At 41.0% G+C, this 110905-nt stretch overlaps 4 protein-coding genes across 7 annotated transcripts; 2 read left to right on the plus strand and 2 right to left on the minus strand.

Annotated features, from left to right (window-relative positions):
• Positions 1–6241: 6241 nt before the first annotated feature.
• Positions 6242–16979, minus strand: orai2 (ORAI calcium release-activated calcium modulator 2). Of its 2 annotated transcripts, none has more exons than XM_042008254.1 (4): positions 16932–16979; positions 15927–16020; positions 10567–10802; positions 6242–8006 (listed from the first exon to the last, which is right to left on the minus strand). In XM_042008254.1, exons 3-4 carry the CDS (start codon positions 10795–10797, stop codon positions 7434–7436), a joined length of 804 nt encoding a protein of 267 aa, XP_041864188.1. In that variant the 5' UTR covers positions 10798–10802; positions 15927–16020; positions 16932–16979; the 3' UTR covers positions 6242–7433. The 2 variants fall into 2 exon arrangements, with proteins under 2 accessions (XP_041864188.1, XP_041864187.1); XM_042008253.1 differs by having other exon boundaries at positions 15695–16020; positions 16932–16977.
• A 1519-nt stretch (positions 16980–18498) lies between these two features.
• usp28 (ubiquitin specific peptidase 28) lies at positions 18499–64985 on the minus strand. 3 transcript variants are annotated; one of them, XM_042008250.1, is made up of 26 exons: positions 64840–64985; positions 62757–62831; positions 60775–60895; positions 59197–59284; positions 57902–58064; positions 54508–54594; positions 54258–54395; positions 45357–45427; positions 45172–45248; positions 44945–45093; positions 44719–44846; positions 43680–43775; positions 43394–43573; positions 43089–43297; positions 41562–41632; positions 41104–41332; positions 40416–40751; positions 30021–30151; positions 29409–29687; positions 27179–27274; positions 26791–26969; positions 26383–26461; positions 23690–23769; positions 23341–23464; positions 21316–21514; positions 18499–19799 (listed from the first exon to the last, which is right to left on the minus strand). In XM_042008250.1, the coding sequence occupies exons 1-26, from the start codon at positions 64873–64875 to the stop codon at positions 19624–19626; spliced, it is 3597 nt and encodes a 1198-aa protein (XP_041864184.1). In that variant the 5' UTR covers positions 64876–64985; the 3' UTR covers positions 18499–19623. The 3 variants fall into 3 exon arrangements, with proteins under 3 accessions (XP_041864184.1, XP_041864183.1, XP_041864186.1); XM_042008249.1 differs by having other exon boundaries at positions 62757–62834; XM_042008252.1 differs by lacking the exons at positions 57902–58064; positions 59197–59284; positions 60775–60895; positions 62757–62831; positions 64840–64985 and adding an exon at positions 54683–54719.
• Positions 64986–66201: 1216 nt separating this feature from the next.
• Positions 66202–86674, plus strand: htr3b (5-hydroxytryptamine (serotonin) receptor 3B). Its single transcript, XM_042008255.1, has 9 exons — positions 66202–66271; positions 67096–67259; positions 70965–71009; positions 73599–73708; positions 74184–74353; positions 80244–80401; positions 83740–83950; positions 85888–86097; positions 86359–86674. Exons 1-9 carry the CDS (start codon positions 66238–66240, stop codon positions 86622–86624), a joined length of 1368 nt encoding a protein of 455 aa, XP_041864189.1. The 5' UTR covers positions 66202–66237; the 3' UTR covers positions 86625–86674.
• Positions 86675–90234: 3560 nt separating this feature from the next.
• htr3a (5-hydroxytryptamine (serotonin) receptor 3A) lies at positions 90235–109783 on the plus strand. The gene is made up of 9 exons (XM_042008860.1): positions 90235–90304; positions 91014–91177; positions 91396–91440; positions 99782–99891; positions 99981–100150; positions 100431–100591; positions 104844–105054; positions 105178–105414; positions 109163–109783. Exons 1-9 carry the CDS (start codon positions 90235–90237, stop codon positions 109471–109473), a joined length of 1479 nt encoding a protein of 492 aa, XP_041864794.1. The 3' UTR covers positions 109474–109783.
• The last annotated feature ends 1122 nt before the right edge of the window (positions 109784–110905 follow it).

Consider the following 110905-nt stretch of genomic DNA (forward strand, 5'->3'; position numbering starts at 1 on the left):
GACTTTGTAGTGAGTAAGACTGCCACCCATAAAATTTTCGTACCTTGGACCAAATCTTGAGTGAGACAACTGGATTATTTAATTCTCTAAGAACCATAATTTCAGTTCTCTGTCCTGTACATGTTGCAGAATTGAAAATAAAGCTGACTTTGACTTTGACTTCAGAGTCTATGGTCTATAGTGAGAACACTATGGCTGGGAGGGAAGAGGGGGAACAATAGGTTGTTTTTTATGCTTAACCACAGTCGAGGTTTTTGTTGTAGCCAGTAGGTCATCGTTTTAATGTTGGACGCCCAGTAGTAAAGTTTAAAAACTTGCAAACCCACTCCCCTCGTTGATTTTGGCCTTTGTAAAAAGGCAGCCCTTAATCTAGGGTTTTTCTTGTCCCAAATAAATTTTGAGATCATTTTATCTAAACCATAAAATATATATTTTTTAATATATATGGGAAATGCTGATGTAAAAAGAGAAATTTTGGGAGGATGTTCATTTCGATTATATTGCCTTGCTCTTCTAGCAATATAGGAATATGGGACCATCTCTAAGTCATCTGCGGTCTTGTCCAGTCATTTTTTAAAGTTCTCCTTGTAGAGATCTGTAAAGGTTCTGTTGATATTAATACCTAGATATTTAAACTGAGCGGAGTTCTTGAAGAGCACATCATAAAGTTGTTGACCATCCATTCTGGCATCCATCCATTTTCTACCACTTATCTGGGGTTGTGTCATGGGGGCAGCTGCCTAAATGGGGAAGCCCAGACTTCCCTCTCCCAGGTCACATTTGCTGTCTTATCCAAGGAATCCCTAGGCGTTCACACATCAAAGAATAGGACAAAAAATAAAAAGGCACAATTGCACACAAACTCACACACATACAAACAAAGCGCATGTACACTCCCCCCACCCGCCCATACCCCATTCTGTACAAACATGAACTCCCATCACTAAAAACTGTCTCTGGGTCCTGGGTCCTCCCCGGGGTCTCCTCCTGGTGGGACGTGCCTGGAACACCTCACCAGGGAGGCGACCAGGAGGCATAATGACCTGATGTCCAAGCCACCTCATCTGGCTCCTCTCAATGCGGAGGAGCAGCGGCTCTACTCTGAGCCCCTCCGGGATCCCTGAGCTTCTCACCCTATCTCTAACAGAGAGCCCGGCCACCATGCGGAGAAAACTCATTTTCATTCAGAGATATTCACAATCTCGTTTTGTCAGTTACAGCTTGTGACCATAAGTGAGGGTAGGAGCGTAGAATGACTGGTAAATCGAGAGCTTTGCCTTTTGACTCAGCTCCTTCTTCACCACGACAGACCAGTGCAGAGTCCGCACCACTGCACATGCCACACAGATCCGCCTGTCGATCTCCCGCTCCATCCTTCCCTCATTTGTGGACAAGACTCTGAGATACTTGAACTCCTCCACTTGGGACAGGACATCATTCCTGACCTGGAGAAAACACTCCACCCTTTTCAGGCTGAGGACCATGGTCTCGGATTTGGAGGTGCTGATTCTCATCCAAGCCGCTTCACACTCGCTGTGAATTGCTCCAACGAGGGCTGAAGATCACGACCCGATGAAGCTAACAAAATGACATCATCTGCGTAAAGCAGAGACCCAATCCTGAGGCCACCAAACCTGTGAAGGTGCACATCCTGGAGAAGATGACCAATTTCATTGATTGGTCATCTTCTCCAGGTTGTGCACGTTCACGAGGAGAAAGGCACCCCCACTTTCACTGCTCAGTGTAAGGCGGAAGATACCGACTGTTAACGTTTTCAGTGTCAACATGTGACACCAGAAATGCTTCTTTGGCTGTGAGGGAAAGCTGCATTTGTTCAAGTTCAAGGAAAGGAAACAACAACTAGACAGCAATGGATGGAGTTTGGTTATTTGGGAGCCAGCCTCAGAGTTGCACCAATGTTTGTGACCGGCACTTCACCGAAGACCTCTGGATAAATAAGGCCCATTACAATAAGGGATTAGCTACCAGGCTTTAGCTGAAAGGAGGGCCTGTTCGTACAAAAAAGGACTGCATTTCTGATCCTGAGTCACAAGCTGTAGGTAAAACCGAATAAGTTGTCTGTTTTGTTTTGTTAGTGTGTGAGCAACGGTCAAACTAAAGAAATTAACCCTCACTTACTTTACCTGATTGCTACCAGCAGGTAACACATGATGACCAGAAAGTTAATAATCAACACTGCAGATGGAAATGTTACAAACGTAACAAACAGGCTAAAAACATCCAGCTGATTATCCACGAGGAACAATAAATGTAAGGCCAGGAAAAAGGCTGCATTTTGAGTTGGAGGAGGAGGAGGGGGAAGAACTTTGCTTTTTGAAGCTGAGTGCTTCAAATGTAAATTTGTGTGTCATTAGCATAACTGTGGTAACATATTTTGTTGTTTTTCATAATTTGAGCGAGTGACAGCATGTAGATGTTGAACAGCAGTGGCCCCAGGATGGGGCCTTGGGGATCCCCACAGGTTATTTTGGTTCGCTCAGATTTATATTTACCTATAGACACAAAGTAGTCCCTGTCTTTTAAATATGACTCAAACCAATTAATTGCAGTACCAGAAAGTTCTATCCAGTTTTTCAGCTGGTCTAGTAAGATGTTGTGGTTGACTGTGTCAAATGCAGCACTGAGATCTAGCAGTACCAGGACTAAAATGTTTACACTATCTGTGCTCAAGCGAATATCATTAAAGACCTTAACTAGAGCAGTCTCAGTGCTATGGGAAAACCTGACTCTATAATCTTACTAAGAAAAGGGAGGTTTGATATCAGCCTGTGGCTGCTCATGAGTGAAAAGTCTAAGCTTTTCTTTTTCAGTAGTGTTTCTAAGTGGACACATGGACATATGTCCTGCCCCTGGCATGGAAGAACTGACTTGACTGCCTGGTTTTCTGAATTTTGTCAGTAAAGAAAGAAGCAAACTCATTCCACACATGGTTTGATAGAAATTCTAGGTTTACTGACCCAGTAGGATTAGTTAGCCTGTCAACAGTAATGAACAAGGCACGAGCATTATTGCTGTTCTTAGCAATGATGCCAGAAAATAAAGGTCGTCTTGCTTTTCTCATCTCCAGATTATAAATCCTCAGTCTCTCGTTACAGATCCCACAGTGAACCTGCAGCTTTGTTTTCCACCACCTGCGTTCAACTTTTCCACAATTTGGTTGTTCAACTCTTACCAGCGTGGGATGGTAAGAGCTGAATAATTCAATATTTGACCATATCAAAGCAGATTAGATTTAAATAAAAAACAAACTTTTGCCAACACCCTCACCTAAAACTGGATCCAGCTGATTTTAGCTGACCGACAGACAGAATGCTGCTTTTAGATTACAACCTATCACCATGGTGACTGTTCTGGGTTATCATTGTGTATGTTTATGTTAGTTGGTATGGAATAAATCACTTTGATAAGGGAACTCGAGCACATCTGTCATTAGTTGGTCTCTACAACTAAAGGACTAAACGACTCCAACTAAAATCAAGATGATTAAAATAGTGGATGTTTGTTTTCTGCAGCATAGGCAGCAGCCCTCTTAGCGTGGGGTAAGTGAAGGTAAATGAGTGCATATTACGGAACCAACTGAAATGAAGCTGCTATTGTAATGACGCTGGTTAAACCCTGTCATTGGCTCAGCAGGGCCCATATCTGAACAGTTCATAGTTTAATTACTAATATTAATATTTAGAACCCAGTAACTAATGCTTGCAAAGCTTTCTACACTGGTAAGAAATGCCTTGATTTCTTATTTTAAAACGAAACAATTACTCTGTATATGTTGACAGGTGAGGAATGGTTGCATCAGGTAAGTTATTGACAAGGACATATAAGGTCTTCAGTGGTGGAGATTGAGGAAACAAACGTCCACTCATTCAAGCAACAGTCTTACTCATTCTCCTTTTTATCCACCTCGTCCCTGCAGCACTGCCTGTATGAAAATGAAAAGTGCTTAATTTAAATTACAATGTTGTAGTGGAGGTTTTTTCTTTAAATATAAACAATAATAGTTTATTAATTAGAAGATGAAGAAGATGATGTCTTGTTCCAGAGGGCGATCTCCGTTACTTTCTGTCTTACATTAGTTGAAGAAGCCTCTGGCTGAACACACTCTTGTTTCTTCACTATGTTGTGTACAGCAGTGGTTCCCAACCTATTTTCCTCAAACCGCCTTCATGCAAATACTGAGAAGTCGTGGAGAAGGATTGGGTTCCAGGGTTGGGTCAGGGTCAGAGCCTTGGATGGACCAGAAATCCAGCTCTAACGTGATATAAATGTTGAGTATTGTGTTGCATTTAGTCTTGTGAAGTTTCTTTATGTTTGCATGCAGTAACAGGACCAGGAAAATCGTTCCTATCACATGTCTATCACTTAAAGTGGTGGCTTTATAAAGACACAAACAAAACAGACCTTTCATCATACATAAACCATCTTTGTCAGTCAGAACAGATAATTTCAGGTGAAAGATTATAAAAAAAATTATTTGTGTTCCCAAAAGTCTTTTAGATTTCTTGCGTAAATTCTTCATAAAACCATTGAGGATAAATAAATCCACGAAGCTCCAGCAGGAAAACGGGCTCAGCAGAGTCCAGGAGTCTGCAGATGTTTTACCGCTCGATCTTCCTCCAAGAGCGTTTTTATTCTGTTCAAAGCCTCAGTCCACACCCCTCTCACACTCAGACTGAAGCCTAAACTCACCTTCACCTGGAGTCAGAGTGGGTCTGCAAAGCTTTCATGAACACACAATGTGAGTGCTGCTCAACCTAAGCAGTAACAGGAAAGCCCACCTACAGTAACACTGATGTAATAACAATCAAAGTTGTGATAGCATTATCAGCAGTGCTTCATGCACATAATGAATGACTTTGTGTACTGGGATATGTAGACATTTTTTACATTAACATCCATAGAAACAGTGAGTAGACTCTGGGAAGCCCAACCCCGGCTGCTGTGAGCGTTCACCAGAAATCTGCTGAATGAGGCAGCGAGTTGTCCTGTGAAAATGTTTGTTGCCAATAAATTCATCACTTCTAAAGGATTTTCAGGAAGAACTGGACAGTTTTCCCATCAGCTGCTTGTTGAGACCAGTAATACTCACATAACCCACAGACTGGGATTAGTGGGGTACTTCACTCAAACTTTCCTATCCAAACTTCGAAGGAGTGCTCACCGTTTGTGTTTGGGTGTCAGGGTTGGACCCTTTGGCCTTCAACCCTCTGTTTCTCTTTGTTTTTTCTAGAGGACGGCCTCTTCTCTCGCAGAACAAATCCTAATGCTAATAATGCTAAAACAGAAGCCCATTAAACCTGCAAACACTAATAGATTCAGATTTTAGTGAATAGATTCACTAATAGATTTACTTGCATACTTCAAACAGTGCAAGTCTATATTATTCAGATTTGCAGTGTGTTGTTGTGCATGAAGGTTCTTAATAACCTGCTGCTGGGGATTTATGAACAAAGTTGTAGCTTGAGATGGTAAATGTTGTCAGTCTTCAGTTTAATGCAGTGCACATGAATTTCAAACACAAGCAAATTAAAGCCCGAATCACCACTATCAGCACTTAGCGGAACCCTTCTAATTAGTCTACGGTATAAAATCTAATTTCATTACATTTTAAAATTAGTTTAGAATTATTTCAGACTGAATCTGAGTAAAACTCATACATTTTATTTATTTTGTGGCTGTTAAAAACCTGACCTTCAGCAGAAGTTTTGGCGAGCTAAAGCTAAAGGCTGCTCACAAAAAGGTCAACGAAGGAGCCAAATGTTTACCAAACTAAAACCTAAAACTTTATAAGGTGGATATTTACACCAACAAAACACTTTAATCTGACCCAAACTTTCACCATGATGAGTCTCATAGTGGCGCTGAATGTTATATTTCTTTTGTACTGCAACTTGCTGCATACATACCAGAACACAGGTTTCCTGTTCACCTCTGTGAATAAATAGATGTTTTTCTTGCAAAATTCTATATTCTTTGTCCACTTTTCTCCTTGTTGACAGACATTTTCTTTGGTGTAGGGTTGCTACACAAGCGGGCCATAGGTTTGACACCCCTGCTTTAGGCTGTTGATGCAGACGAGAAAGTAGTTCATCCTGCATCCTTTAATTTCTTAAAGTTTAGGTCAGTGTTAGGTTTTCTTTCTGTCTTCTTGTGGAGTTGAACAGGAAATCCCCAAAACCACTTCCCTCTGAATGACTTACACACCAGGAAAACGTTTGCATATATATTTTTTATTTTTAAGATGTCTGTAGCAGGATGTACATGAACAGGTTTTCACAACCTCATCAGTGTTCAGCATAAATCCCCCCAAAAAACAAAACAAAGCAATTTAATATCAAGAGAATTCAGTTGCTGTACAAATAAGCTCCAAGTGCACTTCGGTCTCTTCTGAGTAAAAAGAGACGAGAACTGAGCAACACTTTGGTCAGCCATCATATTTGGAATGTAGTAGCCATTTTTATAAAAGAGCCAACATATTCTGCTTTAAAAATGTCTCTAATAAATAGTTCCTGGACCGGAGGTCCAGAGCCATGCTGCTGATCTCATTTCATGCCAGCAGCCCTCCATCACACACACCTCCCCATCCCAGCACAGGAACTGGCCCTATGACCTTCAGCTGCTCATAAAAGGCTTTATTTATATGAATAATATATTTATTTAAGGCAGGAACACATTCATATACGAGCTTTAAGCAGCATCCTTATTTTTAAACAGGCTTCGTGGTCCTTGTAACAGAAAGGAAGAAAATATTTACCCACACTTGACAGAAATGGTGGCGAACAACCCCAACATGGCACGAGACAACACGGCTCAACTCTCAGTTAAAACTTTACCGTGCAGCTGGTTGAGATGAAACATGGAGTTTGGGACTTCGGCAGAGTTTCATCTACTCTGAATTTAGTTTTACATCTGTAATAGAGTCCAAGTGTCGGCAGCTTCCAGTGGAAATGCCAGCAACTGCCTCCAGATACTGCCGATCCTGATTCAGAGCTAATAAACTTATCAATATCATATGATTTTCAGCTGTAAGGGTAAAAGCTGACGGGTCACACGACTGACGGCTCGAACACACACAGTTCACGCCTGATGGGCTAAGCTCAGAAAGAAGACACATTTGGCATTAATTAGCTCCAAGTAGCCTTTTCTCAAGGTGAGAAGCAATGGTGCTCAAAGAAGAAACAAGGACTTAGAAGAGAATCAAAGGGATTGTAAGATCCCAAATGGAAAGAATTACCTCCAGTTCGAGGGTAAAGGTCAAACACATGGCAGAAAAACCACTCTGAACATTAAAAGCCCTTTTTCTGTAAACAGCATCCTGAAAGTGAAAAAGTGGCTGGAAAGCTCACTGCTCCGGAGTTCCGGCTTTGACAACAAGCAGAGCACATGGCAGACAGACACAGATGAAGCTGCCGTCACACGTTCTGGAGCCCCCTCTCGTGGCCGTCCAGCTGCACCTTAATCTTGTGCAGTTCCTCGATCTCCTGGTGGTGGCGCTCCGTCTTGTGGCGCACCAGGGAGCGGTAGAAGTGAATGGTAAAGACCACGAAGATCACTCCTACCGGGACCATGATGATGGTTGAGGCCAGCGCAGCCTGCCAGCCGCTGTTGGAGGGCGACGGGGTGGTGGACGTGACCGCAGGGCTGGCTGTGGTGGTGCAGCAGGGATTGGGCTTCCCGGCATCTACAGGAAGGAACTTGACCCAGCAGAGGAGCACCACCTCTGCTAAAAACAGCAGGATGCCCAGGGCTGTGGAAAAGCCCCATGCCAGCTCAATGTAGTGGTGCATGCGCTCGTGTGGCGACTCGCTGACAGAGTTCAGGTTGTGGATGTTGCTGACGGCTTCCACGTTGGGCAGGATGCAGGTGCTGATCAGCAGAGCGAAGAGGTGGACCGCCACCAGCACGGTGGTGCACACGCTGAAGGCGATGAGGAGCACTCGGGGGTAGCTGTAATGAGCCTCCAGCTGCACCTCCACCATGGCCACCTACAACAGAAACAGCCAACAACAGAAACATTATTAGTGCTGGGCACGTTAACGCGTTAATCGCGCGTTAACGCAACGCTTAATTAACGCTGTTAATTTTTTGAATCGCACGTTAAATTTTTTTTTTTCCTGGCCGCTGGCTTTGATGACAGAAACATGGCGTCCGTGTCTCGCTTCCCTGCTGCAGCGGTGCGTCTGATGTAATCAGGAGAGAGTGGGTTTATTAAAATGAAGACACATTTTTTGTCTGGAACTTAAGAAAGAAGAAGAACCGACGTTTCTCTTTGTCAAAATACATGCAGATGGACAGAACATTGGGATTTTTGGACGGGAAACTTTTTATGTATTATTATTTTTTTAATAAATACGGTTTTAATTTATGCAAGACAGCAAAGGTAAGACATGCTTTCTGACTTTTACAAGCGTGCAGCATAAATCAGGTCTTCTTCTGCCTCTGGTTTGGTGAATCTTGGTCGTAGCGAGATGAAACTTCCAGCTGTGGAATCTGTGAAATGTGAGCTTTCAGTAGAGGAGTCGTTTGTTCGTGTTCATGCGGTGGGGTGGACACGGGGAGACATCATTTGTGTTTACATATTTTTCGGACTTTGTGTAGCTGCTCTTTAAATTGTTTGTTGTCTTAACTGTGTTTGTTGGTGATAGAAATGGTTTTGCTGAGCTGGTAGCTGAGATTCTGGACTTTCTGTGGATACCACACATGTTTATAGTTACATCTACAGACCTGACGTTACACATGGAAACGAGATGTTAACCCCTTAACTCCCGGTAGCGGAGGCTGCAAGTGCAGTCAAACAAAAAATGAAAGTTTAGAGAATTTATAGGCCAGAAACCTGAATAATGAAGCACTGAAGGTGCATGGATGGAAGTTATTTGTGCATATTGTGAATATTTCTTTCTCTTCACCATCTAGAAGCTGTGAGATTCTCATCCTGTTTTCTGTCTGTTCGCCTGATGCTGATATTCATCACATATTGTTCCTTCTGTGTTTAGAAGGAAGCGGCTTCACAGCTTTAAATTCATCCTGCTGACTTTTTAGTTAGTAAATCCTGAGTATTTCATCCTTCTTTCTCATAAATATTTGGTTTTATAGATATATATGAAGAAATATTTTATCTGAAAATTGCTGCTAAACCTGTTTATGTGTTTAGTGCAGGGGTCTGCAACCTTTCCAATCCAAAGAGCCATTTTTCCCTCAGCCAGCTAAATAAAACTCCTTTAGAGACGAAAATGTTATGAGACTTTTCAAAAAGTCAGCTTAATATAAATTTTTAATAAAGAGCCACCATAGGATATTTGTAATTTTTGAAGAACCACATTTTTAATTTCAATTTTTAAGGTTTTAAAATAAAGGAAACACATAAAACCTTTATAAAAAAAGAGGATAGACAGACTTTCTTATAAGGGATGTAGATATTTGTGGAAAATGCTGTAAAAGAAAAAAAAAGTCCCTGGTTTCCAACCTAATGACAAGGAAGATAGATTTAAAAAAAAATATTTTAGCCACGTATTTAGAGGCATTGTGGAAGGTCCAGAGTCGCAGGTTAAACACCCCTGATGTGTGTTAGTAAACCAAAATTTACTGCATTTTCTTTATATAGCTGTAGGCCTTCTTTTAAAGGAAAGAGACATTTTGCGCATAACGATGCGATTAATCACGATTAATCGCAGCATGTCATGCAATCAATCGCGATTAAAAATTTTAATCGTTGCCCAGCACTAATACATATACATATATATATGTATATATATATGTATGTATATATATATATATATATATATATGTGTATGTATGTGTGTATATATATATATATATATATATATATATATATATATAGTTATCTGAGAAGGTATTTAATCAAAAATAATAGGTGGTGTTACAGAATTAGCTGTAAATGAATCAATATCAAATTGAACCAGATTTAATCGAAATTAAATCGAAACAGGCTGTTATGAATCGAAATAGAATCTATTCAGGAAATTAGTGACGATATCCAGCCCTGATAGCAATCCAGTGGTCATAAATACTCTCAAAATATGGTTTCAGTTTAGACGAACTTTAGATTTCAAAATCTTATTCATTTAAACCCCATACACAATAATCACCTTTCCCCCAGGCAAGGTTAGATTCTGAATTCACTCTTTGGCAAAGTTTTTATTTTGTCACGCAAGTATTGTCTCCCTCGGTCGAGTCTATTTTGTTACTTCCAAATCCGCCACTTCCTTCAGCATCATGATTCTAACTTTCCATACTTACCACCATCCTCTGGTTTAGATGATCTGTTAGGAACACCTGTCAATTCTAAAATACTAATTCCAAGAATAAATAACTGTATAACCTCTTTTAAAGACACAAACCTTGCACATTTTATCATCACATTTTATGACCAATTTATGCAGAAATTCAAGTAATTCCAAAGGGTTCACTTACCTTTTCTTGCAACTGTATGTAAATAAATTAAATCGTACAGGGATAATTTTAATCCTACTCATTTTAAGCCTGATAAGCAGCGTGTGGTGAACCATTTATACCACCATGACTTACCATGGCAAAGCCAGACAGCAGTGCAGAGGTCCTGCTGGAGGCCTTCAGCTTGGCCCGACTCAGGTACAGTTTCCTCCAGGACAGGGCCTGTGCCGAGTGGTGGTTGGAGCTGACCAGCTCCAGATAACTGCGTCTCACCCAGTCCCTGTAGTCCATCCGCTCGCTGTCCGGAGCCCGCTCTGAGACCCCCAGGGCGGGGGATCCCATAGGCATGTTCAGCTCACTGCTCATGGCACCTTAAATGGGACAGATGATGAAATCAATACAGTCAGCTCCATCCCAGACTAATGAAAGCTGTACGGTAAAAAGCCTCCAGTGAAGAACTGCATGACTTTTAAAACCAGTCACATCAGGATAAAAATGGGCTATTTTATGATATGTGTTTATACCACACAACTGAGCCACATAGCACATTTATGTCCTCAGATGGTTTCAACTCTGACTTTCTATAAAAACCTCCAAGTAAGAATGAAATCTGCTTTCTCCAACATTTTCCCACAACCTTCATCTTTTCATTTTTCCTCCAGCAGAGATGCTGCTGAAGACGAGCTTGTGGATTGGGAAGCACGACAAAAAAACCATCTCCTGGAGGGAAAAGTCTATCAGACTGCTGAAAGCTTAATGTGAGACATCACATGTCAGAAAGGGTAAAACTTGGTTCTCTTCCTAAAGCTGCATCCAACAGGATGTTAGACAGTCATGTGTCTTGACCAATATGGAGGAAGCAATGTGAAAGGTCCACTCAGAAAATGCTTTTCTTTCCAGGGGGACAGGTCTGCAGCTCCATTTAGCTGTAAAACAGCTGACAAGGTTTTTTTTTCTCAGGATGCTGCATTGTTTAAATATCTGTTGCACAAAGACCTCAACTCTATTGATGAAGGAAAAACAATCGGTTTTATCAGGATAACTTTGCACAGTGGTCACATCTGGTGGTTTTAGGACTTTAAACCTTTAAAAACGGAGCGGCTGCTGAAGGTTCGCTATTTGCATTATTCAGTTTAAACTGCCCTAAAATAAAAACTATAACAGCTAGAACAATCATTTATTTTTTAGCTGAAAGCTAAGACTCTCGCCTTTCAAGACACCACATTGTTACGAGTCGATGATGTCATCATGTTACGCTATGCGCGATGCACGCCACAATATAAACATACGGTGGCGCCATGAAGTTGCAGGAGAGTTGGAGTGCTCTGAGGCGATTGTCTCTTTAAGACTGGGAGAATATTTTATTCTGCAGTTTAATGTTTTGACCATGGTTTTCTGTATATTTTACCACTGCCAGTCAATAGTTTTAGCATGGAAAATGACTCATTTTTACCACAGTTTTTCAGCAGGCTGAGCATAGTTTTTTTTTAGCACAACATCAGTAGTTTTAGCTTAGTTTACATCAGTGAAGGTTAGAAGGTTGTTTCTATTGTACATATGCTAGGGATATTGCAGTTAAAAACCAGAAAAAATGCTCAATCGAATGACAGCAGCGTGGGAAATATACCCATGAATATATTTCAGTAGCTTTGTATTGTAGGTGAAATCAATGAACCAATCAAAACGCCTTTGTACTCTGCTCCTAAGAAGGAGTGTATCTCAAAACTAAAAGACAAAAACTGCTGTAATAACTTGTACATAGTAAATAATCATTTTCTTTTTTCTGTACAGCTACGGACGCCACTTATCGCTGCCACCTGTGGCTCCTCTGGTATGCAAACCCCAGCTCCGGATCCAAGTGTCTGAGTGGCTGAACCCGACACATCTCTGTCTCCTTCACTCTGATTGGTCAAACCCGCACCAATCACGCCGCACCCTGCCCGCCACCCGGCCATAAAAGACAGCAGTTGGGATCATTTCAGGGGGAGAAGTTGTTTGCCTCAGACGGTTTTCCCCCACCTCAGCTCGGTGGCTTAACGGTGGCTCAGTGTCTGTGTGTGTGCCCTCTGTGGTATAGTGGCGGAAAATTCTTGTGTAGATTAGTGTGTGATTTCGGCAGGGTTAATCCTGACTGTGTAGTCTGTGGTTAGTGCCTAGAGCTACACAAGTGGTTGTAATTAGATGGTGCTCAGCCCGTGTGGCTGCTCTTTACGTTTCCCTTTTGTTCTAATTGTTTGGGTATTTTGTGTTATTAGTTAAGGTTAGCATGTGTTGGGCTAGGATAGGATAAATTGTATCAGGTTCAGATTACCCATTTTTAGTTTATTGGAACTGCTGCATTTTGTTTAGAGAAACTGTGAACGGTTATTAAGACGCTGGTTTGAGTCCCCGTGGTTTTTTTGTTTTGCTTGGAGGGCTTCCTTTTGTTTTAATTGTTTGGGGTTTTGTTTCTTTTAGCAGTTCCGCTAACCCCAACACTTGTTTGAGGGTACCACGTGTTGCATTTCCGTTTCCGTTCAGAACAATAAATCTTTTAATCCACCCGTTTGTTGTGCCCTTCTTTCCCCTAGATGGGGGTTGTAACAGTACATTTAGAAATGTTTTGGATCACTAAGTTCTGTGTGTTTATTTAGCAAAGTGTGATGAAAGATTTTTAGATTTTTGTGTATTTTTTATATTTATGGCATGATTTAAACAATGTCATGTGTTATTATTGCCCACTGACTTTCATAATCTTTCAGCTTAAAGTGTACAGATCATAGAAACATGAAGCACTTGAGGAACCTCCAATAAATTACTCCACTATGCACAAACATAAGTAGGCACAGGCAGACCATTTCTATTGCAATTTTTAAAGGGTTAACATCCTCCATAAACTGTGTTGACAGACAGATTTTTATTCCCTTCAGGAGTTTGCAGCAGTTTCTCTGTGATTTATAATCTAATTTTAATGATTTTGTGGCACTTTTTATAAAAAGCTTCAGTTTACAGGTAGGGATGCACCAACCAGATATCGGTACAGATATTGAAGAAATTTCTATATCATGTATCGTGACAATGGGCCATTTGTTTTTAAAGAGGAGCGTAAGCATTAGCCACCTGGAATGTTTTCATCACCTCAGCCATGTTCATCGTCTACATGGAAAACCTGCGCAGTGAAAGTTCAGCAAACCTTTAAACCTGCTGAGCAGGTCACCGACACTGAGCAGCATGTGTGTGGAAAAACTCCACAAGCAGCGACCATCTGATTTTTATACCAGGCTGGTGAAGCTGCTGTTTCATTTAGCAACTTTTATAACAGATGTTCCATTTCAGGGCTTGAAGTATTCCGGCACCGTGACCGATCTCCGGCTTGCAGAGTTTTAGCGAATTTTTAATGAGTTAATATTCACTAATGTGGACTGTTGTCACGTTGAGTTTATTTAGCAACAGTGTGAGATGAACGCAGCTTTGCTCTCTAACCAATCAGAAGCTGACTACTTTGCGGATTTCGCCTATTGTGGGTATTTTTAGAACGTGGTTGATCAAGCCAGTCAAACTGTTGTTTTGTCGTATCGGCCGATAGTAAAGCTCAGATATCGGTATCAGAAATTAAAAAAGTGGACTGGCGCATCCCTATTTACAGGTGAGCAAGCTAGCCGTATTTCGATTGGTTAGTACAGCAGATCTGGATAATGGAGACCTCTAATGATGATTCTACTCATCCATTCGCACATTTCACACCGTCTCTGATGGTTTATGGGAAGTTTGTGAAACCAGAATATTCAGTTAATTAAAGTAATTTTCTGTCATATTTGGAATTTTTTTTAAACTGAGTGAACGTCGTCCAAGAGCAGGGATTTTATTTCTATTTACTTTTTTGTTTGACCAAGGATGTGTTTGGCATAACTAGCTAAAATTCAGACGTCCCACCTTCATTCCTGTTTAGTCCTGATGTTTGAGAGTTTGGCACTCAAAACTAAACACATTAGCAGTCAGATTTAACTCAAGCTTAGCCTGTAACATCTCGGTGTAATGAAATCACAGAAAAAGCTAATAGAAAATAATGGAATTATGAGCTCTAAACTCTGAGTTTCATCTAAATACTATTCACAAACTCACTGGCGACTTTAATAAACTGGTGGGAAAGTTTGCGTTAATATTGCTGGACAACTGTGTTGTTTTCATCCTCTTCCTCCTCCAAGTCCTCCACTGTTTAGATCATTTCTCTGTGTGAGGTTAATCCTGACCAGCAATGTGTTTTTTGTCCCACTATCCTACACTCTTCTCTTCTGAGAAATCCGTGTCGTCCTAATGACGGATCAGAGGGTGCTAACATATTGTGTCTTTCTAATGACGCTCATCAGGAGGACAGAAAACTTTCTTTTGGTTTGCATCATTTCAGTTTTGTCATTTAAACAAAGTATCACAATGCTTCTGAAAAAAAGGCTTTTCTTTTAACATATGAGCTGTGAATGTTTTATATTGATTAGTTTCATTTTAATACTGTTTTCAACACAAATGTCAATGTTTAAAATTTATGGTTTTCTTTATTAAGCATGTTTTCTTTTAACAAACACTATTTCCTCTTGGTGTCTGGAATTAGTTTTTTTTTATTATTATTGTTGTTATGGTATACAAAAAAAACCCAACAAACAAAATGCTCATTGAACTCTAAAATGTAAAATAAAATCATTTTGAACTTGAAAAATGTAACTAAAAAGGACTTGAAACTCCTGAAACAAAAAATATTTGTGCCAAAATAATGAAGGATGGAAGCAAGCAAGCCAATAAGGACCCATTAAACAGTAGCACTTCCTTTCCCTTCAGGATATTTCAAACAAGGCAAAAAGAAGATGTGAATACGAGCAAAGCTTAATTTCCCCCTGCAGACTTTAGTAAAGCTGGAAGTGAAATGATGGATCTGGATCTCCTGGGATCCTCTGACTCTGCGGGACCAACAGGTCAGCAGATGTCGGCTCCTTTACGCCTCTATTTATATTTAGAAGGCTGGTATAAGTTAGCAGGATCCGTTTACCCAGTTAAGCTGACTAGTCTGTGGTACTGCAGGAATTTCCCTCAATCTTTTCCTTAAGACGAACAAAGCTCAGGCTGATGCTAAATATTCTGATATAAATAAGACTGAAATCATCTCAAACAAGTCATAGCTTCAAGTTTAATATTCAGACAGAAGGACTGCTGCTAGCTAACTCAGCTAGCAGCTTCAAACCAAGTAATGAATTTGTCATTTTAACAGAATTTACAGAGGCCCTAATCATCTTACCTTTGGAAAAGGTGCTTTTTAAATCTCAAGTGCAAACTCGAAGCTGTCTTCTCTGCACGTCTCTAACCAACACAATAAATCAACGCACACCGTCGGGATGGTTTGGGTGTTTCGGTTAAACTGCTTCCGTCTACACCCGCGCGTGCCAACAGCCGGTCCGTTCCGCTCCGCTCCAGTAGCCGAAATACGATTCGTGACGTTCCCGCTTCGCTCCGGCTCCTAGCTCGCTTACCTGGGACACGAGCTCTTCTCTGACACTTGCAGACGGTTCGGGTGGAGCTAATCAGCGGACCGAAAACCTCACAACTTCCGGGTGGGGGTGTTTCCTTCAAACTAAAAGCATACAGAGACGTAAAATTCCAAGCTTTTTATTCCTTCATTTTCTTCTTCATCTTTTCCAGGTTCTGTGATCGTGTTGTAAGAGTCGTGTGAAGATTTTTTTTTTTTTTTTTTACTTTTTGTCTGTCTTCATGGATAAATATAAGGCGTATCAACAATAATGTTGGGTATTGCAGCTTCGCCAGAAATAAAGTGACCGAGGCAACTAGGCAATGGTCTCTTTCAGCTCCTTTGGCATATTTATTTGAAGGCTTGTACTAAACACCTTTTACAAAGCTAACTTCTCTCATACATACAGTAGGAAAAACGTTGAGCTAACACAGTAACGTGATGACACAGGATGCGTTTCTGACTTGTAAACTTGCGTCGCATTGTGTTGGGTCTATACAAAGCATCCTTGCATGGGATTTTCCTTTATCAGAGTTCAGAGCAAAAGATATGGCAAACCATAAAACCACCAACCATGACACGGCCAGCCATGACACTTCCTAGACTTGTCATCTAGATTATGCAATTCAGACTAGTTAATAAACAGTTAATAAATATTCACACAAAAAAACACAAACAAACTTACACTAGCTACGTAGCCTCGTAGTTATAACTCAACTAGCCCAATGAGTTTATGAATGAACTTCACTCCTGTCTTAACCCGGTAACTACACTAAGATCATCTATATACATAAACAGAAATCCAGTGAAGACACTAACTATAACCCACGGACAACCCAAAATACAAAAGCAGCTTCCAGCAAATACGTTACCCTGAGTGGGTGACGTTTCTAGCAAAGTGGGAAATTCCCGCCTCCCCGTTCAAATGGAATGCACTTTAAGAAACCAAGTTTGTTTTTTAATCATAAATATACTGTACACCTTAAAATATTTGAAACCGGAAACTCACCTTAATTTTGTTTAGCTCTCTCGGCTCAATGCAACAAACCTATTCGCGCGTTTAACAATAGGAAGTATCTTGACCCAATCAGAGCATAGGAAATAGGTCACATGTTGAGAGATGGTTAATGGCATCTAATGACAAATGGTTGGTTGGTTTGTTGGTTGTCAAGTGAATGGCCATTCTGTTGTTTTATTGGTTTATTGTCAGGGAGGCATTAGCAGGCAGTCTGCAAAATAGTGACAGATTTAATTTCTCAACACACAAATGCAAAGTTGTTGTGTAATTTAGTAATAGGTAAGATAAGGACCCTCTGTTTTAATTATTATCCATTCTATTCTTAGGGGGAAAAAGTTTTCTGTCAGTATTAATACTAATTGGAGCATGTGATGTGGATGTGTTTATGAGTTTGAATGCACTTGCTTTATACTGAAAAACTAAATTGAATTAGGAGTGGGGTGGTGGTGAGTGAGACACTAAAGGTAGAAATACATTTTGAAAGTAAGACTTAACTATTTGTTTGTGTTTGACACATGTTAATATGAAACAGATATGGGCAACATGAGCTTAACGACAACTGGCCTGCATATGGCATGGACAGATCTGGGCCACATATAACAAATCATTTTTGGGCCACATATGGCATGCCATTGTATAAACAGAGCCATCATTGCCAGACCTGGCCCACAACCAGTTGACATACCACTTGCCACGCCAGCAGTTGGCCAGAAGTGCCGGCGTGATACCAGATCTGGTCCAGATCTGTCTGCTACATGTGTAGTTAACTAGTCATTTATGATTTATTCCTCTGAATCATATCTGGCCCCTTTGCATGAAGAAATGACATAATTAGCATCTTAAAACTGATTTGATTACATTGAATTAATTAATTATTTTTCATTTTATTTTTATTATTATTATGTTTTTAATGTGTCCAGCATGGAATGATGGTCTGGCTGCTGTGTTGTGCCGAACAAATTTGCTTTGCCAAGAGGAGCTTAATGGGTATAATACCCATATACCCATACCCTTAATTAATTTGATAAATTAATCAGTCTAATTAATTTAATGATTTTCCATGCTTCCATTAAGAGAATAAGCTTGGTGGTGCTCAGAGGTTTACAAATATCAATAATAATAATTAATATTTTATATTGATGATTAAAATTAGTATTTTATCTAAACATTATTGTTTAAAGACGCTAGATCACTACAAAAGCATCAATAACACATCAGGACTATTTTCAGCCGTGGAGTAACACATATTTGCTGCTCTGAGTATTTACAGCAAAACATCAGGTGTAGGTGGGATTTACTTAAAATATGCTTCAGTACATAAACCACATTTTCTCATTTATGTTTTTGGCCACACTAAAAGTGTGTTAACATGGAGCAGGAGTAAACAGATGTAGAATGATGTCAGGTTTGGGTTTGAGGGTCCTTTTGAAAAGAAAAATAAAGTATTATTCTTGGAAATGGATGCACAGATTATAAATTTAATGTGACAGAAAATGTCAGAAACAGCAGTCAGGATGGTTTAGAAGGAAGTAGTCAATAAAAGAGAAGGATGCAGAGAGCATTTCAATCATTTATTGGGTGTCATCACAGAGTACAAGAGAAAAATCAGTGAAATCCGCAGCTAGAAAAGCCTGTCCTGCTTCACCTGATCATGTCATAATCCTGTGATCAGGATCCCTAACCCTAACCATGGGACACAAACAAAAGAAGATTTTATCTCTGTTGCTCCCCTTTAAAGGCTTACATGGTTTGTAAAGAACAAACTTGTTAAAAAGGAAGGAAAAGCTCATTTTCCAGGTGTTTCCACAAAGCAGGCGCTCACTGTTTACCTGCTGACCATGCAGCAGCTCTTGAGTTTAAAGTTTTCCAGTACATCCTGCCTTAACTTTGCTCTATTCTAATGCTGTTGTTATCTCTCCTTCAAGATTTAAATCTTTTTTAAAAAATACAAAATATAAAACATAGATTTTAAGAAGCTAACGAACATATTTCTTACTGTGTAGAACAAATTCAATGTTTCTGAAGCCCTGAATAAAAAAAGGGCATCATTGTCCATTCACACCGTTTAGCAACACAATAAACATGCCTTCCTATAGAGGTGAACGGCAGCCTAATTATCAGTCTTAAATAACAAGGTAAACCGTCCATAAAACATCCCAATGTTTGGACATTTCAGAGAACCGACCAGCATAACTGGTTCACTGTTGTAAGTCAGATTCAGGATGTTTGGGGGAAAAGCTTTACAATTCTAACATGAATGTGTATTCATGGTTGGGACACAAAACCTTAGATGTAAGCTGATGTTTGGTCGATAAACATCTGCAATAGTTGCCAGCTCTGGAGGAAAATTAAATACACAGGGTTGCTGCTTTTTGAGCCTATTTTTACACATCTTGCAAAAACCAGAACAGCAGCATCATGACGCACGAGTCATGATGCTGCTGACCTCACTGATGTGGTCTGGTGATAGACCTGCTCCTCTATCTACCCACAGTGAGGGCTTGCAGCTTGTTATTTTAGCAAATCAAATATTAATGCATGTGCAAAGCCAAACCAGCAGATATTAGACTCTAAATGCTGTCTCAGCTCCAGTCTTAGTACAGAACCATCTGAACCGTCTGCAAAGTAGCTTGCAGTGAAGACGTACAGTTCGGAGAGGATGCTGTGGGCTGCAGCCAGAAGTTTACTTTACGGTTACTACTGTGTTGATGTGAAGGGACTCCATAACAGCAGCCAGACGGCTGCACAGGTCATGGGCCTGGCTGATGTGGACTTCGGGTGGATCGTTAAGCACCACTGTCCCAGCAGAACCATCCAGAACTCTGGGCAACAACTCACCCAGTTTCACCTGCAGTGAATCTGAACAAAGAAGATAAGGAATGAAAATATTTTAGGATTATTGACCTTTGATGCAGATAATTAGTAAAGAAAACTAGAAAACATCCTTAGAGTCTGTGGTCACCTCATTTAAATCACATTGTATTTCATATCTTCATATGAGCCATAATAATTAGTATGAAAAAAGATTTTAAACACCTTTTAAAAAAAGTAAGAAATGCAAAAAAAAAAAAAAAAAAAAAAAATATATATATATATATACATATATATATAAATATATCAGTAATTTATTTAATTTGAACTTTAATCAATTAAACAAAGTGTAAATAAATAAATGTAAATACAGAAAATATTAACAAATCTAGAGTTTGTCAAACAACACGCTCAGAAGCAAAGCAGGGCTGCTGGGGGTCCGTGGGTTTTCGCTGTACGGAGAGATCACTGAACTTAAAGCCACACAGAGACGAGTGGAAGCCACTTCCACATGGATCCGGAGTAGACCAGGTCCTAAAGTCAATAAATGGGGGTCATCAAGATCTGCAACAAAGTGATATCTTAAAAAAATTGGTCATAAATAACATTACTGAGTAGACCACACCTTCTGGTCTAGTGATGTCAGATCTGGTCCAGGTCCTGTGGTCTAGTGATGTCAGATCTGGTCCAGGTCCTGTGGTCTAGTGATGTCAGATCTGGTCCAGGTCCTGTGGTCTAGTGATGTCAGATCTGGTCCAGGTCCTGTGGTCTAGTGAAGTCAGTTCTGGTCCAGGTCCTGTGGTCTAATGATGTCAGATCTGGTCCACGTCCTGTGGTCTAGTGAGGTCAGTACTGGTCCAGGTCTCATGGTCTAGTGAGGTCAGGTCTAGTCCAGGTCCCATGGTCTAGTGAGGTCAGGTCAGGTCAGATCTATATACGCCATAAGACAGCATGCATAGACACGCTGAAGAATTCTCTGGACGTGAGCTCTAAGTTGGATGGAGACAGTGGACAACTGTTCCATGGTCTGGGAAGTTTCTGGAAAGACAGGCTTCCCAAAGATCAGAATGACCATCTTGGTGATATACAGAAACTAAAAGTTTCTAAAAACTTGCAGGGGTTGTGAGACACCACAGATGCAGAGAAACCAAAGCTACTGAAATGTCGGGGACACGGGTGTTTTATCTTTCCTTGGTCATTTCAGCAGAAGAATGCCAGACCTCATTCTGCTCGGCTTAGACGGAGTCTGTAGGTCTTTAATCTGGCTTCAGTCCAGATTTGACTCCTACTGAGCATGTGCTGAACATCATGAAGTGTAAAAACTATAATCTTTTATTCAAAAACAATTTTGAGTGTTGCTGGCATCAAATTCTAGATTTGTTCATACGTTTCCAAAAAAAACTTATGTTCATTAAAAGACAGAAAATCATGCATGTTACATTTGTTAAATAAAGTTTTCTGGTAACACAGATGTAGTTTACGGTTCGTACTTTGGAAAAAATCCACTGACTAACATGTACACATTGTCAGTACCTTCTAATATGACATTTTTTTAAAAACTCACCATCCATGTCCTGTCCCAGGCAGCAGCACCATTGGCTGCGGATGCTCTCCATGGCGTCCCGGTCTTCCTGGGATAACGCAGAGTCCCGGCTCATCAGGTGAAGGCAGGGAATGATGGCCTCATCCATGATGGCCACACCCTCTTCCACCTTGCTCTCCTCCCCGCTGCAAAACAGCTGTGATGCACTCTCATTCAATGCCTGGGGGGTGGGGGTCGGGGATGGACAGAGATGGAGAAGATAGTAAAGAGATAAATGTATGAATGAAAATGATTAATTTACATTGTTTTAAAGATAGTTTAAAGATATGACACAGCTGCGTATTAATGCATCTGATGTGAAGCTCCAGTTGAGGTTCAGTTTAAAATTGGGACTGCATTCATTTTGACTGTTTAAATCATGTTACATTACAAGCCACATTCCCCCATCAATACAAGATATTGTGCTCATTTTTCTGTCATATAGAGACAAATGTATTCAGTAAGTGGAACACAATATACACAGCCACCAAGCTGTGTGCAACTCAATGAAGCACGAAGTAGATATATGAAGACACATAATTACGTGTATTATTTTGCATGTAATTATGGATCACAGCATCAGTACTTTCATCCTTAATAAACAGGAAGAGAAAAGACATGTCACATGGTTTAGGTTTGTGTTGCTACCCAGGTTTGGAGACTGAACTGTAGAGCTTGTTGCTAAAGCACAACTGTCTGATGCAGTGCAGTTAGGAGCACTGCGGTGGAGGTAGGAATTACTTTACAGAAAAGGTCTTGTACCCAACATTAGGAGGAAACCTTCTTCCCTTCTTCACTGTGTGTTTTCTATTTTAAATGCATCATTAAACATTTTTATTTAAAATGAAAAATACTTTTCTGATTAAACAAATTATTTTATAAATTATCTAAGCAAGCACTGTATTTCCATCTTTTGTTCTATAAAAATGTTGTACAATATCTTTTCTAATTGTTAAGAGGAGCTCAATAATAAGCACCTTAACCTTTATGGAACTGAACCTATTAGACTCAATACATTTTTACATACCACATGAAATCATTTGTATCATACTCATGTTTGGTATCTTTTTTTTCCCAGCACAACTTCACTTGTATGGGCTAATAATATTTTTCTTTTTAACCTGTTTTATTAACATACTAGAAAACACATTACATTAAATTTGACCTGAAAAACTGAACTATTCATTTAAATAAAAAACACAGAAAAAAAGACTGTCCATCCACTTTTCTGCTCAGATAAAACTATCAGATCTCCAGTTTTAGATGTTTTAGATTGCAGAATGAAAGCTGGGGCTTATTTTCTAACCTGAACTGGACAGCAGCGCTCCAGGTGACAGCTCTGTAAATGTCAGGTAATCTAATCACATTGTTATGATCATAGACCCTGAATGTAAAAGACTCCCTATCCTCCTGTTAACCCTACCGTTGGCCCTTCTCTTCTGTTTGTGCCCTTTCGTCAGGAGGTTAAAGGGTATTGATAATTTAAGTGAACCTCTCAATGAGATAATCTCAGATTCACAGTCCATTTTCTGGGTAAAGTTTTCTACCCTGTAGCTCCTCTCTCAAGGGCTTCAGCCCAGTGGAATATACACCATCACTCAGGACAGGACCAGAGGAGGGATGAGGACGGGCTGGTTGGCAATGCAACGTTATAATGGTTAGACTGGTTAAAAAAACAAAACAAATTTTAAACAGAATTTAATAGTTTTTTAATTGCTGTTTTAAAATTTAAAGATGAACTCTTTTCAGACACCACTGTAAACCACAAACCTGCTACAGCGAGAGACTAAATATGGAAATGTAGGCTAGGCAGCCCTCAGAAATGTTTTTTCTGCAGCCTCTGGCCAGATTCCATGAGATGAAGGATGAATGATGGCTCTCAGAGGACGGCTGCTGAGCCTTAAAAGTTTCCTCTGGTGCTGGCCAAGACCTCTTTAACACAAGTCTAGTCTAGAAAGATTTATCCTGACCTTAAATATGATCTTCTACAATCGTTGCCTTACTCACAGTAAGACACTTCCTCTTGTAAACTGCTATAAGAGACTTGTCCACACCACGTTTTTCTCCCTTCCTCAGCAGGGCACCATTTGTCTCGTATGCATGAACCAAGTAGTTCAACGCCTCTTGCATCCTGCAGCATGGACAGAAAACCCCCAGTCATGGACAAGAAGTTAAACAACATTTATGCTTCTAGTCAACCAAGAAATTCTCAAGATTTGTTATCAGTTTAGCTAAATTCAGCAGGAACCTAAGTTTATCACTACAAATTGTTGTTCCATGTGTTTAATAGTGATAGAAAATAAATCTCCAGGAATAATCTGCTGTGGTAGGGTTGTGGGGAATGTTTAGCACCTACTTCCCGTGCTGATAGTGCTCCAGCCCAGTCAGCAGATGGACAAACACGGTCCTGAACAGCCTGTAGTCATCATGCCACTGCTGTGAGAAAACACACAGAACAACCTTCATTTTATCTTTATCACAGAGATATAGACGTGTTCCTTCTTGACACAATACAACCAGGTCTATGTCCTTAATATTTATTATATTCTTCTTATAAGAAGCAGCTTGAAGCTCCAGTTTCTGACTGGTGAACAGTGTTCCCATTACTCCAGCTATCTCTGAAATATTCATAGTCCTCATTCCAATGCGGCCAAATGTCAGCGAGTTTACACGCTCCCAGCTGGGAATCCAACCATGCACATCCAAATAAACTCATCATATTTAATACACGGAGCAAAAATTATAACATCTCCCACAAAGCAGAAACATCATTATAATGTTGTTTTACAATTAAATGATTCATAACATAATAATGATGTCGACAGAGTGTCTTTTGAGAGACAGTCAAGCTGTGTGTTATTCTAACCTGAGGTCAGAAAAAGTGGGGATGGGAAAAATTATAATTAAAAGGAAAAAAAAAAAAGTGATTCTTACATGTGACTTTACACTCATTGGCCAACATGCTGGTACCGAGTTAGACCCCCTTTTACCTCCAGAACTGCTTAAATTCTTGGTGTGATAGATGGAACAAGGTGGTGGAAACCTTCCTTAGAGGTTTTGTGACAAAACCTCTAAGGAAGGTTTCCACCACAAAACTTTTGTCCCATATTGACATGACAGTATCACACAGTTGCTGCAGGTTTGTCGGCTGCATCCATGATGAGAATCTTTCGTTCCACCACATCTCAAAGCTGCCCTACTGGACTAAGATCTGGTGACTGTGGAGGCCACTGGAGTTTAGTGGACTCATTGTCATGTTCTAGAAAGCAGCTAGAGATGATCTGAGCTTTGTGACATGGTGCATTATCCTGTTGAAAGTAACCATCAGAAGATGCTACACTGTGGTCATAAAGGGATGGACATGGTCAACAACAGCACTCAGGTAGGCTGTGGTGATTAAACCAGGCCACGTTGGTACTAAGGGGCCTAAAATGGGCCAAGAAAATATCCCCCACACCATTACAGCAGCAGCAGCAGCCTGAAGCGTTGATCCAAGGCAGGATGGATCCATGTTTTCTTGATGTTTCCACCAAATTCTGAATCTAGCATCTGAATGGGGAGTTGAAATGGAGACTCATCAGACCAGAAACATTTCTCCATCTTTTTTGTCCTGTGTTGGTGAGTCTGTGTGAATTGTAGCCTCAGTTTCCTGTTCTTAGCTGACAGGAGGCTCCTGGTGTGGTCTTCTGCTGCAATCTAGTCCAGACAACCGCTGCTCGCTGGATATTTTCTCTTCTTCAGACCATTCTCTGTAAACCCTAGAGACGGATGTGTGTGAAAATCCCAGTAAATACTCAGACCAACAACGATGCCACGTTTAAAGTCTCTTAAATCCTCTTTCTTCCTCATTCTGATGCTCACTTTGAACTTCAACAAGTTGTCTTCACCATGTCTGCATGACTAGATGCAGTGAGCTAAACAAGTGTACCTAATAAAGTGGCCAGCAAGTATGTCATTGCAGACAGTATTGACCTCAACTTAATTTTAGTCGTTAGTTGTTGCAAAAAGGTGATTGTAAGCATGATGTGTTTGCAATGAGTTTATTATAAATGCAGAAAAGCTAAGATTTCAGAGCCGGGGGTTTTGCCTGGGGGCTGTTGCCGCGGTGATCGCTCTTATCTGGGTGGCTGGGGTCCTGCACTGCAGCCTTATGGCTGTGGTGTGGGCCCCGGGCTGTCCTTATGGGGTTGGTTGCATCTGTTAGACATGGGTGGACTGGTTCCAAGTGTGGATGGATCCCATGCTTGTTTCCTCACACCAGGATCAAGCCAGAGTGCTTTGTGCGTGTGTGTGTATATGTGTGTGCGTGTGACTGTGTTAAAGATTTTAATGAGTGTTTCTTTATTGTTATGTATTTCTACTTTGATGTATGTAAAGGCTTGTTTTATTTTTAATATGCATGAACCAAAATATGTATAAATGTTTTTAATCATGTGAAGCATTTTGTGTTGCCTTTGGCATCAAAAGCATTTTATAAATAAAGTTTGATTTGATTTGATGTGGAATGTGATGTGAGCCTTAAATAAAGAAATGAATGCAGATTAATGTATACGCTGTCTGCAGTCATACAAAATTCTGTGTAAATGTAAAGAATTACTGAATTTTTTTTTATCCCTTAAATTTAAGTTTCTTTTATTCTTTCCCAACTTTTCTGATTTGAAATCGTGGGTTCTCCCATGAAGTGAAAAGTTTCAGATGAGGCAAACAGATCAGCTTGATGGTTTAAGTAAAATACTCACCTTTTTTTGTTTCATATGCATGTCTCTTGTTTCAGTTTGCTTCCATTCAGTACAATTAATTTGATATTTTCAGCAAACACATTTCTAAACAACACATCCTTTACCAGCCCATACTCATGTTTGACATGTTCTTCCTGATCTTAAAGCCATTTAAAAATAAAAATGAAAGAAAAAAGGACAAAAGAGACATAATTTTCATTAAAAAATAAGGAAGAGATAATTCACCTCACAAGCACGAGGAGTGTACCCTGAATATGAGTCAATCAAGCCAAACATGGGAGGATTTAACGTTCTAGCCATTAGACAGTACCATGTATTCATCCATGTCCATATCTTCTGGCTTAATGAGGCGCAGCTTGGCTCGGGCTTCTCTCATGATACTGATGGCCCTGTGTGCACAGATAGCATCAATAAAAGGACGTCATCAGGCTGCGGATCTCTGGTCTGGACACTAGATGGCAGACATTGCACACTACAAGTCAAACTTTCTTTCAAACCACATACGTAAAACTACGTGTACAGTCCAGCAGACAGAACCTGCTTTTCTAAATAAAATATTTATTTACTCTTCTATTATCATAATAAAAAAAAACAGCTTCTACTTCATTTAAGGTTTTCTAATATTACAGCATCAGTTTGATCCTAAATTATGATTAAACCATTTTAAAACTTTAAAAATCTGAACTTTGTGTGTTGGTGTGTATATGTTGGTGTGTACCTCTCGTCAAAGCTAAGGTTGCGGTCTGTAAACTGCTCCAGCAGCGTCCTCTCTATAATGCGCTTGGGCGCCTTGTTCTGGAAGAAGTAGACCAGGGAGTGCTGCAGGCGAGCATCCTCCTGGGGCGTGATCTCCTCCTGGGAGAGCTCATACAGGCGGGAATATTCTTCATGGAAGGCCTGGGAGGACCAAATTGAATTTTAATATTTTAGTTCTTGTCAGTAAATATGTAAAAAATGTGGATAGACTTTATGTTGATAAATGGTCCACTGACTTAACATTAGTTACAAGTCCGAGGTTACATGCAGCCAAACTGTCTTCTCTAATCATCCATGCACTGATTTTGATTTAACCTCCAAGGAGTTGTAACATCTCTCAAAAATTATACCTTTATGAGGCCAGCCTCAGGTCCTTCTTTGTCAAAGATTTGTCTGGCCTTAGCTATGGCCAGGATGACACCTTGCATAGCTGGAGTGAGCATCATCTAGGAATTGACACAGGAATAAAAAAAAAGAGATTATATATATAGTGGCATATATCAAAACCATACATACATAAAAAAGTAAAAAACAGGAACTTTGATGGGTTATTGTGGCAGAGATGAGATATTCACAGTTTAGTTCATACTGAGGACCACTGACTTGAAAAGATTGCACATGCAACTGCAGTATTGCACAAAAGTCTTGAGCCAGCCCTCTTTTCTTCATGCTGTAGTGTCCACCTGGATTTAACTAAATTAACAGGTCAGAGCCTCCTATTGGATAATTCCTGCAGGGTGACCATCTTCCAGCTACAACAAGTTGTTTAACCCCAACCGATGCAATGAATAGCTTCTCATGTCTTAAAGGAGTCATCACCTGGAAATTTTTCAAGTTAAAATGCGTATTGGTGTTGGACCAAAGTGATAACTTCCCCGAAAGCCTTTCTTTTGAAGACTGTCGAGTTTTTCCATCTGGGCCCTTTGTTCACAACAGAACCGCCAACAAGGGTAAACTCTCGCAAAGGCGTGATTTTAATTTGCTCCTGGGATTTCCTCATCCCAGGAGGCTATTTGAATACACCAGCCCCTCTTCCACGCCTAAAACCACCTGCTCAGCCTGCCACAGTTGTCATTAGCAACAAGTTGTGTGGAGATGTTGAAACGGTGCTCCCATGTCAACTGCTCGGCCAAAAGCAACATCAAAATGTTTTTAGTTTACCTGTAGCAGCAGACCAAACTATCAGGGACAAATGGATTCAATTAATTCTTGGTAATCATGGACCTGCATCTCTGTCTGACGCACATGTGCAATAAAGTCTGGCAGGGGAAAAATATGGTGGCCAACCAGAGACCAGCAGAGGACGTCAACAGCCTGAAATATCTTAAAGTTAAACTTACAAAATAAATTAAATACATGTGAGATTTGTAAAGCAGACCTTGTGTACCACAGAAGTATGTCTGCAATACTCAAACATTTAAAGACGAGGCACATCAGACTTACGTAACAACCTTATGCAAGATTTCAAAGCTGAAAGTGATATGAGATCCATTTAATAATTATGAGATACATAATCCGATTGGTCGACTAGTCGTTCTAATAGTCGGTGAGTAATCGACCATCAGAATAGTCATTAGTTGCAGCCCCAGTTGCTACTGATATAAAGTTATGCTTTACTGTGTCTGAGACGTGAGTTAAGCTGACACAGCTAATGCTAATGCTAACGCTAAGGGACGAGCTTAAAAGTTTAATTCCCTGCAATGTATAAATGAGCCCCATGTTTCTTTTTTACAAGTGGGGTGAAGAGCTCTGCCACGTAAATTTTTGTAAATGACTTATCTATTTCTTATTTTTCATGCCTGCTATCACATAGCTCTACAGTATTCATGATCGATGGTTTGTCATGATGGATGTGTGTAGCTTTGCTAGTCTCCCTACCACAACATGGAAGTTGAGATCATGTGATCATTTAATCTAACAAGGTGACCATCATGTAGTCTGATACTGGCATAATTTTATCAGGGAGGATATATACATATATATATATATATATATATATATATATATATATATATTATTTCTCTGACATTTTCACGTCATAAATGTAAAACGGGAGTCGTGAAGGATGTAATCTCTATGGCTAGATTTTACTGGTAACTGGGCAGAAATAAGCCTCCTTGAAGAGGCTAAAACTGGTGAACTGTCAGTATTACAGAGGCTGTAGTGTAGTGTAGAAGCGGTATCTTCACTCTTAGGCTCGGAGTCTGATTCAAACATAAGTGGCTGAATTCCATGATGCTTTGGACTCTGATGCACTGTGCATGCACTGGGCCAGCCCCCCCTTCTGACTCTGTCCTCCCTGCAGCCAATCAGCGCACACCTCATTAACATTAACATCAACAAAGTGGTGGTATGAGCAAAGGGTCAGAACAAGCTCTATGTTTGATTTCTTTTGTTTAATAAGTTTTCAAAAAAATATAGTTTTCAAAAAAATATTTAAAGACACTTAGAGGACAGTGAATACATGAAAAGACCAGGTGTTGACACCCTTAAACAACCAAGTGGAAAGACACATCCTGTGGTCTAGCTATCGTTGGTACTGTATGTGCTGCTGAAATCATATCTCACATGTGCACTTACCTCTTCATTGTACCCATCAGCATCAGCCCTCACCATAATCCTGCCCACATTGGGGATCTCCACTTCTGAAACCTCATTTTCAGCCTGTTGCTGTCTAGCCGGGAGCTCCTGCTGCTGCAGGTCCTCACGTCCCTCCTCTGCCTCATGTTCAGAAGCCTCTTTGGAAGCCGTGGGCTCATTGTCAGCTTCAGAGCCAAGGCCTGCCGCCTCCATGTTATCCGTCTGGACTGGGGGGTCACGCGGTGCCTGGTAGCTGAGCTGTGCGTCTGGGCCAGGAATCTGACAGGTGAAGAAGCAGAAATTCTGGTGAATTAGGTCATTTATGTAATGTCTTCATTTAAAAGTTTTTCATGAAAAAAATGTAAAACTAGAAAGGAAAATTATAGATATAAAGAAACTACTGACTATCAAAGATCACAGCAATAACGTCTAACACTTACTGTCCCAGGGTAATACTGTAAACATGCTATTAAGCCTGAATCTCCATCACTATGCTAACCAGTGAAAGATTATCCTTGACCCAGATGCACATGCTATTTTTGTGTCAGAGAATTTCTGACCCATATTCTACTAGGAAGGAATAGGTATGGGGGAAGGAGGGGACTTTCCCACCTGACTCTGCAGCTCCCTCTCAGCTGATATGGAGGTCTGGCTCGGCTCCAGGGTGTCAGTGACTGCAGCAGCATCAGTGTTGTCTGGCTGGCGGCCAGGACTCTCAAGTGGAAGCGATAACTCTGATTTCTCTGATGTCAGGGAGACGGAGAGAGGGTGTGAGCTGATACATGTGCTTGTAACAAATCATGGTTTTCCATAGCAACTCACAGACTATTACATAATCAGATAATCTCATCTCATACAAGAAGGTGTATCAACTTTCAAAGTGTACACTTTTGATCTATCCACCTGTTTGTTGACACAACATTAAAATTCTTGGAGAAATCCAAAATGAGTGTTGGCTAAACATAGCCACATGGAGCATTGATAGGCCGCTAAAAAATATTCAGAATCACAATCAGAAAATTTTTATTAATCCCGGAGGGAAATTAAATTGTCGTAACAGCAACAACAGTACAACAAGAACTGAAAAGACAAGCAATAATAAAAAATAATAAACACTGATATTTACATATATACATAAAAATACACATATATATAATAAATCTATATTTATATATAGATATTTACTTTAGGTGTATTTTATTAACACATATATATTTACACATTCATGGTGCTGAGTGTGTGTCTGTCTAGGGTGGTGGATGTGTTGTAAAGCCTGACAGCAGCTGGCAGGAATGACCTCCTGTATCGTTCCTTCAGACAACGAGGATGGAGGAGTCTGCTGCTGAAACAGATCCTCAAACTGTCCACAGCTTCGTGGAGGGGATGGGAGTTATTGTCCAGCATTCTGTCACTGACGATCTCCTCCAGAGCGGGGAGCTTCATCCCGATGACGGACTTTCTGATGAGTTCTGTATGCGTCCTTTGCTTTGATGCCTGCGCCCCAGCACACCACAGCAAAGAAGATGGTGCTCGAAACAACTGACTGGTGAAACATGTGGAGCATTGTGCTGCAGACGTTAGAGGACCTGGGTCTCTGTAGAGATGACTCAGACCCTTCTTTTTTTTTTTTTTTATAATTATTTTTATTGAGCACCAGTTGTACAGTACATGTACAAAGTTGAACATATCGAGGTTAAGTATACATAGAGTAGTGCTCATATCAACATTTTCTAGCAACAGTAGCCCACCCTGGAACATTTGGGACATCCACCGGAAGGGATGGCGACAGCAATAATGACAGGCAGAAAAATAGCAACAACAAAATAGCATTATCATTGTCACTACCAACATTGGTAAACATACATGCAATGGGAAATAAAAGAGAAAAAACAAAAATAAAACAGCAACAGAGAAAACAGTGAATACAGGCTCTTCACAGCTTGTGTAGCTTATGCCACAAATCATTTGTTACACATGAATAATTAAGTCACACTTGCAGATTCAAGAGGAGTTTGAGTGGCACTGGACAGGTAGGGTTTTCAGTTTACCTAAATAGGACAACACTGGGTCCCAGACAGAAAAGAATTTGTTCCGTGACCCCCTGAGAGAGTACTTTATCTTTTCTAACTGTATGCAGTGCATTAGGTCACTAAACCACAAGGACACTTTAGACGGTTTGTTTGACTTCCAGTGTAATAATATCCGTCTGCGTGCTAGCAATGTTGTGAAAGCGATTATGTTTTGGTAACTTTTCCTTATTGTAGCATGTCTTCTATCCGTTGTGCCAAATATGGCCACTGCTGCATTGGGTTGAAGGTCAATGCTTAGAGCTTCTGATAGTGTTTTAAAAATCGTAGACCAGTAGGCTGTGAGGGACGGACACAACCAAAACATATGGGACAAATTGGCAGGGGTATTTCGACATCTGTCACAGTTAGCCTCAACATTAGGGTATATTCTAGCCAGTTTTGCCTTGGAGTAGTGAATGCGGTGCAAAATTTTAAATTGAATTATGCTTAACCGGGCACAAGAAGTGCTACAGTTTACTTTTAACAAAGCATTGTCCCAAATGTCTTCTGACTCCAGTTCCCCACCCAACTCAGCCAACCAGTCCGCTTTGATCTTCGTAAGGTTTGTGTCTTTAAAGGAGGATATAAAATTATTTATTCTTGAAATTAGTCTCTTAGTATTAAAAGCCCCTAGCAGATCATCTAAACTGGGGGATGATGACATATGAGGGAAGTTGGTGTCATGATATTGTATAAAGTGGAGGACTTGGAAATAATGAAATAGACTAGATCGGGGGAGACTGAACTTGCGAGACAGCTCGTCAAAACTTGCAAAAATAGAGTTTATGTACATGTCTTTAAAATGACAAATACCTTGTCTTTGCCAAAGAATGAATTCAGAATCTTGTCTTGCCTGGGGAAAATTATAATTGTTAAGTAAAGGACTGAGATAAATAAGGTTGCCAATTCCAAAGTTCTGTCTAAATTGAGACCATATTTTGAGGGTATTTATGACTACTGGATTGTTAGTGAATTTTGAGACAGAAATGGGTAGACTAGAGGTGACCAAAGCTCTAAGGGAAGTGGAGATACAGGACACAGCTTCTAAAAGGCACCAATTCATATCAGGAGTATAAAGCCAATGTATGACTTTGTAAATATTTGAGGCCCAGTAGTAATAACAAAAATTTGGTAGAGCTAGGCCACGACTGTTTTTAGGCCTCTGTAACAGTTCTAAGCGTATTCTAGATTTCTTCTCATCCCACAAAAAAGAGGTGAAGGCCCTGTCAAGAGACTTGAAGAAAGATTTAGGGATGTAGAGAGGAATACATTGAAATAGGTAGAGGAATTTGGGGAGCACAGTCATTTTGATACAATTAACCTTCCCTGCTAAGGATAGATTACATAATTTCCATTTCTTTAAATCTAATTTGGTTTTATCAAATAGTGGGCCAAAGTTTTTTTGATTAAGTTGCTGCATATCTCTTGTAATGTTAATACCTAAGTATTTAAAGCCATTTTTTGACATTACAAATGGCAGATCACCATCTCATATTTGAAGAGCCAGGGCATTAACAGGGTAACATTCACTTTTATTAATATTCAATTTGTATCCAGAATAGCTCCAAATTTTCTCAAAGTATGGATTATAACGGGAGCACTTTGAACAGGGTCTGATACATACAGTAATAAATCGGAGATACCCATTGCTCCCCCCCCCCATTCTATGACCAACCTGTGTTTCAGTTGAACTCCCAGATACTTGTAGGATGTCAAAATTTCCACCGCTGTACCTTCAATGCAGCTGTCTATTCTTGCCAAAGTCCACCACCATATCCTTTGTTTTGTTCACATTTAGCAGTAGGTGGTTCTCCTTACACCACTTCACAAAGCAGTCTACGAGTCTCCTGTACTCATCGTACCGCCTGTTCTCAGCTCTCCCAACTATGACCATGTCATCAGAGAATTACTGCAGATGACAGGACTCCGTGCTATACTTGACGTTGGCCCTGTAGGTGCTGAAGAGGAACGGTGATAGCACAGTTCCCTGGTGCGCTCCGATGTTGCTCGTCAAGACACTCTGACACACACCTTTGCAGTTTTATGAACTGCAGTCTGCAACTCATATAGTGACTCCACACCACCAGGGGAGCATCCACATTCATGTTCTCCAACTTCTCCTACTGGTTGGATTATGTTAAAGGTGCTGGAGAAGTCGAAAAACGTTATGCACACGGTGGTGTTGGGTCTGTCCAAGGAGGCATAAGCCCTCTGCAGCAGAACTGCATCATCAACCCCAAACAAGGGCTGGTATGCAAACTGCAGAAGGTCTTGTGGTGCAGCAATCAGGTGCCTGAGGTTTCTCAGGCTCAACCTCTCCATAACCTTCATGACATGAGAGGTCAGTGCTACAGGCCTGGATGTGTTGTAAAGACTACCACCTGTAGTTCTTTGATTCCATTGGATGGGTTTTCTTGGGCCCAGGGACCAGGCATTATGTCTTCCATAGGACTGGGACTCTGATGGTGCAGGCTCAGGTTGCAGAGGTGCTGAAGAACCCCACACAGCTGGCTGGAGCAGGCCTTTAACACTGGGGCTGATGCCATCAGGTCCTGCTGCTTATCCCCTGTCTGAGCTGCTCCAGCTCACTCCTCACCTGGCTGGAAGTGACTTGTAGACTGGTCTGACTGGTGAGGGGTATGGAGTCGGGAGATTAATGCCACTGTAGGACTTGGGCTGGGGATGACAGGGGTGGCTGGCTTGGCTGATGTAAATTGGGGGGGATAAGTTATTTCTACACAAATTTTTAAATTTCGATTCCTAGTTTCGATACCCAGTCCACCAACTGGAAGAAGAAGCTGCCGAACACCAACGAAGAAGAAGCCGCCAGAAGTGTTTGCATTACTGCAACCATGGACAGTGTGAAGTGGCGGTCTAAAATGTGGCTTCACTTTAATAAAAATAGCAAGTCCTCTCGGTGCAACACTTGTAAAAATATTATATCGTGCACAGGAGTGTGCTTGACAAGCATGATCAAACACCTCCGGGTTCATGGTGTACAAATAACAGAGTGCCACGTCTTTGACGAGCTGCGCCAGCCTTCCTCCGTTGCCTCTTCCTCCGGCCCAACCCTCAGCCTAGCACCACACTTCAGTCCAAATCCGGAAAGTAAAACAATAAAGTATGTTTTATATGAACACTGAGGCAGCTAACAAGTTATACTCGACCTAAAACTGTGGGTCAACTCAAATGCAAATGCCCAGCTAAAGTTAGCCCATGTATTTTTTACAGACAAATGACCTGAGATTGCTAATGTTAGCCCGGCAGTTGACAAGACTCTGTGATGTGCTATGCCTACTCTGTTGTGAAAAACTGCATCCCTTTTCCGATGTGAAATCACCAACATTAAGTTTAGTTAAGCAATAACTATATAGCTAAGCTAATTAATACAGAGTTAAATTTACAGTAACAGCGACATTATATGGTTCTAGGGAAATTGTGAAAAACCTAAACACACCACCTTCCAGGGACTACTTATGAATTAAATTAATCCCATTTTGGTACAAAGCTGAGAAGTCCAATGCAATTACAGAGCTCAGTTACGTCTGCTCAGTTGCACTCACATGTGAGGGATGGAGTTGTATCACCCAGGACCTTTACCTCACCATCACAGCACACTATATAGTGGAGGGCAAAATGCTGCAAAAAGTGCTAAAAACAAAAGCTGTGTACAAAGCACAGACCGGTTGTGTTGTTGCAGAGGAAATCAGTGACATTCTGTCAATGTTTGGGATTTCTGATACAATTGTAGCAATCACTGATTTTATACTGTACCTACTGCTAATCTGGACTGGGTTGTACAAATTGCTTGTTGGATATTCTGCACCAGGTTAGCCCATCAGTGGGAGCATGGTAACATGTTTAAGTACTTACAGTGTCAGACACTCAGCATATGTGTAAATGTGGTTTCATGAGGGTTTCAAAAATAAAGCTCCCTTGAGAAAAGTGTATCCCTGTGAAAAGAAAATTTATAATATTTATATTCAAGTTCATATATTTGATATTTATATACTAGTTAAAAAAGCCCTTTGAGAAATTCAGAGTAAAGTTCATAAAAAGTAAGACGTTCATGGAGAAGTTCATCCAGAAAGACCTCTGGTTAGCTACCTCATTCAAAAGATGTAAACTTTTTGATCCTGCCTCTTAAAAGAATAGGAATTGAGAATCGTTAGAAACTGGAATCGAAATGAGGAATCAAAATCGGAACTCGAATCGTTCAAATTCAAACGATGCCCAACCCTAAATACTTTGCTTGGAGAACTTTGAACATGGCAACAAATCTGGAAAGTTCCTGGCTAATCAGCTAAAAACTAACAAGGAGAAAACAATGCTCTCCTCTGTCAAAGATCCAGAAGGAAATATCAGCCACGAACCTGACAAAATAAATTACACTAAAAAATTCTATAAAACAGTATATAAATCACAACTAAACACAACAGATGACAATACTGATCAATTTCTTAGTAACATCAATCTTCCAAAATTAAAATATGAAAATAAATTGGCCTTGGATTCACCTCTTTCAGTCGGTGAACTCCATGAAGCTCTCCAGCATGTGCCCAACAATAAAGCTCCAGGTACAGATGGTTATCCAGCAGAATTTTACAAAACAAGCTCTTGCCAGAAGGATAGAAAAAATAACCTCTCTAATAATACATCCTGACCAAACTTTATTAAAGGTAGACATTTCTCTACTAACACACGCAGATTAATTAACATAATAGATTATTCTACTTTACATAATCTGGAATCCACAGTCATTTCCTTAGATGCAGAAAAAGCATTTGACTGAGTAAACTGGAATTTTTTATTTGCATTATTAAACAAATTTGGATCATCTTTCATAGACTGGATAAAAATATTATATAACAACCCAAATGCATGTGTGAAGACCAATGATCAAATTTCGCCAAGATTCTGTTTGCAGAGGCACCAGGCAGGGCTGCCCGCTTTCTCCCTCACTTTTTGTTATTTTTATTGAACCCTTAGCAGCTGCCATAAGACAAAATAAAGAGAATAAAGCAATCCATACCAAATGTATCGAACATAAGAAAAGTCTTTATGCTGATGATGTACTACTTTTCCTCCAGAACTCACCAACAAACTCTCCCCCAGACAATCACAATCATTAACATATTCTCATCAATATCTGATTACTCTCTTAACTGATCGAAGACTGTAGTTATGCCCATTAATTGTGACTTACAAACTTTGACTTTTATCTGCCCTGTGAGCTAACAGCAGCCATCATCACTGTTGTTTACATCCCACCTAACACAAATGTTAGCACGGCTCTCAGACATCTACAGCACATCATTAATAAACATCAGAGGGCTCATCCTAACACCGTCCATATAATAGCAGGGGATTTTAACCAAGCATGCTTAAAGACAGTGCTTCCTAAGTTTTACCAGCATGTCCCACTAGGGGAGTAACGACCTTTGCCCATGTTTATTCTAATATTAAGCATGCTTATAGAGCAGTTTTCCTCCCTCACCTAGGCCAGTCTGACCACAACTCACTATTTCTTATCCCTGCTTATACTCCTCTTAGAAAAATGCACTCCTTCAGCTGCAAGACTCTTTTGTTCACACAGACTGGAGCATTTTTAAACAGCAAGACCTTTACTCCTATACAGGGACTGTCCTCCTTTTTATCAGGAGCTATATTGAATCTGTCACTGTAAGCAAACACATCCGGGTTTTTCCAAACCAGAAACCTTGGATGACGGGAGAAGTCCAGGCTCTGGTCAAAGCCCAGGACTTGGCCTGTAGAGCTGGAGACAACCCAACATACAGCACTGCAAGAGCCAACCTGAGAAGAGGAATAAAACTCGCCAAGGACGCATTTAGGAGGAAGATTGAGGGCCACCTCTACACAACAACCTCTACACAGATGTGGAGGGGCATCCAGGCCATGCCCAAATTCAGAAGCTGCAGCCCTGCCACTCCAAGTGGAAACAGCATGCTGGCAGAGGAGCTGAACAGCTTCTTTGGACACTTTAAGTCTAAACACCAACCCTCACTGCCCCTGTTATCTCCAACTCCAGCACCCCATCACTCTGTCTTCAGGAACATGATGTGAGAAGGGTGCTGAGGGCATTGAACCCGGGAAGGAAGCACGACCTGACGCCGTTCCAGCTACGGTGATGAAAGCCGGTGTAGACCGGCTGGCAGGGATCTTCACAAAGCTATTCAATCTCTCCCTGTCATGCTCCGCCGTTCCACCCTGCATGAAATCTGCCACTATCCTTCCTATCCCCAATAAATCTCCCACTGGCAGCCTCATTGACTATAAACCCATAGCACTAACATCTGTAATCATGAAGTGCTTTGTGTGAATGGTCTCTCACCACATCAGAGACTGTTTTCCTCCCTCCCTTGACGGCCACCAGTTTGCTTACAGAGCAAACTGATCTACGGAGGATGCAGTCGCCATCGTGTTTTATTCAGCACTTGGCCACCTGGAGCACCGGAGGAACTATGTGAGGATGCTCTTTGTGGACTTCAGCTCAGCATTTAATACGATAATCCCGGACATATTCTTTATCAAACTGCCTGACCTCCAGCTTCCCCTCGCTATCTGCTACTGGAAAAGGACTTTCTTTCAAACCGCCCACAGTGTGTCCACCTTGGCTCCCACCTATCCTCCACCATCACTCTAAGCACGGGCTCCCCACAGGGTTGTGTGCTGAGCCCCCTACTCTATGCTCTGTACACAAGACTGCTCCTCATCCCACCGATCCAATACCATCATTAAGTTTGCGGATGACACCACCATGGTTGGGCTCATCACTGATGGAGATGAGACAGCATACAGAGATGATATCAGGAAACTCTCTGCCTGGTGCTTGGACGATAACCTGACAATAAACATAAAACAAAACAAAAACAACAACAACAAAAATACAAATAAATAATTATTGACTTCAGGAAGAGTAGGGAAGACCATGCCCCTCTCTCCATCAATGAAGAGTGTGTGGAGGTTGTCTCCACCTCTAAGTTCCTGGGCATCCACATCTCTACAGACCTCTCCTTCCTCAGGTCCTGAGGAAGAACAACCTGGAGAAAAAACTGCTACTGGCCTTTTATCACTCCTATTTGGAAAGTGTGCTCACATACTGTTTGTGTGTGTGGTATGCTGGTTCCACAGGGGAGGACAGGAAGGCTCTCCAGAGGGTGATTTCTACAGCACAAAAAAAATCATCAGCTGCCCCTGCTCTTCTTGGATGAAATATCCCTGATCCTCTGCCTCAACAGGATCAAATACATAATCCCAGACCTCTCACATCCAACCAGTCACTTGTTTGATCTGTTGCCTTCTGGGTGGTGCTACAGATCAATCAAATCACGCACCACCAGATACAGAAACAGCTTTTTCCCCTGGGCTGTAAGAACTGCAAACAAATATGGATACTGTTGTTCCACCACAAACATACATACACACCTCCAACTGCCACTCAAGGTCTCCCCACATGTTCTACCTAAAGTCAACTACCTGTTCTCAGTAATACCCACTAAACCAGGGCTACTCAATTCGGTCCTACGAGGGCCGCAATCCAGCAGGTTTTCCATGTATTCCTGTAACAACACACCTGAGTCAAATTAATGAGTTATTGTGTAGAACCTGGTTAGATGTAGAGCAAGCATTGTGTGAGGATTCAGTTTATATGCCTAAAAACCACCAACCAGGCCAGAAATCTGGGAATAATGTTGGGCTCAGACCTAAACCCTGTAAAACACATTATGGGAATCACAAAGTCAGCCTAATATCACCTTAAGAATATATCAAGGGTAAAAGATCTCATGTCTCAGCAAGACTTGGAAAAACTAGTCCATGCTTTCATCTTTAGTCGGCTTGATTATTGTAACAGTGTTTTTACAGGTTTTACCTAAAAAATTCATTAGACACCTGCAGCTTATTCAGAATTCTGCTGCTCGAGTCCTCACTAACACCAAGAAAGTGGACCACATCAGTCCAGCTCTGAGGTCTTTTTTACTGACTGCCTGTTTGTCAGAGGATAGACTTTAAAGTTCTGCTGCTGGTCTATAAAGCTCTGAATGGTTTAGGACCAAAATACATCAGGGACTTCTTGACCCAGTATGAACCTACCAGAACCCTCAGGTCATCTGGTTCCATTTTCTTATCAGTTACCAGAGTCAGAACAAGACATGGAGAAGCTGCATTCAGCTTCTATGCTCCACATGTCTGGAACAAACTCCCAGAAAGTCTCAGATCAGCTGAAACACTCCGTTTATTTAAATCCAGGATAAAGACCCACCTGTGTTCTGCTGCATTCCAAAAGTTTTTATTTTAAAAGTCCAGATCTGCAAGTGTTTCTTTTGAGCTGGAATTTTTAACTTGATCATGTTTTAATAGTTTTTACCCAATGTTCTTTCTTTTACCTTTCTCATTTGTTTTTAAAGTTGAATTATGCTTCTTATTCTCTGTAAAGCACTGTGAATCATCCTGTTGCTGAATTTAAAATAAACTTGCCTTGCTTTATCTCCCTCTGGGCCGCTGTTATTTATCCCAAACTAGTGCCTCTCAAACAAAGCTATTTTAAAGCTCAGAGGGTTCTCACTTCACACTCATAGTTGCTTGTCCATTCAGATGCACCGTATTAAAAATGGTGAGTAGATATAAATGCTTCATTATAAGAGAATAAAAGCATTACAGTTATGTTAAAAAAGTGATTAGATAGCCATAGATACACAGTTTTTAATGATTAATTTTTTACCTTTAAATTTGTTCCATGTTGCAGTTTTACCTGCCTCTCATCTCTGTTTGAAACTAAAGATTTCTGGCTACATCAGCCACTACCAACAATGTAATGATGGTTCTTTTGCAGATAATCTACATTAGGATTTTAATTAGTTTATAATTTCTAGTTATAAATGTGTAGGATAACAGAAACTCTCCAGTCAGCACTACATACCTTCAGGTTTCTCTCTGGAGGCTGACTCTGGACCATTACCCTCCTCTGGTTCTGGTGGTGGCTCTGAAGCAGGTCCCTGGTCCAGCTCCTCTATGGGGGGCCCTGACTGGGGGGCCGGCTCAACAGGAGTTTTCTGAACATTGTCCATTCTGGAGCTAGGGGGCTCTGCAGGGGCTGTAGGCTCTTCCTGCGGGGTCGCGGTCTGACAGAACTGCTCCTCCCATTCATTTAGCTCCTGCTGGAACCAGCGGTTATCTTCCTGGACGTAGCGCCTGAGAATGGGCGGCAGGGAGTCCATACCATGGAGAACCTGGCCCGTCTCATCATCTGTGTCTTCTGGATGGATGTGGGAGTTAGAAGATTCCATCAGTAACTATTAAAAGAACTTGATACTTATAAGACAAATGAGCATCTTTACTGTCTTACACTCAAAACTAGATTAATATTTTACAAAGAGGTCTGTGTTTTTATCTTTAATATCCTGCAACAGCACTGCATTGATGGTAATTGATAAACATTATTTCCAATAGTCTTTTATAGGTGATTCTGTTTTTACAGGTTAGTTCTTCAAATCTATCAACATCCTCGTCCATGCCTTTCAATAAACCAGTAAAATCATATGGTCATGATGGGTCTCAAATCCCCTCAGCTGCATCCAGCTGTGAGTGAGGGAAATACATGTACGTACCTGTGATAAGGTGAGGAAGCCTGTCATCAATGTACATCAGGCAGTATGCGCTGGCGTTTGTCATGCCTCCAAAAGAATCTCGTTCCAGCTCCTCCCATGATGACTCAGTGATGGTGATGTCATTGTACTTCATCCAGCGCTGGTTAGCGTGATCGTAGATGTAAGCCCAGTAATGACCTGCTGAAGCCTGGCCCTCATGGACAAGCACTGCATGGAGTCTGTAAGGTACCTGACCAAGAGTACGATGGGAGAAAGCATTAACTGTGCAGAATAATGATACCTGAACACACTGTGATCAAGTATCCAAACACTGCAACATAGACTCAACTCATCTGTTCCTATTTGTTTTTATAACATCAGTAAAGTTGAATCTGACCTCAGTCTGGGAACTTACATTGCTTCAGATGTGAATATGTTACTGCATAGTTGCTTGTCAGAACAAATTAGGCCAAGCTTACCTGGCAGAGACTGTTGTCTGAGTACATGCCCTCCAGTGTCTGAGTGAGCTTGTCGATGCTGGCCTTTAGCTCTGGCACAAACACACACACACAGAAATCCAAACAGAAAACAGATTTTACAGGTCGGCCACTCAAACAGTCTGGATGCACCTGCCTTTTGGATTATATATTATTTGTTCCAGAGATGCTAAGCTTGATAAATTAGAAGTGTCTCCCACTTCTGTCAGCTGACAGATGCACAAACATGGGCTTTATTTTTAATCCACATGTACTGTTTTGTTTAACAAAAGTTGCAATTTTAAGGAAACTGTAGCACCATTTCTGTTTGAAAGCCTTGCAATGAGTGGCTGGGACATTCCTCTACCACTCTCTGTGTGGGTCTGGGGTGGTCTTCGTGGTGGGGTGGCTTGGGTTTGTGTTCCGGGATTGGCTCTAGCCTCCGTAGAGATGTGGTCACATTTGCACAATCACACTCATCTCTGATCCTCATTCCTCATACTGTGCATGCTGACACAGTCACTGAGTTGTCCAGTGGGTTTATACACTAAGAGCTATTTTTGTTTAGGGTATTTGTGTGTGTGTGTGTGTGTTTCTGGTACTTTGGTTGCTGTTGTGATACATGTTATTGTTGCTGTTTTGGTTTTTTTTTTTTGGGGGGGGGCTCCTGATGACTGTCAGCTTAGTTTACCTGCAAGAGCTATAGGAAATTCTCTGTTGTGTTTCTGTACAGGTGTACCAGTTAGCTGTCTGGTGTTAGGTTGGACTGAAGGTTAGTTGCCTCTATCTACTGTATCTTTGTTTCCTCTTCCTTATTTCTACTTTCCTTTTTACTTATCTCCTTTTTTTCTGTGCCCTCGGGTCAGGTCCAGCAAGACTACATAAATTCCATAAATCCAAATAAATAAGATAAAACAATATATTTAAATAAATATAGAAATAAAAAATCAGATTATAAGGAGGAGCCTTATACCCACAAAGCTCCTCTTGGCAAAGCAAATTTGTTCAGCACAACACAGCAGCCAGACCATCATTCTGCCGCCACCATGCTAGACAGGACAAGTTAGAAAAAAAGAAAAAAAAGGGGGGGTTGGGCTAACTTTTTACTTCCTCACACTCCTTTTCAGATATGTAAATAGAATATGTAGTTAAGTTATGGCTGCTTTTTAAAATTATATATATATATTTAAATACAATTATTATTATTTATACCCGTCCATTAATGTAGTATAATTTGTTGCTCATTATATGTTCTAAATAAATGATCTGACTAACTGACTAGCATTATGTACAGTCACTTTTTCAAATGCTTGTGTATAAAATGTGTTGCTAATAGTAACAAACCAATTAGAACATTAACCCTTTCCTATTTCCTGCACATTGTGGCTTTATAGTCTGGAACTTGATTTTTAGTTCATGCTCAGGTATCATACGAATGTAATGACTCATTTGATGGCTAAATGTAGAGCTAATAGTATTTATGTTAAAACACTGTTAGTGTGAACATTAGCAGCATTTTTATTGCAGTACCATTGATGTCGTTCTCTACTTCGGTCCTCCAGCGCTGCAGGCAGGTCTTAACAAAGTGCAGCTCTTCCTCAGTGATGCTGTGAGGGGCTGGGTGTGGTGGGCAGTCAACTGGGTGTCTGCACTGGGTGAAGGGCTTGTAAATGGGGGTCCGTTGGCAATTGGAAACACTGGAAACCAGGCCCTCTGCTGTATCTGTATCTACAGCTTCACTTGAAAGAGCAAATTTACCAAATTTAGAGGAGGAACAATGAATACAAGGTCCCAGTAATGGACTGAGGTGCCAACAACAATAATGTGCAACACACGTGCTGTCTTTGACGATGGGTTCACTGAGGGGTTGGCTTGCAGGGGTTGGTGATGATGAAGCTAGTCTTGAGTCTTCAGCTGGAGAAACACTAGTGGGTTTGGTGGTGGCAAACTCAAGAACAAACTGCAGCATATCAGCCAGAGGATACTTGGTCGGTCCTGAGCCATAACTTTTATAACTATGAATAAAGACAAGGAGCGGTGAGAAAAAGCTTCCATAAAATGTAAAGAAGATGTTAAAGTTGTATTTACTGAGATTTATACCAATGGTACCAGGTAGCTTACCACTCCAGTTTCTGTTGAAGGACTGCAAGTTGCTCCTTGAGTTTTTTCACTTCTCCTCTCCTCTCATGAGTTCGCTCAATGTTTTTGTGAAGGTACCTGTTCACAAAGGGATCCGAATTCATTTTATTTATCATTTAGCACTGTGCAGAAGTCCTGAGCTAGCTTTTTAATTTTTTATGCACTACCAGGAAAACAAAAATTAAATGCAGCAGTTTATTAAAAGTAAATGCAAACATATATGTAAATATAAGGAAAAAACATACTGAAAGTAAAGTCAGCACCTTCTACCATAACACAGCCTGAACCCTCGAAGACAAGTTTTTATTTTCTTTCAGTAGTCTCCAGAAACAGTTCTCCAGAATCCTTAAAGGACTGTGTGTTTTTTCTCATTTCTTAAAGATTTCGCTTTCAAATCCTGTTAATATGGTGTAGATAAGCCTGAGATTTTATTTTTAATCCTCAACTTTCTACAAGTTTGACCAGGTTTTCTGCTAAAAGCTCCTTGAGAATCACCTGCTGCAGAAATTCTGTTTAATATCAGTAAAACTGTAATTGTCATTTTCTGTAGATATAAATAAAGAGGTGAAAAGAAATGATGTGGCTTTGTGACTGGCTGCTAGGAAAAAAGCGACTAAAGATACAACTTAAAATTAGTTCTTTGCTAAGCTGTCTGTAATATAAAGCTCATCCCATGAATTAGGTGTCTTTGTTATGCTTGTTAGATAAATAGGTCAGTGAATAAGCAAAAAATCACACTCTTACCAATGGGCAGTTAAAAGGACTGGGCTGAAAATGAGAAATTAAGCAGAAATACCAAGACGTCTGCTTAAGAAAGATTACAGGAAAATCTGGCTGCCTGACTTTTCCACAGTACTGTATATACAATGAAAAGAGGGCCAGAGAACTTCTCCTTCCATTGGAGGACCTCTACTTTCCTCTGCTGAACCCCACGTTGTCCCCAGATGTGCTTCTCAGCTGTAAGCTGCCTTGGATAACAGAAACATGTGCACACCTTTCTTTTCTACCAATAATTACTCACCTGTCCATATAAATGATTTGTGGAAACTCTAATTTCTTGTGTATCTTCTCAGGGCGCCCAAGCTGGGTGTTGAATTCAAATCTTGAAAGTTCAAAAGTTAGGACTGGTGGTAGCTTTTTGAACCATCGCTGTAAGAAATAAACACCCCAGATTATTATCATGTGACCAAATCTCTGCTACCAGCTGGATATATGATTAACACTGCTGGTTGTTAGAAACCGGTCACCTCACGCCCAGATGTGACAGCATGATCTGATTGGAGTGACTCGATCTCCCTCTCAACCATAGCACCCTCAAGGCATTCCTCCAGGTTGTTGAAGCCGTTGACCTGCAGGGGGTACTGGCCGAACTGCTCAATGTTACACAGCGTCTTACCTAAGCATGATCACATAGGTCAGATGGAATTAAACACAACTCATATTCATGGCACCGCTACAGTTATAAAGTTCATACCCTCGTGTCTTCTTTCTGTCACAAAGGTGCCGTAGAAAAGTTGGACCATGGGGTTATGTTGTTTGTCTTCCGCGTTTCTGACAGAAAAACTTCACATTAATCCAAATTCCTTTATCCAGCAGAAGTCGTGTAAGGAAGGACAGGTCATAAACCACATATATGGATGACATCTATACATAACTTACTTCCCATTGGCAGCCAGCTGAAATGCATCCTCCAACCAGTCCAGCAGTTTATGGGAAAACTCACTGACATCCTGAAATTCACAAATAAATGTTTTATAGTTAAAGGATAACTAACAACTATAGCAAGAGTTAATATTCTGCAAACATATTCCAGTCTGGTGGATCTGGGTCGGAAATCCTGATGAGAGAACATTAGTTTAATCACATCTCAGGGATTTTCTCAGCAGATGGATGAGTTTAGTGTTAATAGTCTTCCACATGTTTATTCACTCATCGGCTAATTTATGTTGCTCTATTTTACCTTCAGAGCTGCTTTAATTCCTGGTGGCATAGATTCAACAAGAAACATTCCTTGGACACTGGGCAGCCTTATTTACAGTTTGCTTTAGAAAATGAAACTCCGACTACAGGGCTGTATTTATAGATATTTTCTGACATATAAGGATTCAAACTTTATCAAAAAAATAAGAATTTGATAAGATGGAGCAAATCACATATTCACTAATGCTCCAAAAGTCTACCTTTATAAAACGATGGAGTCCTGCTATGACTCTGTTAATACAATGAAGCTGGCGGCTCTCTGGCTTAGATTCCATATACAGTATCTCACAGAAGTAAGTACACCCTTCACATTTTTGCTAATATTTCGTTATATCTTTTCATGGGACAACACTATAGAAATTAAACTTTGACAAAGTTTAGTTTTAATAGTATGTTGTCCTGTATATCAAAGTTTCATTTGTATAGTGTTGTCTCATGAAAAGATATTATGAAATATTTGCAAAAATGTGAGGGCGGTACTCACTTCTGTGAGCTACTGTACATCCCATGCATGTGCTGCATGTGCAGATCTATTGGCAGGTCTCTATTAGGGGTTTCACTCCTGAATCCAGGTCTGAACTATTGTATTTTTGGGCTGGACAATACTAGTTTTTTTGTTTGTTGTTTACTTTCTAAAGGGTTATGTACTTGTTTCAATGTGGACATTTACATCTTCAAAATGGACTTTTTTTTCAAATTGTCTTCTTTTTGAAATGATTTGATATAAACTGTGAGAATTTATGCGATTTTTCTGGGGTTTCTGCACCGGATGTTTTGAGTCTAGCCCCCGGACAGACAAAACAATGCTAACCTGTAGACTACTGTACATTTACTGTTAAACTTAACTGCCACAATGGTCGGATCTACCGAGGTGGCATAGGGTGCCAATTACCACCCTAAATCACAGCCTTGCCACCCCTGCTGCCTTCCCATTTGGCAGCGTCAAATTGAAGGAATAATAATTCTGGCAAATTTGTCATTTACGAGCATGAATCTCTGATGTCCGACTTTACTGAATGCAGCATGAGGTAATGCCACAATGGCCCCCAACTATGGCAAACCAAATGGTGCGTTTGTATTAAAACGGCAGAAAAAATGCGTTTTGTGGTGGAAAAATGTTGCTAAAAGAGCAGTTTTTTGTGGCAAAAACTGCGTAAAATATGCTGTTTGCTAAAGCTTTGATAAATGCCAAAAAAACAGATGCTTTCTTTGGTTATTAAACTCCACTTTTAGTAGACTTCAATAAACATGCGTAAAAGTGCTGTTTTTCATGCTATAGACCTAACATTCAATAAAGCTACCTTGTTTAGGATAGCTTGCCCTATGTTTGGATGCATGCTGTGGTGATATATTTCTGTAAATATAAATAAATATGAGTAAAGTCTGACTATGAATTTCATTAGGCTGGACTTTTAAAGCAAACCTCCTAATTCATGACAGATCAAAACGACGTCCCCTGACTGGATTTACTACAATTATCTGATATTCAATTTAAACTATTAACTTAAATCCATATGAATTTATACATTTCATTAGATTAAAAATTCTCAATTTTTATGTTTCACTTTTGTTTGACAATGCACAAAAAGATTTTTTCTTAAAGTCTATTACAACTGTAGTATTATTATTATTATTATTATTATTATTATTGTTTCCGTTTCAGTAGCAGTTGTTTGGAAGCAACAGTGACAGACGGGTTAGCAAAAGGAAGCAGATGAAACATAACACTGCTCATTTCATAAACATAGCAGGTCTTTATGATAAAAAATATAATCTGAGTGATGGGGGCCTAGGCCCCTGTAGAGTCCTTTATCTATCCCGAATTACTCAGCTGACAGCAATGTTTATTACTGCACATTTGAACTAAACAAGAAGCTTTAGTTTTAAGAATGGAAGGAACTCCTGTTGTTTAAACATCAACACAAAAACTTAAACCAGCAGCAGGCAGATGTAAACCACTTCCCCAAAAACCAGTGACATTGGTACACATACAGGATCCACCATCGCTACATTTTCTCCCTCCGATAGTACCTGATATTACCTGCCTGCAGTGCCTAAGGACTCAGAGTAACTGTCTCCGCCCTAGCAACACCTGTCGTCCTCCTTTTAAGGTCACCTCATCGCAGCCTCATCACCTCTGCTTCTGTGTCATGACTCATGATTGATTCACTGACATTTAAGGAGGTTTATGGTCTTCACACATCAAACTGCGCATCGTTGCTGTTTGTGGAGCTGAATTATCTCCACTCATCATTGCATGTTGGACTGATCACTAAGCAGTGAATGATCCGCGCTGCTGCGACGCGATGCTGCGACGTGATGCTGCGTCTCGTTTCGGATTTGCCTGTGGCAGGCGGAAGAAGAAGTAGTTCCTACTTATTCTGAAAGTTTAGTCAGGCTATATATATGTTGGTATAGGAGGAATACTGTAGATATTTCAGTATTGGTCTGCACGTCACTACTATTTATTCTTCTCAAATAATTAGGCCTACATAGATCAAATCGTAGGCCCATTCTTACTTACTAATTTATTTTTTTATTTGTTTGTTTGCGTGTTTGTTTGTTTCACCAGGACAGAGTGAGAAATCAGAGGTGTGGTGTGAGAGCGTGTGAAGCCACTCGTCTCATGGCCCATGCATGAGAGTTGGCAGCCCTGGTAAGATCACTGTATTGTTTTATATACATTGTGTGTGATTGACTTAATTGTTGTGGCAGAATCATTCTCAGTTGGTAAGGGAGCCTTTTTGTGTTACCCCTTTTCTTTCCTAATTAAGTGAAGTTGTCTGCTTATGATGTGTTCTTTACTACACATGTAACAGTTTTATCATGACTTTCTAGCGAAGTTGAGATTTGGGCTGGTTTTTGTTGAGGTGGGCGGGTTTTACGTTGTGTTTGGGCTTGGAAATTGTCAGTCAGATCTGGCAACCCTACGCGCAGGCACACAGACCGCTGAAGATAAAAGAATAATGCGAAATGTTGCAGTTTCTATTAAAGAGTCCCAGTGATATATAGGTATTCAAAAGCTACTGTGTGTAGGTTTGTAAGTAAAAACTGAAAGAAAATCAGCATAAAAATAAAAAACGATCAAAGCTAAGAGCAAGAACAGCAGCAAGCGAGTGTATAAGGAAAAGTAGAAACACCTGCAGATCTGGACTTTTAAAATAAAAACTTTTGGAATGCAGCAGAACACAGGTGGGCCTTTATCCTGGATTTAAATAAACAAAGTGTTTCAGCTGATTTGAGGCTTTCTGGGAGTTTGTTCCAGACATGTGGAGCATAGAAACTGAATGCAGCTTCTCCATGTCTGGTTTTGACTCTGGGGACTGATAAGAAACTGGATACAGATGACCTGAGGGTTCTGGTAGGTTCATACTGGGTCAAGAGGTCACTGACGTATTTTGGCCCTAAACCATTCAGAGCTTTATAGACCAGCAGCAGAACTTTGAAGTCTATCCTCTGACAAACAGGCAGCCAGTGTAAAGACCTCAGAGCTGGACTGATGTGGTCCACTTTCTTGGTGTTAGTGAGGACTTGAGCCGCAGAGTTCTGAATAAGCTGCAGGTGTCTAACTGATTTTTTAGGTAAAACCTGTAAAAATACTGTCAGAATAATCAAGCCGACTAAAGATGAAAGCATGGACTAGTTTTTCCAAGTCTTGCTGATACATGAGATCTTTTACCCTTGATATGTTCTTAAGGTGATAGTAGGCTGATTTTGTAATTCCCTTAATGTGTTTTTCAAAGTTAAGGTCTGAGTCCATCAATACACCCAGATTTCTGACCTGGTTGGTGGTTTTTAGTTGTATAGACTGAAGTGCTCTGGTGACACGTAATTGTTTCTCTTTGGCTTCAAAAGCCATCACCTCAGTTTTGTTTTTGTTTAACTGGAGAAAGTTCAGACACATCCAGTCATTTAACTCTTCAACGCATTTACCAAAAGCCTGTACGGGGCCTCGATATCCCGGTGACATTGTAATATATATCTGTGTGTCATCTGCATAGCTATGGTAACTAATTTTGTTTTTCTTTATGATCTGTGCCAGTGGGAGCATGTAGATGTTAAACAGAAGAGGCCCCAGGATGGAACCTTGGGGAACTCCACATGTAATTCTTGTCTGCTCAGATGTAAAATTACCTATTGACACAAAATACTTTCTATTCTTTAAATAAGATTTAAACCAGAGTAGTGCAGTGCCAGAGAGGCCCACCCAGTTCTCCATTCGTTTAAGTAATATATTGTGGTCGACTGTATCAAATGCAGCACTGAGGTCCAGTAAGACTAAGACTGACACTTTTCCCTCATCTGTATTCAAACATATGTCATTAATGACTTTGTCAGAGCAGTCTCAGTGCCGTGGTACTGTCTAAAACCTGACTGGAAGACATCGTAGCAGTTGTTTTGTGTTAAAAAGTCGTTTAGTTGATGAAAAACGGCTTTTTCAATTATCTTACTTAAAAAAGGAAGATTTGATATCGGCCTGTAGTTGCTCATTTGTGTCTTGTCTAGATTGTCTCTTTTTAGCAGAGGCTTGATTACAGCTGTTTTTAGAGGTTCTGGGAAGACACCCGAAATTAAAGATAAGTTGACAATCTGTGTGTCATGGTATTTAAGCTGGTTTTCAGTGGACACAGTATATTTCCTGAACCTGTTGCTGCTGATGAACCAACTGTTTGTCTGATATTCTGGATTTTTTCTGTGAAGAATTTGGCGAACTCATTGCAGGCCTTGGAACAAAGTTCAGGTGCTATTGACACAGGAGGGTTTATTAATCTGTTGACAATAGCGAATAAGACCCGAGCATTATGATAGTTTTTGCTAATAACGTCAGAGAAATAGGACTTTCTTGCATTCCTCAGTTGTAGATTATAAGAGTGAAGTTTCTCTTTATACATGTCATAATGAACCTGTAGATTTGTTTTTCTCCATCTGCGCTCAGCTTTCCGGCACGCTCTTTTTTCCATTTTTCACCAGTGTGGAATTTCTCCATGGAGACCTTTTCCTCCCAAAGCCAACTTTCACCTTAACAGGAGCAACAGCATCCATAATACATAACATTTTAGCATTAAAACTAGTGACAAGCTCATTGGCTGAACCCCCTGATAGGGCAGGTGTTGAAGAGAAGACCTGGTTAAACATCCCAGTCGTGTTTTCAGTTATGCACCGTTTTGTGATCAGCTCTGTTGAGACATTTGTGTGAACAGAAACTGTACACTCAAAGAAAACACAGTAATGATCAGACAGGCCCACATAACATACAGTAATTTTAGAAAAGTTCAAACCCTTCGAGATCAGTAAATCTAGAGTGTGTCCTTTAGTGTGTGTGGTCCCTGTTATATGCTGAGTCAGCCCAAAGTTGTCCAGACTGTTACTCAGGTCTTTAGTCCCCTTATCCTGAGGATTGTCTACATGGATGTTAAAATCCCCAACAATAATTACACAGTCAAAGTCTACACAGATTAAAGCCAGCAGTTCACTAAACTCATCATGAAATGCTGCGCAGTACCCTGGTGGGCGGTATATATCCAGAAACATTGATCTATTTTTAGCTTTTAGCTGAAGAGCCACATATTCAAAAAAATAAATACGGGGGGTGGAGGAGTATGGGCGACAATGAACTGTATTGGGTTTGGTGGGGCGAAGGATCCTCGTTCTGGTTTTTGGTGCTGTTGAGGTGATTGGGGGCAAATAAAGATCCATCCTCTTGCCTCCGCTGATGTCTCTGTTTTTCAAGGCAGAGTGGGGGCAGATGCAGCTCCTCCTCTGGTTTTCCACTGGGTTTTGTTTGGTCTATCTTATGAGATAGCATCATGTTTCTCACATCTGGGGTATCAGCCACGGCTTACAGAATTCTCTCCTGCGTGTCACTGATCATATCTTTAGTAAAGCAGAGGACTTTGGTGTTCTTTCCACACATCCACTGAACATCATTTACAGTAGAATCACCAATAATCAGAGTTTCAGGCCCAGCCTTTAGCTTTTCCTGGGGCCTTTTCCTTTCTGACCTGCTTTTAGTCCTCACCTCGCAGTCCTGGGATAGGTGGTCGTCCAATGAAGATCCCGAGTCATCTGATAGTGGAGCAAATCTCTTCTGTAGTTCCACATTCAGGCTCTTTGGAGATTTGTTGTTAACCTTCCCAGTCTGGGTTGTCCAGTCCTGTTTCCTACTATGTAGAGGGGTAAAAAAGGTCCTTTGTTTTGTAGGGAGCGGAGGCCAGTCAGCCTCATCATAGACTTCAGCTGGCTGCGCCCGGCCCTTGATACGTTGTCCTCCATTTTCTAGAAGGCATGATTTACTTTTTGGCTTTGCACCAAGACATTTCCAGGGAGGATTTTTACCTGATGATTTATTGTAATTCACAGAGGCTGGTTCTTTTTTAGTAGTATTATCTGTGCTTTTTATCCATCTGTTAGCTTGCTCATCTCCGCTGTTGTGGGTCATAGACAAGGTTGTTTCATTTCCATGCAGTCCATTTACTTCAATATTGACTTCAAGGCGGCAAACTTTCGCCTCCAGCGCTGTTATCTTCTTAAATAGGTCTTGGTAGTCGTCTGTGGAGATGGAAGGCATCTTGCTGCTTGTTTGCCTAGCGTTAGCACCTTTCCAAACTTTAGCTGAGTGCTACATGTAGGCTTCAGCTGTGTGTAGACCACGCACACAGAGCGCTGCAGATGAAAGAGCTATGAAAAATGTTGCGGTTTCTGGTAAAAATTCTTTAGTCCCAGCGACTTATAGGTATCGAAAAACTACTGTGGGTGGGTTTGTAGGTAAAAAAAGAGGAAAAATCAGTGTACAAATCAAAGTAAAAAGAGGAAGAATGCAGCAGAAGGGAGAGCAAAAGCAGGAAGAGTCTGTACAGCAGCAACGCAGGAACTTTAACTTAAAAAAAAACTTTAAAAGGCCAAATTCAAAGTATTAAAGCTACTAAGGTAAGTCTCAGAGCTCTCGGGTTTATCAGGACTTTGTTGGGGTTATTCTTGAGTTGTAAGTCAAAGTTTAAATGTCAGTTCTGGTGATGAACTCCTTTTACAATGATAGCTGTACAATAAATAATACCATTGTCTTAAATGATCATTGCTCATGCTCTAGAGCAGTAGTTCTCATACTTAAGTACTTTACCTCTATGAAATATTTTCCAGCTGAGTTCCCTCTGACCAAGGGAAAATGTTTTGAGGAAAAAAATTATCCCAAATGTGACGTAAGAAACACTGAAATTTATATGTGGTTCATTCATATTTAGTACGTTTCTGTTGATTTTATTCCTAATTATTTCACAACTCAAGGTTTTTATTCTCTGATGTTTTATTTGTCTCCAATACCTCCTGCAGTCCTCCGTAAACTCCCATTACTAACCGCTGCTGTAGATAACCAGGAAGGCTGAATGCTTGTTGTTCAACATGGTGAATGTTTTTGCTCTTCTGAACAATTTAATGTTAGAAATTTTATTGTCTTTTTGATAGTTTTCTGGGGGAAGGAGAGAGACAGAACAAATGAAGAGGAAAGGGAAAGTGGAAGGAGCATTCAGGTGAAAAAGAAAGAAGAGAAAGCATCAGGAGCAGGTGAAGAGAGATGAACTGAACTCTATAAAGTTTCTTTTTATACTTTTTTTATATTTCAAATGTAATGTTCCAAAACACAAAACATTAGATAATTGAGCTAACATTAGATGTAATGTTAAACATCACCATGCATTAGACAGAACATCCCACTGTTTCAACATGCATGCATCTGGATATTAAATTATAATTTAGGTACTCTACAGTCTACTACTACGCGTACTAGTGTCTACTATAACACCTTTTTTATTTCTTAAAAAAGAAAAATATGCTTTGTTCATCTATGCTTTTTTGGGCTTAGCCCAGGATGTTCTAAAAGGCTGGAAACGTCCCTGCAGTTGTAAAGAAAGATAGAGGATAACTGTACAAAAATGTGCATACTGTATGGTACTGTTTGTATAAAAATTTCATAAAACGTAAATAAAAATGTTCTTAATGGCTTGCCTGGATAAATATTTATTTTATTTTTTTATAAAGCTGAGGTTCACATTCGACCTCTGACACAAAAAAGCATCATTTAGCAAAGAAAGAAATAAATGAAAGACCGAAAGGTGACCATCAAAGTCTGTTTAAGCTAAACAAGAATAATTCCTGCCTGGTGGTTGCCAGCCAAGGGACATTTACATCTGCCCACACTGTTTTTACTGTCATGATTAAAGTCAGTTTGGCCAAATAGATCTTTGAGGCCACCTTGAAGAGTTTACCCATAAAAACATTTAAGTTCTTATCAGTTCATCTCTGAGTCCCAGGGGATGCTTGGACTTGATATGAAAAGTTTTTCTTAAGGCATTAAAGAGAGATTGCATTCTTGCCATTGGCACAGACGTGAAAAAATGTCAGGCCTCACTCATGTAGTGTTTGCATATTTTAGGGAAAACATGATGCCAAAGTGTCCTGCAGAAGATAACAAGGTGCTGCCAGATGGGCTCTGAGTGGCATGACATTAACAGGACAATCTTATCAGCCAGCCAGACGTACAGTACTATCGGTGAGTTTAGAGAAAAGTAAATGATAGACATGTCGTACCTGTTGGGCCTCGCTTGTCCTGAAGGCGTCGCGTAATAACTCGACTGCTGCAGACGGATCCACAAACCTGCGGGTGGACCCCACCATGAGAGCAAACAGGCAGCGTAATTCCTGCATGAAAGCAATGTTCCTCTTGTCCTGGTGTCACAAAGTCAAACAGAATCACTTCATCTTAGACACTTGAGTGGAAATGCAATGTGAAAGACGATGAAAGCAGGATCAAACGTGCTGCAGACAGAGGTTTACTCACTGCATGGCTCTTACACTTGTCCAGAATTCGCTCTGACAGATGGTAGCTAAGAACCAGTCTTCTGAACACGGGCAGGTGGAAGAGTGACTGCAGCAAGACCAGAAGACATGAAGGGTGCATTCAGCTCAAAATGGGAGGGGAACACATGAAAACAGTCATGTGAAAAAAGGGTTACCTTCTCTGAAATCTAAAGATTATCAGGACATAGTAAAAAGTATAATTAGGAAAATAAAAATAAAACAATGTGATCTGGACTCAGACTGGACCACAGTGAGACCTCCTGCCCCTCCAGCCTGTCTGGTTCCTGTCTGTCTATGAGTTTGCAGGTCAGGGACACATCTTGCATCATCACGTTCATGTTTAGTGAGCTCGCCCAAAGTTTGTGATCCCAAGGCTCAAATTACATCATGGCTTTCGAGGGAGCCTTGTTTTTGGGCATGCACCACAAATTTCTAATTCACATGCACACACATATATATAGTGCACGTAGTGCATTCAAAAATATGGTTACTACTAAAAACCCCTCTGCTACAACTGTATGCAACAGGGATGTGGAGGTCTTTAACAAACACAAAAGGAAGCAGATCAAGTGTCTGTTTGGAGGCTCACAGCTTACAACAAACGAACAATGCTGCTATCCAAGGTGCTGAAGGAACCAGAACGGATCACCAGCATCATTTGGAAGATTTAATTAAATGAATAAACACAACGCAGACAAATTAATGTTATTCTTTTCAAAAAACATCAGGAAATTTATTGAAAAATTAAATGTAACTTGAAAATGGACTATTTGTACGGCCCCTTCTTAAAGTATTAGCTGAATGTCTTTGGGGGAGCTCCCCTCAGCTCCCCATAATTCCAGCCCTGCTTCTGCCCTCCTTTTGTTGTGTGAGAGTCCCTATGTTTGCCCTGTGAGAAGATGTTCAGTGTCATCTGTTGCAAATAAAGATGCCAGAGGCTTAAGGCCCATTTATGTTGGAAGCAGAAGACGGATATGCAGCTGGACAGATAGTTTCGTCCGTCTTCTGCATCAGTTACGAACGTAATTTGGTCCGTTTTCAGGGAACTTAGTAATGCGTCGCTTGACATAGAAGACGGATCAGTACCACTGGAAATTGTGGGGGCAGTGCTGAGCAGAATAGCTGACATCTGACCAGCGAAAGAAACAAACCAAAGAAGAAGAGAATCAGGAAGGGAACAAAAAAGCAGAAGTGGAATGAAGACAAGCACAACAACTGTAGAAATTGTGTGAGCTTTTGAAAAAAAACTATATGGTCTTAACCCTATAAGTGTTAAGACCATGTTGGGCGGTTGGAATAAACTTTATAGCAACGCATTTCTGCTGCTAAACGGCGTCTGAAACTGGCGTTGGCTCAAGGGAGTGAACTCTGAACTCAGCACTGCCCCCTCGGGGAGGAACTGATTTCTTAACCCCTTATCTTCTACCCTTATCCCCGTTTGGACTTAGAGATTATTTAAGTGATTATTGTTCTTGTGAACAAATTTAATTCTTAAGAGACTCATTTTTCAGGTTTGTATGAACACTAGACCCACGTTGCTTTATTCCGATGTACAGTATTGTGACAAAAAAAGAGGGGCAGATACTAAACCACAGATTGTATCTGTCCAGATTAAGTGTTCTTCTTCACACACACACACACACACACACACACACACACACACACACACACACACACACACACACACACACACACACACACACAGTGTTATAAGATCCTTGGGTTTCTGATGATAAGCAAGGTGCAGTGGGTCTGATGAGCCATGGCCGATGGTGACGGAAGCCTCTGAGCACTTATGAATATCATGATATTTATTTCCATGTGAGGAAATTCAGTTACGGCTCATCTCAGGTTTACTGTAAGTTAGACAACACAGGATAACGGAGGGAACATGAGCTGAATCATGTGGTCACTCAGCTTCAATCTGATCTGCTTTATCAAAAATCAGTCTCCTCTGAATGGGTTCAGTGGTAAGAAGCAGCACAAATGCCAGTGAAAAGCTAACAAATAAATGGCTGTATGTGACAACCATTAGTATTGGAACCATGCTGTCTCATTTCCCTGTTTGTCTTCTTAGATAATAACGTGTGCTCTGCTATGGTTTGACGTCTGAGCTGAGCAGAGACAATCATTGTGTCTCTGCTATGGTTTGAGGTCTGAGCTGAGCAGAGACAATCATTGTGTCTCTCTCCATCACTGCATCCCTTGCTGCCTAATTAACCACTCAGCCAGTGCATCTCAGTCCGGTTTCTGCTGGGCCAGCTGATAGGCCCGGCTAACTTCAGGCTAATTTACAAACACATTATTGTTTTCTATCAGACGTTCAGCCTTATTCTAATGAAACATTAATGAAGAGAAGTTGTTGTTGTTGTAGTCAATTTCAGTGAAAAACACGTTGCTCACCAAACTAGAAAAAGCTAAATATATTACCCATGTACGCGCTGGTGTGCAGCCTCAATGTAAATGATAATTATCATGGTAAAACTACCATATTGTACTATCCAGGGGGTAAAGGAAACTCTGCAGACACCACACTAATGTATAATCTGTAGAGTTGACTTTTGTGTACATATCCCTCTGCATAACTCTCAATGCCTGTAGACTGAAGGATTCTGGGTAACTTTTTAATGCAAATGTACAGAAGTGCAGTCCAAAAAAAAAGCTCACAGAGCTGATGCTACACGCTGATCACACAACGATTGACTGTAAGCTAGGAGTTCAATGGCAGGGTTGATAATTCTCATGTTCTGCCCACTGACTAAATTTACTGCACCTGAGTCTCATAACTGCAAGGTGAAATCTAGAAAAATACTAAAAGACCAAAGTCACTGTATTTTAGTGCCATGAAAGATCTTATTTAACTTCTTTTATTGTTTTTAAGGAAATAAGATTTGCTTTGTACTATTGTGCTCTTTCTGTACTCCACATATGTGAGAACATTATGTTTCATAACACTCTAAGTCAGTGGTTCCCAACCTTTTTTCCTTGAGGACACCCTTCATGCAAATACTAAAAAGCCACGCACCCTCTGCCCCACCCCGTGCTGAAACCATGCTTGGTTTTATGCTTTTAAAAGTGAGATTCTCACCACACTGTATTCTGGCTGACTTCTGTCCTTTCATAAGGCCAAAGTTGATTAAATTAACATATAACCTTCCTTATTTTTCTTAAAACAGGGACAATGTATGGACATTAATCACAGTGGCTTTGAATGTTCAAAGCCTCAGGGACCCTCTGAGCTCTTTGGTGGACCCCTTGGAGGGGTCCCAGACCCCAGGTTGGGAACCACTGCTGTAAGTGAGACCTGATTTAACTTCAGTCAAGCTAACATAATTGTTTACTTTGTCATTAACTATGAGAAAACTCCTCCTCACCTGGATGACAGCACTGAACCAGCAGGTGTTTCCTACGTTGCGAATGCCCACGGGCCAGTCGTCCTGACGGATCCAGTCTGCAGGGCTGCACATGTCACTCTGGGCTTCACATCTCTTCCTCTTCATTCTCGCAGCATTCTCCTCTGCACTGGCCTCCAGAGCCCTGTAAAATATCAAATTACCCTTTAAAAATCATTGATCTGACACTGTTAAGCTCAGACTGACTCAGTTAGATTGCCTGCCTGTGCAGAGGTGTATGATATAAAAATCATTATCTCACCAAGTTCTCAAGTGTTTCCTTTCAAGACTTAAACTATGTGCATGCAGAAAGGCAGAAATGTGAACAAACATTCTATAAAGATAATTGTACACATGGTTAGCTTTTGTAAGCTCGATTATCATGAAGCTACATATACACACATGCACTATTCTTATTTACACTCCCATGTGTAGCCATGAGCAGATATGGTCACTCCCCTTATTAATCATTTACATATAAAAACCCACAGTTGATTTGAGTTTATTGGAGAATGTGTCAAAACAGCATAAAGAGTGAGTGAGCTGTGCACTCTGACCGCACGTTCTTCCTTTCTATGGATTGTTTATGCATCTGACCACAGCTGAGGAGCAGTTTCTTCTAACGATAATCCTTATCCTGCTGCTTTTTTCCAGTTTCTCATGATCATGTTCTTGACTCACATGTTAACATGTGAGTCACTATATTTCTTTAGCGATAAGGTTTTCAGTCTTCTCTAAGCAAAAGTTTTTTGTAATTTTTTTTAAGTTAAGCAGACTTGAAACAGCTGGAAGAAACTTTTAAATTCTATTTTCTTTTTTTTTTTTAAACATCCTCTTTACTTTTTTAAATACATTTTTTCTGACAGCTGTTGCTTTGTGTGCTTCTGTTCTGGATGGAAAATCAGCTGTGACCTTATATAAGAGCCTCGGCAATGCAACACTATAATATTAATAACTGTGGCATCTCAGCAGTGTGTGAGGAACAGCCCATTCAACTGAATGCTGAACAATATTTTCTCCTTTGCCTGGAGCCTGCAGGTGGATAAGTTTGCAGAGTTCAGGGATAGCAGAAGCAACAGAGGCAACAAGCATGAGGCAAAGAGCCAGATAAGCCGGATGTGTCTGGGGGGTGTGTCTGATAAGTAGCATGAAACATGTGAATCAGATCACATGGATCTCAGAACAGCAGCTCGAGCTGTCTGCCTGAACCTGCTAGCAGGTGACACATCATTAAATAATCAAAAAGCAGCAGCAGTGTGAAAGCAGTTGTCCTGTACCTGTGGAACTCCCGCTCTTCCTCCTGGGCATTGTGGGACTCCTGCAGGCTAAGCTCTATGGCGGTCTGCAGCTCATCTTTGGGAAGTCCTGAAGAAACAGAAAACATGAAAACTGAGATCTGATCATCAACACAACGGTTTCATGTTGAGTCATTAAAATTCAAAAGAGACCTTTGAATTAGAGTTTAAATTAGAGTTAGAATTAGAATTGCTTTATTGTCATCATACATAGAGGCATGAAGAAAGTGTAGGTAGCTGCCTTTGACGGCACCATTAAACACAATAAATAATAAAATCAAATGTACATATAAAAAAAAAACTATATAATTCCAGTCATGCAAAAATCCAACATATACACAGTGCAGTGAGGAGGTAGTGAGACGAATAAAACAAATAAAAAAGAATAAAAAAGTGTAAACAGCATTAAGGAGGATTAACTGTATTGTTTGAGTTCAGCGGTCTGATGGACCATGGGCTGAACAGCTGCTGGCCAGGGTGGGTGCTGTCTGCCCAGATCTTTTTTGTTTTTCTGATGTAGCGGGTGGATGCAATGTTCTCCAGAGAGGGCAGAGGACAGCCAATGATTTTCTCTGCAGTGCCTTCCTGTCTGCAGCAGAGCAGGCTGCGAACCAAACAGTCACACAGTACGTCAGCACTGACTCTCTGGTGGCTCGTTAGAAGGACACCTGTAGACTTTCCTCTAAGTGAGTCCTCCTCAGCACCTGAAGAAGGTGGAGTCTCTGCTGTGCCTTTTTAAACAGTGCTGCTGTGTTGAATGACCAGATGAGGTCCTCAGATAAGTGGGTCCCCAGGAACATGGTCTCCCCTTTGCCTCCTGAAATCAATGACCATCTCTTTGATCTTCTTGGTGTTCAGCTCCAGGTTGTTCTTGAGGCACCACCCTGTCAACTCCAGTATTTCCTCCATGTACGCTCTTTCATCACCCCCTGTGATGAGGCCAACCACAGTAGTGTCGTCAGCAAACTTAATGATGGTGTTTGAGGGGTGAATGGCGGTGCAGTCGGGCATACAGGAGGGGGCTTAGCGAACAGCCCTGGGGGGAGCCACTGCTAAGTGTCAGGGAAGAGGAGTGGAGCTGACCCACCTTCACTACCTGTGGTCGGTTGGTCAAGAAGTCCTTGATCCAGGAGCATATCAGGGGTGCCAAGTCCAGGTTTGCCAGCTTCTCCACCAAGATGTCAGGACTGATGGTGTTAAATGCTGAGATGTAAACAATGACCAGCATCCTGACACTGGTTTCCAGGGAGCTCTAGGTGGCTCAGGGCTGTGTGAAGAGCCATGGTGAGGGCATCCTCTGTGGACCGGTTTACCCTATAGGCAAACTGGAATGGGTCAAAGTTCTGGGGGAGACATTCTTTAAGGTGCTGGAGAAGCCTGGCCAAAAGAGACCTTTGTAATGCAGTTGAACTTGTTAGTACATTTATTCTGCCTGCTGTCTGTTTTCCTGGCTAGTTAATGTGGATAAACTACACTGTTACTGAAGCTAAAGTGTTAGCACTGCATTTATTGTAGAATACACTGATGACATTAAGTTTGTGTGCATGCTGACTACTGTACCTTTCTGACCCTCCCAGGTCTCTCCAGATATTCCTGACTCCTGTGGCTCTGCAGGGTCCTGTACTTCTGCAGGCTGGGTTGTTAGCAGTCCCACTGCATGTCCAATGTCCCCCTGACTGGCCTTGAAGAAAGACAACAAAGATGGCATACAGTGGCAGTTCTAGACTAACATTGGGGGGGGTGTCAGTTGTTTGGTTGGAGAGGCACATTCATGAGAAAATAACACAACATTGTTCCAGCATCTTGTCTCAATTTCAGATAAATGAAAAGGAAAAAATTGGTTTAGTTGTGTTAACAAAAACATAATTAAAGGCACCTGAGCGTGGCTGCAGCTCTGTGATGGATCTTTCTATGCAGTCATTGCACATTTGTGACTCTCAGGTTTGGCCTGGATGGCAAAGCTAGAAGTAGCTTCTTCCAATTCTTGTATTCCTCATCAATGTCTGGGCTTTTAGGAGGGAAACTTTATTTTTACAACATAATAATATGTAATAATATGTTGTTTTTAGTATTTAAGCCAGTTGTGAACTTCAGGCCATGCTCCCTTAAAACTACTTCAGATTTTCAGTTTTGGCAGGTCTTCCCTGGTCTTGCTGATATCTGAAGGAAATGTTAATCTGAAGGCACCTACAAGCCCAAAGTCAACTTCTCTTGCCGAGGTAATGCCACATTCGGATGTTTAACATGGCATGAGTAATAATTTAGTTGTTTATGTGTTAATACATTAAACAAAACAAAGATGTTGATGCTCTTTGTATTAATGCAGTATTTTTATAGTCCTAATGTTTTAGGGTTATAACAAGTGGACACGGTAACACTGTGACATAAATCTTTGAAGTACAGTTATGCCTGCTGGCCATCGGTGGCACATATCTTTATCAGGTTTGACTAGATAATTGAGCTACACTTTGGTCCCATATCTTGGTTTAGGTGGAATTATCACAAAAATGCCTCAGGCTCTGCCCTCGGCAGTGGGGCAACAGGGGGGTTCTAGCTTACTGTCAGGGTGGTACTGGCCCACCCTGGACCCCCTCTAGAACCACCCCTGCGGATATAAGAATAAATAACCTCCCTTAACAACATGAAATCAACACATTTAATGCAATCCATTTGAAAGTAGCTGTGTGATTCAATTCTGATTTGTTGAGGAATTCAGGACATTAGACACCAAACTACAGAGCTGCTGGAGCCTTTATGCCTGGATGGTGGCTAAGTGTCAGTCATCCATTCCTTTTATTGTCTAATTATTACCTTTATGAGTCTCCTGTAGAGTAAATCGCTCTGGGACTTTGGTGTGCTGTTTTATTTCAGAATGTATGATGTGTGCCAGGGGCGGGAATTGGGCACCGTAGGGATCTTCCTTCAACATTTTTTACACCTAAAGGACAGCTTCAAGGACTGAAGCATCCCAAACAAACACTTCTCTGTAGTGTCAAACATCTCTTAATGCTTTAGTTCACTTCTGTTCTGGAGGTAATCTGTTCTTTATAGTACTTAAATAATGTCACTGCTACTACTGGTTTAGGTTAATATAAAGACTTTTTCATTCACTGTGTATCTGATGGTTATAGGTAAATGTTGGATCATCTTAAATCCATGTAAATACCTCAGTCTTGTGCTTATCTGTGCAGTAGACCAGTGGCTCTCAACCTGGGGTTCAAGACCCCCCAAAGGGGTCCCCCAAAGAGCTCAAGCGGTGCCAGAGGCTTTGAACATTGAGAGCCATTGTAATTAATGTCCACAAATTGTCCCTATTTTAAGAAAGAAATTTGAGGCTTTATGGAAGGACAGGACTCAGCCAGAATACATTATTTATGGTGAGAATCTCACTTTTTAAACCTTAAAACTAAGCATGGTTTCAGCACGGGGTGGGGCAGGGTGTCCATGGCTTTTTAGTATTTGCATGAAGGGGGTCCCCAATGAAAATATGTTGGGAACCACTGCAGTAGACTATGAAAGTTACATAAACAGCTTTTTTTTACCTTCAGGGTTTTGAAGAGAATCTGTTGATCCTGGATTCCCGTGATCTCCCTTAGTTGATCAATCAACATTTTGCTCTGCTGAGAAAATAAAAAAATTTTCATGCAAAACTCCAACAAATATAGTCAGAAAGACCAGCTTTGCAGCAACGTCAGAGTCTGAATTAGTGGTGAACTTACATTTAAATCCTGTATGAACTGACCAAACAGATAAAACTAAATAACAACTGGAATATGCATTTCAATCATCACAGCTTTAACTGGGATGAAAATATTCAGATTTAATACTTCAGACTGTTTCTGATCTGTTTCAGCTGAGAAGGATGAGAGATCTGAATTAGATGACTCGTGTCCTCAGCTGTGGCCTGTGACCCACATAGACCTGAGGTTTATAAATGAGTAAAGACCTGTCTGACGTCCTCATGTCATCTGGGTAAGATCCGTAAAATACAGCTAAAATGGAAAATACCATGAAAAACTCAGTCTAATCCAATGTGAAAAAATATAAAATATTAAAATAAAAAAAATATCAAAGTAAAAATAAACTAAAACAACCTGTATTTGATATGTAATATTTAAAACTGGATTAAAATATTTCGTTGGTGAGCATCTCCTCTGATGTAACTACAACAGTCTTTGGGTTCCTCTGTTTCACAGCTCATTCATCTTTGCGTTCAGGCCTTTAATTCTTTTCTTTCTGTCGTAGATTGGCTGGTTTACACAGTTTGAGCCAAACTTTATCTGTCAGATGCAGTTTTACAAATCTCAGTCATCTAACTTGACTATCTTGAGCTTTGATTTATAGGAAATGGTGACATTAAATTACAATGACCCAAAGCAAGTAACAGCTAAACCATATGTTAAATTATAAAAACAATAAAAGAGAATAAAAGGAAATGAAAGCAGGATAAAATTTAAATGATGAGATTTCATACTGTCCATGAGCTGAAAGTTAATGACAAGAGTTAAGCAACAGTTCAATCACATTTCTACGCTAAATGGGGCTTAAATAGAAACTTTTCCACACGGATCAGCCAAGACCTCATTTCAGTCTAGATTTGGAACATCTAAGGATCATCAGATGGGTGAATGTTGATAAGATCAGACAACAGAAAGATATCCACCATCATGCTGACATGGTGTCTCTGGGATCATTGCTGAGGTCGTTCCTCCTTGGCATTTGTTAACACATAACTGAATGCTGCAGACCAACAACAGATACTTCTGACCCTGATGCTGCACTCATCCTATAAAAATGGACCATGCTGCTAAAACTTCTGCATGGTTTACTTTTGGTTTAATAAAGAAAGAATGATGTAATGTGTTGATCATCGGAGCACACCATTCGGCCTTATTTATACTAGTAAACACACACCATTCAGCCCCATTTCCACCCGTAAACACACGTCATTCACCCTCATACATGCATGACGTTTTGTTTCATAAAGAAATAACAGGAGTCTGCTGGGTGAGAGCTGCTATATAAAGCTTGCTATGCCGACAGCAGGTGCTCATGTCACTCTATCTTCCACTCACACAGACACATACACACACCCGTGCGCTCACACAAATGAGAGGCCAGGCTGACCAGACTTATATGGAGTCCAGGGGCTCTGTGAGACCCACTTGGTTAGTCTCTATTTTAGGCGGCTGACATTGATAGCAGACGCTTCTGTTTATCATTCCCCTCACCATGCCACTGCGTGCCTCCTCTACCCACACACACACACACACACACACACACACACACAACCAAACATGAAATATACCCAACAGAAATGAGAGGGAAACAATTTCCCCATTTTATATATAAAAGCATAGTTTTATTCAACAATACGTTTAAACCAAATTTCAGAATACAGCAACCATTTAAATGAAATTGTCATAAAACATGAATAACTTGTTAAAACTATCAAACTATGTATTTACATGAAAGGAATTAGGATATGAGTTTAAACGCCTGTTTGTTTCATGTTGGCTTTTAGTTCACACAACAGAGGGGTTAGTGTTAATGTTAGTTGAGTCACTCCATGAAGACATGTCACTTATCATCATTACTACTGCTCCCATGATCCTTTGCGCTCACCGCGGCGGTTGCCTTTTCTCCATGTTCAGTTCTCATTGCAGACGCAGCTCTCACTTTCCTCCTATTTTGCCCAAAATATTCGCAGCGCTGTCTCTTCCTCAAACCAGCTCCATCTTTCACGCGCCGAGAGCGGCCAGCCAGCTGCGCGCGCGCTCACCTATCAGCACACGCGTGCGTATGAGCGCGCGCGGTGGCAAACGTGAACGACGGGACGTTTCCGGACATGTCACTGACGCATAGAGCTGTTTTTTCTTATTAACATCAGATTCAATGAAAATGGTCGGTTTTGGCGCATTTGTGGATAATCACGAGCCCCGACTCTGATTATTTATACTAAATATAAGCCCATATAAGAATTATAAGAATTATATGTGAGGAACTTTAAAAGTTTCAATGTATTTTTTTTTTCATTTTTATTTGTGATAAATGCGTCCGCTAATGGCCCTTTTCATCACTCTTCAAACATCCTGATAAAAATCTGGATCGTTTTCAGTAATTTCTCATTATGTTTCAACTTTTTTCCATCTCCTAATTTAATTCACTATTATTTACTGGTTTTGCTCATTTTTGCTCATAATCTCATTAAAAAAAAATTCATATAATTTTTAAATTTTAAAGCACATTTTGCGCTTCAAACTAAGAAGTGTTTTTTGCTCCATTTAAAGAAAAAGACCATTTGTACGTGTTCCTATTTTACATTATAGAAGTTGTCAATGAACAGAACGTTGCTAGAAAAACAGAAAAGCTATTTCTACTTTACTAATTGGAACTTGTGGCAGATCTTTTTGTAGTTTTTGCCACTGCTGCTAAAACCTAAAATTTACTTCTGCAATGAAATAAAAATCTTAAATGATAGATGAAAGAAGATACACACAATTCTCAAATGAATCCTGATAGCTTAAATAAATAAAATTGAATTTGTGACTTAAAATGAGCTTTTGACCATTTAATTCCTGTGATTTCTTAATCACTGCAAGGAAAAACTTTATCTGTGCTTGTGTATTGATTTTCTTTATATCAATCAAATAAAAATTAATTTCAGCACATTTTTGTGCCTCCAAATTTTTTTTTCTTTTACTGTCAGGTATTTCATGATGTCTGTTTGGGGGAAAATGAGACCTAGATGTTCTCCATCCTCTGAAGTAGTAAACTGGCACTAACCAAACCTCCAGGGAGTTTTCTCTTCAGCCGCCATCATTGGTATCATCTTACTGCAGAGAGATCAATAACAGTCCAACCAAAATGTCTGCACAGCTCCGTCCACCGTTCATCCTTCACTCAGTTCTCCTACTGTTGAACCCAATTCCAGAACAGTGGAACACTGGATATTTGAACAAGCAAACATCTGGATGTGACCCTTGGACAGCATTTGTAATCTGGACAGCTGATTTTAGCTTGATGTCTCCCATTTGGCTCATACTGCTCCTCTCAGGTAAGTAAATTCTTTTATTTTGAAGCTCAGAGATCAGCATTTCTTTCATCTAGGTATTGAAAGGTCTTTCTGGGAAAATTAAATATTACCTGCAGAGAAAAACAAAGGAAAACAAAAGAAAACAAAACAAACAAACAAAAATAACAACAACAACAAAAAACAAAACAAAAAAAACATTTTTTTCATCATTATAGAGCAGTAAAGTTTCCAGATGTTTTTACCAAATATCTAGTTGTAAGTCTGGTAGCACCAAACAGTCGTGTCTTAAACAACACAGACATACATATTTTCTTCTCCTAGAAACTAGATTAGAAAAACTGCTTTATAAATCATTTAAGCAAATACATGCAAACGTCTGTAAAAACAAACTAGAGCTATAAGAAATAGACTCACACAGTTATTACAGTGACACAATACACAATGAATACAAAAATACACCATAATGGAAAACACCTTATACCTTCTCATCAATACTTTTTAGAGGGATGGATCAATACCTCAGCCATCAATAAACCTTTTAGTAGAGTTTGGTAACCTGTTGGCATGCCTGTCCTGGATCCACCCACCACTTCTCCTAACTGGGTTACATAAACAGCAGGTGTATGTGCACAGTGTGTCACAGCTTCACCATATCTGCTCTCAACCCCCAAAATCAACCAATAATCAAGAACCACAAGATTGTATCATTTGTTCATTTGTTTGTATGAAAGTATCTTTATCTTAGTTGCATGAACCATGTAAGTTAATAATAAATCTGAAATAAACAGACAAGAAGCTCTACATTTCTGATCAGGGGTGCTGGTTCGCCTGTTGTTAACTTTTAGCTCATCTGGCTGAATGTGTGCCACCAAAGCCAAAACGCTCCACTCTGAACCAGCTGACCAGGACCCTCCTGAGGAACTACGACCGTGGAGTTCGACCTGTTAACAACTGGACCAGTTCTACCACTGTCTACATAGACCTCATACTGCAGTCTGTGCTTGATGTGGTATGTCAGCTTTCAGTGTTTTGCCTGCACTGCTGCTGAGATTCTTTTTTCCTACTGATTAAAAAAATTGATTTTTTCATTTTAACTGTAAAAGCCTTTTGTATTGGTGTCATTGTGCACGTTTTGGCAATGCCATCTGCAGACAGGAAGTTTCCCTTATTTTAAAACACATTAATTTATTTTCTTTTTTGGTTTTCTCATCAATATAAAACTAAATGGAGGCTTATATATCCCAGTCTCAGAAGATCTTCTGGTTTTATCTGACCTCCATCAGCAGATTCTGAGATGCTTCTGGAGTTTTTTTTAGGTCCAGCTCTCCCTAACTGTGTTCATTTAATTTAACAAAGCTGCACAAACAGATTTCATTGCTGATGGTGGCTATAGAACCAAACCATGAGATCTAGGGAACTGTCAGAGCCTGGACGATCAATGGTCCTCAGACAATCAGGTTTGGGGAAGAAAACAAAAAAAACTAAGAAGCTGAAAAGCAAAGAAGCCTCCATCATTGTGAAAGGCTAACCTCCTTCCTCCATCTGGCTGCCAGATTAGACCGATTCATCAATAACAAACAGGAACTTTACAGATGCAGCCATCCCATTCATTTGGCTCCAGCTTTATTCACTGCAACAATTCACAAAGAAAATGATCTCATTTTACAGAAAAAATAAAAGCCTTCAGTTCAGATCATCTGGTTGATTTAACCCTCTGTTCCGAACATGCATGGTTTTATAGTGGATTCGGCTGGAAAAGAAGTCAATTCTCACTTTAAATAAATGGATAAATAAATAACAGACTGATAAGAGTTTACCAAAGGGACTGTGAAAAGAAAAATCCTCTGATCTGAAGATAAAATACTTTATTTCCTTCTTTCTCATAATCACTTTGTTCATAAGTCTTTAACTGTATAACTACTAAATCCCCCCCTGTGGGCTCACCACCTGTGGGAGGGGCCTTAGGGGTCAGGTGCACTGTAAGGTGGGCAGTGGCCGAACCATGGCGGTCTGATCCTTGGCTGCAGAAGCTAGCTCTAGGGACATGGAACATTCCCTCTCTGGTTAAAAAAAAGGAGCCTAAACTGGTGTGCAAGGTTGAGCAATTCCAGCTAGTATAGTTGGACTCACCTTGGCGCATGGCTTGGGCTCTGGAACCACTGTCCTCGAGAATGGCTGGAACCTCTTCCATTCTGGAGTTACTCCCGGTAAGAGGTGCAGAGCAGATGGGGGCATACTCATTGCCCCCCGACTTGGCACCTGTACGTTGGAGTTTACCCCAGTGGACAAGAGGTGGGGGGACGGGTCCTGACTGTTGTTTGTGCTTATGCACTGAACAGAAGTTCAGAGTACCTGCCCTTTTTGGAGTTCTTGGAAGAGATGTTGGCGAGCACTCCTTCCGGGGACTCCTTCGTTCTGCTGGGGGTTTCTGACAGTGAGACCTGCAGGGGCATGATTGGGAGGAAAGTCCCCCTTGATCTGAATCCGAGTGGTGTTTTGTTATTGGACTTCTGTGCTCATCATGGATTGTCCATATTAAACACCATGTTCAGATATAAGAGTGTCCATTTATGTACTTGGCACCAGGACACTCTAGGCCACAGTTAAATGATCGACTTTGTAGTTGTATCATTGGACTTGCAGCTGCATGTCCTGGACATTCAGGTAACGAGAGGGGCAAAGCTGTCCCCTGATCACCACCTGGTGGTGAGTTGGCTCAGATGGTGGGGAAGGATGCCTGGCAGACTCAAATGTGTTGCGAGGGTCCGCTGGAAACATCTGGTGGAGTCCGCTATCAGAAAGAGTTTTAACTCCCATCACTGGCAGAGTTTCAATCATATTCAGGGTGAGGCTGGGGCCATTCAGTCCGAGTGGGCTGTGTTCCGTGCCTCTATTGTTGAGGCAGCCAACTGGAGCTGTGGCTGTAAGGTCGCTAGTGCCTGACGTGGTGGACAGCAGTGAGGAAGGAGTCAAGCTGAAGAAGGAGTCCTGTCAGGCCACTTTGGCCTGTGGCACTCTGGAGGTAGCTGATGGGTATTGGCAAGCTAAGTGGAAAGAGGTATCCAGCCACTGAGACAAAACTCTGTCATGGGAGGAGTTAGGAGAGGCCATGGAGAATGACTTCTGGACGGATTTGAGAAGATTCTGGTCCACCTGGCTCAGGAGGGGGAAGCAGTGCTTCATCAACACTGTGTACAGTGGAGATCGGGGGCTGCTGACCTTGACTTGGGATGTTATGAGTCGGTGGAGGGAGTATTTCGAAGACCTCCTCAATATACCGACATGTATTCCGATGAGGAAGCAGAGTCAGGAGATCCTCTCGTGGGCAGGTCCGTCTGGAGTTCCTTAAAGCTCTGGGTGCTGTAGGGCTGTCTTGGTTGATATGTCTCTGCAGCTTTGTGTTGACATTGGGGTCAGTTCCCCTGGACCCACAGACTGGGGTGGTGATCTGCCTCTTCAAAAAGGGGAACCAGAGGGTGTTTTCCAATTACAAGGGGAACCCAATCCTCATCTCCTGGTACAGTCTATTCAGGGGTGCCTTTGATAGTCAAACTTTAGAGTGAGGAGCAGTGTGGTTTTCATCCCGGTTGTGGAACAGTGGACCAGCTCTACATCCTCTTCAGTATCTTAGAGGGGCATGGGAGTTCACTCAGTCAGTGTACCAGCGGCTAGATAGCTCAGTTGGCAGGGCACCCCTCACTTTAGAGAAAAGAGTCTGCTAAATAACTATAGAATAGAACAGAATAGTCTACATGTGCTTAATGGACTTGGAGAAGGCGTTCGACTGTGTCTCCTGGAGACTCCTGTGGGGGGTGCTCCAGGAGTATGGAATGCTGTACCCCCTTGTACAAGCTGTTCGGTTCCTGTACGACCAGTGCCAGAGCTTGGATAACGACAGTAAATTCGATTCGTTTCCTGTGAGGGCTGGACTGGTTTGGTGGCCTCAGGATTGGGTCTCTTCTTTTTGCAGATGATGTGGTTCTGTTGGCTTCATCGGGCTGTGATCATCAGCTCCCACTGGAGTGAATTGCAGCTGAGTGTGAAGTGGCTGGGATGAGAATCGACACTTACAAATCCTGGACCAAAGTCCTTATCTGGAAAAGGGTGGAGTATTTTTTCTGGCTCGGGAATGAGGTTCTTCCCCAAGTGGAGAAGTTCAAGTATCTCGGGGTCTTGTTCATGAGTGAGGGAAGGATGGAGCAGGATACTGACAAGCGGATCGGTGCAGCGTATGAAGTGATGTGGACGCTGCATCGGTCTGTTGTGGTGAAGAAGGGGCTGAGCCAAAAGGCAAAACTCTCTGTTTACTGGTTGATCTATGTTCCTACCCTCACCTATGGTCACAAGCTGTGGGTGTTGTCCGAAAGAACAAACGGCTGACTCAGAGTAGTGTCCCTGCTCCTCCATATCAAGAGGAGTCAGATGAGGTGGCTTGGGCATCTTGTCAGTATGTCTCCCGGAGACCCCTCTGGTGAGGTTTCCGGGCACGTCCCACTAGGAGGAGACCCCAAGGAAGACCCAAGACATGCTGTAGGTATTACATCTCTCTGCTGGCCTGGGAATGCCTCTGGATCCCCCCAGACGAGCTGGTGAATGTGGCCAGGGGGAAATCTGAGCTTCCCTGCTTAGGCAACTGCCCCTGCTACCTGACCCCAGATAAGCAGTAAAAAATGGCTAGATGGATGCATTCATTATGGTATTTTCCTGTTCACAGGATGGAAAAACTCAGAGCATTACAACAAGTATTTGGTACAGACAGGTACGTGGTCTCTTCTTCTTTCTCATTTAGATTTAGAAAGGCAAACATGTTCCCCATCCTGAAATTCACACTTTAACACTGAAGAGCTTCAGTAATTTCTTGCTTCATTACTGAATTTTAAATTTCACTCAATGGCCACTTTTTAAGGCACATTTCACTAGAACCTGGTCATCCTCTTCAAAAGGACCGCCTTCTATTACCGGCTTGTTCTCATCACCAGGACTCCCTTCTAGTACTGGTTTGTCATCTTCATCAAGTCCAATTGGTCAATTGGTCCACCTTCTAGTACCGGGTAGTCCTCTTCTTCATGACCACCTCCTATTACCAGCTCGTCCTCCTTGTTGCAACCGCCTTCTAGTACCAGGTCACAGTCTTTAACATGACTTTCATGACCTTCATTAGGACCAGGTTTTCATCATTTTCATCAGGTTGACCTTCCAGTCCCCTACTTTGCTCTTCATGCTTTGTGCTTTGTAGGGCTTTGTTCTTTGTTCTCCATCTTTTAGTACCGGTTCATCATCTTCACCAGGACCACCTTTTCATCCTCTTCATCAGGTCCACAATCTAGTCACGTGTTGTCCTCTTTACCAGGACCACTGTCTACTACCTGGTGGTCCTCTTCATCAGGTCCACTTTCTCATCCTCTTCTTTAGGTCCACTTTTTTGTTAAGCGTTGCCTTCTTCATCAGGACCATTTTCTAGTACCAGGTTGAGATCTGGTGACTGCGGAGGCCATTGACGTAAAGTGAACTCATTGTCATGTTCTAGAAAGCAGTTGGAGATGATCTGAGCTTTGTGACATGATGCATTATCTTGCTGGAAGTAGCATTAGAAGATGCTACACTGTGATCATAAAGCGATGGACATGGTCGGCAACAATACTCAGGTAGGCTGTGGTGGTTAAACCAGGCCATATTGGTACTAAGGGGCCTAAATTGGGCCAAGAAGATGGATGGATCCATGTTTCAGTTTTATTTTCATCAACCTTTTTCATGACGATAACAAGACAGTGAAGAGCTAAAAATGGCTTTTTGATGACGAAAACGTGACGAGACGTGAGATTTCGTTGACGAGACAAGACGAGACAAGATGAAACGAAAATGTTCAAGGGCTGACTGTTGACATTAAAAAAGCACCACATTCCTGCCTATTGTGAGCACAATCTGTCAGTCAGCAATGCTGCTGCACCTTGGCCACGCACACCCCGACGTGCAGCCCACACAGACAAGCAGTTTATTCATTCATAGATAAATCATGGCGGCAGCATTGACAAAGGGGTTTGGTGGAAGCGATGAAATGATATATAGACAGATTTTAACTATAATCCATCATAATTTCACTGGCAGACCAGGTCAAGTTGAAAATATGTGTTCTTCATCCATTGCTCATATTTTGGACATGTGTATGTTCAGGGTGGAGTATTGCACTTCGGAAAATTCTCAGAAATAAAGCCACAGTTACCAAAGTAAGGATGTTGTTGCTCTTTGCTTTTTTGGAGTAATTGATTCCACAGTTAGCACTTCTATCGGTGCAATAAGTAGATCAGAAAGTATTTGCTGTTGGTTGGGAAACCTTCTAAGTCTAAAACCATTCCTTTTAATTTTGTAATTATTGATGAAAATAACCAAACAACAAGTTCACAATGTGTTGTTATATGTTGAACTTATAGATCTGCTATTTTTTTGTGTGACATTTTTGTGTGATGAAGTAAGGCATCAATTCAGGAAAAAAGTTGAAATATAGAAATAAAAGGTTTCTTCCCAGCAACAGTTAAGTATAGCACGGCAGCAATGCATCCCTGTTGATGGGATAGTCTCGGCTAAAGCCATCAATTTGGTAAAAGATCTGGTTATTATGCAAAAAAACATTATGGTTAACTTCTTTTATGAATTGCAATACTTGTCATAAGTTGTCAACCTTAATTCCACTTTTTAATGCATGTTATTGACCTAAATTAATTTGTTAAAATACTAATACTTTTTCTTTTATTTCACTAAAACTAGACTAAAACGTTTTTGAGTTTTCGTTGACTAAAACTGGACTAAAACTCAAACTTAAAAATGACTAAAATGTGACTAAAACTAATAAGCATTTTCATTATGACGACTAAGACTAAAACTGAGATGCCTGCCAAAAACAACACTGTCATGTTTTCATGATGTTTCCACCAAATTCTGAGCCTAGCATCTGAATGTCAAGGTGAAATGGAGACTCATCAGACCAGGCAACATTTTTCAATCTTCTATTGGCCAGTTCTGGTGAGCCTGGATGAATTGTGGTCTCAGTTTCCTGTTCTTAGCTGACAGGAGTGGCACCCGGTGTGGTCTTCGTTAAGTTATCTTCACCATGTCTACCTGACTAAATGTTACCATGTGATTTGCTGGTAACTTTTTAAAAATCATTTACATTCCTACCTAATAAAGTGGCCAGTGAGTTTATTTTTTAACAACTTCTGCTTCCTGTGAGCCTGAAGTTTCAAGTTTTTCTTAAGTCACCCAATCTGATAAAATGCCATTTCCAAATATTTGTAAAATATTGATGTTTGGAAGGAAATAATGCTATTTTACTTTAATTTGCTCCTCTTTTCAGCTCTGGAGAGATGAATTTCTTGTTTGGGACCCAGAAGAGTTTGATGGTATTAATGAGATTTCACTGTCATCTGATGCTATTTGGGTACCTGATGTCATCGTTAGTGAATTGTAAGAAGTTCCAGAAACATCCACTTTTTTTTTTTTGTTTTACTTAGTTAAATCATTGATATTAGTGAATGCTGGTATGTCTTACATTTTAGGAATAAATTTAATAATAATTAAAGACCTCCACTTGCTTCACAGTGCACTGCAGTGTATTTGCCCCAGGTTCAATCATGACTGTAATCGTTGTAAGTAGGTATTACTATGTTAAGGATTAAATATCTGCTTGAATACTTCATTTCCCTACTCATCCCTGATAAGATTGTGGATGTTGACCTATATAATATATAATATATAATTATTAATGGTAAATGGATTAAATCCTGCAAAACCTTTAGCATCTAACAAGCATATTTATGCTGAATTAGGCTGAGATCAGTTACATCAGAAATGCCTCTGCATTGCATATTTATAAGTGCTGTGTTACCATGTCCCAAAGGCAGACAGTTACATCTCTGCTCGCTATCATTTGTGTTCTCAGTGTGCATGAGGGCAAGTCCCCTCCAATCCCCTATATCTATGTCAACTCATCTGGCTCAGTGAAGAACTACCGGCCCATCCAGGCGATGCTAGCTTGCAGTCTGGAGATGTACGCTTTTCCATTCGACAAGCAGAACTGCAGCCTCACCTTCCGCAGCTGGCTTCACTCAGGTCTGTTGTCTGTTTTTAGTACCCTTTCACAATAGTAACAGTGTTAAAGCTATTTAACAAAAATGAGAAAAGGTGTGGATTTATTTATTTTTTCTTTTCTGGCCAAATATTTTGACGCAGCATGAATCCCAAATGAGACTATGGATACGACCATGTGGATATGTGTGCCTCTACAACCTAATAGACATAAATTAGACATAAATTAGTTGTCATGCACAATCAGACTAGCAGCAGAGCAACCAGAGCATACAGTGAGTCAATCCAGAGCATCAAAAGTCAAACATCATAAGATTTTGGAGTGAACGTTTACATGCAGTTCATCTGAGCTGCAGTAACTTGATAAGGTTGTTTGGAACTGGAAGAACTGGATTACTGTCCTTCAGCCTATCTTCATCTGTGATCTCAACACCTCATGGGTCCTGAGTCCACGCAGGCAAAACAACTTAAAATTATATCATAAGAATTTGTGACCTCTATTTCCATTTGCATTCTATTCCTAATCATGATTATTAGATCAAATAACTTCAATTTCTAACTACATCAGTAATATATTTCCCAAAATCCAGTCAGGAAGTGATAAAAGTGACAGAACTTGACTTGGAAATTAAAAATGTTGTCATATGTTAGTTCTGATTATCATTAAAGCATAAATGTGCTGCATGCAAATGTCCCATCTTACCAAAGAACAGTGTTTTACATGATGCAGATAGTAGACCCCTCTGAGCACAAAGTGAGTCATCAGCGGTGTTCAAGGGAATGACAAACAAGATGTCTACCAAACGTGTAATAAAAACACTTTCCCATCAAATTTAATCTCACAAAGAGTTAAAAAACTCTTATGATGCTGTTTAAGTTCTTCTTTAACTCTTTATGCTCAAATATCACTCTCAGAAAGTCCCTGCTTGCATGCAAAAATGTTTAAATGCAACATTATAATGAAGTGTTGGATTTAAACTCTTTTCCACTCAGACTCCTTAAATGCTCTGAAAAACCTTTTCCCCTGGGCCCGGTTGTTCAAAAGATTTAATCCAGATAAAAGTTATCCAGATTGGATCAAGTCTTGAAAATCCCAGGAGAAGGGTGGATTCAGAGTGGATTCCAGGAGCAAAATCTAATAAAACTAACTTAAAACTGGTCAAATTATATATTGTAGCAGAGGAATAAACCAGCTCTAGCAAGCCAAAACCAGACTTGAGATATAAAATAAATTTTTTTTCAGTGTCTGAGTTGTCTCTCTTTTCAAATCAAATCTTAGTCTGTCTGCAATTCTTCATATATGTTATATTTAGTCCCAATTAGATCACTTTTAATCTGGATTTGGTGATCCTGGACAGTCTGTATCAGAGTGATCCAGTCCAATGTTGCTTTGACCAACCAGGATAAAAGGCAGATGCATTACATGATCCTCCATAGTAAAAAATGGGACCAGCTCTACATCCTCCTCAGGGTCTTGGAGAGGACATGGGAGTTTGCTCAACCAGTCTACATGTGCTTTGTGGACTTGCACAAGACTTTCAAACATGTCCCCCGGGGGACTTCTGTGGGGGGTGCTGCGGGAATTTGGAGTGCCGGACCCCGTGTATGAGCTGTCCGGCCCCTGTACGACTAGTGCCAGAGCTTGGTTAACAGCAGTAAATCAGATTCGTTTCCAGTGAGGGTTGGACTCTGCCAAGGCTGCTCTTTGTTACAGACTCTGTTCATAACTTTAATGGACAGAATTTCTAGGTGCAGTTGAGCTGTTGAAGGGATCCAGTTTGGTGGCCTCAGGATTGGGTCTCTGCTTTTTGCGGATGATGTGGTTTTGTTGGCTTCATCGGGCCGTGATCTTCAGCTCTCGCTGGAGCAATTCGCAGCCGAGTGTGAAGTGGCTGGGATGAGAATCAGCTCCTCCAAATCCGAGACCATGGTCCCCAGCTGGAAAAGGGTGGAGTGCCTTCTCCGAGTTCAAGTAAGTACGAGTGAGGGAAGGATGGAGCAGGAAATTGATTGGAGTGGCGTCCGCTGTGATGTGGACTCTGCATCGGTCTGTCATGGTAAAGAAGGAGCTCCGCCAAAAGGCAAAGCTCGCTATTTACTGGTCGATCGACATTCCTACCCTCACCTATAGTCACGCGCTGTAGTGACTGACAGAACGAGATCGCGAATACAAGCAACTGAAATTAGTTTTCTCTGGAGGGTGGCCAGGCTCTCCCTTAGAGATAGGGTGATAAGCAGGTGATCAAGAAGGGGCTGAGAGTGGAGTCACTGCTCCTCCACATCAAGAGGTGCCAGATGAGGTGGCTCGGGCATCTGGTCAAGATGCCTCCTGGACGCATCCCTGGTGAGGTGTTCCGGGCACGTCCCACCTGGAGAAGTCCCACTGAAGACCCAGAACATGCTGGAGGGACAACATTTCTTGGCTGGCATTGAAAAGCCTCGGGATCCCTCTAGACTAGCTGGCGAATGTGGCCGGGAGAGGGAAGTCTGGGCTTTCCTGCTTATGCAGCTGCCCCCGCAACCCCACACTCAGATAAGTGGAAATAAATGGAAGGATGGATGGATGGAGTAAACACTACATAAAAGAAACAAGAAGAACTCTGTGCAACAACATAAGCAGTCTTTCAAGCCTGGAATAAAAACCAGTCACAGCAGGAAGGGAATAAAAACTCATCTAAGCTTGAACTCATGAATTTCACTTATAGTGGAACTTTGCCTCTCTCCGTCCTATGGCTAACTGCTCATCACTTGAGTATCACGCAGTAAAGGTCTCTACACTCATCACTGCATACATTCTGGTCATTTATAGTATGGATGAGTTTGTCTCTGAAATAGACATGTTTCTCTCTGACATTCCTGATGATGGCACACCACTAATTGTCATGGGAGACTTGAACATTCACAATGGCAAACCACAGGCAACTGACTTTCTGGCTCTCATCTACTCTTTCAATCTCAAACTGGTACAGACTCCCCCAACACACAAAGCTGGCAATACTCTTTACTTGGCACTGACCAGAAACTGCTCCACAGCCAACCTGTCCGTCACCCCGCTGCATCTCTCAGACCACTTCCTGGTTAAATTCTCTGTCTTCCTTCCTCATGTCACTCAAGCGGCTCCTAAAATGGCGTCCTACTGCAGAAACTTGAGATCCCTCAGACCTGCAAAGCTGTCTGATGAGGTTTACTCTACCCTCCCTTCCCACTCAGACTTCTCCTTACTGTCTGTTAATAAGGCAACAGAAACACTGCTCCTCTCTCACCTCCTCTCTAGACAAACTGTCATCTGGTGTCAAAACCAGCTTGACAAAATCCTCCCAGTCCATGGCTCACGGAGGTTCTAAGGAATAACAGAGCCGGACTCAGGGCTGCAGAAAGAAAGTGGCGCAAATCAAAAGAGGACACTGACTTGCAAACCAGCAAAAACCTGAAACTTTCACATCCAGTCTAAAGGCGGCCAAGATAGCCTTTTATCAGAAAAAGATCCGCAATGCTCCCAACACACGACAACTGTTCGTGGTGTTTAACTCTTCAATCTCCACCACCTGCTCAGCCTCCCACTGTGCTGACTGCAGAAATGTTTGCTTCCTACTTCACTGAAAAGGTTGTTACCATCAGTAACCAATTCACTGAGCCTGGCCAACTCAGCCTTACCAAACCAGCTACTGGTGCCTCACTCTGCTCTTTCTGCTCTCTAAATGAGGACGAAGTCTCTAAACTTCTTGTCAGCTCAAAACCCACAACCTGTCCTCTTGATCCTGTTCCCTCTGACATCCTGCAGAGCATTTTACCCACAATCAAAACTGCAGTAACCCATATTATTAACTCCTCTCTTAAATCCGGTGTCTTTCCCTCTGCCTTCAAGCAAGCTCGGGTTACCCCACTGCTGAAGAAACCCACACTCAACCCATACCAGGTTGAAAATTACTGGCTGGTCTCACTGCTTCCATTCATGTCTAAATTACTAGAGCGTGCCGTCTCCAGTCAGGTCTCACAGTTCCTCCAAGACAACAACCTGTTTGATCCACATCAATCTGGCTATAGGCAAGGCCACTCTACTGAAACTGCTCTCCTGTCAGTTACTGATTCCCTACGGCTTGCCAGATCCACTGGTCACTCCTCAGTCCTTATACTGCTGGACCTGTCTGCTGCCTTTGACATGGTCAACCATCATATACGGTTCTCCACACTCTCGGAGCTTGGCATCTCAGGATCTGTCCTCTCTTGGTTTACGTCCTACCTCACAGGGAGATCATTCAAAGTATCTTGGCAAGGGGGAATGTCCAGATCACATGGGCTGACAACAGGGGTGCCTCAGGGCTCAGTGCTTTGCCCTCTTCTCTTTTCACTATACACCTCCTCACCCGGTGCAGTCATTAGCCCTCATGGTTTCACCTACCACTGCTATGCAGACGACACTCAGCTTTTCCTTTCTTTCCCACCTGACAACACAACCGTCTTAATGCGAATATCAGCATGCCTTGCTGATATCTCCACATGGATGAAGGATCGCCACCTTCAGCTAAATCTGTCCAGGACTGAGCTTATTGTCTGTCCAGCCAATCCTTCCATACCGCCACAGATAAGCGTGCAGCTTGACTCTATCACACTTGTGCCTACGTCTTCGACCAGGAATCTTGGTGTCATGGTAGACAACCAGCTGACCTTTAAGGACCATGTTTCCTCGGTTGCCCGGTCTTGCCGATTTGCTCTCTACAACATCAGTAGGATCAGACCCTACCTGACTGAACACACGGCACAGCTCCTGGTCCAGGCTCTGGTCATTTCACGCATTGACTACTGCAACTCCTTACTGGCAGGCCTGCCTGCATGCTCAGTAAAACCTCTGCAGATGATTCAGAACGCAGCAGCATGTCTGGTCTTCAACCAGCCCAAAAGAGCTCATGTCACTCCGCTGCTAATCTCTCTTTAATGGCTTCCAGTCGCAGCGCGCATCAAATTCAAAACTCTGCTTCTGGCTTAAAAAACAATAACCCAAACGACTCCGGTCTACCTTCACTCCTTAATCCAGAGCTACACTTCCTCTCGACAGTTACGCTCTGCCAGTGAAAGACGCCTAGTGCTCCCACCACGTGGCACAAAATCAGTAGCTAGACTCTTCTCCTCTGTTGTCCCCGGTGGTGGAACAATCTACCAAACTCTGTCCCATCCGCAGAGTCATTATCCACTTTTAAGAGCAAGCTAAAGACTCAGTTGTTTAAAGAGCATTTCCACACTTAGCTTAACTTTTCTACTCAACAGAATGAGTTAGAAAGATTTGTCCAGCTCTTTGGCTCAACCAAGTACTGAAGAAGATGTGTGCACTTATGCCCAAGATGATATTGTGTGATGAAATCGTGATGTTGGTATTTAAACAAAATTACTTACAAAAACTACAAAAAACTAAAAAAAAAAAACTACAAATATATATATATATATATATATATATATATATATATACATATATATATATGCACTGCCTCTAGCACTACATGACAGCACGTGGGTCCAACTGAACTCAAAGCAGTCAGACTATCACTTAATTATGATGTTCCATCTTGTTTGAATTCATGCTTGTGTTGTTCTTACTCTCAAATGTAAGTCGCTTTTGGATAAAAGTGTCTGCTAAATGACTGTAGAATAGAATAGAATAGAATAGAATAGAAAGATGTTTATTTGTTAGTGGTGGAGTCTGAGTCAGGGTTTGTGTATTTTTGTTAAAATGATCCATCATACAAACATCTAATATATGACTTCAGTTTTGTATTTAGGTCATGTGATGGCAACTGTGCACTATCAATGTCACATACAAAACCTTTCTCTGACTCTGATACATGAAAACACACAACGAATAAAGTAACAGTCACAGCTTTCTGTTGTTATGTTTCCATCTTCCTTATCTCTCCCTGGGCAGTGAAAGAAATAGACTTGGGTCTGTGGAGGAGTGCAGAAGCCATAGCTTATGATAAGAGGGAGTTCATGAATGATGGAGAATGGGAACTGCTGTCCATTCCTTCCCAGTACTGGCAGATTCACCAAGACAACACTGACTATGCTCAGATCCAGTTCAATGTGAGTATTTAACTGACTCAGAAAATGTACATTCACCATTTTTATGCAAGAGGCAATAGCTTAAAGGAGGAAATTAAGGTAAAAGAAGAGGATTAAAAAGCTGAGCTGCAACATAAAGCCATACAGCTTTTATTCTGATGCTAATATTATTGGTTATTGCAGAGGTGTAGCAGCTCTGTAACAGCTGAGCAGGTTGCTGCACTGATGACTGCAGCTGCTTGTCATAAACTTCAGTCTTCTGTGGGTCACCCCCTCTTAAGCTGTGCGTTGGAATTGCAAAATGTAAAGCAATTGGCTGCAACCTTCATGGATTGAGGAACAGCTAATTCCAAGCAATGAGGCTGCTTCTGGCAAGCAGAGAGAGGCAGATAGAGAGAGAAGCTGATAGACAGGAGAGGGTGAGCAACCATAATGAGACTGTTTCAGTGGCTGCCTGATCAATGGACCTCTTGTTAGTTGAGAGCAAAATGGCCCCACAGCCCATTGCAGGTGGAGAGCAGGGATGGCTGCTAGTTATTCAGCTTGCAGAATGAAGGAGTTTTTTGTGATGCAGTGTTTCATGGCTCACTGAGTTAATGCTACACTGTCGTAGTTTTGTTGCTGTGTCATATAAAAAAGGTTTATTTCCATTTTTTCTTGAAAATAAGCATTGTATGCTGTGGTCCTGAGACAAGATTGATTTAAGTTATTTAAACAGAATAAATACCACATGTGCTGCGTTAAACAGTACATGCATGTTACGTCCTCGTGCTCTAGGGGTAAGGAGGACGGAACACAAAGAGAGCCGAATACCAGAGTTAAACGAAAAGACAATTTATTTCAATAAAATGGGTCCAGACACCGCTCTGGTATCGGCCACACAAAACAAAACGAAATGGTTAATCAACTTAAAGTGTCCCGTTACAGGGTAACACAAGCACTATAATAATCAAAAGGGAATGTCCACAAAAAACAGGGTAATCAACTTAAAGTGTCCCGTTAAAGGGTATCACAAAAGACTAGGATAATAACCAAAAGAAAATGTCCACAAAACGGGAAACACGCACAAAGGCGGAATTAGATATACCAAACAAAACCAAAATGAACTTCACCTCACTCAGGGTAGGGAACACCACACACATCAACTTAAAGTCCTTAATGTTATTCTTTAACTCGCCAAATTCACACACAATAGTCCACAATTCTCTCAGCCTGGCAGGCATGTGTCCCACTGTCCACAGCTGCCCCGAATGATGCTGCTGATGAGGCTATGTAGGGCTCCAATGACGAACAGCCCGCCTTCCGATAACGAGCCGGCCAATCCAGGTGCCAGGTGAGGGGGTGGGGCGGTGCCACATGATGCACCCTGTCAGTCAGCTCAGCTGTCACCAGGCTGCAGTCCTGCTGGTCGCCGAGCCGGCAAGCAGGCGGCCGTAACAATGCACGATACTGCAAAGAGAAGAATCTAAGAGAAAACCTCAAAATTATTTATCCATATTCTAGAATGGGACCCAACTTTCTTAACACTTGACCTTTTTTTCCAAAGATTTTTGGCTCTAGTGGCCTTTTTTGGCAGTAGTCTGACAGGAAAGGAGGTGATAGAGCAGGAATGACTTGCAGCAAAGGGCCCAGGTGGGCTTCGAACAGTCAGCTGTGTTGAGGGGTTGCTAAAGGTTCAGCTGACCCCCACACTTTACCAAATTTAAAGTAATTTATTGTTATCTGTATAGCAGTGGTAGGAGAAGCCATGAGAGATCATGATTGCACCGAGTGAGGAAGTGTATAGTGAAAAGAGAAGAGGGCGAAGCACTGAGCCCTGAGGCACCCCTGTTGTCAGCCCATGTGATCTGGACACTCACCCTCGTCAAGATAGTCTGAAGGATCTTCCTGTGAGGTAGGACATGAACCACGAGAGGACAGATCCTGAGATGCCAAGCTCCGAGAGTGTGGAGAACAGTATATGATGGTTGACCGTGTCAAAGGCAGCAGACAGGTCAAGCAGTATAAGGACTGAGGAGTGACCAGTGGATCTGGCAAGCCGTAGGGAATCAGTAACTGACAGGAGAGCAGTTTCAGTAGAGTGGCCTTGCCTATAGCCAGATTGATGTGGATCAAACAGGTTGTTGTCTTGGAGGAACTGTGAGACCTGACTGGAGACGACACGCTCTAGTAATTTAGACATGAATGGAAGCAGTGAGACCAGCCAGTAGTTTTCAACCTGGTATGGGTTGAGTGTGGGTTTCTTCAGCAGTGGGGTAACCCGAGCTTGCTTGAAGGCAGAGGGAAAGACACCGGATTTAAGAGAGGAGTTGATAATGTACATTTAATTGTAGGTAGAATGCTGTGCAGGATATCGAAGGAACAAGATCAAGAGGACATGTCGTGGGTTTTGAGTTGACTAGAAGTTTAGAGACTTTGTCCTCATTTAGAGAGCGGAAAGAGCAGAGTGAGGCACCAGTAGCTGGTTTGAGTTGGTCAGGCTCAGTGAATTGGTTACTGATGGTAACGACCTTTTCAGTGAAGTAAGAAGCAAACATTTTTGCAGTCAACAGACTGGGTGGTTGAGCAGGTGGTGAAGATAGAAGAGAGTTAAACACCATGAACAGTTGTTGTGTGTTGGGAGCATTGCGGATCTTGTTCTAAAAAAATCTTGGCCGCCTTTAGACTGGATGTGAAAGTTTCAGGTTTTTGCTGGTACTCAGACAAGTCAGTGTGCTCTTTTGATTTGTGCCACTTTCTGTCTGCAGCCCTGAGTCCGGCTCTGTTATTCCTTAGAACCTCTGTGAGCCATGGACTGGGAGGATTTTGTCGAGCTGGTTTTGACACCAGATGACAGTCTGTCTAGAGAGGAGGTGAGAGAGGAGCAGAGTGTTTCTGTAGCCTCATTAACAGACAATAAGAAGAAGTCTGAGTGGGAATGGAGGGTAGAGTAAACCTTGTAAGACAGCTTTGCAGGTCTGAGGGATCTCAAGTTTCTGCAGTAGGACGCCATTTTAGGAGCCGGTTGAGTGACATGAGGAAGGAAGACAGAGAATTTAACCAGGAAGTGGTCTGAGAGATGCAGCGGGGTGACGGACAGGTTGGCTGTGGAGCAGTTTCTGGTCAGTGCCAAGTAAAGAGTATTGCCAGCTTTGTGTGTTGGGGGAGTCTGTACCAGTTTGAGATTGAAAGAGTAGATGAGAGCCTAATTATTATGAGTAAGGTTTTTGTTACTAAAAATGATAAATGTCATATTATTAGTCACAAAACAAATTAAGTTCATTTCATTAAACTACTGGAGTGGAGAAAGAAACCTCTTGAGAAAACTGTTGCCAAATGTCCTGTTCGAACTGAGCTCACTGCTTTTGTCTTTAATCCAGCTGCTGATCCGCCGGCGTCCTCTGCAGTATGTGGTGGGCCTCCTCATCCCTAGTATCTTCCTTATGTTGGTAGATGTGGTCAGCTTCTACCTGCCTTTGGACAGCGGCACACGCATAGCCTTTAAGATCAGCATATTGCTGGGCTACACAGTCTTCAGAGTCAACCTGATGGACGAGCTTCCTGTTACTGCTGTCAAAACTCCGCTCATCGGTGGGACATGTTTACTCTAGATATGTTTGTTGTTTGTGCCATTACATACTGCCTATCCAAAAACAAAGTCACCACCTGGATTTAATTAAACATTTGGTGAAATAAAACAAACAAAAATAAAATTCCTGGCTATGTGAAAGTAGGAGCATTTCCTTACGCACAATGCAAAGGGAACTCAAGGGATTGGGACTAAATTGTTGTGTAGCCATAAGAAAACCACTAATCAGTGAGGCTAACCGGAGAAAAAGGCTTCAGCTTGCTAGGGAGCATAAAGACTGGACTCCGCAGAAATGTAAGAAAGTCATGCGGTCTGATGAGTCCAGATTTACCCTGTTCCAGAGTGATGGAGGATCAGGGTAAGAAGAGAGGAGGATTAAGTAATGCACCTTCAAATATTAAAAGAGCAGTTCTGGTAACAGGAAACATTTTCACACATGGATTGGTCACCACAGAGTCCAGACCCCAACCTCCATGAGAATCTTTGGGAAGCTCTGGAGTAGGCTTTGTGCAGTGGTCAGACTCTCCATCATCAATACAAGATACTGGAGATAAATTAATGCAACACTGAATGTAGATAAATCGGGTGAAGTTACAGAAGCTTATTGAGATGATGACACAGAGAAACTGCTGGAATCAGAGACGGGAGGTCCAACCAGAGCAGGGATGGGCAATGTCATGGACCACAGGACTGCAGGTTTTTGATGTTTCCCTGTTTCAACAAACCTTATTCAATTAATGGGTCGTTGGACAGAACTTTACAGCAAGATGTTTAATCTATTTTATTTGAATCAGGTGTGTTGGATAAGAAAATAAAACCTGATGGACAGTGGCCCTGAGGTCCAGAGTTGCCCATCCCTGTTAATGTGTGACCTTTTTTTTTAATATATTAATAAAAAAATGTATCATTATTTATATATATATATATATATATATATATATATATATATAAAGTCTGTCAAAAATAATGTTTTAACTGTGTTAAGAGCAGTAACTGATTGTGTGAAAATTTTTAACACATGCACAGCATCTTATATTAATGCCATGAAGACACAGAGGTGTTTAAGGGTGAGCTGGCTCACTCTATGGATGGATTGGAGGGCATCACACTCATAAAGGATGAGGATGTTTTAACACCAATACTTTCCCTGGTGAGAGGGTTCAACATCCTCATTTAAAAGAAAAGCCTTTCTCATAGGTTTGCACAAACGTCACTGTCCTGCTCGTCTCTGTGTCTGCCCAGTACAGCCTGCTCCTCCTCCTCCATCTCCTGTTGTGAATCATGATAGCTGTCAGTGATCAGCTGATTGGCTATCATCTCTTGTTGTTTTTGTTTATGGTTCGGCTGAGGAGGAGGATACTAGCGGTTCAAGGTTCATACCAGCACATATTTACCGTCAAAAGTGCTGTTTTTGAACGCACTAACTAAAGTTGGCAACATTTACCAGTCTCATGTCTACCAGATCCATGTCACTGTCATGTGAAGCTGAAGAATGAAACACGCTGACAACAGCAGCCTGTTTCAGTTAGATACCGTTGGCCTTTATTTCCTATAACCTTTCAATATTAATGAGGTAGTGACATGGCTATAAAATCTACTAGGCATCAGACAGCCATGCACACATCGATAAAGAGACTGTATGTTGTGTTTTCTGAGTATTTTCTCTCATTTTGATGTGCTTATTATATCATGGTTTGGTTTTCTAATGGCCAGCATGCTAAAAATGCTAAATATAAAAGAGTAAGTTTGAAAACAAAAGCTTCTATCAGGATAGGTGAATAGGTCTGACAGTGCTTAGCTTCAAGTCCCAGACTCTGGGACATTATAAATTCGATGAATCCCAGGAATCCCAGGTTATCAATAATCTTAATTATAATTATAATTATGAATTACTGGCAATTGTTTTTGCACTGAGTAAATAGTTTGAATCTCCTTGCAGGTGTGTTCTTTGTGGTGTGCATGGCCATGTTGATGCTCAGCCTCATCAAGTCCATCTTGGTGGTGAAGCTGCTCCACCACAGCGACAAAGAGGTGAAGGAAATGTCGTTGTCCGCCTGCCTGCTGGACAGATATGGCTCTGCTGGTCTCAGCTTCACAGAGAGCGCGCTGACCTCCCTAAAAACCCTCGACAACATCAGCCCGACTGGAGGTGAGTCAGGTGCTCTGAGACTGCAGCAGGACATGAGCAAACTTTCCTGTTTGAGTCAGGTTTGAACAGCAACAGAACAAGAAACTATGTGAGGAAGTTTAAGTTCTTAAAATCTAATGAAATAAGCTTGTAAAGAATCCATTGACTATAAATATTAGGAGGGTTTGTCCTTTTCTTGGTTTTGGTTCACATTAATTTAACATTCTAAAAAAATAATAATTAAAAATGTTTCCTGACCAGATTCTGTTAAATTTTTCATAGATTACGAGCTTGAAAACTCACTTGATGAGGATCTGCTGTCCCAGAACGAGATCCAAGAACACCCCTCTGGACTGGAGTGGCTCCTCCAAGAACTGGTTTCCCTTCGGGTAGCTTTTTCCCAGGAGGATGACGAGTCCTCAGCTCAGGCCGAGTGGCTGGACCTCTGTTTGCGTCTGGACCGTCTTCTCTTTCACCTTTACCTGTTTGTTCTGGCCTTGTACGCTTGTACTCTGCTGCTGCTGTGGGCAAGCTGGAGCTTTGCTTGACTCAACAAGTCGCTTGTCAGCACGACATGTCATATTTAATCAAATTTCAGTCAGATGTCAGTCATACACAGGTCCGTAGCGGTGGTGAAATGTGAGTCATTTTAGTCATTTTAAGTCATACTTTGTGATATTTAGTCAGATTTAAGTCATATTCAGTCATATTTAGTCATATGTAGTTATATTTAGACATATTTCATTTTTTTAAAAGAAAAATGCCTTTTACACAAGAAAACTGGTATCTTAATAACTAAAGACTTTTTGTCCATATCTTCTACATGCAAATGCAGCTTTTAGGCTCTAAAGGCAATTTTGGAAAATGCCCCCAGGATTAGGATTTTCCCAGCTGCCTAAGACAGTTTGATCTTTACCTTCAGTAAGTGATGGTATTTAAATACACCAGTTGTTTCTTCTGGCTGCAGCACAATCCCATAATGAGGTCACTTCTATATAAATATATATATATATATGATGTAACTTGGAGATCAGTTCAGCTTGTTCTTAAATCTTTCACAGTGACAATTATTTTGACTGAAGACAATTTTGGATGTTACTCTAGTGGCGTTTTCAGGAAAATAATTAACACAAGGAGACACTATGACAAGTTAAAACAAACCCTTAACCATTTAACGCTGTACATTTTATATCTGATATACAGTTGGTGCGTGTATTCTGCCCCCTGGTGGACACCTTTTGCACTACAACAATTATAACTTATCACAAGGGTTAGAAAATTAATCCGGACAGAAGCTATCCAGATTTGGTAATCCATTTTTTCGGGACGGCGGATCACACAATCCGGCTTACTTTTACCCCGGTTGTTCTAAACAATCCCAAATCCCATTTGTCAGGATCACGAATTTAGTCAGGATCCGTATTTCCAGCATGTAAATCGGTGTGCGCTGCCGGCCATGTGAAGAACAACAGGTAGAAGAGACGGTTTGCATGCCTTGCGAGTGGAACCATCGAGTGTTTGTAACATAATACGGACAAATATTGTCCTACATAACTTTGCGACCAGGCGGAATGTCCCTCTGTGACAATGTTAATGACGCACCTGAACCCCACGTGGAGGTGGCGGACCAAATCTGTCGGTCTGTCTGAATGTCGGACGGACAGGAGGGATGCAATCGTTAGAAATTTATCTTTTTTTGACAGGTTCTTTACTGATTATGCAGTAATGAATAACAGGAAAATTGAAAAATTGAATTGATTACCGAAATCCGATCGGATTACGTTTGAACAACCGGCCCAAGGTGTTTTTCATGTTAAAGGGAGAAATAATTTTTTGACCAGGTTTTAAAGGTTAAAGATGTGTGAAAACCTGAAAAATGCTGGTTCTTTATACATAGGCCGTATAAAAAGATAATGAACCAAATGTAGTAATATGAGAAATGACATTTTAATAGCTTGTATTTGAACAGTGAGAAAACTTTACAAATGACATATTTTGTAATCTATTATTTTCTTTTTCCAACTAGATCTATCTATACATATTCTGTTTGCATGACATCCATCACTCTCGCCAATGTATAATAACATCATCAAACATTATCTTGTCTGCTATTACGTTTCCCGACAGCAAAGATTTACCCTGAGATTTTGTACAAAGAGGCAGGTCCCTGGAGAAGTGTGGCATTATGATATCACATACATACTTTAATCTCTATCCTGCCACAAACTAGATCAGTAAAACCATCCAGAGCTCAGCTGCTGCGTCTCTGTTCCCTGTTGGTTTCCTGATTCTTGTGATAAGAGCATCAAAAGTGCATTTCAGAAAACCCATCGGTGGAACAATCCATATTAATACAATTTTCATGGTATTTGCAACCTTTTCTTCCAGTAGATCTGGTTACATGATGTTATGCAACATAGCCGAACATAATCATGCCATTGCTTAATATTAAGTTACTTGTAGCTGCTACAAACTTTGTCCACTCATCGTCCTTTAAAAATTAAATGTTTTAAAAAATTAAAAATAGAAAAATATCCACTATAACAAGTTTTATTTTTATTTGTGAAGAAAATATGTGACACAAGTGACCATAAATGTCCGTTAGGAAAAAGGAAAGTTGTTGGATGTCTGTCTTTCTGAAACATACATGGTTAGAAACATACATTTATAACACAGCTACAAGCTTCCAGAATTGGTAGAACTCATTAATCACTACTGTTGAAGCATGGTCAGCATGGTTTAGGGTTTCCAGAGAATGGTCGGAGAAAGAGAAAATATCCAGCATGCAGCAGTTGTCTGGACCAGAATGCAGCAGAAGACCACACCGGGAGCCTCCTGGCAGCAGAAGATGGAGAAATGCTGCTGGTCTGATGCGCTTCCATTTCAGCTCCACATTTAGATGTTAGGCTCAGAATTTGGTGGAAATATCATGAAAACATGGATCCATCCTGCCTTAGATCAACGCTTCAGGCTGCTGTAGGTGTAATGGTGTGGCGGATATTTTCTTGGCCCACTTTAGGCTCCTTAGTACCAACGTGGCCTGGTTTAACCACCACAGCCTACCTGTGTATTGTTGCCGACCATGTCCATCCCTTTATGACCACAGTGTAGCATCTTCTGATGGCTGCTTCCAGCAGGATAATGCACCATGTCACAAAGCTCAGATCATCTCCACCTGCTTTCTAGAACATGACAATGAGTTCACTGGACTCCAACGACTTCCACAGCAACCAGATCTCAGATTTCTCTGGTTGGCGTGTCTATATAAGTGGATAAAATCTCATATATCTGCTTCAAATGTTGGTGGCTGAGTCAGGACAAAGGACAGAAATCTGATGGTTACTTAAACTAGACATTTGCTAATTCATGTATTTATTTTTAAGAAATGGCTTTGTAAGGACACAATTAACATGAATTGTGCTAATGTGGACTACAAAATCAATTAGATTGCATGTGAATTAGATTAAATTGGATTATAACTGAATTGGACTATGTCTTTAAGGCCTTTCAGATCATTTAGTCATGAATTGGTGCAATGCAGATAAATCTAATTTAAATAAAGGGAGCATCTTAATCATGCTGAATATTATGCATGTATGGAAACACAAGCCTAGTATAGTCAGCTTCCTACAATAACTGGGTGGGTAAATCCTTTCATCTTGTTACTTTCATGTCATTTAATGTGAAATTAAATCATGCATTAATTAAAACTGAAATACATTTAGAAAAGCAAAATTCCACAGATTCCTCCTTTTGAGGCTAATTATATTCAGAGTAGAATGAAATGCAGCTTTCTGGTCATTAAATATGACTGTCATCTCTTGAGTGATGCTTGATGGCTTATTAATTCATAATCACTTCACCAGTTCTGGTACTGTTGTATTATTTGATTAAATCCTTACTCAAATATTATATAATCGATTCATAGCCTCTGTGAGAATATCTGTGATCTTTCCGGACCATTTATCTCTGTGGGCGGTTGCTTTTACTGAACATGGAGGGGTGGCGTCAGAGCAGATGGATACACCCTCTTGAACGAGTGGCACTAACAAGGTTTTCATAGTGGATGTGATGCATATAGCGGATGCATATGGAGGATAAGGGGTGTCAGGCGAGGCCTTTCATCAGAGAGACGGGAAACAGAGGGGAACTATCACCATGAGACTCTCATCAGCCTGGACAGGACTCGTTCTCCTCCTGATTCATGGAGCATCCAAAGCCTGCGCAGGTACACCAACTTCTGACTTCTAAATGCAGAATTATTCATATTCACTATATAGAGTGTAAATATCTTAGCTGCGCAGTCTTCGATCATCAGCTGAAATCAACAGAGAGTACACTCCCTGAGGAGGCTGAACTCTTTTTATCTGAGGAAACATCATGTGTTGTTTCTTTGCTTTAGTGTTTCATCCTTTGAGGACATGGATGCTCTGCCCAGCATGGTAAACATCTGATAGAATCCCTGGAATCAGGCTTGTGTGTCCAGCTGAGATCAGCTGCTTAAAAAAATGATCAGAAACTTTATTTAAAAACATGATCCGATCCTGGTCCCTGAGTATAACATTTGCCATATTTTATGCAACCTGAGTCCCTCAGCTATCAGACAACTCCCCTTGAATCAGGTCAGTTGTGCTAAATTTCTGTCTCTTTTCTTGAATTTTTAGCAGTTTGTTTGTTTACTCTGGTTTGAAGCCTGGTCTGATGATCCATGTCCTGGTATGCAGTTTGCTACGAACGTATTAATGTGAGAAGGGATGATTGTGTGTTGTTAAGTGACCGATGAATGAAGTTTTATTTAAATCTAAATTTGAAGAAAATAAATTTAGCTCAACTCAAATTTAATCAGAACAAGAAACTGCTGACTTTATTAAAAATATTCATATGAGCTGTTTATTGTGACTCATATCAGAGTATTCTTCTGTTTTGTATCCTTCCAGTGAAGAAACTGGGAGGCAGCACTGGGAGATTTGCAAACGCGACCTTAGTGCGCCTCTCTGAATTTTTAAGTGCCGGGTACAAGAAAGGAGTGAGACCGGTGAAGGACTGGAGGACGTCCACCATAGTGGCCATAGACCTGATGGTTTATTCTATACTCAACGTGGTGAGTTCTGCTGCCCTGCAGCATTAACCTCATGAATTTTTTTCAGCTTCCTCAGAGTTTTCATGTCTTTTGAACCCAGCTTGTCAAAGTTTAACGCTCTGTATGATGTTTCCTGTTTTTCAACACTTTGAACCAAAATGACGACTAACATCCTGCAGCATGTTAAATCTGAAAATATCTTTAAAAAACACTCTGATTTTTCATATATTCCATTGAAGGATGAGAAGAACCAAGTTTTGACAACATACGTGTGGTACAGGCAGGTAAGAGCCACGGCACATACACATGTTGTTAGTTAATTTAGTTCTTATGTTATCAAGCAGGTTTATCTGTCTGCCTGACATGTTTCGACGGTAGTCTTCCATCTTCATCAGAGGTGTCACTGGATGGTGTATGAGTTGTACAAATCAGCTGATGTTCATTGAGATGGCGCTGACCTGCCAATGAGGCTCAGCCGACCGACAAGTCGAGGCCACCCCCTGCTGATGGCTTGCCGCTGGAGGATGTTGCTCCAGGTGTGGGAAAGCTTCCCTCATCCCAGTTCATGTGTGGGTTGGCTTTCTGATCATCACGTGTTTGTCTTTCAAAGGGCATATGTCAGTATCCACAATGGGCTATGAGAAAGGGTGGAGCCAAGAGAACAGAAGAAACCGAATAAAAAGAAACCAGATAGAAAAACGGAAAATACTGGAATAGTCACATCACCATATATCAGCGGCATTACAGAACACATACAAAGGACAATGAACAAACATCATGTCAGCACCCTGGTCAAACCACGCACAAAACTAAGACAACTCCTAGGGCACCCCAAAGACAAGGTCCACTACAACAATAAATGCAGCATCATTTAAGAAATACTGTCTCATTAATGCAATAAAACATACATAAAAGAAACAGTACACCCTTTAACATATGCAAAATAGAACATCAAAAGGAATGTGAAAGAGAAACTAAAGACTCAACTCAGCTTCATTTATAAAGCCCTTTAAAACAACCACAGGTGAAACAAAGTATAGAATGGACAAGTAACACAGAAAATACAATTAACAGGGAAATAAATAATATAATATAATTAAATGAATGAATGAATGAACACACAAACAAACAAACAAACAAACAAACAAATAAATAAATAAATAAATAAAAATTTAAATAAATAAATAGAATCCACAACACACTAAAACAGGAACAGAGTCTTATACTGGGCTGAAAGCCAAAGAATAAAAATGGGTTTTAAGAAGAGTTTTAAAAAATGGACAAAGAGAAATCTTGTCTAATGTGGAGGGGGAGCTCATTCCACAGTTTTGGATCAGTAACTAAAAAAGCTATGTCTGCTCTGAGCCTCCGTTTGGACCTCGGTATGTCCAGGAGCAGCAGGTCAGCTGACCTGAGGCACCGAGAAGGAGCGTAGGGGTGGAGTAGCTCAGAGAGGTAAGAAGGTGCCAGACCATTTAAAGATTTACAAACAAATAAAATAATCCATAAATGAACTCTGTACTGCACTGGCAGCAAGTGGAGGGAGGCTAGGATGGGGGTTATGCGCTCCCTCTTATGTACTCCAGCTAGGAAGCGTGCAGCTGTGTTTTGCACAAACAGGAGATGTGCAAGGGAGGACTGGCTAACCCCAAAATAAAGAGTGTTACAGTAATCCAGCTGAGATGTAATGAAGGCCTGGATTACTGTTTCAAAGTGTTGTTGTGTAAGACAAGGTTTGACCTTAGCTAGCTGTCCAATGTGAAAAAGCTGGACTTCACCACAGAACCGATTTGCCGATCCAATTTAAAATCATTGTCCATCCTAAAAACCAAGTTTGAGACTGCTGGCTTTAAAAAACCTGCCAAGGGGCCTAAATCAACAGAGGGGGGTTTACAAAAGCCACTGGAACCACACACCATCACTTTGATGTTTTCAAGACATGCCAGAAAAGGTGCAAGGGAAAAGCATCTTTTTGAGTGGCACATATATCTGACTATCGTCAGCATAAAAGTGATAGGAGATGCCAGGCCTTCTCAGGATTGATCCCTGGGGCAGTAAATATAAAGAGAAAAACCTACGTTCTAAAATCGGCCCCTGCGGAATCCCATAAGGAAGCTGCTTCTATCGTAGAGGTAGGACTTATACCGGTCCAATGCAGGACCACCGGTGCCCACTGGGCGGCGTAACCGAGCAATTAAAGTCCACAGTGTTGGAAGCTGCTGTTAAGTCCAACAAAATAAGAATAATGTGTTCACTGGAGTCATTTGCTAAGAGGATGTCGTTAAACACTTATCAACGCAGATTCAGTGCTGTGCAGAGTTTTAAAGCCAGACTGAAACACCTCCAGGACATCATGGCAACTAGAGTTTAGTGTGGACAACTTTTTCTAAGATTTTAGAAATAAAAGGCAGCCTTGAGATGGGTCTGAAGTTGGCCAGCATGGTGCTATCGAGGCCAGGCTTTTTAAGTAGGAGCTGGACCACAGCATGTTTAAAACTCAACAGAACAACTCCAGATGGCAGACTGCTGTTGATAACGGCCAGAACAGCCTGCCCTATACTAGGGAAAACTTTTTCCAGGAAATCAGGAGGGACAACGACATGGGGAGAACATGGTGGCTTAATATGGCCAATCAGATCTTCCAAAACTGATAAAGACACCAGCTCAAACTCCTCAAGAACTGCAGGTCAAGGTAGAGAGAGAGGGCTGCCAACTCTCACGCATTAGCTGTGAGACTCATGCATTTGAGTGGCTCCACATGCTCACAAGTCTGATTTCTCCAATGACGTGACCTTAAGAGGAGGAGGACAGGTGCTGCTAGGGTGGAGACAGTTATGGGCTTGACATACGGGGGGGGCGGGGGTGACCAACGACAGTGACAGGGGTACACTGAACACACCGAAGGATGAAGGGTCTCGAAACAAAATCTTGCTGTTGACTCTACAGTACAAAGAATGACAAACCTAGGTTCATCCTATTTAACAAACAAGGAAACAGTGTGGTGAATGTTGTCATTTGATAGCGGACCTCAAGGCTGATCCAAATAAATTCAGAACCTACATTCAGACAAATTCACCACGGCTGCCTTTTATTTACATGTTGAAGCATTGTGAAGTATGTGAAAGTTGGCTCTCCCCGCCGCCACCCTCCCCTCGCCCTCCCTCTGCTTGTAGCTGTTGAGAACAACTGCACAAAACTGACGTTACTCCATCTGTGATCGACTAGTTTTGCCTCAAGTCAGGTCCCGGATGTGTGGCACAAAAATTTGAATTTCAGATCTGAATTTGAATTTCAGATCTGAATTTTTCAAATACAAAAGTTTCAACTTTACCACAATACACATAAAAAAAAAGATTCAATATCAAATATGGTAATTTGGATTCAGTTTTTTGAAGCAATTATTCAAACAGGCATATTCAGATTAAAATTGAATGATTCAAATTCAAATATAAAGAATTCAGATTCGCTCCCAGTGGCACAAAGCTTATCCCATATTTTCGCCTCATCGCGCAAGTTCAATAGAAAATGAATGGAGAAGGGGCGACCAACGACAGCAACAAGCAAAACCCATCGCCCCCCTGGTGAAACCGAACACACGGGACGCGACAAACAGCAGCGATGGCAGCAGTGTTTCTCATCGCGCTCTGAGATTGCTTTTCTCCAAGAAATTTGATTGGTTTTGATATTGGGGGGAATTTTAACATTTTCAAAGCAGTCCGGGACAGACGAAGTATGATGGATGGAGAGTCAGAAGATTTAGCAGGAATTGACAGAAATCTTGCTGTTTACTTTACTGTACAAAAGAGAAAGACAACCCTGGGTCCATCCGAGTTTACATAATAGGTAACAGTATGGTGAATATCATTGTTTGATGGCGGACTTCAAGACTGATCCAAATAAATCCAGAACCTATGTTTGAACAAATTCACCCTGGCGCCACATGGCTGCCTTTTTATTTACATCTCTATAATTTTTGTGTGAAGTATCATAAAGTACAGGAAATGATCTGATCCTTCATGTTTAAAGTGTTTGCAGATTGCACTGTCTAGCCTGCTCTCATTGGTCAGTCAATGATGCCCCTCGCTCGTTGGTTGTAGTGCCATGTGACAGCGACAAAAATTGAACATTTTTCTATTTTCTTGTGTTGCGTCTCAAGCCCCGTGTGCATGTCTACGTGAACGAGCGCAACATTTCACATGCACGAATGTTGCCTATTGCTTGGCTGGAGGAGGGCACCGATTTTTGCCTCATCGCACAAGTTCCATAGAAAATTAATGGAGAAGGAGCGACGTCGCCTTCTGTGTGTCGAACCCATGAGTCCTTAGGCGCTGCTGGCAGGTACTATGAAAAGGGAGAAAATGTAGAGATGGTGGATAATGTATGTGTAGTAATGTCACTGGTTTTGGGGGAAGTGATTTACGTCTGCCTGCTGCTGGTTTAAGTTTTTGTGTTGATGTTTAAACAACAGGTGTCCCCTGCAATTTTAAACTAAGGCTTCCTGTTTAGCTCAAATGTGCAGTAATAAATATCAGCCACCCCAGCATTGCTGCCAGCTGAGTTTATTCAGGATCTATCTGTTGAGCCTGAAAAAAGACTTTTGTGATTTAGAAATTATGCCTGCAGAGACTGCGAGGGCAGGGGCGTTGCTAGACATAGGGCTCTACAGGGGCCCAGGCCCCCCATTATTCAGATTATATTTTTTATTATAAAGACTTTACATGTTTGTAAAATGAACAGTGTTATTGTTTCATCTGCTTCCCTTTGCTAACTCAGCTGTTACTGTTGGTTCCAAACAACTGCTACTGAAACTGAAACAATAAATAATAATAATAATAATAATAATAATATATAATAATTTATAATCTAATCAAGCGTATAAATTAATATGGATTTAAGTTAAATACTTCCAACTGAATATCGGATAATTGTAGTAAATGCAGTCAGGTGACGTCATTTTGATCTCTCATGAATTAGGAGGTTTGTTTTAAAAGTCCAGCATAATGAAATTCATATAGTCAGACTTTATTTATATTTACAGAAATATATTATTTAAAGTGATTGTTGGAAATGTGCCGTCTAATTGGGAACTTCCTGACTGGGAAAGGGATAAAATATGGACACAAAGCTGAACTTTTTTTACTGTGACGTCTCAGTGTCAAATGAGGTTCTGATCGTAGTTAATCATGGTTGTCCCTAAATGCAGTGGTGTGGTTTTTTGTGTTACATTTTAAAATGTCAAATTATTTCATATAATCGTCAGTTTGCCTGAATGGAGGTGCAGACAGACTGAATTTTGAATTGCAATAATGCTGGATGTTCTTAGAGGCCCTATCACCAGCATAGCAACATGTTCGGATTCATTTAAGGACATCAGATAATATCAGAAATTCATTGAAGTTGTTTTCCGCCTCTTTGTGTCCAGTTACATACTCTGTGAGAAGTTTGTTCTTGGTCTCAAGGCAGCATGAACAAGGAAAAACTGTTGGCATTGGTCTGGTCATTTCATCCTTCACAAGAAGCTTGGTCTGCGACGAGGTGGTGATAACTGCAGGGGGTATCTGAGTTTTAATGTGCAATGAACAGCTATCAGGTTATTTCATATTTAACGAAAAACTTCGTCCATGGCAGGTGGTTCTGAGCATATAACGATTTGCGTCTTTATTTTCCACATGTTGTATTCATTTTGATATTTTATCATCCAGCTCGATCAGCTGTTAATTAAGGCCTAAAAAAAAGTCCAACAAGGCACACAGACCTAGAGAAATTATTGGGAAATTTCCTGTGTCTTGGCTTATTATTCCTCCTTTTTAGTAGTTGAGCTGTTTTATTTTGAAGTTTCTGTTGATACTTTGAAGACCTATTTGTTTACTTTTTTTTTTTACATTTTGTTGCTCCAGAGTGCTATATTTCACTGAAAATCACATCATGCACTGGGAAAAGACCAAAGTCTCCCACACGGAGCACAGTCAACACCAGCGTTGGATCATGGAAGCAGTGTAAATCAGAAAGCCAACCCACACAGCCATGAACCGGGATGAGAGGGCTTTCCTGCTTTCCCACACCTGGAGCAACATCCTCCAGTGGCAAGCCGTCAGCAGGGGGCAGCATTGATCTGTTGTTTGGATGAGTCGTATTGGCCGGTCGACGCTGCCTCAGTGAACATCAGCTGATTTGTCCACGTTACACACCATCCAGTGACACCTCTGATGAAGATGGCAGACTACCGTTGAAGCATGTCAGGCAGGCTTATGATAAAACCGCCTGATCACATAATAACTAAATCAGCTGTAGAACGTTATTGACACTATGGACTTTATTGGATCATATGTTCAGTTTGACTGCATTACTGTGCTGGGTGGTAGGACAAAATTATATATTACAGGATCTTTAAAGGTTTTATTGGTTTCATGGTATTTCACTTCTTTTTCTTTCCATGAATGACCAGGGCTCTCATTTCTAAAACTGTGCATAGGATCTAAAGTGTACCTACACCAAAAAGCTGAAAATGGCGTACCACCCCCCAAAAAAAAAAATCCAGGTTTAAAAACATGCAAACGCACACCTGCAAACAATTTCCCCTTTATAGACCACAGACTAGTTGGAAACCTGAATTGGCCTCATATCCTGCCCTGAACATGGCCAAACCAGCTACTTGTGGTCCATGCAAAGCTCATGGAGGTCGTTGCATGTAAAGAAGCTGCTGATCAAACAAAAACCTATGGCAACAAATAAAAAAACATAAGAAACTTTTCCAACACAGAAAGTGCTCGTTGGTGGAGGCGAGTAAAGAAATGTTGTTTGGTGGTCACAGCAGCAGAGTCACACATAAAAGAAAAGCTACAAGGACAACATGTTGATGTGGTGCAGACTATAAGACCAGACAGAACTGTAGCAGAAATAAAGTAGAAGCTCTCAGAAATACAGACCTCCACCAAGACTTTGTAATTATTTCTTTATTTTTTTCCAGTGATTGTGGGTATTATTTATGAGTTAGAAGCTTTAATGCCTAAATTATCCATATCTCTCCATAGCATAGAATCATTTAAAAACTTCCTGGATCCAGACGGTGAGCCGGATCTCCCCCAAAATCTAATCATTTGTTCTATTTCTGAAAATGTAATTAAAATCCGTCCATAACATTTTGAATTATGTTGCTAACAGCCAGACAGAAAAACCAATGTCCCTGAATACCTACATGACCTCTGCCCTGGAGGAGCTAATAAAAAAAGAGGTGGTCAGACCTCAAGGAGGAAGATCAGACCCGAGGTCCTACACTGGACCAGATCCTAACCTGGCAGAGACTACAGAAGAACCTGGTAAAGCTCTGCTACATATTTCATGTCATGGTTATGTGAACTACTTCTACATATGCAGAGATAACATCAGGCTGATGTGCTGCATCCGCCCCCAGCACTAGTGTGTCCGGTGGAAGCTTTACTCCAAACACAAAGTTCAGCAGCATTAATGTTGTCACTGATGAGCTTCCAGAGATCAGAGCTGTGATGTGGAACACAGGGACAGTTAAGTGGACAAATTAATACATTAAAAGTTCTTTGAAAATAAACCTTTGCATTGTTCTCATCTCAAACACTGCATTACATCCTCACCGATCCTTGCACCGTGTAAAGGTTCCTGGGCAGAGGGCTGTGGGTCAGTCCTCATACTGGGTGGGAGGCCAGGGGGGGAGACTGGTTACTTCCCACCTTGGGAAAATGATGGTGTCAATCAGTGGTTCAGTGATAACAATTTACCTGTTAGTTGCCTGACCAGCCCTTTTCTCTGCTTCAGGGTCTGAGATCTGCCTTGTTTTATATATTTTTTACTGAAAGATGTTTCTGGAACAGTTCTGGCTCACTACAAGCTGCAGTACAGATAACATCGCTGGTTTGGATAATAACTGATGTTTGGTGTGAAGTGGAGTAAAATGTGTGAGAGGAGCATGAAACAGTCTGGCTGCAGTTCACCACCTGCATGGTCTCCAACATGTCTGTACGCATGGGTACATACAGGTACGCACATTTTCCCCTCATCTTTGTTTTTACTGATCATAGCGTACGCCATTTTCAGGACCATTTTGTGAGTATGTCACGTTTATGAGACCCCTGGTGTTAACCACATTTTCCACTAAGTGGAGAATTACTGCAGTAGGTTGGCTAAGAATGGCTGATTTTATTATCATAAGATTGTACATTGTACAGTAACTAATTGTCTGGTCCCTGTCCGATCTTTTAAACCAAAGTACTTCCAGACAACAGATACGGCTCCTTTTTTTGTTTCATCATGTTAAACTTTGACTGCTATAGCTTCACTCTCTGAACTTTCTCCATCCATGTTCACAGTTAAAAACCTCCAATAGTACAGCTTGTTTAAACCTTTTATAGGGTGTTTGTGGTAAAAGACAAATTCATATCATATGTTTTCATTATGAACCAGTATACCAGTATACCACCCAGCACTACCTGCTTATCAGACATTTAATCCAGTCATTTGGTACTTCTTACAATTACTTTTGCTTTTATTTAAAACAAACATTTTTTTTCCTGAGCATGTACAATAAAAACCTTCAATTTAATTTTGAATGTACATGCTGTTCATCTATTTCCTTCCAAATGCTGTATATTTTAGTCATGGACGGATGAATTCCTGGTGTGGAATCCAGAGGACTTTGATGAGGTCAAACAGGTTTCTATACCGACAGCTAATGTGTGGGTCCCTGACATCCTCATCAACGAGTTGTAAGGACTGCCACTATTAGGGGGGGAGCCCTGAGATTTCTGTGGTGCTAAAAAGAATAATTGTTGTCATATCTGTCTTTGACCTGCAGTGTGGATGTGGGGAAGTCTCCCGACATCCCTTATGTCTATGTTACCCACGATGGACAGGTGCGAAACTACAAGCCCATCCAGGTTGTAACAGCATGCACGCTCAACATCTACAACTTTCCATTTGATGTCCAAAAATGCAGCCTCACCTTCCAGAGCTGGCTCCATACCAGTAAGAGGTTTCTCACTTACTAAACTGTAGTCATAGGTAGGTGTTAAACCAGTTGCATTTATCAATTAACTCCACAATAAAGTGCAGTAACATTAAATAATGAACTTTGATCAATACTATCTTTAAAGTAGAACAAAGCATGTGCAGAACATCTGTCTTGTTTGGTGCATCCATCAGCTTTCCTGCTGTGATTTGTGCTCAGAGAGCTGGCTGGCTGGTGAGGGCTGGCTTGTAGTCAGGGCTGTTTCATGCTGCTCCCAATATTGTGTTCAATTTGTAGTTGATGACATCAACATCACCCTGATACGAAGCCCTGAAAAGCTCAGGGATGACAAGAGTGTCTTCATGAACCAAGGAGAGTGGGAGCTTCTCTACATTCTGTCCAACTACAAGATCTTCAGTGTGGACAATGATGACTATTATGCTGAGATGAAGTTTCATGTGAGTGTGTGGATTCATGAAGCTATGAATATAAGCAGCATAAAACTGTCTCTGAAAAAGCACTGGAGGAAATGAAGAGAAAAATCCTGTGAAATGCAAATCTTTTAAAGGCGGATTTAATAACATTGAGTTTCAGAATTTATCACCACCAGGGGGCAGAGTGTTATCTTTAAAGTTTTTTAAGCTTTCTTGATGACGTGATGATGACTAAGGTCAATGGATAAATTAATAAGTAGCAAGGCAATTGTCCATTTTTACCGGTCAACCTGTAACTACTACACTGCAAGACAAAGATTTTCCCTTTCACTACACAAGCCACATACTAGGCTGCATTGGCAAGTTACATCCACTTCATAAAAAGAATAATTTTGGCTAATAATAATGACCCTGTGGTCATTAACAGATAAACTGTTAATTAGTTCACCCTCAAATACCATTCAACATTAAAGGAGAGATATGCCTTACCATTAATAAAGAAGAAGGGACAGGATATGAGTCATAAACAAAGTGTTTATTTAAAAGAGTAGTATAGTCAATGTGGATCTTCACATCTTGCAATTTCTGTTATTTATGAAAGAACAAGGCTATTTACAGTCACAGAAGGAGAGCTGAATCCATAAATCTCTGATAAGACAGATAAACAGAAAGAACCAATGCTTACAAATATTTAACTGATCTTCTCTTGGGTAAACATCAGATGTCCAATGGTCAGTAAATGCAGCATGTAATGTACTTCTACATGTTGATCTAAAACATCTCTACCTTTTTTAAATTTATATATACACTACCGTTCAAAAGTTTGGGGTCACTTCCCTATTGAATCCCATGGCAAAGTGACCTCAAACTTTTGAACAGTAGTGTATATATATATATATATAAACAAACAGCAGATGTGACGACTGAAAGTAAACAGCCAACATTGATGAAGAAACTCTGATAAAACTGATAATCTGGATAAAAACAGGCTTTTCCTTTTATCATTGAAGTGGAAGTGTTTGTGCAGCAGTGATAAATGTCCTACGGTAGCATCATCCAAAGTAAACACCTGTTGATAAATTATATTATTGGGATGTTTTTCTTCACTTTTTTAAATTAGATGATCACTTTAGTTCAATCATAATCAGTTCAATATTTCATAAAATCTAATTTGGTCTAATTTGTGCCTTCCCCCGGTCAGTGCTCCTGCCTGGGCCCCTGTCAGAACTTTTCTAGACCCACCCCTGCATAGCTGAAATCCTTTCCACAGTTACTTTCCACAGTTACATGCTTTAGTGAGCTACTTTATTAGAGAAGGTCCTGCCAAAAACAATACATGACGGTGTGATCCATGAACCCCTAGTTTCCTCCTTCTCAGCTGAACCATAAACACACACAACAAAAGAGAAAACTCATTAGATCAGCTGATCACCGACAGCTGTTGTAATTCACGGAGCAACATGGGAGGAAGAAGCAGCTGTTGCACAAATGCGGAGACGACCAGAGATCCTCTAGAGCAGATACGTTGGTGCAAAACGCAGGATAAGTTTAAAAAAGAATGCGGGAAAAGTGTGGGTGTGGAAACCTCTTACCAGGAAAAGAGTTTGTGTTAATACACCCACGTGTCTGGGGCTTCTCATGCCACACATACATTAATTACATAAAATTTTTATCTCAGTAATTACATAAATGAATTAACACCGTTAACATGTTATTTTTGACAGCACTAACATATATCCCAGATGATATATCCCAGGACCAATGAACAGAGATTGACTTATTGCCTTAAAAACATTAGCTATTAAACTATTAAAAAACATCAACAATTAACACGCGTGTGTGTGTGACAGAGAGACAGAAAGAATGTAATTATTTAGACCACAACACGTACTGAAATTTTGCTTGTCTTTCTTTCAAACGCAGCATTCATCATGTTCCTGACAAGCTTCTTGTCTATGGAGAGCATGGCCAACGCATTCAAACATTCCTGGCCTGTTACATTTCTCAGGAATTTCTTAATGTCTCCTTTCTTACTGCGGTGGAGGAGTTTGCACGTCCTGACAATCCTAGGAGCTTTATGCCCCTGGTAGGGTCACCCATGGCAAACAGATTTCTATGGGAGGGACAAAGTGTGGCTCAATAGACCCCTATGAAAACGATGGATCCAGGTTTCCCTTGCCCAGATGTGAGTCACTGGGGCTCCCCTCTTGAGCCAGGCTTGGAGGTAGGGCATGAAGACGAGCGACCAGTGGCTGGGCCCTTTGCCCATGAACCCGATCGGGCTCAGGTCAAAAGGGTGACATGGGTCCCCACTATCGTGGGCTCACTGCCTGCAGTGTGAGCTGGGCAGCGACCAAAGGCGGGGACCCTGGCAGTCAGATCCACGGCTGCAGAAGATAGCTCTAGGGATGTGGAACGTCACCTCTCTGGCGGGGAAGGAGCCTGAGCTGTTACGCGAGGTTGAGTGGTCCTGGCTTAATATAGTTGGACTCACCTCGACGCACGGCTTGGGCTCTTGATCCACTGTCCTCGAGAAGGGATTTACCTTCTTCCATTCTGTAGTTGTTTCTGGTGAAAGGCACAGAGCAGGTGTGGGCATACTCTTTGCCCCCCCGACTTGGCGCCTGTACGTTGGGGTTTACCCCAGTGGACAAGAGTGTAGCCTCTCTCCGTCTTTTAGGTGGGGGGACAGGTCCTGACTGTTGTTTGTGCTTATGCACTGAACAACAGTTCAGAGTACACACCCTTTTTGGAGCCCTTGGATGGGGACTCCCTCGTTCTGCTGAGGGACTCACATGGGCAATGACAGTGAGACCTGGATCACTTGACATCAAAGCATTGCTTTTTCCAATCTTGTTGATAGTAGTTGAGTTTTTTATGGTTTAAACATTATCTAGCACCTTTGAACTCTGTGCTTAATTCAACAAATGTTTAATATATAAAGTTTAGAAATCAACTTTCTGAATTTAAAAAAAAAATTTGAAAAAGCATATTTCCTACCTCTTCATTTAACATTGTTATGTGAACTCCAGAGATCAGCTTATGTCATATTAAAGCAAAATTTTTCCAGTTCTTGTTTCAAACTATTTTTAAGCAGCTCAACAGTTTTGGTTTTTCTTTTCATTACAGTATTTTATTAATGTTTTAAATGGGGAAAGATATGACTGCAGGCCTTGTGGCTCTCATTGTGTACTGTCACTATTCAATATTGTCTTTGCAAAAATGAAATAGGTTGGCAGCATATTTTTCTCTAAAACCTACTTATACTAATGCTTTCACAGAGTTCTGCATTCGAACTGTGAGCAGATATTAAACCAGACGGTTGCTACCTGTCTTCTTTAGTATATGCAGTGATGTGATTTCAAATGTGATCCTTTAAGCTTAAATGAGCTCTGACTCAGCAGATTTCAACATCTTGTTTGCTCCTGGGCCTATGCAGTGATATGAAAAGAAATGTGTATTGTAGCCCTATCTGATAGCCCAATGACTATTTATATTGATATGGCTAATCTGTACTTAGACTAAGAGAATTTCCCACATCCCACTATAAGCCACAGATAATATTACTGTAGAATGTTATGAGCCATAGATTAAAATTCTTTTCAGCTTTTTTATTGAGAAATTTTACTTGTGAAGTCTTGAACTACCAGCACAAATATGTGTTTTTCAGAGTAGTGATCATCTGTAAAAGGGAATTAATGACACAAACTCTATCTGAAGCTTTATTCTTTAGTTTTTACTGACAATCATTACCTCAGTGGTTCATTAAATAGTCTTTGCTGTTGTCCCTTGAAACAGTTTTCACACAAGGTGCTGTCTTCAAATTTAATAGCATTTAATTATTAACATTCATTACATTAAATGGGTAAAATATGCTTCATCTACAAAGTTGATTTTGTTAAGAGTTAGGATTCTGTACTCTACCTTCAAGTCCAGTAAAGTAATAGAGTTTGGTTTTTCCAGACAGGATTAAATCTGCTGCATTTCTCCCTTGCGTTTTGGAACGTGTTTGTTGGCCTACTGGCATTGATCATTTTGAATAATAGCTACAGGGAACCTTATTTCTTTTTTTGCTTGTAATGCACGTGTATTTTTAAGCATACTTGTAAATGAGAGACAATAAAGGAGAGAAGATATTTAATCACATGTGGCAGCTGCTGCTTCAGCTGGATAGAGCTGCAGATGAACAAACCACTGGTATCATCAGTCTGTAAACTGGTGTTTTCCTGTGCCCCCTCTATGTACAGCTTGTATTGAAACTGGTGCCATTTCCCAGGTGGTGATCCGGCGGCGGCCATTGTTCTACACGGTCAACCTGCTGCTGCCCAGCATCTTCCTGATGGTGATGGACATTGTTGGTTTCTATCTGCCACCAGACAGCGGAGAGAGAGTGTCCTTTAAGATCACGTTGCTGCTGGGATACTCTGTCTTCCTCATCATCGTATCTGACACACTGCCTGCGACGGCAATAGGAACCCCGCTGATAGGTGATAGTTTGCATTCAGAACAGGATCACTGTAGCTAAAAAACACGGAAGAAATCATGGTGCCAGGAGACATTACTCCAGATTACTCATCAAACACTTTGTCTCATCATTACCTGATTTACAGGTGTGTACTTCGTGGTCTGCATGGCCCTTCTGGTGATCAGCCTGACGGAAACGGTGCTGATTGTACGTCTGGTCCACAAGCAGGACCTTCAGCCCCCTGTGCCCCACTGGGTGAAGTATTTGGTCCTGGAAAGGGCTCCAGTCCTCTTCTGCATTAACAACAAGTACCGCCTTTGCTCCAAATTGTCTTCCCAGGCCTCTGACCTAGGCCATTACAAGGACAACAACTATGGAACTGGTAAGATGTACATGAAGGCATGTAGGGATGAGCATAAGAGGGATATACTGCAGCTCTATATCCACTTATCATTGAGCAGTATGTTATATTTTGCTCTTGACCCATATCGCTTTCTTCAGCTAGATGTTATGATATAATTTTAGGAGCCACCTCTGTAGGTGTTAATACTCTTCGTAAGTAAGTAAGTAAATGTTTTTCTGTATAGCACCTTTTTAAGATAAAAATCACAAAGTGCTTAACAATAAAACAGAACACAAAATAACACAATAACACAGAGAACATAAAAAAAAATTAAAAATAAAACTAAGTAAAAGCAAGTTTTAAAAGATGCATTTTTAGCTGCTTTTTAAAAGAGATCATGGAGTCCACAGATCTCAGGCTGAGAGGAAGGGAGTTCCAGCGGGAAAAGCCACTGCTGCGAAGGCTCTGTCACCTTTTGTTTTCAGTCGTGTTGGCTTAACAACCAGCAGACCTTGATCACTTGATCTCAGAGACCCGGTGAGCACGTAGGGCTGTAGAAGGTCTTCGATATATTCAGGTGCTTGGTCATGTAGAGCTCGACAAGTTAAAATCAGAATTTTAAAATGCCAGTGTAGCTGGATTAGTAATGGAGTGACATGAGTGAATTTGGAGGATTTTGTTATCAGCCTTGCAGCAGCAATCTGAACAACTTGGAGATGGTTAAGAGATCTTCTGCTTAAGCATGTGAAGATGGAATTACAATACTCGAGGCTGGATGAGATGAAGGCATTGACGATCTCGAAATAGCCAGACCTTTATGAGTTAGTTGTAACACAGGCAGTAGGGACAGAATAAAAAAAGGCATATCGAAGAAATAAATTTAGACCCAAAACTGAATTTCCCCAAAGCACAAAACAAGTAAACCCATTCAACACGATCAACATGTCCAATGCTATAACCATTTTGGCATCTTGAGTGATGCCAGGAGAAAGCACAATATTTAATAGTGTTCTAGTCTGATGTTAGATGACAACTGTCGTCCTCTGACAAAAGCTGTTTGGTCGTCTGAAATAATGTCAGCTAGACAAAGATATGGTAAACTAAAACTGTAGCTATAAGCTTCACATCTGAGTTCAAAAAGCTTATTGATCTCCAACTGCCGCATTCTTTTGGGTCCTTCTCAACAACATTTAGATTGTAGTTTGAGCCTTTTGGCATAAAGATCTGAACTGGGGAAGTTAGTGTATTCTTTGTCTATGCTGAGGATTTCGTCGACCAGCTTTTGCTGTTTTGTTTTTTTTTTCCTGGCAAAATGTTTGCTGTACGAAATGATTTCCCCTCATATTGTGACTTTAAAAGTTTCCCAAAGCAAAGAGGGCGAGGTTTACTCAGTTCTATTAGTTTCAAGAAAAATATTTATCTTTTAGACATAAAATCCCAGAACTCCTCACTGGCCAGTAGCTTCACTGGTTCTTAGTGTTAGGTGAAAATGACGTATTTAGAATGTGTGGATCATGGTCAGAGATGACAATAGCAGAGTATTCAATGGACTTTAAAGCCGAAAGAGGACCCTGTCTACAAAAAAATGTATCGATACGGAAGTAAACTTGGTGAACTTTAGAAAAATAATAAAATTCTTTTCTAGCCAGATGGAGGATTGTGAGAGAAGACAGTGTCTTCAGCATGGCAGAGGGTGTTAGTGTCTTAGGATGCGAGTGGTCAAGCTTAGGATCTATCAAATTCAAGTGCCCCCAAGATGAGACGATGAGTATCCAGGTTAGGGTTAGGGTTATCAGGTAGAGCTTGACACTGTCAACTCATAACAGAAGGAGTACAAATACATCGGACTTGACATATAAACCACCAGTCAACTGCAGTAATATAGTCAGAAAAGTGTATTTGAAAAAAAAAAAAAATTATGCTGATTGATAAATAAATAAATAAATGAGTTACATCTTTGACTTATTTATTTATTTATGTTGTTCTAGGTGAAGCTTAGCTGGGCAGGTTAGATCACACCAAACAGTATCCCTTACTGAAACAGCAAGGATTTCACCTGGTTGAAGGCAGTCATAAAACTTGATGCTGTGGTCCCGGTAAGTCACGTTGCGATGTTCCTTCGCCCACAGCAGCACTTTCTCCTTGCGGATGTAGCAATGAAAATTCACTAACACAGGGTGTGATCCTTGGCGGGGCTTGGGGCGGAGGCTGTGATGAGTCCGGTCAAGTTCCAGACTGGAGCCCGGCAACGTGTCCCCAGCTATCTCCTTGATTAAATAAGCCATGATCTATCACGGATTGTAGCCTTCAGTGTCCTTGGGTAGTCCAATCATTATTAGATTCTGACGCTTTGAATGGCAAATCAAGTCCTCTACGTCCGCTTGAAGTGTACCACTCTCCTCCGTTACGGAGGTCAGCTTGGCCCACAGTTTAGCTACTTCTTGCTCCAAGCTAGTGACACTATCTGACCTGGCCGTTTCCATCTCCGAAATGGTGGAGCTGTGTTTCGCCAAGGTGGTGGTGATGGAATTGAGGGATGAATGAATCAGAGTGAGGGCCTCGCTCAAAACAGTGTTCAGCTCTGCAGCTGTGCTTTTTCCAGATTTTTCCAGCTCAATGACGAGCGCATCCAGCGTGTGTGGCATGGGCCTCGTAGCCATCTTGCTAGCTCCGTCTTCAGAGTGAAGAGAAGTCTGTTGTGGCTGATTTTTCCCAGTTGCATGTGTGGTTTTACTCATGCTCATGCAAAGTTAACGTAGCAGTGATTAACACAAACTGTCACACAGAGAGTGGACTTTAAAGACGAACGTAATTAACAAAAGTTACTGAAATGATACAGAGGTAAACACCACGCATGCTTCCACTACATTGTTCAGTCCTGAGAGATCTGAGACTATTTTGGTTGTTTGAATACTTTTGATTTTGCCTCCACATGCCACATAAAAACAGTAAATGGGTCCCAATATTTGGTATCCTATTTTCCCCCAGCACAGCCTCACCTATATGATCTGATAAATAGTTTTCCACTTTAGTCTATTCTATTAACTTACTGGGCCCCAAAATACACAAATCATCAAAAAAATAGTTTTACACTAAAACCATCAAACACTTTTTCTGTGAAATGGAGACCCTGTTCATTCCAGTTTCACCTTCAGGTTAAATTCATATGAGGAGGGGAATTTAACCTGCATCTCCAGCAGAGTTCCAGGTGACCTGATCATGCTCTCTCTGCCCTCATAGTGCACATTGAAGTAACATTATATATACAAAACTAATATGTGGTTACTTAAAAATCATGTTTAAGTTGAGCAACTAGTTAGTGGGTAGAGAAACTTACCAGTGTCCCTGATGAGAAGGCGGCTTCTACTTCCTGATACCTGGATCAATAGATTTTCAGTCTCAGATTTGATCCTCCTTCTATCCTTCTTTTCTGTTTTCATGACAGCAAGTGTAGAGAAAAGAGTCTCAGTTTACAGGTTATGCAGAGTGTAAAGGCAGCGGCACGTCCTTAGACCTGTGATCATGCTAAGCTCACATGGTCATGTGACACCTGGAGCATTGCTCTCCCAGTTTTTGTTTGGTGTTGTTGGACCATAGAAAACTGGAGATATGATGGATTCAGTTTGTTGATATATCCATAAATTACCAATTATTCATAGTATAATGTGTAAATCAGAAAATTCTTCAACATAGAGAAAGCACGAGTACCACTGGTGGTACACATACCACAGTTTGAGAACCATGGCTCTAATAAACTCAGAGATTTAACTCCTTTGCTATCCTGCAGCCCAGTGCGCCCTCCACCACACCTGTGAGCTGGGCCGAAGGCTCAGCCAGCAGGACAGAGAAGCTGGGATGCTGGGACTGCGCCTGCCCCCACCCAGGGACAACACCCCGCCCGTCATGGACAACATCCTGCAGGAGGTGACAGCAATACGCCACTTCCTGGAGAAGAGGGACAGGTGTCGGGAAGTTGCCAAGGAGTGGCTACAGGTGGGCTACGTGCTGGACGTGCTGCTCTTCAGAGTCTATTTAGTGGCAGTGGTGGCCTACAGCATCACACTGGGTACTTTGTGGTCCGTTTGGCAGGTTGCCTGAGTTTTACTGTCACAGGGGGACGAATAAAAACACAGCGGGTTAATTATACAGAAGGACTGCTAGGGTTAGCCTGTAGTTCCTAACTAGCTCATAAGATAGAACAAGGCCCTCACATGAGGATTTAACAGGGACGTTGTTCCTGAACATGAGGCTTCTACAACATTCATAAGTTTGAATGCTCAGCATTGGTGCAAATATGATTGGCTCGGTCAGATTCAAAGCCAGAGATGATCTAACAGACTAAGCTAAAACCCTTTGCCTCAGCACAAATGGAAGGTCTACTTCCAAACAATTATCCATCATAATGAAAGTTCACTTAGGATGACAGCACTGATGATCTCTCTGCGGCATAACAAAGAACACCAAGATAACAGAATAACATAAAAACCCAAAGAAATTAACACAATCTGTCAAAGGCAAATGTTCTTGACATGGTAAAAAATGGATGTTTAGAGAAAATAATAATACTTAAATAGATGGAGTGTGAAGCATCTGTCTGGCTACACAGCATTTATTAAATGTAAGTAATAAGATTTTTATTTGTTATGTACACATGTGCTAAGTCCATGTATCAGTAATATATATAAGTATTTTTTATATTTTATCTGAAACTGTTGAAGAAATGCCCTCTTACTGACCCATAAAAGAGAAAATTCTCCCAATTGTTTGATATCATGATAAATGAAAACATACATAGGAAGCTGAAGGAACTAACTTGTCTTCCTCCCAGCTGAGAGTTTCAGATTTATTTAACTTGTTTCAGGCAAACCTTACAAAATACTTATTTAGTTCATTTTAGTAAGCAGGGTGCGAACCACAGGGGAGCTGGGGGAGCTATAGCTCCCCTTAATGAAACATGAGCTCCCCTAGAAACAGGATTTATGAAATGTTGGGGGAGCTATATAATACTGACAATAAAATGTATGCTGATTGCTCACAAATTCACTGTAGCCTAAAGTATGACTATGGATGCTATAATTATTGTGACCACTGAAGCGTGGCGGCGCTCCAAGTTAAACTTCCTGTAGATCTACGTTAAATACAAAATAACAGAAGTAAATGCGTAAAATGTAAGGTAAGACCTGCTTTAACTATTTACAATATGGGAAACTATCATTGCTCATTATATTGTGTATGGCAAGCATCGCTGTGTATGTGTGTGATATGTGGGGAATATTAACTATGTAAGTTGATCTTCGCAAAAAGAGTGGTAAAAATTTTTTTTGCAAGGGACATTTGCACCTGTTATGTATTATTGTTGCATAAGAGTTGTTAACCATTATGTATTGGTACGCTTATGTTCTGTGGGGCAAGCTGTAATATCAGCTGGCATCATGTTCTTACTTGCCGAAAAAAGATAGGAAATGCAAAAAAGCGGCTCCCCCTAAGCCCACGGTATGGTTTGCACTCTGTTAGTAGGTGCATTTTATGT

Source organism: Melanotaenia boesemani, chromosome 15 (assembly GCF_017639745.1).
Source record: "Melanotaenia boesemani isolate fMelBoe1 chromosome 15, fMelBoe1.pri, whole genome shotgun sequence".
Taxonomy (NCBI): Eukaryota; Metazoa; Chordata; class Actinopteri; order Atheriniformes; family Melanotaeniidae; genus Melanotaenia; species Melanotaenia boesemani.

Bases quoted from the DNA above. Each gene is read 5' to 3' on its own strand.
- htr3b (XM_042008255.1), top strand. From the start codon at position 66,238: ATGTCTCCCATTTGGCTCATACTGCTCCTCTCAG. The intron at 66,272-67,095 runs GTAAGTAAATTC...GTTAACTTTTAG, and splicing joins GCTCATACTGCTCCTCTCAG to CTCATCTGGCTGAATGTGTG. The intron at 67,260-70,964 runs GTATGTCAGCTT...TCCTGTTCACAG, and splicing joins TGCAGTCTGTGCTTGATGTG to GATGGAAAAACTCAGAGCAT.
- usp28 (XM_042008249.1), bottom strand. From the start codon at position 64,875: ATGAGAACTGAACATGGAGAAAAGGCAACCGCCGCG. The intron at 43,776-44,718 runs GTGAGTAATTAT...CTTTGTGAACAG, and splicing joins CAAATCATTTATATGGACAG to GTACCTTCACAAAAACATTG. The intron at 26,462-26,790 runs GTACACACCAAC...CTGTGCACACAG, and splicing joins AACCTTAGCTTTGACGAGAG to GGCCATCAGTATCATGAGAG.
- htr3a (XM_042008860.1), top strand. From the start codon at position 90,235: ATGAGACTCTCATCAGCCTGGACAGGACTCGTTCTCCTCCTGATTCAT. The intron at 99,892-99,980 runs GTAAGGACTGCC...TTTGACCTGCAG, and splicing joins GACATCCTCATCAACGAGTT to TGTGGATGTGGGGAAGTCTC. The intron at 100,151-100,430 runs GTAAGAGGTTTC...TTCAATTTGTAG, and splicing joins CCAGAGCTGGCTCCATACCA to TTGATGACATCAACATCACC.
- orai2 (XM_042008254.1), bottom strand. From the start codon at position 10,797: ATGAGCAGTGAGCTGAACATGCCTATGGGATCCCCCGCCCTGGGGGTC. The intron at 8,007-10,566 runs GTAAGTCATGGT...TTTCTGTTGTAG, and splicing joins TGCTGTCTGGCTTTGCCATG to GTGGCCATGGTGGAGGTGCA.